At 48.2% G+C, this 141,512-nt stretch overlaps 5 protein-coding genes across 16 annotated transcripts in view; 2 read left to right on the forward strand and 3 right to left on the reverse strand.

Moving 5' to 3' along the window:
- The first annotated feature begins 2,990 nt into the window (after nt 1-2,990).
- Nucleotides 2,991-7,243, forward strand: RFPL1 (ret finger protein like 1). The gene is made up of 2 exons (XM_063722837.1): nt 2,991-4,169; nt 6,589-7,243. Exons 1-2 carry the CDS (start codon nt 3,797-3,799, stop codon nt 7,200-7,202), a joined length of 987 nt encoding a protein of 328 aa, XP_063578907.1. The 5' UTR covers nt 2,991-3,796; the 3' UTR covers nt 7,203-7,243.
- On the reverse strand, nt 3,170-37,453 carry LOC129052612 (uncharacterized). Its single transcript, XM_063722836.1, has 4 exons — nt 32,722-37,453; nt 19,763-19,849; nt 14,530-14,902; nt 3,170-7,176 (listed from the first exon to the last, which is right to left on the reverse strand). Exon 1 carries the CDS (start codon nt 36,176-36,178, stop codon nt 34,850-34,852), a length of 1,329 nt encoding a protein of 442 aa, XP_063578906.1. The 5' UTR covers nt 36,179-37,453; the 3' UTR covers nt 3,170-7,176; nt 14,530-14,902; nt 19,763-19,849; nt 32,722-34,849.
- A 7,700-nt stretch (nt 37,454-45,153) lies between these two features.
- On the forward strand, nt 45,154-56,281 carry NEFH (neurofilament heavy chain). Its single transcript, XM_002830990.6, has 4 exons — nt 45,154-46,122; nt 48,368-48,567; nt 50,708-50,832; nt 53,906-56,281. Exons 1-4 carry the CDS (start codon nt 45,243-45,245, stop codon nt 55,698-55,700), a joined length of 3,000 nt encoding a protein of 999 aa, XP_002831036.3. The 5' UTR covers nt 45,154-45,242; the 3' UTR covers nt 55,701-56,281.
- Nucleotides 56,282-72,517: 16,236 nt separating this feature from the next.
- On the reverse strand, nt 72,518-121,504 carry THOC5 (THO complex subunit 5). 12 transcript variants are annotated; one of them, XM_063722725.1, is made up of 24 exons: nt 120,999-121,504; nt 119,336-119,626; nt 117,810-117,941; nt 113,226-113,369; nt 112,153-112,266; nt 111,582-111,679; nt 108,070-108,216; nt 104,928-105,042; nt 101,105-101,222; nt 100,430-100,527; nt 100,084-100,216; nt 99,328-99,360; nt 97,407-97,484; nt 96,671-96,711; nt 96,321-96,420; nt 94,086-94,194; nt 89,207-89,308; nt 88,226-88,322; nt 87,244-87,358; nt 85,483-85,586; nt 85,249-85,336; nt 75,962-76,077; nt 75,085-75,275; nt 72,518-72,709 (listed from the first exon to the last, which is right to left on the reverse strand). In XM_063722725.1, the coding sequence occupies exons 3-24, from the start codon at nt 117,903-117,905 to the stop codon at nt 72,646-72,648; spliced, it is 2,301 nt and encodes a 766-aa protein (XP_063578795.1). In that variant the 5' UTR covers nt 117,906-117,941; nt 119,336-119,626; nt 120,999-121,504; the 3' UTR covers nt 72,518-72,645.
- A 657-nt stretch (nt 121,505-122,161) lies between these two features.
- Nucleotides 122,162-141,512, reverse strand: part of NIPSNAP1 (nipsnap homolog 1) — a 28,111-nt gene continuing 8,760 nt past the window's right edge. The window contains exons 2-10 of the mRNA XM_024239690.2: nt 138,094-138,221; nt 137,851-137,896; nt 136,894-136,988; nt 129,159-129,229; nt 128,873-129,013; nt 128,538-128,569; nt 128,102-128,196; nt 126,219-126,302; nt 122,162-123,339 (exon numbers count right to left, since the gene is read on the reverse strand). Of these exons, the coding sequence (XP_024095458.1) occupies nt 123,275-123,339; nt 126,219-126,302; nt 128,102-128,196; nt 128,538-128,569; nt 128,873-129,013; nt 129,159-129,229; nt 136,894-136,988; nt 137,851-137,896; nt 138,094-138,221 (757 nt within the window). The 3' untranslated portion in view covers nt 122,162-123,274. The remainder of the gene's footprint in view (nt 123,340-126,218; nt 126,303-128,101; nt 128,197-128,537; nt 128,570-128,872; nt 129,014-129,158; nt 129,230-136,893; nt 136,989-137,850; nt 137,897-138,093; nt 138,222-141,512) is intronic.

The raw sequence follows: 141,512 nt of genomic DNA on the forward strand, positions 1-141,512 counted from the left end.
AATAAACTTTTAGCCACAAAACCATTTAGACAATCACTTTATGCTCAATGCTAGAAACTTTTCTGCTTGCTACAACATAATGGAACAAAGTTACAGCAGAAAAATATGGAACATCTCAAACCATGAATGTCAATTAAGTAGATTAATAAGAAATTGCCTTTTAAATACTAAAAAGTATTGTTACAGTTGTCCTTTGGGTTTTATGGGCCGTGGCTCCGTGTCCCTCCCACACCTGAGTGGCTTTTGCTGCCTCTCTGTGCCCTGGCTGCCTCACCCTGCACCGTGCTACTGTCTCATTGACATCACATCTCTTCTGCAAATCTATCTCGCTGTCTGTCTGTTCCTTCTTCCCTGGAGCAGCTGAAAGGATCATCTTGTGAATTTGACTAATTTCCTAAGTCATTCTTACACTCTTTATGTTGTATCCAGCCTGGTTTTGGCAGAAAGTTTTTCTGACATACAGGATACACCAGGGCTGGACTCTGTCTTTACATGTGGATGTGGAGTGACCCAGAATCCAGCAAAGAGCAAACCCCAAATGATTGCTTTATGACCAGATCCAATTCATTCTAATCATGTAGAGTTAACCTGGCTCCCTACACACTGTCTCCCAAGCCTTGTTTTCTTGCTCAGACACTGAATCCCGAGGAGTGATCTCATCCCATTGTACATCATTTTTTAATAGAACTAAATGTAGGTCTTTTAAAAATATATATACAAAGAAAAAAATCTTTATTTAATATGTGATACATTTTAGGAGGGGGAAATAGATTATATTCAAGTTATTTGAAATTTGAAAACAAAGCTGTTATTTTATGAATTAAGTACAAGTTAATCACTAACCTGGCCATTTCCATGACACCTGCAGATTCATCAGTTCTCTGGGTCAAGACCTGAGTCTCAGCCTGGAGGACATTATGTTAAGCAAATAAATCAGGTCTGGAAAGATAAATACCGCATGTTCTCACTCCTATATGGGAGCTAAATGAAAAATGCTGAGCTCACAGAAGCAGAGCATAGAATTGTGGGTATAGAGGCTGGGAGGGTAAGGGGCAGGGGAGCTTGGGGAGAGGTTGGTTATTGGATACAGAATTACAGCTAGATGGGAGAAATGGGCTTCAGTGGAGGCTGGGAAGGGTAAGGGGGAGGGGAGCTTGGGGAGAGGTCAGTAATTGGATATAAAATTACAGCTAGATGGGAGAAATGGGCTCTAGCACAACTGTGGGGTAAATATGGTCACTTACACATGATTGCATATTTTCAAAAAGCTAAGAGGATTAGGAAGGCTCCCATCACAAAGAAATAATAAATGTTGGCTGGGCATGGTGGCTCACGCCTGTAATCCCAGCACTTTGGGAGGCCGAGGCGGGCGGGTTACCTGAGGTCAGGAGTTAGAGACTAGCCTGGCCAAAATGGTGAAACCCTGTCTCTACTAAAAATACAAAAAAAAAAAAAAAAAAAAAAAATTAGCCAGGCATGGTGGCACATGCCTGTAATCCCAGCTACTCAGGAGGCTGAGTCAGGAGAATTGCTTGAGCCCAGGAGGTGGATGTTGCAGTGATCCAAGTTTGTGCCACTGCACTCCAGCCTGGCTGACAGAGCAAGACTCTGTCTCAATAAAAAAAAAAAAAAAGAAAGAAAGAAATGTTTAGAGTGTGCTAATTATCCTGACTTGATTATTACACACTTTATGCATGTATCAAAATATTACTGTGTGCCATAAATATGTACAATTATTACGTCAACTGAAAGTAAAGAGGAAAAAAAAGTAAACCAAAACAAGACCTGAGTGTCTCAGAGTCCTCTAATCCCATGAGGAATCATACTTAAAGCTGACCAAAATTAGGTCTTTATTTTTAATTATGCAAAAAGAGAAAATTCCTTTAATATGTGCCAAAGGGGATAGGGAAAATGATAAGATTATATTCAAATTATTTGAAATTTGAAAACAAAGCAGTAAAGATCCCACTACACAGAAAGGCATGAAAATGAAAAGATTCGGGGTTGATTCAAATGGAAGAAAGCACAACTCACTTCACGGGTAACAATTTTTATTTGAGAACACAGGTTTCACAAGAAAATCATCTTTTTTTTTTTTTAATTGTGACTTTTATCTTAATACTCTGTGAAGTACTCGAGGTCCAAGAAGTTTAATGGTCACTTGTCAAAATAGTAATTATTCAATTTTTTTCCTATGAATTATGAAATTTTTTCAAAACCAGAAATAAACCAATGAAAATAAGTAAAAATTACCTAGAATTTCCTCAATGGGATGCCTGCCCCTATTACCTTTGAGTCCGATGTATATGAATTTAAACCATTTTGTAAAATTGCAAATCCAATCATACTTAATACTTTAGGTTTCCAAGCAAAGCTTGAAGCCTACAACATATTACAGGAATTATCTTTACTGACAACTGATGGAAACATCTCTAAAATAAGCTTTTGAAGTTAGTACATTAAGCCTAATTTAATCTAAAGGCAATTTAATCTTACCTTCATATGAAAGAAAAATACACTGTCAGGATGAAGGATTTACTGAAGTTACCATTAACTGGAGAAATATCACCAGTAAAAACCTAATTCCCTGCTATAATTAAATCAAAGCCTCATTAGGTTAGAGGGTGTGGAAGGGCGTGACCCAGTGGGAGGTGGGAATCTCACCAATAAAAGGCCGTCGTGTGCCCCTTCCCCACAAGACCTGAGCTCCCAGTGGAAGCAGGCTGCAGGACAGAGGAGCTTCCAGCAGAAGAGGTGAGCCCATGCCTGTGTGTGTGTTTTTCCTCCTTAGATTCCTAGAAATGGGGATTATGACTTGGGGGGATGAATGAGAGAAATTCGTAATTAATGAATTCAACAAAGGCCGTCTGAGTGTTGCCTCAGAGTTGAAAACCAGTCACCCTGGACCCCCAGTCTAGGAGTGGTGGCAGTCAATTTGGTATTCATTTCCAAGGCTGGAGAAGGATGTGATTTTTTTTTTTTTTGGTGAGACAGGGTCTTAACTCTGTTGTCCAGGTTGGAGTGACCTGGTATGATCTCTGCTCACTGCTAATTTTTCTATTATTTGTAGAGATGGGGTCTTCCCGTGTTGCCCAGGCTGGTCTCAAACTCCTCGGCTCAAGGGATCTTCCAGCCTTGGCCTCGCAAAGTGCTGGGATTATAGATGTGAGCTACTGCATCCAGTCCCTCTCTTTTTTTTTTTTTTTGAGATGGTGTCTCACTCTGTTGCCCAGGCTGGAGTGCAATGGCAGGATCTTGGCTCACTGCAACCTCTGCCTCCCAGGTTCAAGCAATTCTCCTGCCTCAGCCTCCCAAGTATCTGGGATTACAGGCGTGTGCCACCACGCCTGGCTAATTCTTTTGTATTTTCAGTAGAGATGGGGTTTCACCCATCGGGCTGGTCTCGAACTTTTGATGACCTCAGATGATCCACTCACCTCAGCCTCCTAAAGTGCTGGGATTACAGGCATGAGCCACCGAGCCCGACCTCCCAACCCCTAATTCTTATGTTCATCAATCAATCTCTTGCTTGGGCTCCCCAGGAGGAGGTGAAATGACCCCAGCTTGCTGTTCCTCACATGGGTGCTGCCGTGTCACTGGCTCAGGCTCAGCTGCTGGGTCACCAGGAGAATGGACCCTTCCTCCACCTCAGCTCAGAGCACAGTGATGATTCGTGACTTTCTTTCCCAATAGAACTTCAAATCTCTGAAGACAGGGGGTAGGGGGATGTGCTTGAGTGTTTGTACTCATGGTCTTGTTCTTGGAGTGACAAAGCTGGAACACAATACCTCTATGAATGAAAAGGTTGTCACTTGTCACAACTAACAGGCTTTCACCTCACGGAAATTTTCTTCCCTTGTGTACTTTTCCCCTGGCAGTGGACATGGCTGCACTCTTCCAAGAAGCAAGCAGCTGTCCTGTCTGCTCAGACTATCTAGAGAAACCAATGTCCCTGGAGTGTGGATGCGCCATCTGCCTCAAGTGCATCAATTCACTGCAGAAGGAGCCCCATGGGGAGGATCTACTTTGCTGTTGCTGTTCCACGGTCTCTCAGAGGAACAACCTCAGGCCCAATCGAAAGCTAGAGAGGCTGGTTTCCCACCTCAAGGAACTGGAGCCCAAGCTGAAGAAGATTCTGCAGATGAACCCAAGGATGCGGAAGTTCCAAGGTAAGGAATCTGTATAACCTGCCCCCTTCCCAAGAACAGACCAAGAAAAATCATTTGTGCAACTGGCCCCTCATTCCATATGGGGATTAGCTGCTGTCTGGCACCTAAAATTGAGATGCTTCTTCATCAGATTCTCAGCCCTGACAACATACAGAATCACCTGGTGATCTCCAAAAATAAAAATAAAAAGGCTGGGCACGGTGGCTCATGCCTGTAATGCCAGCACTTTGGGAGGCCGAGGCGGGTGGATCACGAGGTCAGGAGATTGAGACCATCCTGGCTAACACGGTGAAACTCTGACTCTACTAAAAATACAAAAAATTAGCCAGGCGTGGTGGCGGGTGCCTGTAGTCCCAGCTACTCGGGGGCTGAGGCAGGAGAATGGTGTTAACCTGTGGGGGCGCAGCTTGCAGTAAGCCAAGATTGCGCCACTGCACTCCAGCCTGGGTGACAGAGTGAGACTCTGTCTCAAAAAAAAAAAAACCTGATGTCTATGTCATGGGTCAGACAAGAGATTCTCTAAACTTAGTGTGCTCAGATTACCTGGGGATCTTGTTAAAATGCAGATGCTGAACTGGGAAGTCTCAGGATTGATCCCGCTAGCTTGGGGACTTTGCTGAGTAGAAAAAACATAGAGAAACTGAAATTGAATTTCTCTCTAGCAAAGGTTCCCAGGACTCTGACATTAAAATGGGCCTGGTAATTCTAATGCACAGTGAATACTGGCACCCATTGTACCAAACAACCTCACCCCAGGGTTGGGAAGAGTTTGGAATGGAGCATCTATGGTGTTTGTTTCTGTGAGTGTGGGGCGAGTTGCAGACGCTGGTCTCCTCATCCGTGTGCCATGGGCTTCAACAGTGGTCCTGGCTACAGAAAATAGTATCACTCTCCATAACTCTGGAGAAAAGGAATATTTAAATGAAGAGGTTATGGTCAGCCTGGGCAAAGAATTACACCTATAAATGGTAGTGGGCCCCTATTATGTCCCTGACACTGGTAGCTTCTGCCCTTACACCCATGATCTCTACTCATCCACCTACCCATACCTGTGTCTCTGCTGAAATATGGAGGACAGATTCACCCTGCCCAAGTCATGTTTGGAACCCTCTTCCTCCTTCCTTGTCCATGTCCACTCATCTCATTTCATTCCCTAATTCACCATCAAACAGCAATCAATCTCCTCAAGTCTTACTGTAATCTATAAAATCTATATTGGTGATCATATCAGTTTTTTGACTTGAAGGATCATATGTTCTGTAGATTTTTTTTCAGAATGCTCTGGACAATTAATTTTCTCTAGGCCAGATCACACTGCCTCCTCCATGAGAACTGGCGGCTTCACCTGTCAACCACATACCCAATGCCTTAAATTATTGACCTTTGTATTTGCTGCCCTTATTCTCTACAATCAGTCAGTTATGAGGAACAACTTTCTCTTTTTTTTGTGTGTGTGATGGAGTCTCGCTCTGCCGCCTAGGCTGGAGGTGCAGTGGCGCGATCTCTGCTCACTGCAAGCTCCGACTCCTGGGTTCATGCCATTCTCCTGCCTCAGTCTACCAAGTAGCTAGGACTACAGGCACCCGCCACCATGCCCAGCTAATTTTTTTGTATGTTTTTTAGTAGAGACAGGGTTTCGTGTGTTGGCCAGGATGGTCTCGATCTCCTGACCTCGTGATCCGTCCACCTCGGCCTCCCAAAGTGCTGGGATTACAGGTGTGAGCCACCGCGCCCGGCCAACGAACAACTTTCAAATACCTTTCTCTTCGCTCCAAAATTTACCATTGTTTTGCTTAAGGTCTCACCTCTCATGTAGGATGGAAAACATTCTTTCATCTAAGGCCCCCCTCCTCCTCCTGGCCTTGGAGCCTCCTAATGTCCAGGACTGGCACCTCTGTCATCACATTGTCATCACATTGTCAGCTGCAGAGATACCCTATCTGCTGTCAGAACCGTGCACAGTTAATTTGTTTACAGACATGGAAAACAAAGGCCTGGAATCATGCTCTATATACTGAATTGAGCAATACAAGGTGGAAGCAGAAACATATTTCACATCGACCACTTGCATTGTCTTAATTATCATTCATTTGTTCACCCATCAAGGTGGTAGAAAGGGGGTCATGGTGTCTGCCTTCAGAGACCCTCCACTCTAAATGAAGAAAAGTCCAATGAAGCAAACACGTGACATAAAGTAAAATAATTGCTACTGTGAATAAGAGTCGGGTATTGCCACAAAGCATACCTACCTATGAGAATTTGAACTAGTCAGGGAAGTTGCCTCTTGAAACGTTTTGATTTTGGGGGAAGAAGAGAATTAAAGAAACCAAAGTCAAGAGATATTTGGGCCTTGGAAGTAGGGGAGAGGCATGGGGTTGGCTTCTGTCCATTTGCTGAGCAACTTTTTTCCTTTTCACAGTGGATATGACCTTGGATGCCGACACAGCCAACGACTTCCTCCTCATTTCTGACGATCTCAGGAGCGTCCGAAGTGGGCGCATCAGACAGAATCGGCAAGACCTTGCTGAGAGATTTGACGTGTCCATTTGTGTCCTGGGCTCCCCTCGCTTTACCTGTGGCCGCCACTACTGGGAGGTGGACGTGGGAACAAGCACAGAATGGGACCTGGGAGTCTGCAGAGAATCTGTTCGCCGCAAAGGGAGGATCCAGCTGACCACAGAGCATGGATTCTGGACTGTGAGTTTGAGGGATGGAAGCCGCCTCTCTGCCAGCACGGAGCCGCTGACTTTCCTCTTCGTAGACCGCAAGTTACAGCGAGTGGGGATTTTTCTGGATATGGGCATGCAGAACGTTTCCTTTTTTGATGCTGAAGGTGGTTCCCATGTCTATACATTCAGGAGCGTCTCTGCTGAGGAGCCACTGCGCCCGCTTTTGGCTCCTCCAAGTCCACATAATGGTGATAAGAGTGTCTTGAGCATCTGTCCTGTGATGAACTCAGGCACTACTGATGCTCCAGTCCATCCTGGGGAGGCCAAACAAACCCCCACTGCAAAAAAACAAAAAACAGGGTAAGAAAATTACTTGGATGGGTAGACTTAGGAACTCTCTACTCAGTAAAAGCATTATACAAAGTCACAGGAGAAAAATATGGGACATTTCATGATTATACTTAATCCAATTTGATTAGTTTATAAATTGAGTCTTAAGTAGTAATTATTGCCACCATCCAACTCATTGAGTCTTATGGTTCACATCTGGTTTCCTATAGAAATATTCTGTATTCTGGGATCAATTTTCAAATGCTTTTTTATTTCTGTAAGTTCAAATTAATGTATCATAGAAGTTATGAGTTAAATAAACATTGGAATATCACCTAATGGATTATGTGACTTTCTTTCCTCAGCCTCCTGAGTAGCTGGGATTACAGGCACCCCCCACCACGCCTAGCTAATTTTTTGTATTTTTAATAGAGACAGGATTTCACCATGTTGTCCAGGCTGGTCTCAAACTCTTGACCTCATGATTCACCCGCCTCAGCCTCCCAAAGTGCCGGGATTACAGGCGTGAGGCACTGCACCCAGCTGGATTATGTGACTTTCTAAATGATAGGAGTACAATAGATTTTATTTATAGTAAATGCGTGAGCGTGTGTATGTGTGTGCGTGTGTGGGTGTGTTTGTATTTGAACAGAGAGCTGGATAAATGCCTATGTCCCATCCAGAACTGAAAAGTTGTCACCATCATTGCTCAGTGTGGGTAACATTTTCCTGGATGTGTGTTCATCTGCATTAATGATAATTCCCCCCAATTAGTTATTGCAATTATTAATTGTAATTGTTATAATTAATAAATCTCTATGCAGGCTAACAAAGCAAAAAAAGATAACACACATTACTAATATTAGAAATGAAAGAGAGGCCATGTCTACCAAACTGTTGGGCATTAAAAGGATAATCAGGGACTGTTATGCGTGACTCTATTCCCACAGTTTGATAACCAGGTGAAATGCATCAATTCCTTGAGAGACATAATCTTCCCAAGGTCACACTAGGAACAATCTGAACAGCCTCTGCCTATTAAGTGAATTAACATTAAGAACATTCCAAAAAAGACAACACCAGAACCAAATGATTTCTCTTACGAAATGCACCAAATTCTTATGAATCCCAACATATTTTCACAATATAATCCAAGAATTGTGCTCCTAGGTATGTACTCGGCTGAGATGAAAAGTTATGTCCACACAAAGCCTGCACAGGAATGTTTACAGCAGCTTTATCTATAACCACCCAAACTAGAAGCAAGATGTTCAAGAGGTGAATGAAAAAAAATCATCATCCATAAAACACAATATTATTCTGTGATTTAAAGGAGTTCTCCATCAAGGCATAGAAAAGACAATGGCATGTATCAGAAAGACTGTGAGGGCATGCCTTCATTGGATGAGACCACACAGAAAGGCAGCAGAGCAGGGTGACTTTATGTTAATTAGTGAAGTAAGTTCATCTGAAAAAGCTACATAATACTAGCTTGGTGCAAAACTAGTTGCGGTTTTTGGCATTTAAAGAATGGGAAAACCGCAATTACTTTTGCACCAACCTAATACATGACTCCAACTATATGACATTCTGGAAAAGGCAAAACCAAGGGGACAGTAAAAATATCAATAGTTGGTAAGGTTTCTGGAGAAAGAGGACAGAGATTCATAAGTAAAGAAGAGGGAAGTTTTGGAGCAGGGAGAGTATTCCTCATGAGATCAAAATGATAAAAATAACATCATAAATATTTCGCAATTCATAGAAATGTGTAACAGGAAGAAAGAACACTATGTGAATGACAGACTTTAGTTACTAATGTATCCCTTTGGCCTTTCTCTTCAAGGATTCCCTGAGGAGACAGAGCCCCAGTGCCCTTGCCCTCAGGCATCCATGCTTAGAATGAAGCCACACCCCACCCCTGGTATCTAGAATGGTCCGGTTCCAAACCTCCCTGGGAGAACTGTGAGCAGAAGGTCCTGTGCGGCAGAACCCCAGGCCGGAGGGCGGCAGGGCTGACCCTGCACATCCAGCAGTTCTGTTTTCCCTCCCTCCCACCCCAGGCTCTTCTCCTGTCATTTCCGGGCATCTCCCTGTTTCTTCCTGTCTGGATCTTTCTCCTTCCCTCCCTCTCTCTCGCGTTGCATGTGCGTGGTCTCTGTCACTGCTGCCTTGGCCACCTGCAGACGTCTCTCTCTGATTCCACCCCTGGGTTCACTGACTTCCGACATGGGATGCTCTTGGTGCTTCCTGGCACACCAGCCCAGTCCTGAGAGGGAACTGGCAGCCACAGGCACACCGACCCATGGGGCACAGGAGCCTATGAATACATGGCCCCCTCTTCCGAGCTGCAAGTGGACTATTCTATTTATTTTTATTTTTTGAGACAGAGTCTTGCTCTGTCGCCCAGGCTGGAGTGCAGTGGCCCAGCTACTCGGGATTACAGGAGAATTGCTCGAACCTGGGAGACGGGAGTTGCAGTGAGCTGAGATCACACCACAGCACTCCACCCTGGGTGACAGCAAGACGTCATCTCAGAAAAAAAAAAAAAAAAAAAAAAAAATTAGCTGGGCGTGGTGGCCACGCCTATAGTCCCAGCTACTTAGGAGGCTGAGGTTCACTTGAACCTGGAAGGCAGAGGTTGCAATGAGCCAAGATCATGCCATTGCACTCTAGCCTGGGTGACAGAGTCAGACTCATCTCAAAAAAAAAAAAAAAAAAATCTCCTTTAATTCCCACAACCACCCTACAAAGTAGGTATCATTACTTCCCCCATCTTACAGAGGGAAACTGAGACTCAGGGAGGGAGGAGACTCACCCAAGATCACACAGCTGGCAAGAGGCAGAACCTGGCTGCCTGGTTCCAAAGCCCATACCCTTAGCTGTCATGCAATACAGCCTCTGCCTATTCTGAGCTCCTCAGGAACACAGACGACATCTCTCCTGACTGTGGGTGCCACTCTCCAGCATGAGAAGTATTTGCCAAATGAATCCGTGAATGGTCGTGCAAAAGAAGGTGCACTCCAAGAGGGCACAGGCTATACTGTTTTATTCCTGTGTCTCAGCAATATCCAAAAAGAGCCAGGCACAGTGAGTGCCCATTAGACATTTACTGAATGGATCAAAAAATGGTTTGGGCCAGGTGCGGTGGCTCACAGATGTAATCCCAGCACTTTGGGAGGCTGACATAGGAGGATTATTTGAGCCTAGGGGTTCAAAAACAGCCTGGGAAAGATGGAAAGACTCCATTTCTACAGAAAAATTTTTAAAAAATTAGCCAGGTACAGTGGAGTGTGCCTGTAGTCCCAGCTACTCTGGAGGCTGAGGCAGGAGGATCACTTGAGCCTGGAAGTTCAAGGTAACAGTGAGCAATGATTGCGCCACTGCACTCCAACCCGGGAGACACAGTGAAACTTTGTCTCAGCAGAAAATAAATAAATAAACAAATATTTTTAAAAATTAAGAAAATGAATGGTTTGGGGGCTCAGTGAGGTGGTGGGACTTGTGGGACATCCAGATGGAAGAGCAAACCTGAAAGGTGGCCCAGAGGCCAGGACTAAGGATCAGGGAAGCCACAGGTGGATCCAGGACAGTGGATGAGACACATGAGGTGGATGGGAGTGGGGGTGGTAGGGTTGAGTGGGGGACAGGAGACCAAAAGACAACCGCAGTCCCCCCATTGTCCTTGGGGGATACATTCCAAGATTCCCAGAGGAGGCCTGAAACAATGGACAGTACTGAGCCCATATATACTATGTTTTCTCCTATACACCCATACCTGTGAAACAATTTCATTTATAAATAAGGCACAATAAGAGATGAACAAGAGTAACCAAAAAGAACAATGATAACAACATCACGTTCATAATTTCACAGATAGATTTGTTCTTACCATAGGTCTTAGCAACCTCAGCATACAATTTTTTTCTTTTTTTTACAAATTCAACTTTTATTTAGTTTCAGGGGTACATGTGCAGGTCAGTTCTACAGATAAATTGCATGCTTGGTATATAGAGTGTTTTGTCACCCAGGTAATAAGTACCATACCTAATAGGTAGTTTGTTTTGGTTTTTGAGAAAGAGTCTCGCTCTGTCGCCCAGGCTGGAGTGCAGTGGCACGATCTCAGCTCACTGCAACCTCTGCCTCCCGGGTTCAAGCAATTCTCCTGCCTCAGCCTCCCGAGTAGCTGGAACTACAGGCACTCACCACCACACCTGGCTAATTTTTGTATTTTTAGTAGAGATGGGGCTTCACCATGTTGGCCAGGCTAGTCTCGAACTCCTGACCTCAGGTGATCCACCCGCCTTGGCCTCCCAACGTGCTGGGATTACAGGCGTGAGCCACCCAGCCAGGCCCCAATAGGTAGTTTTACGGCTCTCACTCTCCACCTTCAAGTAGGCCCATTTCTATTGTTCTTTGCATCCTTCTTTGCATCCGTGTGCACTCAATGTTTAGCTCCCACTTCTGAGTGAGAACATGTGGTGTTTGGTTTTTTTGTTCCTGTGTTAGTTTGCTTAGGATGATGGCCTCCGGCTCCATTCATGTTGCTGCAAAGGACATGATCTCATTCTTTTTTACTTTTTTCCCCAGAGCGCTCAGCAGATTTTCTTCATTTCTTTTTTTTTTTTGAGACAGTGTTGCCCAGGCTGGAGTGCAGTGGCGTGATCTCAGCTCACTACAACCTCCGCCTCCTGGGTTCAAGCAATTCTGCCTCAGCCTCCCGAGTAGCTGGGATTACAGGTGCGCACCACCATGCCTGGCTAATTTTTTTTTTTTTTTTTTTTTGAGACGGAGTCTCGCTCTGTCGCCCAGGCTGGAGTGCAGTGGTACAATTTCGACTCACTGCAACCTCTGCCTCCTGGGTTCAAGCAATTCTCTGCCTCAGCCTCCCGAGTAACTGGGATTACAGTCACCCACCACCATGGCTGGCTAATTTTTTATATTTTTAGTAGAGATGGGGTGGCCAGGCTGGTCTTCAACTCCTGACCTCGTGATCCACCCGCCTCGGCCCCACAAAGTGCTGGGATTACAGGAGTGAGCCACCGTGCCCAGCCTAATTTTTGCATTTTTCAGTAGAGATGGGGTTTCACCATGTTGGCAAGGCTGGTCTTGAACTCCTGACCTCAGGTGATCCACCCGCCTCAGCCTCCCAAAGTGCTGGGATTATAGGCGTGAGCCACTGTGCCCGGCGATTTTCTTCTTTTCTTATTGAGAACTTTTACCTTTTCATTTAAAGGAAGCACGTCATAACTTCTCTTTGGCATATCTGAATTGCTAGCATCACGAATCTTGCTCTTTGGGGCTATAGTTAACTCAGATAAGGATTTCTTGAACATAAGCACTGCAAAACTGTGATGGTTGATTTGATAACTGGGAGGGCTACTACGTGATTACGGGGTAGTGAAAAATAGCGTGGGTACATTGGACAAAGGGAGGATTCACACCCCGGTCAGCTGGAGATTTCATCACACTGCTCACAACGGGGCGCAATTTAATAATAGGTGCTTGGTAAACATTTTAATGATGGGGTTAGTAAGGGGTGGAGTAGGGACTCGAACCTGCATCTATAAAGCTCTTTTCTGGCTTTTAACAGCCACCCCTGAGCTATGTGTACCTGGCCCTCCCATGTCACTGTGTGCTCTTCTTTTTTAGAGACAAGGTCTTACTCTATCACCCACCCAGGCTGGAGAACAGTGGCATGGTCATAGCTCACTGCAGCCTTGAACTCCTGGGCTCGACTGATCCTCCTGCTAATTTTATTATTTTTTGTAAAGACAGGGTCTTGCTATGTTGCCCAGGCTGGTTCCTCATCTCGTGATCTGCCTGCCTCAGCCCCCCAGAGTACTGGGAACACAGGAGTGAGCTATGCTCCTGTCTTAGTGGTTGGAAGCTCAGGATCTGGTTTTGAGAAGGGATAAATAATGACAGCTGAACAAAGAAATGGTGAAAAAACAGCAGCTCAGGGTGGTCAGGACTCAGAAATGCCTGTGGTGGACCCACCGTGGGAGCTACAGGTGGACAAATGTACACACTTTGGGATGCGCTCAGACACCCCCTGGAATGCCTGCTGAGATGAATTCTGAGTATACGTTTGGCTTCTGCTAGAGGGTTGAGCTGGACTTCCTGACTGCTCACCAGTCCCATGCCAGGCTCTATCCGATGCATTTCTTTTTTTTTTTTCCATTTTATTTGATTATAAACTGCCTTTTGAAAATATCTAATGCATTTCAACCCCCAAAAATGTGCTGAGCTACCCAGGGCTACCCAGCGCTGCCACTGCTCCTTCAGCTCTCTCTACCCTGGCGCCCTCTCTCCTTCACTCCTGTCACTGGCTCACCTGGGCCCTGCCTCCCTGGCCTGGGTGGCATTAACAGCCTCCAACGGGCTTCTCTGCCACCAGCCTCCCCATCTTCCTGGCCAAAGGAGTGAGCCTTCCAGTAGAGCCCCAACCAGATGCCCCTCCTGCTTACAACCCTCTCATGGCTGCTGAAATCCCTGGATAAAGTGCAAAGCCCTCTCTGAGGCCTCAAGGCCCCTCAGAACACAGCCCTGTGCCCCATCTAGCTTCATATCTCCACCATCCCTCCTGGAGCCAGTCCCATCATGATGAAGACAGTTGGCCCCACCACACTGAACTGCTTGCAGTGTCCCCACACACATCACCAAGTAGAGGCAGACCCTGCCACTCTGGAGTCCTGTGATATAGGCCCACAATACTTCTCCTTCTCTGTGCCTCAGTTTCCCCATCTGTAAATTGGAGGTAATAACAGAACCTACCTGGCAAAGTTGCAGGGAAGGCTTCTTGGGCCAATGCATGTGAAGAGCCCAATAGGGTGTGAGCTCTCAGTACGCCTGAGCTGCTGTTATTAGTAACTCTATCATCACTGGGCTGGTGACTACTTCTCAAGGTTTTGAGGTAGAACAGTAAGAATTAGTACCAGGAGCTAGGCGCGGTGACTCGCGCCTGTAATCCCAGCACTTTGGGAGGCCAAGGCAGGTGGATCACCTGAGGTCAGGAGTTCGAGACCAACCTGGACAACATGGTGAAACCCCATCTCTACTAAAAATACAAAAACTAGGCAGGTGTGGTGGTGGGTACCTGTAGTCCCAGCTACTCGGGAGGCTGAGGCAGGAGAATGGCATGAACCTGGGAGACAGAGCTTGCAGTGAGCCGAGATCCCGCCACTGCACTCCAGCCTGGGCAACAGAGCAAGACTCCGTCTCAAAAAAAAAAAAAAAAAAAAATTAGTACCAGGATCTCTGGGTCTCCCCACATGCAGGGCATGAAGAGGTTAGCCTCAGGCAGGAAGCTAGCACAGGCTGCCTCCAGGGCATAGGTGGGCAAACGGCCAGGTAGCTCTTACCTGAAGCCCAGGTGCTTGCGCATGTGTTTAATGCAGTGTCCACAGGATGAAGGAGTCTAGGTGGGCTTCAGACATGTTGCAGGATGGGCAGAGGGTGTGCTACCCTCTCGTGGCTAGCTGAGCAGCCATCACTCTGGCACAGATAAGTGAGATGCTGTGCAGGGTAGCCTGGCTGGGCACCACCGAGTGGGTCTGCGGGGGGAAGCGCTGGCACCGGAGCTCTGATGTCTATGGGAGAGGTGGTGCCATGAAGGCCAGCAGGGCCCATGGAGGCAGGCTCCACTGCGCATGGGATGGAGCATCCCCTTTAGCTCACGCAGGCCTCCGGAGAGTTTACCCACATGGTCAAGCCATGCAGCAGATGGGTATATGCCTGAAATGCAAGGATATAAACATGGTTTACTAGCATGAAGAAATGTTTGCCATGCATCGTTGTTAAGAAAATAAAAAAGGGCCGGGCACGGTGGCTCATGCCTGTAATCCCAGCACTTTGGGAGGCCGAGGCGGGCAGATAATGAGGTCAGGAGTTTGAGACCAGCCTGGCCAAAATGGTGAAACCCTGTCTCTACTAAAAATACAAAAAATTAGCCGGGTGTCACGGTGGGCACCTGTAATCCCAGCTACTCAGGAGGCTGAGGCAGGAGAATCGCTTGAAACCAGGAGGTGGAGGTTTCAGTGAGCTGAGGTCGCGCCACTGCACTCCAGCCTGGGAGACAGTGAGAGACTCTGTCTCAAAAAAAGAAAAGAAAAGAAACGAACAGAAAAGAAAAAAGTAGGTTCCAAAACTTAACATACAACATCCAAAATGTGGAAACAACTCAAACACCCGTCAACTAATAAACGGACACAATGTGGTCTATCCAGACAAACGGAGGATTATTCAGCCTTGCAAAGGAATAAAGCACTGACACATGCGACAACATGGATGAGCCTGGAGGGCATTATGTGAAGCGAAAGAAGCCAGACACAAAGGACAAATATTGTGTGATCCCATTCATATGAAATGCCCGGAGTAGGTAAATCCATAGAGACAGGAAGCCCATTGCCAGGGAGTGGGGAACAGACGGTGGGAAGTGGTTGCTAACAGGAACAGGGTTCCTTTGGGGTGATGAAAATGTTTCACAACTAGGGAGGTGATGGTTCCAAAATGTTATAAATGTCCTTAATGCCATAGAGTTGTACACTTTACAATGAATACTTTCATGATATATGAATTTTACTTCAATTTTTAAAAATTAATAAATAGGCCGGGTCTGGTGGCTCATGCCTGTAAATCCCAGCACTTTAGGAGGCTGAGGTGGGCGGACTGCTTGAGCCCAGGAGTTCAAGACCAGCCTGGGCAACACTGGGAGACCTCAACTTTACAAAAACTTAGCTGGGCATAGTGGCGTGTGCCTGTAGTCCCAGCTACTTGGGAGGCTATGGTGGGAGCATACCTTCAGCCTGGGAGGCAGAGGCTGCAGTGAGCTGAGATCACACCACTGCACTCCAGCCTGAGCAACACAGTAAGATCCTGTCTCAAAAAAAAATTAATACATAAAAGCCGAGACCATGCAGTGTAATTCCAGTTTTGTAAGTACACACAGACAAACACAGACCCACATGTTAGCAGGAGTGGGATCATGGATAACATTTATATTCTTTTTTTTGCTTATATACATTTCCTAAATCATCCACAATAAACATGAAGAAGGAAAAAAAAAAGTTTTTAAAATATTTGGCAGGGTGCGGTGGCTCACGCCTGTAATCCCAGCACTTTGGGAGGCCGAGGCGGGTGGATCACTTGAGATCAGGAGTTCCAGACCAGCCTGGCCAACATGGTGAAACCCTGTCTCTACTAAAAATACAAAAATTAGCTGGGCGTGGTGGCGTGCACCTGTAGTTCCAGCTACTCAGGAAATCAAGGCAGGAGAATCTCTTGAACCTGGGAGGTGGAGGTTGCAGTAAGCTGAGACCGTGCCATTGTACTCCAGCCTAGGCTACAGAGCGAGACTCTGTCTCAAAAAAAAACCACAAAAAAACAAATTATAGAGTACCTACTGTATGCCCAGCTTCATGTGAATCCAAGCAATAATATCTGATACTGGCACAGCCCTTGACAGTCACAGAATACCTTCAACCCCTCAGGAAGCCATTTCTGCATCCTCAGTTTCTAGGTGAGACAATTAAGGCTCCATCAGGTAAAGTCACTCTGGGTCCTAGGCCTGGACACCATGAATGCATGGACAGGTAAGAATAAAGAGACACCCCCAAGAACTACAGATGCAAAGCAAGATTGCTTTCTTTTTCTTCCTGTTTTTTTAGAGAAAAAGTCTCACTGTGTCACCCAGGCAAGATCACAGGTCACTTTAATTTTTAAAAATTAATTAAAAATTAATTAACTCGAACTCCTGGGCTCAAGTGACCCTCCCATCCAGACTCCTGAGTAGCTGGGACTATAGTGCATGCCATCTCTGCCACCTCACCCAGGTGCCCAGCAGTATTTCTCTTTTTCTTTCTTTTCTCTTTTTCTTTTTCTCTTTCTTTTTCTTCTCTCTCTTCCTTTTTTCTCTTTTTCTTTTTCTGTCTGTCTGTCTGTCTTTCTTTTTTTTTTTTTTTTTTTTTTTTTTTTTTGACAGAGTCTTGCTCTGTTGCCCAGGCTGGAGTGCAGTGGCATGATCTCAGCTCACTGAAATCTCCACCTCCTGGGTTCAAGTGATTCTCATGCCTCAGCCCACTGTGTAGCTGGGACTACAGGTGCATGCCACCACGCCTGCCTAATTTTTGTATTTTTAGTAGAGACAGGGTTTCACCATGTTGGCCAGGCTGGTCTCGAACTCCTGACCTCAGGTTATCCACCCCCACCTTGGCCTCCCAAATTGCTGGGATTATTGGTATGAGCCACCATGCCCGGCCTATTTCTTTTTCTTGTTGTTGTTGTTTTTGAGGAGTCTCACTCTGTCACCCAGGCTGGAGTGCAGCAGTGTAATCTCAGCTCACTGAAACCTCTGCCTCCCGAGTTCAAGTGATTCTCATATCTCAGCCTCCTAAAAAGCTGACATTACAGGTACCCACCACCACGCCTGACTAATTTTTGTATTTTTAGTAGAGACAGGATTTCACCATGTTGGCCAGGCTGGTCTCCAACTCCTGACCTCAGGTGATCTGCCCACCTTGGCCTCCCAAAGTGCTGGGATTACAGGTGCGTGCCACCACGCCTGACCCCCAGCAGTATTACTTATAAGCCTCTAGTGCATACTGGGCCTCCTGAGACAATCTTCTTATTCCCAACAACAGCTCACACTCATGCACACTTCTGAGCCTTTTTCTAGGCTGGACACCTAGCCTGGAAGGTCTCTCTGCCACTCCCCACCCCATCTCACCCCCACCAGCCTCTGAGCTTCCCCATCTGGGAAGCCTGCCCTGCTTTGAAGCCAAGAACACTGTGGAAGGAGTTTCTCCCAGCCCTAAGGATGGGTCTAAGAAAGGAGGTGCCTAGGAGAGGTCCCCACGGGCAGGAGGCCTGCAGCACCCCAGACTCAGCTGGGCTCCTGCTAACCATTTCAGAAATACAGATTTTTAGAAAAAGTTTGTTTTTCCTCTTAACTATAAAAGTGACACATGCTTGTGGTTTAAAAAAAAAAAAAAAAAAGCCAAGTGCGATGGCTCACGCCTGTAATCCCAGCACTTTGGGAGGCTGAGGAGGGTGGATCACGAGGTCAGGAGATCGAGACCATCCTGGCCAACATGGTGAAACCCCGTCTCTACTAAAAATACAAAAAATTAGCCGGGCGTGGTGGCAGGCACCTGTAGTCCCAGCTACTCAGGAGGCTGAGGCAGGAGAATCACTTGAACCCAGGAGGCGGAGGCTGCAGTGAGCCAAGATTGTGCTACTGCACTCCAGCCTGGTGACAGAGTGAGACTCCATTTCAAAAAATAATAATTAAAAAAAAAAGGTTGAGGCCGGGCTCAGTGGCTCACACTTGTAATCCCAGCACTTTGGGAGGTCGAGGTGGGTGGATCACCTGAGGTCAGGAGTTTGAGACCAGCCTGGCCAACATGGTGAAACCCCATCTCTACTAAAAACACAAAAAATTAGCTGGGTATGGTGAGATGCACCTGTAATCCCAGCTACACGGGAGGCTGAGGCAGGAGAATTGCTTAAACCCAGGAGGTGGAGGTTGCAGTGAGCTGAGATTGCGCCACTGCACTCCAGCCTGGGCAACAGAGCAAAAACTCCGTCTCAAAAACAAACAACAAAAAAGGTTGAAACAGAACAAAACCCCTCTGCTCTCATCTCGCAGAGGTCATCCCTGAGTCAGGGTGGCAGTCCCTCCCCGGGGGGCAGAGGAGGGTGCCTATGGTTGAGGCTGGGGACTCTGCAACTGGGGGTACCAGTATTAAATCAACACCTGCTGATCCCATGAGCCTTGGACAGGTTTCTTGGCTTTTTGGGGGCCACTGTCAAGTGGCGAGTACAAAAGGACCTCCCCACAGCAAATTAAAATCTGGCATGTGCACATACAGTGCTTGGCGCAGAGCTCACATGAGAAACCTGCTTTCCGGGTGGTGGCCGTTGTTCTTGGTAAATCTTACATCCTCCCATAGCAGCTAGAAAAGTCCTGGGCAGTCTGAGATCCATAAAGCCTGCCCGACTGCACAGGTAATACTCAAAGTGACAGTAACAAAATGTAGCCAAGTCCTATGTTTGGCGCCCTCCCCATGGTCTGTGTGCTAGGTGTGCCGGGGTCCTGGCCCAGAGAGTGCCCTCTCTCTCCTGCCCCTCACCCGTCTCTGTGCCCCAAGCCTGTCCCTCAGAGGCTTCCCTGACCCTGGAGCAGGCCCACGGCAGGTGCTGCAGGCAGTGTCCTCCCAAGTGCTGTGAGAGGCTTTTTCTCTGTAACCTTCCTAAGCTCCTGGTGGCTGTAAGTCTCCTCCAGGCAGGGACTGCAGAGGCTCAGCCTGGTGCTTGGGCAGGCTGCCTCTCTTGTCCTCCTTCTGGCTCTGCAGGATGCAGCTCCTCTCCAAGGCCAGGGCAGGATGCCCAGGGCCAGGCAACTGCAGCATTCTTGTCCTCATCCTTCAAGGCCAGCCCGAGGACTGAGCTCCCCATTCACCTCGCCTGAGTCCCTTCCCCATCTGAAATCAAGGGTCTTGTGTCTGAATCTTTCCTAAGATTCTGATGAGAATCGTAGTCACTATTTCTAAAGAATGCTCACATACACACAACACACAATTTTGCATAAAACTTTACCAGCTACTTCTCCCACCAGGTTTGTCATGAATCGGCCAGGTAAAGAATTTCCACATTTCAGGAGCTACTGCTATTTGCAAAAGCAAACTGCAAAACAGAATGTATAGTGTTAATCTTTTAAAAATATAAATTTTAACATATAAAAGCACAGAAAAATCTGAAAAAATCTGTGTAAGTGGCTCTAATGCTTACCTCTAGACAGTGGCTTTCAAGAGCTTTCATTGTATACCTCAGCCATTTTTGTATATGAATTTTTTTATTTTTGAGACAAGGTATTGTTCTGTCACCCAGGCTGGAGCACAGTGGTGTGATCACAGCTCACTGCAGCCTCACCCTTCTGTGCTCAACGAATCCTCCCACCTCAGCCTCCCAAGTAGCTGAGACTACAAGTGCACAATGACACGCCAGCTCATTTTGTTCTTTTTTTAGAGATGGGGTCTCACTGTGTTGCCCAGGCTAATCTGGAACTCCTAGGCTCAAGTGATCCTCCCACCTCGGCTTCCCAGAGTGCTTGGATTACAGGCAAGAGCCACCGTACCCGGCCTTAATATAGTTTTTTTTTAACATGTGTGTAACTTAGGAATTTCTTTCCCATTTAAAATAGAATCCTATAATGTTATCACCAACCCTCTCAAATTCTCCAGGCCACTGATCCTTCTGTTGAGCAAATAGAGTCGACCATGATCCCAGAATAGTAATGAGGACTCCAGCTTCTAAAGTTCAATCTACAATTGATCAATCTGACATTTACATTTACCACTGGGTTCCTCTGGGAAAGGTATTAACCTATCTAGGCCTCCGATTAGCCTTCAATGTGGATTAGTTGCAGTTCCTAAACTTCAAAGGGTTTTTTACTTCAGTAAAAAGAGGAAAAAAAAAAAGATCAATGTGTTTTGTTAATTTTTTTTTTTTTTTTTTGGAGATGGCGTCTTGCGGTGTTGCCCAGGCTGGAGTGCAGTGGTACAATCTCGGCTCATTGCAACCTCCGCCTCCTGGGTTCACGCCATTCTCCTGCCTCAGCCTCCTGAGTAGCTGGGACTACAGGCACCCGCCACCATGCCCGGCTAATTTATTATATTTATAGTAGAGACGGGGTTTCACCATGTTAGCCACGATGGGCTCAATCTCCTGACCTCGTGATCCACTCGCCTTGGCCTCCCAAAGTGCTGGGATTACAGGTGTGAGCCACCGCGCCCGGCCTTGTTTTTTTAATTTTTAAAGAAAAGACTCGAGTGAGTCAGGCTCTCAAGGACCCTGCCTGAGTCCCCAGTGGAAATGGTTCGTCTTAGGGCTGCATCATTTGCCCCAGCCAACTTCTTACCAACTGGAGGGTCTCAAGGTGGGCCCCCAGAAGGTACTGCAGGGCTGGGAGCCCAGAGGACAAATATGGCTAATGGAATCCAGCCTGGACTCTTACATCTGGCACCAGTTCAGCAAATGAGGATATAAAAAACCAGACATCACCTCATCGCTGTCTCATCAAAAAAGGAGACTTTCTCGCTGCACATTCCTGCAGAGGACAAATTCCTGCTCATGTATTGCTTGGGAGGGAGCAAGAGCAGAGTAGGGAATCTGAGGAGTTCTCCCCTTCTTGGGAATGGGAGTGCAGCCCAGGTCATCACAGCAGCCCTGAGACTGGCCTCTTGGTAACCATGACAACCTCAGCTCCCAGGCACTGTGTGGACATCTGACATGCGGAGACCCTCCTCCACTCCTTCCTACAACTCTGAAGAAGAACCTGGTTCTGTGAGGTGAGGGGGCTTGTCTGAGGTCACTGAGCTGCAGTTGGGACTTGCTCCTGTCTGACAAACTCCAGCGCCGATGCTCTCAGCTTCCCAGGAGCCAAGAGGCCTGTGGTCTAAGCACAGCTCTTCTCAAACTGCATGTGTGAGCTTGGGCAGGTCTAAGACCCCTCCTGAATGCTTCAGTATCCCTCTCAGGATGTCCAGAGGAAAACTCCAGGCTGCCCCACCTCTTCCTCCAGGATAGTCTGTCATCAGTTTACACGTTGGGCTTTCCTGGAAAATTTAGAACACAGGGCCTGACAGTGTCAGAAAGATAACTAAAATGAACAAAAACAACCCTCACAGTTGCGTTAAAACCAGACAGTCTCTAAAAGCTACAATAGGCGCGGTGGCTCACGCCTATAATCTCAGCACTCTGGGAGGCCGAGGCAGGTGGATCACGAGGTCAGGAGTTCAAGACCAGCCTGGCCAAGACAGTGAAACCCTGTCTCTACTAGAAATACAAAAATTAGCTGGGAGTGGTGGCAGGCGCCTGTAGTCCCAGCTACTCAGGAAGCTGAGGCAAAGAACTGCTTGAACCCGGGAAGCAGAGGTTGCAGTGAGCTGAGATCGTACCACTGCACTCCAGCCTGGGTGACAGAGCTAGACTCTGTCCTCACACACACACACAAAAGCGACAATAGGAAGGTCCCCAAAGTTCCAGATCCCCAATGTGCTCTCTCTAGAAACTGATGGCCCCATTGGACCCCCTGGCCCTGCCTGCTCAGCCCACCTGCCTCAGGGTCCTCACGGCTTCTCCTCCTCTGATCCCACCCTGAAGGATATGGGGTCCCCTCATGCCCCTCACCCTGTAGGCTTCTCAGGACTCCTCAGCAGGGGTCCCCAAAGACAATGTAAACAGCAAAACTAGGCTAAGATGGTGGACTCAAGGGAGTGGAGCCTTTGGTGTTTCAGGAGAATCTATAAATCCAGATTTTTATGCTAAATCGCCCAGTCATTTCATGTTGACAACTATAACCCTCATTTGCCATATGATGTTTTTTCTTTTTTTTAAGAGACAGGGTCTTGCTCTGTCACCCAGGCTGGAATGCAGTGGTGTGATCATAGCTCACTGAAGCTTCAAATTCTGGGCTTAAGCCATTCTCCACCTCAGCCTCCTAGTAGCTGGGATTACAGGTGTGTGCCACCATGCCTGGCTAATTTTTAAAAATTTTTTGCAGAGATGAGGGTCTTGTTATATTGCCCAGGCTGGTCTCAAACTCCTGGCCTCAAGTCATCTTCCTGCCTTGGCCTCCCGAAGTGCTGGGATTTCAGGCATGAGCCACCATGCCCTGCCTGCTATATGATTTTACATCCATTTGCTGTCCCTCCTCTGCTCACCATCTGGAAAGGTGGGGGAACTAATCCCTGCAAACTACATTTCCCAAGCTCCTTTGCAAACCAACGTTGATTAGGTGCAGCCAATGGGAGGCACTGAAGGGAGACTGGCAGATAGAAGAGGCCCTGGTTTTTCCAGCCTTTGGGCAGTGGCTGGGTCTTCTCCAAACTTACAGTTCCCTCCAGACAGACCTCTGTGGTCCCAGGCCATGGGTTTGGGTAACCCACCTCTGTCCAGCCTCCTGTTTGGCTTTTCAAAATTTCCCCACTGGACCCCCTAAAGTGGGTTCTGTTTTTCTGACTGATAGGGCAACTAATTCAAATCCTCTTTTTTTTTTTTTCATATTTAAAATGGCTGTGTAAGGCCAGGCATGGTGGCTCACACCTGTAATCCCAGCACTTTGGGAGGCCGACGCCTGTGGATCACTTGAGGTCAGGAGTTCGAGACCAGCCTGGCCAACATGGCGAAACCTCATCTCCACTAAAAATACAAAAATTAGCCGGGTGTGGTGGTGCATGCCTGTGATCCCAGCTACTTGGGAGGCTAAGGCAGGAGAATTACTTGAACCCGCGAGGCAGAGGTTGCCATGAGCCGAGATCACGCCACTGCATGCCAGCCTGAGCTTACAGAGTGAGACCCTGTCTCAAAAAAAAAAAAAAAAAAAGATGGGCAAGAAAAAGAAAAAGAAAAAAATCTATAACACAAAACTGACCATTTTTACCATTTTAAGTGTACAGACCAGTGGTATTAATTATATTCAAAATATTGCAAAATCATTACTACTATTTCCAAATCAAATCCCTTTAATGTCCTCTGTGGTTCTGCAGGCCTGTGGATGTCTGCTTGCCACCTCTGATTTGCCGATGGCAAAGACCCCCAGCCAGGTGCAGCAGCTCACGCCTGTAATCCCAGTAATCCCCACAGTTTGAGAGGCTGAAGCAGGAGGATCACTTGAGGCCAGGAGTTCAAGGCAAAGACCCTCTCATGCATTCTCTCCCCTGAGCATCCCAAATCCCATGAGGTTAATGGGGAGAGGGATGATCACCCTAATTTCATAGAGGAGGGAACTGGGCTCAGGCAGACCCAGGGCTCCTATGTAAGAGGGGAACCCCAAAGGCCTGGTTCCCAGTCCTGTGCTCTGTCTGTACCTCCACCCAGCCTCCTGGTGGCCTCCTCCCCACCCTCCAAACCTGTGCACATATTCACTGCTGCCCTGCCCTCCACCAAAGCTACCCTGGGCAACAGGGTGGAGGTGGGAATCCTGGTTTCCTATTGGACATCGTAAGACTGGACACCAGTAAGAGTAACAACAACAGGGCCGGGCGTGGTGGCTCACGCCTGTAATCCCAGCACTTTGGGAGGCCAAGGTGGGCGGATCACCTGAGGTTGGGAGATCAAGACCATCCTGGCTAACATGGTGAAACACTGTCTCTATGCAAAATACAAAAAAATAGCTGGGCGTGGAGGCGCATGCCTGTAATCCCAGCTACTCAGGAGGCTGAGGCAGGAGAATCACTTAAACCTGGGAGGCGGAAGTTGCAGTGAGACGAGATCATGCCACCGCACCTTAACCTGGGCAACAAGAGCGAAACTCTGTCTCAAGAAAAAAAAAAAAAAGAGTAACAACAACAATCCCCCAAATATTTATGCACACAGAGGAAGGGACTGGGTCAGAGTCCTGAGCACAGGCTCCAAGGGTCTTGTGTCTCTGCTTTTCAGGGGTCACAGGGAAGTCTAGGGTGGTGGAAAAGCCCGGAGCCTCCCTAACTATAACACTCCAGTCACCACTTTTGGAGCGCTTACTGCATTCTCCAAGCAATTCCAGGTAGTGTCTCTTAATCTTCAGAGAAAAGAGGCTGCTCAGGGAGCTATTATGCCCACTCGGTTCCCAGCAGAAAGGGGTGGAGCCAGCATCCCTGCCCTGCCCTGCCGTGATGTGCCCTGTGCGCCCCCCCTGCCCAGTGCCTCCTCACTCTGGCCCCTGCCTTTGCTGGGCTTGTTTCCCCACACTGGGCCCCTTCTGTGAGGAATAATAAAGCAAGTGTCAGATTGCCTGAAGGGAGGCCCCCTCAGCCCAAAGCAGCCCTTCACCATTGTAGCCCTGCCGGGCTGTGGGCCTGAGCCCAGCCTCCGCTGCAGCCTGGGGAGCAGAGCCAGGCAGGCAGCTCCGTTGAGGAGGCACAGCAACAGCGGGACGGGACCCAGGACAGGGAGGGGACCTAGGATGGGGGGATGCAGGCCTCTGGTGGCCTGATATCTTTGCCAGGACATGGTGGGCCCTGTCCCAAGCCCTGAGCAGCCCCGGGTGAGATGGGAATCCCACAGGCCTGGGTTTAAACCTGGTTCCAAATAACATGTGCTGGCTTTGTCTGGGAACACAGACACTGCTGAGAAGGACACCTGAATATCAGATCACCCCAGCTGCTTCCCTAGGAGGATTTGGGTGGCTGGGGACAGAAGAGAAGGGAGATTTTTCACTGTCTACCCTTTGCGCCTTCAGACTTTTGAACCATTAATAAATAATTCAAAAAATTTAAGCCCTAGTTTGGTAAACCCTCCTAGGAGCTTGTTCTGAAATGGAGGCCATTCCAACAAATGCCAGCTCTGTCACCACTAGCTCTGTGAGTTGCGAAAATCATGTCACCTCTCTGTGCCTCAGTTTCCTCCTCTGTGAAACAGATACTAGAACTTGTCCACTATTCACAAGGTTATGAACGATCAAGATTTGGTCATCTGACCAGGCATGGTGGCTCATGCCTGTAATCCTAGCACTTTGGGAGGCTGAGGCAGACAGATCACTTGAGGCCAGGAGTTCGAGACCAGCCTGGCCAACATGGCGAAACCCTGTCTCTACTATCAAAATATAAAAAACTAGCTGGGCATGCTGGCACACATCTATGATCCCAGCTACTCAGGAGGCTGAGGTGGGGGGATTGCTTGAACCCAGGAGGCAGAGGTTGCAGTGAGCCAAGATCATGCCACTCCAGCCTGGGCAACAGAGCAAGACTCCATTTAAAAAAAAAAAAAAAAAAAAAGCCAGGCACGGTGGCTCACGCCTGTAATCCCACCACTTTGGGAGGCTGAGGCGGGTGGATCACCTGAGGTCAGGAGTTTGAGACCAGCCTGACCAACATGGAGAAACCTTGTCTCTACTAAAAATAAAAAATTAGCCGGTTGCGCTGGTGCATGCGTGTAATCCCAGCTACTCAGGAGGCTGAGGTGGGAGAATCACTTGAACCCCGGGAGGCGGAGGTTGTGGTGAGCTGAGATCGTGCCACTGCACTCCAGCCTGGGCAACAAGAGCAAAACTCTGTCTCAAAAAAAAAAAAAAAGATTTGGCCCTTCAAAATTCCCCAGTGATCTCCTCTGTACCACAAATGGTGCCAGGCACAGTGGGTGTCAAGGTGAGGATGAGGGGCTCACAGTCTGGTAGAGCAGGTAAACACACGAACACATGCTTGCAACAAGACGGATGAGTGCCGGACAGGGGAAACTGAGAGAGGCCAGTGGAGGAGCCTAACCCAGCCTGGGACAGGAAGGGCATCAAGGAAGGCTTCCTGGAGGAGGTGATGCCACAGCTGAGTCTTTTTTATTTTTCAAGACAGGGTTTCACTGTCACTGCCCAGGCTGGAGTACACTGGTGCAATCTCGGCTCACTACGGCCTGACCTCCCAGACTCAAGTGATCCTCCTGCCTCACCCTCCTGAGTAGCTGGGACTATAGATGCTGACCACCACACCCGGCTAATTTTTGTATTTTTTGTAGAGACAGGGTTTCAATCATGTTGCCCGGGCTGGTCTTGAACTCCTGACCTCAAGTGATCCTCCCACCTCGGGCTCCTAAAATGCTGGGATTACAGGTATGAGCCAATGAGCCATTGTACCCGGCCATACAGCTGAGTCTTGAAGGCTGACTATCAGTTTGTTGTTCAGTCAGAGGAGAAAGGGAGTCAGGAAAGGGGGGTGCGGTGAGCAGCAAGAGCGAAGGCCAGAGCGGGGATGCAATGGTGCTTCCAGATGGAGCAGGAAGCAGGCTGGTGCTGAGGGCAGTGCGAAGCTGAGAAAAGGTGTTTGCCGTGGACTTGACAGGATGGCCCAGCTTCAGACCCTGATTCTACCATTTATCAGCCGTGTGACCTTGAGCAAAAATGATGTGACCAGTGCTTAACCTGTAGTGTTGTCGTGAGGATAAAAGCAAGTTAATACATGTAAGGTGCTTAGAACTGTTCTCTGCAGACCCAGGTGCAGAGTGGTCATCAGGAAGATGCTGGCTAGGCCGGGTGCGGTGGCTCATGCCTGTAATCCTAGCACTTTGGGAGGCCAAGGTAGGTGGTTCACCTAAGGTCAGGAGTTCAAGACCAGCCTGGCCAACATGGTGAAACCCCATCTCTACTAAAAATACAAAATTAGCCAGGCATGGTGGCGTGCACCTGTAGCCCCAGCTACTTGGGAGGCTGAGGCAGGAGAATCGCTTGAACCCAGGAGGCAGAGGTTACAGTGAGCTGAGACCCAGCCTGAGTGACAAGAGTGAAACTCCGTCTCAAAAGGAAAAAAAAAAAAAGAAGAAGATGATGATGCTAACTAAGTATGTCTGAGTGGATGAACACATGAGCAAACAGGCCACCAAGCTCTCGACAGTTCCACACCCTCCTTGCAGACACCCAGTGTTGGGGACCACTGTGGCCTCTCCACTTCCTGCTCATGGATCAGACAGATGATCTGGAGGCACAGTGATGACCGCCACCCCCACCCCCACGTTGGCCACAAAATGCCCACCCACAGCCCATGCTCCCACTGTTTGCAGTGGCCTGGACTTGGTAGCCCCTGGGAACCAGGCTTGAGAATGCTGAGCCAAGCCTTGAAGAGAAAAGAAACCCATATTTATTGTCACCTGCTCAAGCTGTGTCTAGCACAGGGATCCGCCTGCAATAGCTCAGGTCCGACTCTCCCTATTTTATGGATGGGGCTCAGGGAGGCAAGACAGTGGCCTGGAAAAAGCCAGAGGTCCTGCCCAAGGCTGTGGGGCTCCAAAGATGGGTGTCTCCAGCACCCATCACCCACACAGGCCTAGTTTTTTCTTGCTCACCTGGCCTTGTTGCTGGGGTCTCCATTTAGACACATGGAAGGCGCAGTTCCAGGCCAGACATGGTGGTTCACGCCTGTAATCCCAGCACTTTGGGAGGCTGAGGTGGGCGGACTACTTGAGGTGAGGAGTTCAAGACCAGCCTGGCCAAGATGGCGAAACCCTCCTCTACTAAAAATACAAAAATCAGCCAGGCATGGTAGTACACGCCTGTAATCCCAGCTACTTGGGAGGCTGAAGCAGGAGAATCTCTTGAATCCGGGAGGCAGAGGTTGTAGTGAGCAAAGATTGCGCCACTGCACTCCAGCCTACGCAACAAAGCGAGATGCCATCTCAAAAAAAAAAAAAGTTCCAAGGCAAAAGACTTGGGAGGTGGTGGGGCAACGTGAAGGAAACTCAGAAGCATGGATATCAGTGAAGATACCTTCAAGATCATTCAATGTGCAAATAGCAAACCTGAGGCCCAGAGAGGTTCCATAAGCCACTTTAGGCCACCCAGCCCACCCATGGCAGGGCTGGGATGGAACTTTGTCCTTCTTCTCAAGGCACAACCTGCCCTGATGTCCCAGGTGCCTGGTGGTTGGGGACTGGGGGTGTGGTGGGGTGGGGTTGCAGGCTGTGGCCTGAGACAAACTGTCTGTCTGCAAACCAGGACCTAGAAAAGAACAGGCCAGGAGTGGTTTACAAGCAGTTTTGCTGGAGAGAGCCCAGAGGGAGCCATAAATCAGGCACTGTGGCTACTGGTCAGGAGCAGGGACTAGCATCCAGCAGGAATGCCTGCCCCCCATCTGGGCCCTTCACCCACCACAGTGACAGGGATGCTGCAAAGGCTGTGGAGGCCCAGGCCAGGTCCCCAGCCCTGCTGCAGCTCTGCAGGGGGAGGAATGCAGGAGGAGATGCTGAGTTGGGCTCAACTGGCTCTAGCAGCAGAGAGAGCAGAATGCCCAGAAAGGCTGGCTGGGGGGAGCCTGTTGACCTTGCCCTGCAGCCAGGTGGAAGGAGAGAACAAGAGTGAGGATTCAGTCTCAGGCTGGCCAGAGGGTCATGCCTTCTGCAGCTGGGCCTGAAGAAACGGGGGCAGGAAAGGGGCCCGAGCCTCACTGAGGAGCCTACAGCTTCTTTGGGTGCGTGGGCTGGGTCTGAAAAGGGAGCATCCAGGCTCCACCCTGGGAGTTGGTTGATGCTCTGGGACAGGGACAGAGACAGGAGAGCTAGCCCTGACATAATTCACCATGTGACAGGTTAGCCGAGGGGAGCGGACAAAAGGCACCTGATAGCTGATGATCACATTAATGACAGCCATAGTGATGACAATGGTTCCTGTGTATTTACTATAGATGCTATGCCAGCCCCTGTGAGCCTCAGCCCGACCCTAGCAGGGAGGTACCATTTATTCCCCTTTTTACAGATGAGGTAACCGAAGGCCAGAGTGATGAAATGATGGCCTGCATAGCCAGGGGTGCTCCAATCAGCCCTGGCAAACCCTTGCGTGTCCCTTCTCCAGGGCTCTGAGCTCCAGGCAGGCTGGGGCACAGGCTCTTGCGGTCCCTCCTCCATCTCCTGCATGGTGCCTTGCACACAAACCACACTTGGTACGCAACCATGAGCGGATGTGTGAAGTCAGCCCCTCTGGGTGCAGACGGAGAGAACATCCAATCCCCCCACCACCCTTCTCTACATCTGGCCATGTAACTATATCTAGCAAAGCCCATGGTCTGATCTGAGCAGCACAATGTCCAAAGAGGTGGCCAAGGCCTGGAAAATCCCCCCCACCCATTTCACAGATGAGAAAACTGAGGCTCAGGGAGGTTATATAGCTTGCTTGGGGCCCCCAGCCAGCTAGTAGGGGCCCAGGCCCCTTCCCTTTCTCCCGGAACCCATCAGCCCTCTCTGGAGGAGGGCTGGAAGAGCTGCCAGGAGTAAATAACACCAGTGACAGCCAACATTTAGGGAGCATGGAACATCTTGTCTGAACCTCTTGGTTTTTTAATAACAGCTTTATTGAGAGAGAATTCACATCCCATACAACTCAACCATTTAAAGCAAAAATGCCATGTTTATGGAGTTGTGCAACCATCACAATCAATTCTAGAACATTTTTATCACCCCAGGCCAGGCATGGTGGCTCACACCTGTAATCCTGGCACTTTGGGAGGCTGAAGCAGGTGGATTACTTGAGGTCAGGAGTTCAAGACCAGCCTGGCCAACATGGTGAAACTCTGTCTCTACTAAAAATACAAAATTAGATGGGCATGGTGGCATGCGCCTGTAGTCCCAGCTACTTGGGAGGCTGAGGCAGGAGAATTGCTGCAACCTGGGAGGCGGAGGCTGCAGTGAGCCAAGATTGCAACACTGCACTCCAGCCTGTGTGACAGAGTGAGCTCTGTCTCCAGCCTGTGTGACAGAGTGAGCTCTGTCTCAAAAAAAAAAAAAAAAAACAGAAAGAAAAAAAGAATATTTTCATCACCCAAAAAGAAACCTCATACTCTTTGGCTATCATTCCCCAAGTCCCTTATCCTCTCAGGTTTAGGTAGCCACTAATCTATTTTCTGTCTCTACAGATTTGCCTATTCTGGATATTTCATATAAATAAAGTCATATAATAGCCAACAACCTTTTGAATGGGGTGTGATTATCACCCCATTTCCCAGATGGAAGTAATGAAGCTTAGATAGATGAAACCCTTACCTAGGGTTCCTTAATGAAGCAATGCCAAAAAGGATTCAAACCGAGGCCTTCCTGACCCAAGGGCCTGCTCTTTGTCACCAGTTAAGAGAGCCTCGGAGCAAACGGGCAGCTCTCCCTGACCCTCCTTCTCTCCTCCCCAAGCTCAGGGCCCCATCCCCACATTCCTCCATCACCCACAGAGGTTCTACCAGAAATACTCCAGGACCAGGGAACCCATCCAGTTCTTTCCCAACTCCTGCTCTCAATCCTTCAGGCTGCAGCTATGCCACTTCCTTTGGGAGGCTCTCCCTGGTTGCTCACCTTTCTTGGTACCCCTGCTGCTCATATGCATTTGTCCATAGAAGATCGGGCAGCCTGGCCTCCTGTGTGTGTGTGTGTGTGGGAACCTAAGGCCCTCGGTAAGGTGTCTGGAGTTGGCCAGTGAGGCCAGGCAGAGCCCTGGGGCCCAGGGCCAGATCGCTGACTTCCTCACCAGTGTTCTTCCTCCGGCCTGTTTCAAATGGGAAATGCTCCAGCTCTAACGAAGCATAGGGAGCACTGTGCTGTGAGTCTGGGTACCCAGGTGGTGTCCTGGCTCCATGGGAGCCGACACACAGCCACATCCCCTTTGAGGAAGCTCCACCAGGCCCCCATCTCCTCCATCCTCACCCCATCCTGTGAAGTGGTCCCATCAAGGAGAGGGGGGTAAACTGAGGCTCAGCAAGGCTAGTGGCCTACCCAAGGCCACAGGCAATGAGCCAGGACTCCCCTGCTGACTCCCAACTTGCCCTCCACCACATGCTGGGTCAGGAGCCCCAGTGTGAAGCTCTCACAACCCCTGGACTTGCCTCCTCTATCAGTTCGTACAAAATTGGCCCCAAACTTGCTGGGGAGCTGGGAGCCTGTCTTCTTCATGGCTGTATCCCCAGTGCAGGGTGGGGCCTGAAACACATCTTAGGAAATGTCTGTTGAATGGATGAGACAGAAGGAGGGAAGGGCCAGGTGCAGTGGCTCACACCTGTAATCTCAGCACTTTGAGAGGCCAAGGTGGGAGAACTGTTTGAGCCCAGGAGTTCGAGACCAGCCAGGCAACATGGTGAGATGGGGTGTCTCTACCAAAAAATAAAAAATAAAATAACAAAATTTGCCAGGCATAGTGGTGTGCACCTGTTGTCCCAGCTACTCGGGAGGCTGAGAATGAAGTGGGTGGATCGCTTGAGCCCAGGGAGGTCAAGGTTGCAGTGAGCTGAGATTGCACCACTGCACACCAGCCTGGGCGACACAGCAAGTCTCTGTCTCTAAAATGAACGAACAAATGAACAAATGAAAGAAAGAAAGGAAGGAAGGAAGGAAGGAAGGAAGGAGAAGGATGGAAGAAAGGGAGAAATGGGGATGGGATCTAGTGAGCAGGTCTTCTGACTCCTAAATCAAGAACTCTTTTCACATTTTTGGGTCTTATGCCTCTGGAGAATCACCCACACAATCCTGCACAGTTTTGGGGGTTCCTGATCCCTTGTACAGGTCCGCAGTAGTCGAATCCCTACACTGCTCGTTGAGAACCCTGTACCCTATGCCACTCAACCCTGTCCTGAGGACACAACTGATGCAAATGCACTTCATAAAAGCCCAAAGCACAGCACACACTTAAGTTAACTCATCTGGAACCACAAGGATGCGCTGAGCCATAGTCCCCGGCACACACTGCAGGAGTCCTAACACCATTCTTCCGCCTCCCTATTCTCAGCGGCCGCTGCCCCTCCCCAGGAGCTGCTGCCAGCTAGGGACGTGCTAGCATGCCTATTAATGCCACTTTAGGCCAGAAGCTGGTGTTGGCAACCTCAGAGGTGGGGGCTGCCTGAGTCCTAACTCTGGATCCTCCATTGACTCAGCAGGATCCTGCCTCTCCTCCCTAAAATCATCTTAGGGCATAGAGGATGGGTGGGGTCCAAGGCTTAGGAACTCCCCCAGTGCCCAGACTGGTGCTGCCCAGACTGGTGCTGCAGACACAACTAGTAACAGTTGTGTTTACTGAGAATTTTCTAGGCCAAAAAAATGGTGTTAGGTTTTTTCCCCCCATGTTTACTCACCAAATCCGAGATGAAGCTGGTACCATTAGCATCCTTAGCATCCTTTTGTTTTGTTTGTTTTTGTTTTGAGAGGGAGTCTTGCTCTGTTGCCCAGGTTGGAGTGCAGTGGAGCAATCTTGGCTCATTGAAACCTCTGCCTCCCAGGTTCAAGCGATTCTCCTGCCTCAGCCTCCTGAGTAGTTGGGACTACAGGCACCTGCCAACACACCTGGCTAATTTTTGTATTTTTAGTAGACATGGGGTTTTACCATGTTGGCCAGGCTGGTCTTTAACTCCTTACCTCAGGTGATCTGCCTGCCTCGGCCTCCCGAAGTGCTGGGATTATGGGTGTGAGCCACCATGCCCAGCCAGCATCCCATCTTATACGGGGGAAACTGAGATACAGAAAGGAAAGGTCACTTGCCTGAGATGCCTTACCGAGAAGTGGAAGTGTTGGCGTTCAGCTGTGGGTCCATCTCAACCTTGGAGGTGACTTCTGAACTAAACCTCCCCAAGCAGTTACTGCTGATTGCTCGAAGGCAGCTGCTCCCCTTCACACAGGGGGTCTATCCTTGGAAACTTGTGCCAGGGACATTCTGAGTAAGGTAGCAGATTTATGTTCATTAGACTTTCTCAGAGGATGCAGTTTGCTGAACCTCAGGTTGTCTCTTCATCTGCAGTCATAAAATATTCAAGCCAGAAGGCACTCTGGTGATTGGAAATGCTAATCTCTGTAATTTTTTTTTTTTTTTTTTTTTTGAGACAGGGTCTCATTCTGTTGCCAAGGCTGTGGCGTGATCACGGATCACTGCAGTCTCAACCTCCTGGGCTCAGGTGATCCTTCTGCCTCCACCTCCCAGATAGCTAGATAGCTGGTACCACAGGTACATGTCACCATGCCTAGCCAGTTTTTTGTATTTTTCGTAGAGACAGGGTTTTGCCATGTTGCCCAGGCTGGTCTCAAACTCCTGGGATCAAGGGATCCTCCTACCTCAGCCACCCAAAGTATTAGGATTACAGGTGTGAGTCACTGTGCCCAGCCCATTTTCTTTTTAGAGACGGGGCCTCGCTCTGTTGCCCAGGATGGAGCACAGTGGCATGATTATAGCTCACTGCAGCCTCAAACTCCTGGGCTCAAGTGAGTCTCCCACCTCAGCATCCCAAGTAGCTGGGACTTCAAATGTGAGCCACTGCACCTGGCTAATTTGAACTTTTTAAATTTTTTATTGTAGAGACAGGGTCTTGCTTTGTTGCCCAGGCTGGACTCAAACTTCTGGCTTCAAGCAATCCTCCTCCTTCCTCAGCCTCCCAAAGTTCTGGGATTACAGGCATGAGCCAACATGCCTGGTCTAGTCTTACCTTTTACTAATGCAGAAACTGAAGACCAGAGATGCAGGGAACTTGGCCAAGGTGTGCCTAAATTACAGTTAATTAGGAACAAATGTAATCCTCAAATCCAGATCTCCGACATTCATGTCAAAACTCCCTAAAATCAAACAACATCAGCTCGGGAAAGAACATTCAAAGTCTCCCAGTCAAAGCCTCTCATTTCACAGTAGGAGAAAGCTTGACTCAGAGAAGAGTGGAATATGCCTAAGAGTGACATACAGGCAGGCAAAATGCACCATCAATGAATCCAAAAGTTTTTTACTATATGTGCCCTAAGGCATATAAAGTGACTTCTCCAAGCTTCACCTTTGAAATGGAAATAAAATCTACAGTATAGGGTTCACTGTCAGGAGGATAAATGATACACGAAATGCCCTTGGGCCAGCACCCAGCACTTAGTGGGTGCTCAATGCATGGTATCTATTATTAATACTGCTAGAGCCTTGTCATTTCCCCCTCTGCCATTCTGCCTTCCAGGTCAAACCTTTCTCAGTACAGTATAGTGGGTAAGACTGGGGACTACTGCTTCAGCCACTTGTCAGCAGGGTGACTTTGGACTGGTTACTACCCAGCAACTCTGGGCCTCAAATGCCTCATCAGTAAACTGGGGACGGAATAACAGTACCCACCAGACAGGGCTGTGGGAGGGGGAAATAATGCATGTGACTGGCCTTCACACAAAGCCAAGCACATAGTCAGTGCTCAATAAATGTGGGCTACTACTGTTACCAGTTACTTCCACAGCCATGTCTCATGTCCGTCACCAACCCAGACTGCAGGGAGTCTGGTCCACCAGCAAGTGGCCGGTCCCCAACCTCCAGGGCTCTCCAGTCTCAAGGGTGCTGACGCAGCAAGGGAAGGAGCTCCCAGTACATCCACACCGGCTCGCCTGACTCAGCTCTGATTTCTCAGGTGCCTGTGTAGGGTCGAGAATTCTGAGCATGCTGGACGAAACCCCGATTTTTGCATTCATGTAAGTGTCTTGGAAGAGCCTCCATTTCACACGTGCAGAAACTGAGGTCTGGGGAGGAGGAAGAGGCTGCTGCCCACGGACACACAGGTGCCAGGACCAACGTCTGGGGAGGAGAAGGGCGCTGCCCACGGACACAAAGGCGCCAGAGCTTGATGCACCGGTGTCCTCGCTTATGGCTGGGTCCTTCTGGGACGATCCCCTTTCCCAGGATCCCGCCCCTAGGAAGAGCACCGGCCATGCCCCCACCTGAGCCCCACCCCCTGAGTTCTTTGAGCACCGCTGCCCCCAGGCCGTTACGATGAGGGAAGCCACGACAGCCAAGGCCACGGCTACCTTCCCGCAGCCCCTGGGGATGCCACTGATGCGACGCCGCGGCGACCAAGGCGGGGCTGAAGGCGGTGCGCCCCCGCTTCCCTGAGCCAGGGCCTTTGGAGGAGCGCTCTTCAATCTTCCGAGGCCGGATGAAGCATTCGGGCGTTCCCACTGCGGAAGGGCGGGGCTGGCTGTGACGCAGGCGTGCCCGCCGTCGCCTGCAGGGGGCGCTGTTGCTGGCGCGATTCTATAAAGCGCAGAGCCAGCCGAAGCAGTATGCCGAGGCAGAGAAACGGGTTCTGCAGTCCCAGAGCCTCGGTTTCCCCCTCTGGAAAGTGTTTGTGACAGGGTATCGCTCTGTTGCCGAGGCTGTAGTGCAGTGGCGTGATCTCGGCTCACTGCAACCTCCGCCTCTCCGGGTTTAAGCGATCCTCTCACCTCAGCCTCCCGAGTAGCTGGGACCACAGGCGCGCCACCACACCCAGCTATTTTTATTTTATTTTTTGTAGAAATGAGGGTTTTCTGTGTTGCCTGGGCTGGTCTCGAGCTCTTGGGCTCAAGCGATCCTCTCGCTTGGCCTCCCAAAGTGCTGGGATTAGAGGTGTGAGCCCCTGCACCGCCAAAAGTGGGTTTGATGACAAATGTTGTGAGGCTACAGTGGAACCCAGATAAATTTGTGAAAGGAACCAGAAGACACTGATAAATAACCAAATTACTTAACGTCCCTACACCTGTTTGTTGATCTGTAAATGGGGATAATTGCACCTCCCTTCCCTGTGGATATGCAAACGTGGAAAAACACATAAAGGGCCTGGCACCTTATAAACACCTAGTAAAAGGCAATGACTGTGATCACGGGCAAAGCGCCCTGCCAAGCCAGAAAACAACGTCCAAGTCCTGGTTCCTGTCCTCACGGAGCTCCAGTGGCAGAACCAGAGGCGAGGCAGTGAGAGCCAGGCCTGCCCTCGGTTTCCTCATCTGTACCACTGATGGCTTCTAATGCTCTCTGAGCCCAGCTTTCTTCAATGCTGGCTTGTGAAATGCAGCCCAAGATGGATTACAATGACATGAATAACATGGAGTAGCATCTATGGGAAGTCACTGCTGAATCGCATTTATTCATTCAACAAGCTTTACTAATACTCTGGTACCAGGCCCTAGGAATACAACATTAAATAAGAGATGGCTCTTGCCCTTATAAAGCTCCTAACAGTCCAGTTAGGGGAGAAATAAGTAGCCCTTCAAATACCGTGTTGGGATTAGAATGAGCAACTGTGGGAACCTAAAGGAAGCAGTTATCACAAACTTGGGGTTAGCAAAGCTCCTGAGGGAGCAGGTAACCCGGAATGTCTCAAGGATTAAGAGGAGTGAGCTGAAGAGTCGGAGAGTGAATACTGGGGTGGAGAAAGGATTTCAGACAGAAAGCCAGAGTGCAAGAGAACGTGGCAGAATGAATAATTTCATGGAGGTGGACCCAGAGAGTAGAAGAGGTTCAGGTAGGGAAGGACACAACTGCCCCCTCTGCCCAGCCCTGCCCCCTCCTATGCTGCCACCAGGGAACATTCTGTGTCCTTCTGTCTGCGCCTCAAATGTCCCCCCATTTGTTCACCCACTGTACACACCCTGAGCCCCCCAGGTGCAAGAGCCACTCTCTGTCCCCTCAGCTCATGGTCTAGGAGGGGTCAGAAGGCATGGGCACCAGGGACTCCAGTACATGTCATCCCCTGGATCCCAGGACATGCACTTAGATATGGGAAGGGCACACAGCTCCACAGAGAAAAGGACATGGAGGATGAGGGAGAAAGGAATTCCCAGGAGAGGGCCAGTGGGACAGGGTGGCATTCTAGAGCCAGCCTGCAAAGTTTTGAATCCTGGTTCTGTGCTTGGCAAATGACTTCACCTCTTCAGGCCTGTTTACTCGCCAAAGCTTCTTAGAGTTGTGGAGCCTAGGGCCGGGCATGGTAGCTCACGCCTGTAATCCCAGCACTTTGGGAGGCTGAGGCGGGTGGATCACGAGGCCAGGAGATCGAGACATTCCTGGTTAACACGGTGAAACCCCATCTCTACTAAAAATACAAAAAAAAAAAAAAAAAATTAGCTGGGCATGGTGGCACGTGCCTGTAGTTCTAGCTACTCGGAAGGCTGAGGCAGGAGAATCTCTTGAACCCGGGAGGCAGAGGTTGCAGTGAGCCGAGATCGTGCCACTGCACTCCAGCAAGACTCCATCTCAAAATACTAGATAGATAGATATAGATAGATAGATAGATAGATAGATAGATAGACAGACAGACAGACAGATAGACAGATAAAGGGTTGTGGAGCTTAAATGAGATCATGTTTGTAAAAGTCTATGTGAAAGACTCTGCGGGAGCTCGAACAACGAGCCTGGAAGGTTGGCTGAGGCCAGATCCAGAGTCAGTTCTGCTCTAGGGACACTGGCTCAGAATGCACATCCCCAGGCTCCTCTGTCAGAGATTCTGACTTGGATGATCTGGATGAACCCAGGAATTTGCAATGAAATTCTGTGGTGCCCACCACAGAAGCAAAACGTTTAATAAAAAGTACATTTTCTCCACTAACTCCCCCTAACAGACAGCAAAGACCTCAAGCTCTGCTTCCTCTTTCCTCCACCACTAACCTCCCCAAATGCCAGAAGATAGTTCAGGCGCCCAGCAGAGCTGTCCCTGCTGTGTGTGGCCAGGTCCCTGGTTCCGGTCCACTCTGGGCTCCTGCAGTTTTCCATGCACACGGAGTGCTTGGCTCGGGGCTGAGGCAGAGGTTTCAGAAACTTTCGTGGCATGTCTCTCTTATGCTGGCATCTGCTGTCTTTGGCAGTGCCAGGCTGCCCCCGAGTCCTCCATGTCCCCATGACTGCAGAGAGACAAGCCAGGGTGCAGCTGCCCCTGGGCAGGGGAAGCTTCATGTCCACCAAGCCTGGGGCCATGCCCACTTGCAGGGGCTTTTCTTCTTCTTTTCTTTTTTTTTTAAGAGACAGTCTCACTCTGTCACCTAGACTGGAGTGCAGTGGCACAATTATAGCTCACAAAAGCCTTGAACTCCTGGGCTCAATGATCCTCCCAGCTCAGCCTCCCAGGTAGCTGGATCTACAGATGCACACAACCACACCCAGCTAATTTTTAAATTGTTTTGTAGAAACAGGGTCTCACTTTGTTGCCCATGCTGGTCTCAAACTCCTAGGCTCAAGCGATCCTCCCACCTTGGCCTCCCAATGTGCTGGGATTATAGGTGTGAGCCACCGTGCCCAGCCTGGGGGGCTTCTTTTAGGGCTCAGTAATGCCAACATTGGCCATCAGGAATGAACTTTTATCCAACTGTTAATTCCCCCTCAAGTCCCAACACCCCGTTTTTTTTGTTTTGTCTTTCGAGACAGAGTCTTGCTCTGTCACCCAGGCTGGAGTGCAATGGCGTGATCTCGGCTCACTGCAACCTCTGCCTCCTGGGTTCAAGTGGTTCTCCTGCCTCAGCCTCCTGAGTAGCTGGGATTACAGGCATGCACCACCACACCCAGCTACTTTTTGTATTTTTAGTAGAGACGGGGTTTCACCGTGTTGGCCAGGCATCTTGAACTCCTGACCTCAGGTGATCCGCCTGCCTTGGCCTCCCAAAGTGCTGGAATTACAGGTGTGAGCCACTGCACTCGGCCCCCAACATCCCAATTTAAACTCTGGCATGAATCTTTCTCTAAAATGTACTATGGGCCCTCTCCTTCTCCCCCAGAATAAAGAGATGAAACAGCACTGAAACCTTTTCTTATTTTTTTCCTAAGAGTCAGTAGGGATACTGGGAGGTGCAAGGGTCCTGGACAAAGCCTAGATGTGAGCCACAGCCCCTCCACCACCTCACTCTGTGGCCTTGGCAGGTCACTTTCTTTCTCAGTGTTGATGTTCTACTCTGTAGAGGACAGTGACCTTGCACAGCTGACAAGAGTTGTTGCAGACACCACGTATGTACGTGGAGCACAGCAGGCAGATGACCACCACGTAAAGGATGACAAAGCTGTTTTCTCCATTATTCAAGATTTAAACTGTGAGCCCAGGTGCAGTGGCTCACGTTAGTAATCCCAGCACTTTCGGAGGCTGAGGCGAGTGGATCACTTGAGGCCAGGAGTTCAAGATCAGACCAGGCTGGCCAACATGGCGAAACCCCACCTCTACTAAAAATGCAAAAATTAGCCAGGCATGTGGTGCATGCCTGTAATTCCAGCTACTCAGGAGGCTGAGGCATGAGAATCACTTGAACCTGGGAGGCAGAGGTTGCAGTGAGCTGAGATTGTGCCACTGCACTCCAGCCTGGGCGACAGAGCAAGACTTTGAAAAAAAAAAAAAAAAAAAAGATTTACACTGTGAACTTCAATCACTGTCCCATGACTTCTTTCTACTTATCTTTCAGTCAGGATCATCCAGAAAGCTGAGCTGGTCATCATTTTAACTTCCTGACTATACTGCTTGGGAAGCCTCCTTCCCTCAAGACAACCAGAGAACCAGAGAGAATATAAAAACCTGGGGGAAAAGAATTTTGATTGAGCCAATTTTCAATCCCCCTTGCTTCCACCAAGGCACCAGAAGGAACCCCTAGAGCAAAGACCCTGGCCAGCTGTGATGGAATCAGGGAAGTGCTGGGTCCAGTTGGGCCTGCCTTGAATGCGAGATGTACAGTCTTGTAGTTCAGTATTCCTCCTGCAGAGCTGATCAGACCTGAGTTCAAATCCCAGCTCCACCACTTATCAGATGTATAACCTGGGGCACATTATTCAACCTGAGCCATCATTTTTAAAAAAATTTATTTATTTATTATTAATTGAGATGGAGTCTTGCTATGTTGCCCAGGCTGGTCTCAAGCTCCTGGGCTCAAATGATCCTCCCACCTTGGCCTTCCAAAGTGCTGGGATTACAGGCATAAGCTACCATGAGCAGCCTCTCTGAGCCTTCATTTCTCAAACCATGACGTGGGGATAGTAATGGTATCTATTTCACAGGATTGCAAGAATAAGAGAGGCCAGGCATCTCCTCCTTTCCTTAGATGACAGCCTTCATTCCCATTGCTACTTAGCCTCTTGCTCTAGGTAAGAAGAGTAATGACAGCCCTGGGGCACTAGTAACTTGGCAAGCCCCAGTTACTAGATGAAAGTCCAATAAACCATCTCACTCTCCGTCTTGGGAACCACAGCCCAAGAATCATTCATCCATAATCTCCCACAGCAGGAACTAGAGCAGGGGAGATAGGGCGGACCTGTGACCCCATCCACCAGTTCCTGGCCCTTGGGGTAGAATCCAGCCTCCCACCTGGTGCAGTCCCAGGGCGGCAGATGGGTGGGCAGGCAGACCTGCTGCAGGCCTGCGTCAGCGGTGGCTGGTCCCTGGGGGTTAAGACTGTGGGTGGAAGCTAGGAGGGGGAGGCTTAGCAAAACTGCACACAGTTTAGTTTTTTGCTGTCTGTGTCCTAAAGGGAGTAGGCGTGGGGAGACTGCTGCCCTTTTATTATAAATCAGATTCAAACGCGGCAAAAAGAGGGCATCTCTAAGGAGGGAGAGGAGAAAAAAGGAGGGAGAGGAAGGAAAAGGGGAGGAATAAAGAGGACAGAGAAATTGGGGGGAAAGAGGGAGGGATATAATAGAGGGAGAGGGAAGGGAATGCAGTGGAGAAAGGAGGGGCAAGAGGAGAGACAGAGAATGTGGGGCATGATGGACATTCACGGGGAAAGGAAACAAGAAGAAAGGCTCAGCACTTCCTAAAAGGAATTGCTGAACATAAAAAGGAACAGGCTGTGCAGGAGCGGGGTGAGTCTGCAGACAACAGAGCCAGCAAGGTTGAGCCTCAGCAAAAGGGACCACACAGCTCGGGCTGGGGGGCTTCAGGCTCCAGGATGGGGGCCACACTTTCAAGACCTCCTTCTCCAGTCAACCTGCGGGCAGCCTCCCTAGGGCCTGGAACTGTCCAGATGCCCAGTGCTAAAATGTCTGGGTGATCACGGGCCTCTCAGGCAGAGCCTCGCAGTCATCCTGAAACTACTTGCTACGCGCCCATTGTATGCCAGACAATATTCCAAGCACTGGAGATGTCAGCAGTGAATAAAACAAACAAAAATCCCTGTCCTGATGAAGTTCTATTTAGTGGAGAAGATGCATAGTAGCGTGTCAGAAAAGGTCAAGTCCTATGGAGAAAAAACAAGCAGGAAAAGAGAACGAGGAATTTAGCATCTGCATCTCAAACAGTGGTCACATGTGGCTCCCACAGAGGTGACACAGTGTCAGAGGGTACCCAGGCGGGGAAGTAGGCTCTCACATACAGGCTATGCTGATGTTGGGTCATGGGCCACAGAGACTCACAGATGGGTGATCTGTCAGAGGCCAGACCGCAACCCCAGCCCCAGAAAGCTGCCCATCCCCTCTCTGAAGGCCTCTCAATCCTCTACCCTCAGACCATCTAGGCCTCTACTATGCAAGAGAAACAAGTTTCCACCCTGTGTCCTGTGCCAGCTCAGGTCTGGATGAGTTGAGACACTGGGCTCTGCGGTGTCACTGAGTCAACTCAGGCAACCCACTTCCTCACTCGGGTCTCAGTCTACTTGCCTATAAAATGGGGACAATGATCCCTGCCCAGTGAACAGTGAGTAACAGCGAGGCTGGTGGCTGTTTAAGCGCCTACTGCCTTATCCTTCACCCTGCAAGTATGTTCCTGAAGAGCACCAGCCTTGGGGTCCACAAAAGCCCAGGGACAGCAGGGGCTGAGACCCAAATCTCAGTGTGTCTTTCAGTGTGAGCCACTGGACCCTTGTCCTGGAGACACTTGGGGACAAGAAGGGCCCAAGAGCAGTTAAATTTGGGAAACTCAGCACACTCTACTTGCCTCTGGGAGATTCACAATGCTCACTGCCAAGTCCAGGCTTTGGGAAGATATACTCCAAGAACTGTGGATGGATGGATGGATGGATGGATAGATAGATGAATATATCGTTCTACTCATTTCCAAATGGTAAGAATCACAGGGAGGAAGGTGAAAGGGATTCGAGCCCCAAGGACTCAGGGGAGAACCATTCACAGCCCCTCTAGACCACAAGTTTGGCTGGAGAACAGACGGAACTTATTCATTCATTGATTCATTCACACAACACACGGTGGTAAGAGCAGCATTAGAGATTAGCACTGGGAACCATGGGAACAACCAGGAGGGAACAATTAACTAAATGTGGGGGTGAAGGCGGCCAGGGATGGCTTTCTGGAGGTGAGCCTGAAGGGTCCTTTCGGGGAACGGACCTCAGGGCTCCAGACCTCATGCCATTTTCTCCAGCCACAAGAGTCATGCTTGGGGCTTCTTGGACTACATAGGCAGCTTCAATCTGATGGTTGTGGCCCCTTGGCCTCAACAGAATACATCTTGGAGCCCCCTTTTTACCCCAAACCCCCATTCCTCCTTGCCGTCAGCTGCTTGTGAGCCTTTTCACATCCAGAGAATGTATCAGCATTGTGCAGACCAAAAAGACCCAGAGGAACAAGGCTCCAATGGCAAAATTCCAAGTAGAATGACAAATAAATGGGGAGCCATCTGAGAGCAAGGGAGTCCTGCCCAACACCCCCCCCATGCCTTTCTCAGGGACCTCAGACCAGCCACTCACCTCCATCCTCCCAGCACCACCTGCAACCAGCCCCTTGCCCTCTGCAAACTGGAGCACGACTGGATCTTTAGATTGGGAAAAAATGCTTCATCATGTTCTGCTTCTTCATGCAAAACCAGAAACACCCTCCCCCTCTTCCCTCCTCCCAGCGCACTCTCCTTCCAGTAAAACGTGGTTAAAGGGACAGCGCCATCACTTTCCCAGCTCTGAGGGTCTGCTTAGAACTAGGGGGCTGGAAGGAGACAGAGGGCAAAGAGAAAGGAGCTGGCAGAGGTCTTTCCTGGGGGATATGTCTGTTCTGTCCTGGGGATCCTGGAGCAGGAAAACCCGGGTAAAGTAGGGGTGTAGTGGGTGTTGAGATAACTGCCTGGGGGAGGTTCAGAGGGGAAGTAGGAGTCTACAAACTCTCAAGGGGGTCTCAGGGCTCCCAGCATCCCCAGGGGTCCTTTCGCAGGGGTCCCTAAGCAGGAGGGGAACAGCCCAGAAAACACGGAACTGGACCCCCGACAGGAAGTCCAGGGAGGGGTCCCTGGCTCACTGTGTGACCCTGCTGGATCACTTGCCTCCCCTCTCGGGTCCCCTCAGCACAGTGTCCCTCCCTTCCCTCCCCTAAGGTAAAAGCAGAGGTTAATCTCTTTCCCCGCCCCAAGCCCAACAAAGAGCAGGCCCTGTCCCCGGTGCTGAAGCGCCAGCCGCAGCACCACCCCCACTCCCACGGCATAAAACATGAGCCAAAACCAATAAAGAGCCAAATGTCACAGCCGTTGCAGGGCCCCCTAAATCCTGGAGACCCCTTTTTCTACCTGACATCCTATTGGGGTGAGGGATTTTGGTACCCAGAAAGCATCCCACCACTTCCCTGTAAGACAGAAGGGATGCCAACTCAGGCGCCTGCTTGTCTGTTATAGGGGTGGGGGAAGACAAGACAAGTTGAGGCTGAGAAGATGGGGAGGGGGAGGGAGGAAAGAGGACTTCCTAGTGTTGACAGAACGGCAAGATGTGGGTTCCCCATCCCCAGTTCAGCCAGAGACCCCTCAAAGTGGAACTTCCTGGGGCAGTCGGGAGTCAGGAGTTGGAGCTTGTCTCTGGGGCAAGACCCCTTCGTTGTACAGATGGAAAAACAAGGGTGGGAGGACACAGCTTGTACAAGGTCATTCGACCAGCAAACTGCCTAGCTGACCCCAGTGTGCAGAAGCTGGCTCGGGTGGCACCCATCATTTCCCCCCACCCACCCCACACAGGGGCCAGCTCTCTTAACTTCATGCCCAAGCCCTCCTACGGTATCCCCACTGTAGGTTCTCTGCCCCTCAATCTCAGCCCAACTTCCTCCTGCCTGTTCAGGGGACCCTCTACCCGCTTTACTGGGGCTGGCAGCAGGGTCTCCCGTCTCCTCTCTCGGGGGCCACTGCAGACTTTTTAGAGAACGCTTTGCCTCCCCCCAACCCCACCCATCCGGGGTTCCCTCTCTCCATCCTCTGCAGTGTCTCCCATACCCCTATTCAGGGTAGCCTTGCTATTCTCCCCAACTCCAGGTCCCCCTTCATCTATTCCGAGGCTGGCCGCGGAGTTTCCTGAGCGCTCTCCAAGTGGGTCCTCTAGATGTTAGGAGAACACTGTACCTCCCCCTGTCAGGGGTCTCCTGTCTCCGTTCTATGCAGCGTCCATGCTCCCATTCAGGACTGCCTTGCTCCCTCCTCTGTTCCGGGGCTGGCTGCACAGTCTCTGCACCCCCTATCCTGAGAGCCTCTCTTAACTATGTGGAAAGCCTCGTGTCCTCTCTCATACAGGGATCCCCTCATCCTAATGACTGCAATCTTCCATTGCTCCATCCCGAGGGCATCCTGCCCCTATTCCCATCAGGTTTCTCCTTGTCCTCTCTCGGTTTCAAGTCCCCTTTCTTATTCCGAACACACTCGCAGGCTCTTCCGACGCGCACCCGGGGGTCCTCACTGGCCCACTCCGGGAGTCCTCTGCCCGCTTCCCCGACCTCGAGGGTCTCCTCTGACGCAGCGTCGATTCCCCTTCCCTCCTCGGTCCCCTGCCCCGCCCCTCACTGCGGCGGAGACAGTCGGCCGGGGGCCGCAGGGGAGGCGGCGGAGAGGGCGGGGCCCTCCTCCCCACCCCCTCACTGCCAAGGGGTTGGACCCGGCCACGGCGGCTATAAAAGGGCCGGCGCCCTGGTGCTGCCGCAGTGCCTCCCGCCCCGTCCCGGCCTTGCGTACCTGCTCCGGCCACGATGAGCTTCGGCGGCGCGGACGCGCTGCTGGGCGCCCCGTTCGCGCCGCTGCATGGCGGCGGCAGCCTCCACTACGCGCTGGCCCGAAAAGGTGGCGCAGGCGGGACGCGCTCCGCCGCCGGCTCCTCCAGCGGCTTCCACTCATGGACACGGACGTCTGTGAGCTCCGTGTCCGCCTCGCCCAGCCGCTTCCGTGGCGCAGGCGCCGCCTCAAGCACCGACTCGCTGGACACGCTGAGCAACGGACCAGAGGGCTGCATGGTGGCGGTGGCCACCTCGCGCAGTGAGAAGGAGCAGCTGCAGGCGCTGAACGACCGCTTTGCCGGGTACATCGACAAGGTGCGGCAGCTGGAGGCGCACAACCGCAGCCTGGAGGGCGAGGCGGCGGCGCTGCGGCAGCAGCAGGCGGGCCGCTCCGCTATGGGCGAGCTGTACGAGCGCGAGGTCCGCGAGATGCGCGGCGCGGTGCTGCGCCTGGGCGCGGCGCGCGGTCAGCTACGCCTGGAGCAGGAGCACCTGCTCGAGGACATCGCGCACGTGCGCCAGCGCCTCGACGACGAGGCCCGGCAGCGAGAGGAGGCCGAGGCGGCGGCCCGCGCGCTGGCGCGCTTCGCGCAGGAGGCCGAGGCGGCGCGCGTGGAACTGCAGAAGAAGGCGCAGGCGCTGCAGGAGGAGTGCGGCTACCTGCGGCGCCACCACCAGGAGGAGGTGGGCGAGCTGCTCGGTCAGATCCAGGGCTCCGGCCCCGCGCAGGCGCAGATGCAGGCCGAAACGCGCGATGCCCTGAAGTGCGACGTGACGTCGGCGCTGCGCGAGATTCGCGCGCAGCTTGAAGGCCACGCGGTGCAGAGTACGCTGCAGTCCGAGGAGTGGTTCCGAGGTACGCAGGCGCGCGGGTGGGGGGAGGGGAGGGGAGGGGAGGGGCGGGGCGCCCCCACTAACCCCATAGCGAGCTTCTGGGCTGCGTCACCCGAGGGGGCGCTGCCAGACTGCGCGTGGAGTGGCGCGCTGCTCACCTTCCCCCTGCAAAGTGCATTCCCCTAGTTAAGTCGCAGTTTTACTCTGGGTCTCTTGTGGGACGCCCGAACTCTGGGTTGTCCTTCGGTTCCCCCTTTCCAGGTTCTTTACGGCTGTACTTCAACTCTGGGCTCCCCGCTGCGCTCTGCCCCAAGCTTAGGCGACCCCACTCTGAGATCCCTCCCCCGTCAAAAACAAAACAAGTTTCCTCTATAGGAAAAAAGTGGTGCAGGATTCTGGTCTGCAAGCGCTGGAGACTTAGCCCTTCTAAGTAGCAAGGCTTCCCCGCCAATGCTGCCATCCCCTCTCCTGCACCCTGCAAGGAACCCTATTCCTCTCACCCCTACCAGGCTCCTTCCCACTACCTGCTCAGTGCTTAACGTCCCTACCTTAATCTTCCACGTGGGGTGGGTCAGGGCCTTTTCACATCCTTTCTTCCTAGAGGGAACCATTACTACAATCAGTTGTTGCCTGTGGCGGAGGTGGCTGGTGGGCCCTTTCATGTTTTAATGTCCCCTTTCTCCTTTAGGGAAGCTGGGAGCCGCCCAAGTCTGCCCCTCCCCCAACTCCTTGCAGCCCTGAGTCAGCTAGATTGCGCTGCCCTGAGGCTGTGCCCAGCAGCTGCAGGGTGACCTTGACAAACACTTTCTCTCTCTGGTTTTCATTTCTTTTTGAGTTGAAAGAGGAGGTAGATCAACTGGGCTGCTTAATCCGGGGAGTTCCATGATCTCTCACGAAACTGTCTATAAAATTTTGCGTTGTTTTTGGGAGAGAGGGCAGAGGCTTCAATGATTTTCCAAAAGCATCCGTGATCAACAATAGTTGAGAATCCCCAACCACCTGGATGTTTTCTAAGTCTTTGCCAGCACTAGCAGGGAAAGCTGGGATTTTGATGCATAGCTTTTTCTGTTCCTTTTCCACTCCTCTGCAGAGCAGAACCATCCCCTCCTCCATCTCCGCAGCAAGGCCCCTCCCTGCGCAAACCTCTTTTGGGTTTACCAGTCATAGGGGCAGACGTCCCAGGATTGTACTGGCCCACTCAGCTGACTTCCTTCCTTCCTCCCCACCAAGACTCGTGCCCTGAGTGCCACTATCTGGGGATTCACGATGTTCACTTTTATGAGCTAAAGACCAGTCTAGTCTCCAGACCTCCACTGCCCCTGGAAGGTTTCCTGGGAACCACGAGCTGGTTGCTGGCAGGGGCCAGGGTGTGGCTACCGATGCTCAGGGGCAATGCGCAGCTAGGTGGAGAGAGGGACGGGGGTTTGCACCCAAGCCGCGGGCTCTGCACTGACCTTGGACCGTGTGCAGAAACCTGTAAGGAAGGGACCATGGCTACAAGGTGACCTGATTGCTCACGGTACCCTCATGTCTCCTAAAGGTCACAAGCTCCTTAACTTGTTCAGCCACAAGCCTCCAGCCTCCAGCTCAGTGTTAAGCCCCATGGGCTAGGTATCACATCTGAACCCCCAGCACTGCCAGGCCCTTGCTAGGGAGCTGGACCAGGCATTAGGACCAGGGTTTCCTCTGCCCTGCAGGGTTTTTGGATCCCACGTTGGGGGAGACAGAGCCTGATCTTTGGGGATTTGAGTCCCAGCTCTGCCACTCACTAGCTGGGTGGCCTTGGGGAGTAGTCACTTGCCTTTATCTCACAGGACAGAGTGAGTCAAGCATCCAGGATGGTGCCTGTCACACGCAGTAGGTCAATCCACATGTGTCACCTTCAAAATCTGGGCATTAGGCCGGGCGTGGTGGCTCACGCCTGTAATCCCAGCTCTTTGGGAGGCCGAGGAGGGCGAATCACGAGGTCAGGAGTTCAAGACCAGCCTGGCCAATGTGGCAAAACCCCATCTCTACTAAAAATACAAAAAATTAGCTGGGCGTAGTGGCAGGTGCCTGTAATCCCGCTACTCGGGAGGCTGAGGCAGGATAATCGCTTGAACCCAGGAGGCGGAGCTTGCAGTGAGCTGAGAGTGCGCCACTGCACTCCAGCCTGGGCGACAGAGCTAGACTCCGTCTCAAAAAAAAAAAAAAAAGAAAAAAAAATCTGGGCATTAGAACCCAATCCAGATGTGTCTAACCCTGTGCCCTGCTACCTTCTCCCTCAGTGAGGCTGGACCGACTGTCGGAGGCAGCCAAGGTAAACACAGATGCCATGCGCTCAGCTCAGGAGGAGATAACTGAGTACCGGCGTCAGCTGCAGGCCAGGACCACAGAGCTGGAGGCACTGAAAAGCACCAAGGACTCACTGGAGAGGCAGCGCTCTGAGCTGGAGGACCGTCATCAGGCCGACATTGCCTCCTACCAGGTGGGCAGGGGCAAGGCAGACAGCCAGACTGCCTTACCTGATTGGGTAGCCGTGGACAAGTTACTGTCCCTCGCTGAGTAGGGTTGTAGTGGTTAAGATTGTGGCCCTTGGAGTCAGACATACCAGTACTTTCCAGCTGTGTGACCCTAGGAAAGTTATCTGCTTCTCTGAATCTGAGTTCCTTTCCAGCCATGAAAAAAAAAAAAAAAAAGCCTGGTTTGCAGAGCTGGAAAGATTAAAGAGATAGACTTTTATGTATGTATGTATGTATGTATGTATTTATTTATTTTGAGATGGAGTCTCACTCTGTTGCCCAGGCTGGAGTGCAGTGGCATGATCTCAGCTCACTGCAACCTCTGCCTCCTGGGCTCAAGAGATTCTCGTGCCTCAGCCTCCCGAGTAGCGGGGACTGCAAGCGCATGCCACCACACCTGGCTAACTTTTGTATTTTTAGTATTGACGGGGTTTCACCATGTTGGCCAGGCTGGTCTCAAACTCCTGGGCTCAGGCAATCCTCCCACTTCAGCCTCCCAAAGTGCTGGGATTACAGGTGTAAGGCACTGTGCCTGGCCTAAAGAGATAGACTTTAAATGAGATTAGTGTGAACTTGTGAATGAACTCGGCAAGGTCTTCAACATTGGAATCTTTCTAGATTTGAATCCCAGCTCTGCCACTCACTAGGTTGGTCTTGGTCGCAGTGGACATTCGGTAAACAGCAACCAGTGTCTTTGGGTGGCCGGGGGAAGGCCTTAGCAGATTCCTTCTTTTAAAGATAACTGGCGGCTGGGCATAGTGGCTCATGCCTGTAATCCCAGCACTTTAGGAGGCCAGGGCGGGTGGATCACTTGAGGTCAGGAGTTTGAGACCAGCCTGACCAACATGGTGAAACCCTGTCTCTACTAAAAAGATACAAAAATTAACTGGGCGTGGTGGTGTGTGCCTGTAATCCCAGCTACTTGGGAGGCTGAGACAGGAGAATCGCTTCAACTGAACCTGGGAGATGGGCGTTACAGTGAGCCGAGATCATGCCACTGCACCCAGCCTGGGCGACAGAGCGACAGAGCGAGACTCTGTCTCAAGAAAATTTTTAAAAATTAAGAAAATTAGCTGGGTATGGTGGTATGTGCCTACAGTCCTAGCTACTCAGAAGGCTGAGGCAGTCATCAATGCCTACCAAACCCTGACTATGTGGTGGACACTGTGGCACACTGGAGAAAGGAGCAAAAGCAGGCAAGGCCCTGCTCCCACTGGGCTTTTTTTTTTCTTTTTTGAGACACAGTCTCAAGCTGTTGCCCAAGCCGGAATATGACAGCGAGATCATAGCTCCCTAAAGCCTTGTACTCCCGGGCTCAAGTAATCCTCCTCCCTCAGCCTCCTGAGTAGCTGGGACTACAGGTGCACATCACCATGCCCAGCTGATTATTTAATTGTTTTGTAGAAATGAGGTCTCACTGTGTTGCCCAGGCTGGTCTCAAACTCCTGGGCTGAAGCGATCCTCCTGCCTCAGCCTTCCAAAATGCTGGGATTACAGGCGTGAACCACCAGAGTCTCACTTTGTCTCCCAGGCTGGAGTACAGTGGTGTGATCTCGGCTCACTGTAACCTCCGCCTCCTGGGTTCAAGCGATTCTCCTGTCTCAGCCTCCCGAGTAGCTGGGATTACAGGTGTGAGCCACCACATCTGGCTAATTTTTGTATTTTTAGTAGAGACAGGGTTTCACCATGTTGGCCAGTCTAGTCTCAAACTCCTGACCTTAAGTGATCCACCCTCCTCGGCTTCCCAAAGTGTTGGGAATACAGGCGTGAGCCACCACTCCCGGCTTCACTGAGCACTTTCTAAGCTCAAGATCTCTAAAAGTTATCCCATTATCCTACCAGCCAAACCAGCAGGAACAACTGTTGATGTCTGATGAATTTCATTTCAGACCTTCTCCAGTCTGAGGTCATTATACAGCAGGATTTTTGCTCCAGATTGTTCCATGTCCACTAATGAGGACCCTACAGCTCTGGCAGGGTTGGGGTTGGCCCCAGTGAGCCTGGCTGGATGGGCCTGCTCTGGGGTCACACAGCCCACCGCAGCTTCTCTGGTACTGAGGGCCAGACACTGGCTGGCATGTGATGTGTGTCACCTCTCCTTCCCAGGAAGCCATTCAGCAGCTGGATGCCGAGCTGAGGAACACCAAGTGGGAGATGGCCGCCCAGCTGCGAGAATACCAGGACCTGCTCAATGTCAAGATGGCTCTGGATATAGAGATAGCTGCTTACAGGTGAGATGCACAGGGGCTGTCACATGGTGGAGAAAGCTTGTGTTCCTACGAGACGCTAAGCCTTGGGTTTCAAGACCCCATTTAGGCAGCCTACCTGTCTTAGGGACAAAATTCTTTTTAAATTGCGACAAAATAGACAAAACATACAATTTACCATTGAAACAATTTATTTTATTTTATTTTTTATTTATTTTTTTGAGACAGACTTACTGTGTTGCCCAGGCTGAAGTACAGTGGTGCGATCTCTGCCCACTGCAACCTCTCCCTCCTGGGTTCAAGCGATTCCCGTGCCTCAGCCTCCTGAGTAGCTGGGATTACAGGTGCCTGCCACCACGCCTGGCTAATTTTTATATTTTTTTTTAGTAGAAACGGGGTTTCACCATGTTGGCCAGGCTGGTCTCAAACTCCTGAACTGAAGCCCTCTGCCCACCTCAGCCTCCCAAAGTCCTGGGATTACAGGCGAGAGCCCCATTCAACAATGTTAAGTAGACAGTTCAGTGATATTAAGTACTTTCACATTACTGTGCAGCCATAACCACTGTCTGTCTCCAGAACTGTTTTCATCATCCCAAACGGAAACTCCATACCCACGAAACCGTCATTATAATTCTCTCCTTCCTTTAGCCCCTGGCAGCCACTCTTTTACTTTGTGAGAGACATGAGTCCTTTGGTTTGTTTTGTTTTTGAGATGGAATCTCACTCTGTTGCCCAGGCTGGAGTGCAACAGCGTTATCTCGGCTCACTGCAACCTCTGTGTCCTGGGTTCAAGTGATTCTCCTGCCTCAGCCTCCCGAGTAGCTGGGATTACAGGCACATGCCACCACACCCGGCTATTTTTTGTATTTTTAGTAGAGACCGGGTCTCACTATGTTGGCCAGGCTGGTCTCGAACTCCTGACCTAAGGTGATCTGCCTACCTCAGCCTCCCAAAGTGCTGGGATTACAGGCGTGAGCCACTGCACCCAGCCAGTGAGTCTTGAGAGTGACTTACTTTCATTATGAAATAATTTAGAGGGTAGAAGTTCCTTATCCCCTTCCCAAATCCAGCCAGCCAGAGGCCTGCTTTGGAGGGAAAAGAGGTGCTTGAGTTGTCAGGGACCTTTAAAACTCTGTGCTTTGGAGTTTCTTAGCTCTGCAAGCATTCATTTCTTGGGGGAAATAAAGTGGAGATGATAATAAGGGCACCCATGTCATAGGGTTGTCAGGAAGATGAGCTAATCCCATTCCCAAGATAATCCAGGAAGCACAGGTACCACTGGGCTGTCACAGAGGGAACCCTTAGTCAATGGCAGCCTTGAGAAAGCCAGTCTCAGGAATAAGACCTGGGGGAGCAGGGCTAGGGAGCAGGACTGATTCCCCGAGGACTTGTCCCAGTTCTGACTGGTGACCCATGGCTTCCTACCTCTTGGCTCTCGTCTGTAATCTTGCTACTCAAAGCATGGCACATGAACCAGCGGAATTGGCATCATTCAAGAGCTTATCAGAAAGATAGTCTCTCGGTTGGGTGTAGTGGCTCATGCCTATAAATCCCAGCACTTTGGGAGACCAAGGCAGACAGATTGTTTCAGTTCAGAGACCAAGCTGGGCAGCATGGTAAAACCCCATCTCTACAAAAAATACAAAAAAAAAAAAAAATAGCTGGGCATGGTGGCACATGCCTTTAGTCTCAGCTACTCGGGAGGCTGACGTGGGAGGATCACCTGAGCCCGGGAGTTGGAGGCTTCAGTGAGCTATGATCGTGCCACTGCACTCCAGCTTGTCATCACAGAGTGAGACACTGTCTCAGAAACAACAACAAAACAACAACAAAAGACAGACTCTCAGCCCCTCTCCAGACCTGCTGAATGAGAATCTGCATTTTGATAAGATCTCCGGTCATCTGTGTGCTGCTAAATTTGGGAAGTACTAGTCTGAGGGGTAACCCCCACACTTACTCTGAGACAAGCACTCTGCCAAGTCTTTTCCATTCATTGTCTCACTGAAACAACCCTCTGACGTAGGGACTCTAATGACCCTCTTTTTCCAGTGAGGAAATTGAGGCTCAAAGAGTTTGTGTGTCTTGGCCAAGGTCACCCATCTAGTGAGGAGCAAAGTCAAGAGGGGAAACTGCGGCCTCTACCGTATTCCTCTCGAACTCCTGACCTCAGGTGATCCACCCACCTCGGCCTCCCAAAGTGCTGGGATTACAGCTACCCTATTCCTGAAACTCAAAAGATGGTAATATAGGGTGATGAGAGACACTTGTGATTCAACTGGGAGCATTCTAAGACCTCTTAAACCCAAATTTATAAAAGTAGAATTGTGGTCGGGCACGGTGGCTCATACCTGTAATCCCAGCACTTTGGGAGGCCGAGGCGGGTGGATCGCCTGAGGTCCGGAGTTTGAGACCAGCCTGACCAATATGGTGAAACCCCCGTCTCTACTAAAAATACAAAAATTAACTGGGCGTGGTGGCGTACGCCTGTACTCCCAGCTACTCAGGAGACTGAGACAGAAGAATTGCTTGAAGCCGGGGGAATTGCTTGAATCTGGGAGGCAGAGGTTGCAGTGAACTGAGATTGGACCACTGGACTCCAGCCTAGGTGACAGAGCAAGACTCTGTCTCAAGAAAAGGAAAAAAAAAAGTGGAATTGTTTGCTCAGGCTCCCAGGGTTCTCCTGAATAATATTTTAGTTTGAGGGACAATAAATTTAACTTTCGTTAAATTTATTTAGGAGCTTTCTCTTGAGGGCCGTTTTTTATGGGGCAAAAGTTGTTTTATTTCAAAAGTTTCAGGCTTAGTTGTGTTGAAGAAGACCAGTTGCTCCAGCCTGGGCAACAGAGTGAGACCCTCTCAAAAACAACAACAACAACAACAAAAAAAGACCAGTCCCACCAGGGTACACATTCTGGGTGGTCACTGGAATGATTTGCCAAGTGACTTTCTCCAGTCTCATAATGCCCACCATTCACATTCCTGTTCCACCAAAACCCATATCATTCGATGTCAGTGACCTTCAGGATAGTCTAGGAAGAACCCAAATAGTGAATTTGCTCTGAGTTTATACTAATGTGTTCCATGATCCATCCTGCAGAAAACTCCTGGAAGGTGAAGAGTGTCGGATTGGCTTTGGCCCAATTCCTTTCTCGCTTCCAGAAGGACTCCCCAAAATTCCCTCTGTGTCCACTCACATAAAGGTGAAAAGCGAAGAGAAGATCAAAGTGGTGGAGAAGTCTGAGAAAGAAACTGTGATTGTGGAGGAACAGACAGAGGAGACCCAAGTGACTGAAGAAGTGACTGAAGAAGAGGAGAAAGAGGCCAAAGAGGAGGAGGGCAAGGAGGAAGAAGGGGGTGAAGAGGAGGAGGCAGAAGGGGGAGAAGAAGAAGCAAAGTCTCCCCCAGCAGAAGAGGCTGCATCCCCAGAGAAGGAAGCCAAGTCACCAGTAAAGGAAGAGGCAAAGTCACCGGCTGAGGCCAAGTCCCCAGAGAAGGAGGAAGCAAAATCCCCAGCCGAGGTCAAATCCCCTGAGAAGGCCAAGTCTCCAGCAAAGGAAGAGGCAAAGTCACCAGCCGAGGCCAAGTCCCCAGAGAAGGAGGAAGCAAAATCTCCAGCTGAGGTCAAGTCCCCCGAGAAGGCCAAGTCCCCAGCAAAGGAAGAGGCAAAGTCACCGGCTGAGGCCAAGTCTCCAGAGAAGGCCAAGTCCCCAGTGAAGGAAGAAGCAAAGTCACCGGCTGAGGCCAAGTCCCCAGTGAAGGAAGAAGCAAAATCTCCAGCTGAGGTCAAGTCCCCTGAAAAGGCCAAGTCTCCAACGAAGGAGGAAGCAAAGTCCCCAGAGAAGGCCAAGTCCCCAGAGAAGGAAGAAGCCAAGTCCCCTGAGAAGGCCAAGTCCCCAGTGAAGGAAGAAGCAAAGTCCCCTGAGAAGGCCAAGTCCCCAGTGAAGGAAGAAGCAAAGTCCCCTGAGAAGGCCAAGTCCCCAGTGAAGGAAGAAGCAAAGACCCCCGAGAAGGCCAAGTCCCCAGTGAAGGAAGAAGCCAAGTCCCCAGAGAAGGCCAAGTCCCCAGTGAAGGAAGAAGCAAAGTCCCCAGAGAAGGCCAAGACTCTTGATGTGAAGTCTCCAGAAGCCAAGACTCCAGCGAAGGAGGAAGCAAGGTCCCCTGCAGACAAATCACCTGAAAAAGCCAAAAGCCCTGTCAAAGAGGAGGTCAAGTCCCCAGAGAAGGCAAAATCTCCCCTGAAGGAGGATGCCAAGGCCCCTGAGAAGGAGATCCCAAAGAAGGAAGAAGTGAAGTCCCCAGTGAAGGAGGAGGAGAAGCCCCAGGAGGTGAAAGTCAAAGAGCCCCCAAAGAAGGCGGAGGAAGAGAAAGCCCCTGCCACGCCAAAAATGGAGGAGAAGAAGGACAGCAAGAAAGAGGAGGCACCCAAGAAGGAGGCTCCAAAGCCCAAGGTGGAGGAGAAGAAGGAACCTGCTGTCGAAAAGCCCAAAGAATCCAAAGTTGAAGCCAAGAAGGAAGAGGCTGAAGATAAGAAAAAAGTCCCCACCCCAGAGAAGGAGGCTCCTGCCAAGGTGGAGGTGAAGGAAGACGCTAAAGCCAAAGAGAAGACAGAGGTGGCCAAGAAGGAACCAGATGATGCCAAGGCCAAGGAACCCAGCAAACCAGCAGAGAAGAAGGAGGCAGCACCGGAGAAAAAAGACACCAAGGAGGAGAAGGCCAAGAAGCCTGAGGAGAAACCCAAGACAGAGGCCAAAGCCAAGGAGGATGACAAGACCCTCTCAAAAGAGCCTAGCAAGCCTAAGGCAGAAAAGGCTGAAAAATCCTCCAGCACAGACCAAAAAGACAGCAGGCCTCCAGAGAAGGCCACAGAAGACAAGGCCGCCAAGGGGAAGTAAGGCAGGGAGAAAGGAACATCCGGAACAGCCAAAGAAACTCAGAAGAGTCCCGGAGCTCAAGGATGGGAGTAACACAATTTTCACTTTTTCTCTCTTTATGTAAGAAGAAACTGCTTAGATGACGGGGCCTCCTTCTTCAAACAGGAATTTCTGTTAGCAATATGTTAGCAAGAGAGGGCACTCCCAGGCCCCTGCCCCCATGCCCTCCCCAGGCGATGGACAATTATGATAGCTTATGTAGCTGAATGTGATACATGCCGAATGCCACACGTAAACACTTGACTATAAAAACTACCCCCCTCCTTTCCAAATAAGTGCATTTATTGCCTCTATGTGCAACTGACAGATGACCGCAATAATGAATGAGCAGTTAGAAACACATTATGCTTGAGATGTCTTAACCTATTCCCAAATGCCTTCTGTTTTCCAAAGGAGTGGTCAAGCCCTTGCCCAGAGCTCTCTATTCTGGAAGAGCGGTCCAGGTGGGGCCGGGCACTGGCCACTGAATTATGCCAGGGCGCACTTTCCACTGGAGTTCACTTTCAATTGCTTCTGTGCAATAAAACCAAGTGCTTATAAAATGAAAATGTTGCTGCTGTTATTTATTCTCTTTCCCTGGGAAGGCTGGGGGCAGGGCAAGGGAGGTCTGGATGTGACACCCAAGACTGAATGGGACTGAGCAAGCATCAGTTCCCTCGTGGGTCTAGAGCGACTTGCATGGTCTCTCTAGTGCTGTTTCCTGGGCACAAACCATGTGCCAGGCAGTGTGCTAGGGGCTTTATTTTTATGATCTGTACAGGTGGCCTGGTATGTGGTTTCTCAGTGTGGACTGTAGACTGCCTTCAGCAGCATCACCTGGGAGTATTATAAAAATGCACACTTGGCTGGGCGCGGTGGCTCACGCCTGTAATCCCAGCACTTTGGGAGGCCGAGGCAGGCGGATCACGAGGTCAGGAGATCGAGACCAGCCTGGCCAACATGGTGAAAGCCCATCTTTACTGAAAATACAAAAATTGGCTGGGTGTGGTGGCTCACGCCTGTAATCCCAGCACTTTGGGAGGCCGAGGCAGGCAGATCACTTGAGGTCAGGAGTTCGAGACCAGCCTGCGCAACATGGTGAAACCCCATCTCTACTAAAAAAAAACAAAAATTAGCCGGGTGTGGTGGTGCACATCTGTAATCCCAGCTACTTGGGAGGCTGAGGCAGGAGAATCGCTTGAACCCAGAAGGGCAGAGATTGCAGTGCGCCAAGATTGTGTCACTGCACTCCAGCCTGGGTGGTGGTAGAGAAAGACTCCATCTCAAAAAACAAAACAAAAAACAAGCTAACTGGGCATGGTGGTGTGCGCCTGTAATCCCAGCCACTCAGGAGGCTGAGGCACGAGAATTGCTTGAGCCTGGGAGGCAGAGGTTGCGCTGAGCTGAGATTGCGCCACTGCACTCCAGCCTGGGTGATAGAGAAAAAAAAGAAAAAGAAAATAAAATTAGCTGGGTATGGGGCACACACCTGTGGTCCCAGCTACTCAGGGGCTGAGGTGGGAGGATTGTTTTAACCCAGGAATTCAAGGCCGTAGTGAGCTATGATCACACACTGCACTCCAGTCTGGGTGAAAGGGTAAGACCTTTTCTCCAAAAAACAGAGAAAGAGAAAAGGGCTTTGATTGATTGGCTCTTGATTATCAAACATGCCCAAGGACTCTGAAAACCTAAGCATTAATTTTCTGTGCAGCTCTGCCCTAGGGAAATCAGACAGACCTCCACAGGCCCAGGAACGTAGTATAGCATCTGAATATCAAACTGGGATCTAAGACCCAGGAAATTCCCATGTGTCTTGTCTGAAAAAAGTTACAGTTGGTTGAGAACCTCAAAATACTTATAATGATGACAGTACCATTTGTTGAGATAACCAAAGTCTTGCTCTGTCACCCATGCTGGAGTGCAGTGGCACCATCTCGGCTCACTGCAGCCTCCGCCTCCTGGGTTCCAGCAATTCTTCTACCTCAGCCTCCCAAGTAGCTGGGACTACAGGCGCATGCCACCACGCCTGGCTAATTTTTGTATTTTTAGTAGAGACAGGGTTTCGCCATGTTGGCCAGGCTGGTCTCAAACTCCTGACCTCAGGTGATCCACCTGCCTCAGCCTCCCAAAGTGCTGGGATTACAGGTGTGAGCCACCATGTCTGGCAGAGATAATCATGTTTTTACATAAATTCTAGCCAGTCCACATGGGCATTTTTCAACGTAGAGATTCTGATGCCTATTTTAATGGTGAGAAAACAGGCGAGGTGAGTTGCCCAGAGCCACACAGCTAGTAAATGATAGTGCCAGAATTTGAACCCAAAACTTAACTCCAGAGTCCGTGTTTTCTGTAGTACCATGCCATAGAATCCTGAGCAAGCTGCATTGGTTTAATTTTGGTCATCAAATGACTGCTATGTCAGGTGTCAACTGTCCCAATTCACCTGGGATATAGGAGTTTCCCATGATATAGGACTTTTAGTGTTAAAACGAGGAAAGTCCTGGGCAAATGGGGATGAATTGTTCCCCCTAATGTTTGGGCAGCCATTCTAGCACATTTCAGAATATTGCATATGACAAAACCTAATGGCAACATTCAAGGGCTGAAGTGAAGTCACTGGACTCAGTCACTTCTTGGCTCTCAGGTCTGTTTCCCTTAATATTGGCTTTTGTGATAGGCTTCCCCTAAAATGGCTCCAATGGCCAAGTGCCTGTAATCCGAGCACTTTGGGAAGCTGAGGCAGGAGGATTGTGTGAGGCCAGGAGTTTGAATCCAGCCTGGGCAACAAAGCCCCTGTCTACCAAAAATTAAACAAACTACTGGGCATGGTGGTGCATGCCTGTAGTTGTAGCTACTTGGGAGGCTGAGGCAGGAGGATTGCTTGAGCCCAGGAGTTCAAGGTTACAGTGAGCTATGATTGCTACCACTGTACTCCAGCCTGGGTGACAGTAAAACCCTGTCTCTAAGAGAGAAATTAAAAATTAATAAAATAAAATGGTTCCCAACAATTCCTACCTCCTGTTATTCATGCTGTTTTGTAATCCCCTCCCCTTCAATGTAGGCCTGGCCTAGTAATTCGTTCTAATGACTAGCATATGGCAAAGTGGTGGAATGTCATTTCCATTAGTAGTTTACAAGAAGATTCTGGCTTCTGTTTTGCTTGCTCTCACTCTGATGGAAGCCAGCTACCATGTTGTGAGTTGCCCTAAGGAGAGGCCTACATGGTAAGGAACTGAAGGAACCCTTTGGCCAATAGCCAGTAAGGAACTGAGGTCCTAAATTCAATGAGAAACTGAATTCTACTAATAACCACATGAGTGAGAACGGAAGCAGATCCTCCCCAGTTGAGCCATCAAATGAGACTGCAGCCCCATCCAACACCCTGATTGCAGCGTTATGAGAGGCTTTAAGGAAGAGCCACCCAGCTAAGCTGTGCTTGGATAATAAATGTTTGTTGTTTGAAGTCACCAAGTTTTTGGGTAATTTGTTACACAGAAATAGATGTAACGAAGCTTCTCTTTCAGAAAGGCCTTCTCTTCATGGAGATCCTCAGCTATGATAGGCTTATATTATTCCAGGTTCAAATCACGGGAAAGAGATTCTGTTCCTACCAGTTCAAATCAAAGTGTGAGAAGTGAGTCTCAGTGGAAGATTGGGTCATGCACCCATCCTGAAATTAATTACTGTGGCCAGGGAGGATGGATCACACTGATTGGACCTGCTGGGTCACATGCCCAACTCTAGATCCAGGGATGGAGTCAGCCCATCTGAACCTATCTGAACCACATAAACAAGACCTGACATTTCAGAACCCAAGGATAGAGAGAATCCTAAGAGCTTCCAGAGAGAGAGAAGAAAAAGCAGGGTCAAGAATCAAATGGCACGGCCGGGCGCGGTGGCTCACGCCTGTAATCCCAGCACTTTGGGAGGCCAAGGAGGGCAGATCACGAGGTCAGGAAATTGAGACCATCCTGGCTAACACGGTGAAACCCTGTCTCTACTAAAAATACAAAAAATTAGCTGGGTGTGGTGGTGGGCGCCTGTGGTCCCAGCTACTCGAGAGGCTGAGGCAGGAGAATGGTGTGAACCTGGGAGGTGGAGCTTGCAGTGAGCCGAGATCACGCCACTGCACTCCAGCCTGGGCGACAAAACGAGACTCCGTCTCAAAAACAAACAAAAAAGAGAATCAAAATGGCCCCAAACTTCTCAGCAGCAATGATGGACACTGCTTAGAAGTCTATACTGATAAATCAAGCATGAGGTAGAAAAAGGACAATTTCAGGCTTATGAAGTCTCAAAAAATTACTTTCCATAAATTACTGGAGGACATGCTTCAACAAAAAGTGAGCATAAACCAGGAAATAGAAACTCTGGGAATACAGAAAACGGGCTACACAAAGAAGAGAGAAGGGACTCTTTAGGTTGATGACAAAGAGAAATTGATGGACAATAGCTGTGTAGCCTCCATCCAGATTGGAGTGAGTCTGGGGGAAGAGGGGCAGTTCTGAGGCATAAAAAAAACAAAAAACAAAATCTGACAAATTATTTGACATGATTGACCATGGGTAAAACTGAATTGAAAGTCTTACTGGGCCAGGCGCGGTGGCTCAAGCCTGTAATCCCAACACTTTGGGAGGCTGAGGCGGGTGGATCACCTGAGGTCAGGAGTTCGAGACCAGCCTGGCCAACATGGTGAAACCCTGTCTCTACTAAAAATACAAAAATTAGACAGGCATGGTGGTGCACACCTGTAGTCCCAGCTGCTTGGGAGGCTGAGGCAGGGAGAATCGCTTGAACCCGGGACGGGGAGGTTTCAGTGAGCCAAGATTGCACCACTGCACTCCAGCCTGGGCAACAGAGGAAGACTCCACCTGAGAAAAAAAAAAAAAAAAAGAAAGTCTTGTATTGAACTAGTGGAGACTGCAGGAATATTTAGTCAATTTCAAAGACAAAACAAGTCATAAAAGGGAGGAAAACATTAACTCCAGGAGAAGTAAAAAATTGTGTGTAAGAAGAAGTTATAATTATTATATACTAGCCAATTCAATAGGTAACAATATTTACCTAATAGTAACGAAAGCAATGAATATGGATTATACCAAAAAGTACGCTAAATAAATGGCAAAGATGGTGAAAGGGGCAAAGGGATGTGTGACTGATCAAAAATAGTCATCTCAGCTGGATGTGGTGGCTCGTGCCTATAATCCCAGCACTTTGGGAGACTGAGGTGGGCGGAATGCTTGAGCCCAGGAGTTTGGGACCAGCCTGGGCAACATAGCGAGACCTCATCTCTACTTAAAAAAAAAAAAAAAATTAACTGGCCATGGTGGCCCGTGCCTGTAGTCCCAGAGGCTAAGATGGGAGGATAGCTTGAGTCTGAGAGTTTGAAGCTGCAGCAAACTATGATGAAGCCACTGCACTCCACCCTGGGCAACAGAGGGAGATCCTGTGTCAAATAAAATAAAGCTTCCCTGGGTGACCCTTACTTAGAAAAACCTACATTCATTCATTCATTGATCGAGATAGAGTCTTCTCTGTCGCCCAGGCTGGAGTGCAGTGGCACCATCTTGGCTCACTGCAACCTACACCTCTCAGGTTCAAGTGATTCTCCTGCCTCAGCCTCCCAAGTAGTTGGGACCACAGATGCGTGCCATCACGCCCGGCTAATTTTTGTATTTTTGGTAGAGACGTGGTTTTGCCATGTTGTCCAGGCAGGTCTCAATCTCCTGAGCTCAAGCAATCCACTAACCTCAGCCTCCCAAAGTGCTGGGATTACAGGTGTGAACCACAGCACCCAGCATCATCAGCATTATTTCTGTTGCAAGTGACCAAAACAGAATTAAACTAGTTTGAGCAAAATACTTACTAATGCGCTGCTGCTGATAAATATATTAGCTTACATAACCCCAAGGAGTTCAAGAAGGTTGAATCATAGCTGGGCGTGGTGGCTCATGCCTGTAATCCTAGCACTTTGGGAGTCCGAGGTGGACGGATCGCCTGAGGTCAGGAGTTCAAGACCACCCTGGCCAGCATCGTGAAACCCCGTCTCTACTTAAAGTGCAAAAATTAGCTGAGTGTGATGGTGCATGACTGTAATCCCAGCTACTTAGGAGGCTGAGGCAGGATAATCACTTGAACCTGGGAGGTGGAGGTTGCAGCAAGCTGAGATTGTGCCACTGTACTCCAGCCTGGGGGACAGAGTAAGACACTGTCTCAAAAAAAAAAAAAAAAAAAGAAGAAGGTTGAATTGCTTCAGGAATGGCTGGATCCAGGGGAACTCTCAAATGATGTTCCCCAGGAAGTTGTCACTCATTTCTCCATCTCTCAGCTGCTTCCTTTTCTGTCGGTTTTACTATCAGGCAGAACATCTCCATGTGGTCTCCAGAAGCTTTGGGCTTATATCCTACCAGGTTAGCAAACTCAGGGGAGAAAAAAGAACTCTTGTTCAATATTCCAGGAAAAGTCCAGGGTTTGATTCTCACTGGGCTGGTAGGGCCATATGATCCTCCTTGAGCCAATGCATGAGACACTGATGAGCTAGACAGAGTTCACCTGCTTATCCCTGGAGCTAGGGAATATGTCAGACCCCTCAGCCTGAAATTGAGAGTTTGAGAGGGGAGTTTCCCAAAGGAAAATAGAAGTACTCTTAGCAGGAGAAAAAGGAGTGGATGCTGGACTTTGCTAATAATAAATGTCCACAGTGGATGGAGTGCAGGTAGCAGAAGATCCAAAAGAATGATAATACCCAGTGTTAGCAGCTATGTAGAGAAACCTGAATTTTCTGGAGCTAATGCTTGGAATGAAAATCTTCCAGGAAGGCAATCTAACGAAATATGTCAAAAGCCTTAAAAGCTTAGTCTTTTTTTTTGAGACGGAATCTCACTCTATTGCCCAGGCTGGAGCGCAGTAGTGCGATCTTGGCTCACTGCAACCTCCACTGCCTGGGCTCAAGCAATTCTCCTGCCTCAGCCTCCCAAGTAGCTAGGATTACAGGCACCTGCCACCGCGCCCAGCTAATTTTTGTATTTTTAGTAGAGACGGGGTTTCACCATCTTGGCCAGGCTGGTCTTGAACTCCTGACCTCGTGATCCACCCACCTCAGCCTCCCAAAGTGCTGGGATTACAGGCGTGAGCCACCATGCCTGGCCTCAAGCTTAGATAGTCTTTAACCAAGGTATGCCACTTTGAATAATGTATCCTAAATAAATACTTAGGTATATACAGAAATATTCAAATATGAAATCTATGTACCTCAGTTTGGGTTATAATTTGGAACAACAGAAAATATACTGAATATACACTAATAGGAGACTGGCTAAATAAATTACATTTATATTAGTAAACATGTTAAAGCAAAAAATAAAACTAGTTTGTTTTTAATTTTTATTACTTTATTTTATTTTTCCATAAGTTATTGGGGAACAGGTGGTGTTTGGTTACATGAGTACATTTTTTAGTGGTGATTTGTGAGACTTTGGTGCACCCATCACCCAAGCAGTGTACACTGCACCATATTTGGAGTCTTTTATCCCTCGCCCCCTCCCACTCTTCCTTCCAAGTGCCCAAAGTCCATTGTATCATTCTTACGCCTTTGCGTCCTCATAGCTTAGCTCCCACATATCAGTAAGAACATACAATGTTTAGTTTTCCATTCCTGAGTTACTTCCCTTAGAATAATAGTCTCCAATCTCATCCAGGTCACTGCAAATGCTGTTAATACATTCCTTTTTATGGTTGAGTAGTATTCCATCATATATATATATATATATATATATATATATATATATATATATATATATTCACGCCTGTAATCCCAGCACTTTTGGGAGGCTGAGGCAGGCGGATCACCTGAGGTCAGGAGTTCAAGACCAGCCTGGCAAACACGGAGAAACCCTGTCTCTACCAAAAATACAAAATTTAGCCAGGCATGGTGACACATCTGTAATCCCAGTTACTTGGAAGGCTGAGGCAGGAGAATCACTTGAACCTGGGCGGCAGAAGTTGCAATGAGTGGAGATCACGCCACTGCACTCCAGCCTCAGCAACAGAGTGAGACTCTGTCTCAAAAAGTAATAATAATAAATGAATTAAAAATAAATAAAAATAAAAAAATAAAAAAGCCTCAATTAGGGCTGGGCACAGTGGGTCATGCCTATAATCCCAGCACTTGGGAGGCCGAGGCAGGTGGATCATCTGAGGTCAGGAGCTCAAGACCAGCCTGGCAAACATGGTGAAACCCTGTCTCTACCAGAAAATTTATACATTAGCCAGATGTGGTAATGTGCACCGGTACCAGGTCCCAGCTACTCAGGAGGTTGAGGCAGGAGAATCACTTGAAATCGGGCGGTGGAGGTTGCAGCGAGCTGAGATGGCGCCACTGCACTCCAGCCTGAGCAACAGAGCAAGACTCCATCTTTAAAAAAAGAGCCTCAATTAAAAAAAAATAGCTTCCATAAATTTGAAAGAATTGAAATCGTACAAAGTACATTCTCTGATCACACTAGAGTAAAACTAAAAGTTAATAACTAATCTGGGAAAGTCACAAATATGTGAAAACCAAACACTCCCAAATAACCAATGGGTCAAAGATAAAATCAGAGGGGAAATCAGAATATTTTCAGATGAATGAAAATGAAGATATAACATATGAAAACTTATGGTATGCAACTAAAACAATGCTTAGAGGGAAATTTAAAGTTGTAAATGTCTACATTTAAAAAGAAGAATGAGGCCAGGCACAGTGGCTCACGCCTGTAATCCCAGCACTTTGGGAGGCCGAGGCTGGAGGATCACTTGAGCCCAGGAGTTCTAGACCAGCTTGGGGAACATAGTGAGACCCCGTCACTACAAAATAAAAATTAAAAAATTAACTAGGCACAGTGGCGTGTGCCTGTAGTCCCAGCTACTTGGGAGGCTGAGGCAGGAGGGCTGCCAGAGTCCAGGAGTTCAAGACTGCAGTGAGCTACAATCGCACCACTGCACTCCAGCCTGGGTGAGAGAGCAAGACCCTGTCTCTAAATAAAGGAAAAGAAGAATGATCTCAAATCAATAACCTAAATTTCTACCTTAAGACATTGAAAAAAGAGCAAAGTAAACCCAAAGAAGGGTTAGAGTGGAAATTAATGAAATAGAGAATATAAAAATGACACAGAAAAATCAATGAAATTAAAAGTTAGGTATTGGCTGGACGCAGTGGCTCACACCTATAATCCCAGCACTTTGGGAGGCTGAGGAGGGTGGATCACCTGAGGTCAGGAGTTCAAGACCGGCCTGGCCAACATGGTGAAACTCCATCTCTACTAAAAATACAAAAATTAGCTGGGCGTGGTGGCGAGTGCCTGTAATCCCAGCTACTTGGGAGGCTGAGGCAGGAGAATTGTTTGAACCCAGGAGGCGGAGGTTGCAGTGAGCCAAGATTACACTCCAGCCTGGACGACAAGAGTGAAACTCTGTCTCAAAAAAAAAAAAAAAAAGGTCTTAAAAAGACCAACAAAATTGACAAACCTTTAGCTAGACTGACTAAGATAAAAGAAGAAAAGACTCAAATTACTAAAATCAAGAATAAAAGAGAAGGCATTAATGCCAACCTTACAGAAATAAAAGGAATTATAAGGCAATACTGTGAACAACTGCATGTCCACTGATTCAATAATTTAGATTAAATGCATAAATTCCTAGAAATATAAAAACTACTGAAACTGACTCAAGAAAAATGAGAAAATCTGGCCAAGTGGGGTGGCTCACACCTGTAATCCCAGCACTTTGGGAGGCCAAGGCAGGTGGATCACAAGGTCAGGAGATCAAGACCAGCCTGGCCAACATGGTGAAACCCTGTCTCTACTAAAAATACAAAAATTAGCCAGACGTGGTGGCACGTGCCTGTAATCCCAACTACTTGGGAGGCTGAGGCAGAAGAATCGCTTGAACTCAGGAGGCGGAGGTTACAGTGAGCCGAGGTCACGCCATTACACTCCAGCCTGGACAACAAGAGCGAAACTCTGTCTCAAAAAAAAAAAAAAAAAAAAAAAAAAATACAGTCTGGGCACAGTGGCTCATACCTGTAATCTCAGCACTTTGGGAGGCCAAGGCGGGCGGATCACGAGGTCAAGACCATCCTGGCCAACATGGGGAAACCTCATCTCTACTAAAAATACAAAAATTAGCTGGGTGGGTGTGGTGGCACGTGCCTGTAATCCCAGCTACTCAGGGGGCTGAGGCAGGAGAATCGCTTGAACCCAGGAGATGGAGGTTGCAGTGAGCCGAGATTGTGCCACTGCACAATCCAGCCTGGCGACAGTGGGAGACCCCATCTAAAAAAAATAAATAAATAAATAGCAAGCAAAAATTAGACAGGCATGGTGGGGTGAGTACTTCTAGTCCCAGTTACTCTGGAGGCTGAAGCAGTAGAATTGCTTGAACCTGGGAGGCAGAGGTGGCAGTGAGCCAAGACTGCACCACTGCACTCCAGCTTGGGCGACAGAGTGAGACTCTATCTCAAAAAAAAAAAAAAGAAAATCGGCTGGGCATGGTGGCTTACGCCTGTAATCCCAGCACTTTGGGAGGCTGAGGCAGGCGGATCACGAGGTCAGGAGATCGAGACCATCCTGGCTAACACGGTGAAACCCCGTCTCTATTGAAAATACAAAAAATTAGCCGGGCGGGGTGGCGGGCACCTGTAGTCCCAGCTACTGGAGAGCCTGAGGCAGGAGAATGGAGTGAACCCGGGAGGCGGAGCATGCAGTGAGCCGAGATAGCGCCACTGCAGTACAGCCTGGGTGAAAGAGCGAGACTCCATCTCAAAAAAACAAAAAAAAACAAAAAAAAAGGAAAGAAAATCAATTAATGTAATACACTACCTTATAGAATGAAGGGGAGCTGGGCATGATGACTCACACCTGTATTTCCAGGTACATGGGAGGCTGAGGTGGGAGAACTTCTTGAGCCCTGGAGTTCAAGGCTGCAGTGAGCTCTGATTGCACCACTGCACTCCAGCCTGGGTGACAGAGCAAAACCCTGTATCTAAAACAAAAAACACAAAACCAATGGTGAAAGGCTGAAAGCTATTTCCCTAAGATCAGGAACAAGACGGAGATGCCCACTTTCACAGTTGTATTCAACACAGTACTGGCAGTCCTAGCCAGAGAAATTAGGCAAGAAAAAGAAAAGGCATCCAAATTGGAAAGGAAGAAATAGAACTATCTCTATTTGCAGATGACATTATCACATATATAGAAAATCCCAAACAATCCACAGTAAACCCTTTTATTTATTTATTTATTTAGAGACCAAGGTCTCACTTTGTCCCCAAGACTGGAGTGCACCTGTGTGATCATAGCTCACTGTAGCCTCCAACTTCTGGGCTCATGTGATCCTCCTGCCTTTGCCTCCTGAGTAGCTGGGGCTACAATTATGCGCCACCACATCTGGCTAATTTTTAAATCTTATTTTTGTATAGACAGGGCTTCACTATATTGCCCAGACTGGCAGAAAAGTTTTTTTTAATTACTAGAGTTAATAAATGAATTCAGTAAAGCAGCAGGGGACAAAGTCAACACACAAAGAACAATTGTATGTCTACTCACCAACGATGAACAATCAGAAAAAGAAATTAAGAAAACAATTCTATTTATAATAGTATCAAAAATAATAAAATACCTAGGGATAAATTTAACCAAGGAGGCAAAAGGCTTATACACTAAGTTTCATTTAAATAGGACAGTGAATGTAAAAGTGTGATTAGCACAGGGCCTGACCCAAAATAGATGCTTAATGCCTATTCTCATCAGAGACACTGCTGAACGCCATAGAAAGGACAGAGTTGGCTACACCGAGAGGGACGAAGTTCCTTTGGAAGTCTGGCAGCCCTGCTCCTTCCTAGGGATAGGGTTTTGCTTAGCTTTGCGGAGTGATCAGCAAGAACACCCTTAAGTTTATGAAAAGGGTCTGTGGAGTTATTTGCAGAGAAAATAGTAAGGGGTAAGCTGGGAAGAAAATAAGGGAGAAACTAGAAGATACCAATAAATCAGGAATGTGGATGGCAGCTTTAAAAAGGCAAGGAACAGGCCTGACATGGTGGGTTCATGCCTATAATCCTAGCACTTTGGGAGGCCGAGGTAGGAAGATTGCTTGAGGCCAGGAGTTCAAGACTAGCCTGGGCAACATAGCAAGACCTTGTCTCTACAAAAGAAAAAAAAAATCTTTTAAAAAAATTGTAAAGGAAAAAAAAAAAGGCAAGGAACACAGGCTGAGTCCCAGGTACAAGAGAGCGACAGATGGGCTGCGGTCTGTGATATGCCCCAGAGTAAAATCTGCCAAAAGTCCGTGGACAATTCCAGCTGAGGAGGAAGCTTCTAGGTCCTCCCAAGCCAGTCCCTTTCCCCCTAATCTGCCCACCCTTGGCATGAATGGCTAAGTAGCTCATAGGGGAGGGATTGACCTGGGCTTTTTGCTTTTTTAAAATCCTCCTTAAAGCCAAGGGATTCTTTTGTTCAGTCTGCTTCTCTGGAAAGGGAAAATCTCTTCTGGAGGGTGACAGGCTCTGATATCCCCTGTCTAAGAAGAAAAGCCTCTTCCCAGCCCTCACAAGCCCTCTTTGAAATCTTGTCCTGGCTTCTGGAGATGAGCTTTTGTGCTGAGTCAGTTTGGCTGCCTTCCAGCCAAGAACAGAGAAGTGTAGGCTGCAATGCAGGGGCCATTGAACTATTTTTAAAAGGCTCTATTTCAATCTTATTCAGCACAGGCGGTGAGACACAAGGCCTGAAGGTGGACAGACCAGGGGGACAAAGTCCCAGGCAAGTAGGTCAGGGAAGAGACAAGATCTCGCTATGTGGAGAGAAAGAAGCACTTCGCTGGGCGCGGTGGCTCACGCCTGTAATCCCAGCACTTTGGGAGGCCGAAGCGGGCAGATCACAAGGTCAGGAGATCGAGACCATCCTGGCTAACATGGTGAAACCCCGTCTCTACTAAAAATATAAAAAATTAGCCGGGCATGGTGGTGGGCGCCTGTAATCCCAGCTACTCAGAAGGCTGAGGCAGGAGAACTGCGTGAACCGGGGGAGGTGGAGGCTGCAGTGAGCCGAGATCATGCCGCAGCACTCCAGCCTGGGCAACAGAGCGAGACTCCGTCTCAAAAAAAAAAAAGCACCCAGATGCTCATGCTGCTACCCAAGTGCAGAAGACAGGAGAAGACAGAGCGCTGCCCAGAGAATTTGGCCCTGTAGAGTCACCAAGAAAAATGAAGAAAGGGAAGGGAAGGGCAGAAAGTACAGTGCCTTCCATAAAGAGACCAGGGCAGCCTATACCCGGCGATCCTTGTTAAAAATACACTTCCTGGCTGGGCGTGGTGGCACACACCTGTAATCCCAGCACTTTGGGAGGCCAAGGTGGGTGGATCACCTGAGGTCAGGAGTTTGAGACCAGCCTGGCCAACACAGTGAAACCCCGTCTCTACTAAAAATACAAAATTAGCCGCACGCTTGTAATCCCAGCTCTTGGGAGGCTGAGGCAGGAGAATCACTTGAACCCAGGAGGTGGAGGTTGCAGTGAGCTGAGATCGTGCCATTGCACTCTAGCCTGGGCGACAGAGCAAGGCTCAAAAAATAAAAATAAAAAAATACACTTCCTTGGTGCATCTCAGGTCAATTGAGTCAGAATATTTGGAACGGGACTTGGGTGTGTTTCTAATCAGGTGCCAGGATGGGTGACTCCCACACAGGCTGAAGTTCGAGGACCTCTGAGCTACAGAGTACCTGCCTTTGCAATTCAAAGGACTGATGGGGACTGAGGGTAGCGGTGGTGATTTAACAGCCACCAAAGTTACCATTCTCTTCTCCTTGCTAGGCTCAGGTTTCTTTTCTTTTTCCGAATGGGGACTCACTATATTACCCAGGCTGGTCTTGAACTCCTGGGCTCAAGCAATCCTCCTGCCTCAGCCTTCTGAATGGCTTGGATTATAGGCATGAGCCACCACGCCCAGCAAGGATCAGGTTTTCATCCGTAAAATGAATGGCCCTGCTACGGGTAGGAATTTATTACTTAGCTCTTCCTCTGAAAATCCTTATCCCTGGGATACTCAGTGATTGGCAGAGAGACCTGGAGGAATAGCTTTTATACTGGAGGTCTGCATTATCCAAGGAAAATCAGTAAAAGTCCACTTAGGGGGAATATGCTTATGATGGGAACCAAGCTTAACAGCATGTTGTGGGGGGATAAAGTTTCATCAGGACAATCACAAAAAATAAAATGTGTTTCCTCTTGGAGTTAGCAAACTATATCTGCAACTACGTAATAATTCTCAAATATTTTTACATTTCTACATCTTTTTTTTTTTTCCAAGACGGAGTCTTGCTCTGTTGTCCAGGCTGGAGCGCAGTGGCATGATCTTGGCTCAGTGCAACCTCCGCCTCGGGGATTCAAGCAATTCTCCTGCCTCAGCCTCCCGAGTAGCTAGGATTACAGGCACGCACCACCATGCTCAGCTAATTTTTGTATTTTTAGTAGAGATGGGGTTTCACCATGTTGGCCAGGCTGGTCTTGAACTCCTGATCTCAGGTGATCCGCCCACCAGCCTCCCAAAGTGCTGATATTAAAGGCGTAAGCCACTGCGCCCAGCCCATCTTATTTTTTAAAATGAAGAATGGAGTACTGATGGTGGGGTCAAGATACACTTTTTGACAAAACTGTCCAAGAATAGTCTATGCCATACTTTACTTTGACTTGCAGGAGTATTACAAAGGAGGTAATTTTATGAACATTTTAAAGGTTGTTACCTATCTTCCCAAGACTTCTCTTAATCAAATCATTATATTTTGAGGCACTTTAGTCATTACCTTAAAGACTCTACTCAGGTTGGGCGTGGTGACTCATGCCTATAATCCTAGCACTTTGGGAGGCCGAGGTGAGAGGATCATTTGAGCCCAGGAGTTTGAGACCAGCCTGGGAAAAATAGTGGGATCCCGCCTCTACAAAAAATTTAAAAATTAGCCAGAAATGGTGGCACACACCTGTGGTCCCAGCTACTTGGAAGGCTGAGGCAGGAGGATCACTTGAACCCAGGAGAGGTTGAGGCTGCAGTGAGCTATGTTCGTGCCACTGTACTCCAGCCTGGACAACAGAGCAAGACCCTGTCTCAATAAAAAAAAAAAAATATTCTCCTCAAATGTTACCTGGTCTCACTCTACCATTGTCTCACTGTCCTGTATCTCTGTATGTGATTGATTCTCCAACACCACTCTCGCCATCTCCATGAAATCCTGTAAGACTTAGAATTACTCTCTGTGAAGTACAGTTGATCTCTGAACAACAGTTTGGACTCTGTGGGTCTATTATATGCAGATTTCTTTTTTTTACATTTTTTAGAGATAGGGTCTCGCATTGTTTCCCAGGCTGGAGTACAGTACAGGCACAATGAATAGCTCACTGCTACCTTGAACTCCTGGACTCGAGTCATCTGCCCACCTCAGCCTTCTGAGTAACTGGGACTATTGGTGCATACCACCACACCTGGCTAATTTTTAAATTTTTTTGTAGATACAGGGTCTCTCACTACATTGCCCAGGCTGGACCTGAACTCCTGGCCTCAACGGATCTTCCCGCCTTAGCTTCCCGAAGTACTAGGATTACAGTCATGAGTCCCTGCACAGATTTGTTCAATAAAAATAACAGTGGTGCCTGCCTCCCCCTCCACCTCCCCCACTTTTTCTGCCTCTGCCATCCTTGAGACACCAAGACCAACCCCTCCTCTTCCTTAGACTATTCAACCCTGAGACAGTATGTGAAGACCTTTATGGTGATCCACTTCTACTTAATAGTAGATATATATTTTCTTCCTTATGGCTTTCTTATTTATTTTTGAGACGGAGTCTCACTCTCGCCCAAGCTGGAGCGCAGGAGCATGATCTTGGCTTACTGCAACCTCTGCCTCACAGGTTCAAGTAATTCTGCCTCAGCCTCCTGAGTAGCTGGGACTACAGGCATGCACCACCACGCTTGGCTAATTTCCATGTTTTTAGTAGAGACAGGGTTTCACCATGTTGGCCAGGCTGGTCTGAAACTCCTGACCTCAAGTGATCCACCCGCCTTGGCCTCCCGAAGTGCTGGGATTACAGACGTGAGCCACTGCACCCAGGCCCCCTTGTGACTTTCCTTATAACATTTTCTTTTCTCTAGTTTACTGTATTGTAAGAATACAGTGTATAAGATACAAAATATATACTGAAAATATGTACTGACTGTTAGCAGTAAGTAACTACTAATAGCATACTACTGGTCAACAGCAGGCTATTAGTTAAGTTTTTAGGGAGTCAAAAGTTATACACGGATTTTTCAACTGTGCAGGGGCAGGGGGTGTTGGTGCCCCTAACCCCTGAGTTGTTCAAGGATCAACTGAGTTTGTCTTCTGTTTACACTGCACTGTCAGACATTTATAACATCCAACGATCAGAGACAATTTGTCCATCGGCAACCCTGACAGGACTAATGGGAAGAGCGGGTGGGGAGGGAAGAGCTTTTGCTTTTTGTGCTCTGCTGCCTTTGGCTTCTCCTACCACCTCTTAACAGCAGGAACTTGGGATAATAAATACAAGATCATGAGGACCTCACCCCCCCAAAGCAGAAATAGGGTGTGCATAGACAACAGGTAAGCATCTCTCTGCAGACTGGAATCTTTTTCCACTCTGCTTTTCTTGGCTGCTGAGAAAAAGTCTCTCTACAAATGCTTTTTCACACTGTGTCAACAGCTCCCATCTGCCCTTCCAGACTGCAAAGCCACCCCGCCAGGAACCACAGACAAAGGCCGCTGGTCAGGTGACGCTTTTTAATCGGCTGGTGTCTTTGGAGAATATCAAGAGTCACATGTGGGCCAGAGCAGAAAGAAGAAGCCCAGTGCTCAGGGTGAGGCCTTGGGGGAAACAACGGGCTGGGCGGGAGGTCAGCGATGGCTGAAGAATCCCTGAGGATGGTTGTATTTAAACGGCTTCATCCTGCTGGGACCCCTAGAGAAATAGGAGAATGGAGTAGTTAATAACACACCTTCTAGGCTGATAAAATAAATTATGGTTCATTCACACAAGGGAAAAAAAAAGAGGCAGAGTTACATGACAAAGAATGTTGTTGAGAAAAGCATACGGCAGAACAACATATAAGGTGCGATACTATTTTTGTAAAAATGTCTTTTTGTGCTTGCAAATGAGTGAACACAAACTTGGAAAGGCCCTCAGTGACAGTGGCACTTCGGGGACATAGCTTTGGGCACCTTCACTTTTTAGGATTGTTCCTTTTCTTATTTTTTGAGACAGAGTCTCTGTGTCGCCCAGGCTGGAGTGCAGTGGCGCGATCTCGGCTCACTGCAACCCCTGCTTCCCGGGTTCAAAGGATTTTTGTACCTCAGCCTCCCAAGTAGCTGGGATTACAGGCATGCACCACCACGCCTGGGTTTAGGTTGAGGTTTAGTTTAGGTTTTGCCATGTTGGCCAGGCTGGTGGAACTCCTGGCCTCAGGTCTCTTGCTGCCCATGCCAGCACTCTGCATCCTGGCCGGAGAGCCTTGCCTCTCACATCTACCGGCCATAGAGTTAACTGGATCTGAGTCACGAAGGAGCACCTTCCCAGAATGCTGACAGAGGAGCTCAGCCTGGAGACACAACAAAGCCCTTCAAGAATGGGGTCCTTTGGCCGGGAGGTGGAAGTTGCAGTGAGCCGAGATTGTGCTACTACACTCCAGCCTGGGAGACAGAATGAGACTCCGTCTCAAAAAAAAAAAAAGAAAAAAGAAAAAGAAATGGGTCCTTTGGGAACCACTGGAGAAGAGGAAATCAATGCTGGCCATGTGAGAGTTCCCACCCTGGCAATGTGCTAGAGTGGGCTGGGCAGGTGGGAAGAGCTGAGGTCTTACACAAGCCCTCTCGGGAGAGCAAGTCCTAGAAGGTGCCAGCATCTGGCCACCAGCTCCACCTCCCAGCAGCCACTCAGAGCTGGAACTGGTTATTATGAGACAACACAATGAACCAGGCCAGTGGAGGTGTCAGATGAGGTGAAAGGATGCTGGGACTGCTTCTAGGGGCTGGAACTGGCTGTCTGAGAACAAGGTGAGGGAGAGGTAAATCACTGTTTAGACTGACAGGGAACAGAGAACAAGGTGAGGGAGAGGTAAGGCACTGCTTAGACTGACAGGGAACAGAGAACAAGGTGAGGGAGAGGTAAGGCACTGTTTGACAGGGAACAAGGAGGGACGTTCTGATTAGAAACAGATGATCACTCCTCTTCCTTCCCAAACACTGCTCCTCCCCAACCTCACTCAGAAGGGAAGGGACGCCTGAGCAGTGAAATCTACAGTTTTGAAACTGACTCTTAAAAGAACATGAGTTAGGGGCTGAAAGGGAAATAAAGGATCCAAAACGGAAGAGAAAGGAAAAGTAGCTGGAAGTGCCATGAGCCCAGACACTCTTGAGTACCAAGCTGTCAGGAACTGCTGGCATTTTCCGAGTCCCAGTCCAGTGCCAGGACTTTATATGAATTACTTCTGCTTCATCATGAGCTAGAAGGTATTACTTTCACCACTTCTGTCTTTAGAAAATGGGGGTCGGGCACAATGGCTCACGCCTGTAATCCCAGAACTTTGGGAGGCTGAGGCAAGCTGATCACTTGAGCCTAGGAGTTTGAGACCAGCCTGGCTAATATGGTGAAACCCCATCTCTACAAAAAAATTTAAAAATTAGTTGCGTGTGGCGGTGCATGCCTGTGGTCCCAGCTACTAGGGAGGCTGAGGTAGATGGACTGTTTGAGCCCCAGAGGTCAAGACTGCAAGGCTACAGTGGGCTATGATCATGCTGCTGCACTCCAGTCTGGGCGAGAGAATAAGACCGTGTCTCAAAGAAAAGGAAAGAAAAAAAAAAAAAAGCTGGGGAAGGGCTCAGAGCTAAGCAGAAGTGACTCTTCTAAGGTCAGCGGCAAAACAGAGATCTGCACTCCTATCTGTCTTACTTTGAAGCTGGTTCCTTCTGTGCCACCTGACTGCCTAAGCTGTGATTCTCACTGACAGGACAGTACCCTAGAAAGACCACAGCAGACTCCCTGGGGACAGGCGAGGATGCACACAGTTTAAAAAGCTTATTTGGACAGTAAAAAGCAAACAAACTCTATTGTTTTCCACAGAAAGTATAGAAAATAAAGTTCAGCCAAATCCTCTTGGCTCAGACCTGGCACTAACACCTTCAGGAGGTGTTAGTGAAAAACAGGTGGACCAGAGTGATAGGCACGGGCTGCAGGGGAAGTTTCAGGAAGGAAGAAGCAAGCTCTCCCCAGAAAATCTGGCTCTGATCTCCGCCCCACATCACCGTGAGAAGTCACCAGAGCCCCAGCCCTCCCCTCACCTGAAGAGCCGCAGACACATCTTCTCCTGGGGAAATTCCTTGGGCCCCTCCACACTGTCGTCGTGGCTCTCGGTCTCCAGGTAAACATCCAGCAGCACACACAGCCGCTGCAGCTGGTTGGTCAACAGCTGGTGGCTGGGCCAAGGGCCACACAGCTCCTTGTAGCACACATTGACTTCGCCCTCCATGGCCTGTGTGATGGGAAAGCCAGGATCTCAGCACTACCTTCCTGCGTGTGGGGGACCATGCTGGCTGGGCTTCCATCCCTGGATGGGCTCGAGCACTGATGCCTCTGCAGGGGCTGGGCCAGAGGCTAGGCCATCAGATCAAGCTAGACTGGCTTGTCCTCAGGCCCCCTCATCAAGACAATGAGGTCCTCCTGATTCTGACCCATAGCTTTCCCTGCCTCATATGCCCACAGCCAGGAAAACGGAGGTGTGCAGGGAAGGAGTCTCAAAATAAGACCTAAGTCAGAAGATGTTGGTTAAAAATGTGTTCCGTGGCACATTTGATTTAGTAGCAGCAATGCTGATTAACAGCTGCAGTGATGTCATTCCTCATGTCATTCCAGTGCTTCTATAATGCTTCAGAGCTTATTCACATTTTTTATAGGAGCCCAAGCCAATAACCTTTCAAGGTAGGTATTTCTCCTTACTCTCTAAGTGGGGAAACCTGTGGACCCCAAGGAAGGCAAGTAGGTCTGGGCTCTTTCCCCTATTACACCACACAAGCTCCAGCAAATTCTACAAATCCTGGCACAACCTTCTGTTCTGGGAATTAAGGCAGTGCCCAAGCCCTCAGCTGCAGTGGGTTCTGCCACGGCCACCTCCCCCGGGAGCTCTGCCTGCTCCTCCTGTCATCCCCAGCTGGGTCTTACCCGAATGTTGTCATCGTTGCTGTTGGTTTTCTCCCCTTTCCAGTTCAAACAAAGCTGGAAAATAGGTGGGATGGAGGAGTAGCCAGGGTTCAACACCACAGCGGCCTGCAGTTTGGCTGGGAAGAGAGGAGAGAGGGGAAATGCTCAGTTCTAAGACCCAGCTTGCCAGCCATGGCAGCCTCCCCACTGCACCCCTGAGGCTAGCTCAGATGTCTCCTATTAATCTGAATGCTGCAGAGTATGTTCTGGTACCAACTGTTCCAGAATGTCCTAAGTGGAATTGCCAGCTTGCAGAATGTGAGGTCCTATAATTGGTCTCTCCAAGGACTTTGACATATTTACTGTGCCACAAAGCTGCGGACTCCCCAGAGTCTGGTCCACCTTGGCTCTCTCCATGAGTTCTATTTGCTACTTTGATAGAAGTGTAATAGTCATTTCTTTATTTGCCAGCAAGCTAAGGTTTTCTCCATGTGAAAGCTTACTAATTTTTCAACAATATTGTGTATCAACTGTCACATCAAATATATTTTCTCTATTTTCTTCATTTGATTTTTACATACTTTGTTACATAAAATTCTTTACACTAGCCAACATGTAGAGAGTCCTTACTGTATCCCAGGCACTGTGCTAAACCCTCTAGACACATTTTATTTCATCCTAACAATAATTCTATGAGTTAGGTACTATTATCCTCATCCTCATTTTACACAAAAAGAAACAGGCTCTGACAGAAACTTCCCTACCATCAAATAGTTGGAAAGTAGCAGTGCTGAGTTTAGCCAGAACTGGCTGATATCAAAGCTGTGTTCATAATCATTAAACAAAATATTTGTGTTTTTGAACATACTCATTTGTTCTCTGGTGAAAGCCTTTGCCTTTTTCAACAGGAAGACATTTATCTTCTCAAGTGGGATAGGTATGCCATTCCTTTTTAGTTATTTTTGGGGGGGAGACTTTAATTCTCTGACCACTAGTTATTCAAATAACAGAGGAGAGGAGAGGAGAGGTTAACATAATTCTTCCCTATCAGTCAGAACATTAATTAAAAGTTGTGGCTGGCGCGGTGGCTCACGCCTGTAATCCCAGCACTTTGGGAGGCCGAGGCTGGCGGATCACGAGATCAGGAGATCGAGACCACCCTAGCTAACACGGTGAAACCCCGTCTCTACTAAAAATACAAAAAAGTAGCTGGGCATGGTGGCGGGCGACTGTAGTCCCAGCTATTCAGGAGGCTGAGGCAGGAGAATCGCTTGAATCCAGGAGGTGGAGCTTGCAGTGAGCAGAGATCGTGCCACTGCACTCCAGCCTGGGTGACAGAGCAAGACTCTGTCTCAAAAAAAAAAATAAGGTTGCTTTACCTCCCCCTGTCCCCCAAAAAGTGCGTTCTGGACTGGGCATGGTGGGTCACGCCTATAATCCCAGCACTTTGGGAGGCAGAAGTGGGTGGATCACTTGAGGTCAGGACCAGCCCAGCCAACATAGTGAAATCCCATCTCTAGTAAAAATACAAAAATTAGCCAGGCCTAGTGGGACATGCTTGTAATCCCAGCTGCTTAGGAGGCCAAGGCGGGAGGGTCACTTGGACCTGGTAAGGTGGAGGTTGCAGTGAGCTGAGATCATGCCACTGTACTCCAGCCTACGCAACAAAGCATGACTCCGTCTCAAAATAAATAAATAAAAAGTGCTTTCTGGCCAGGCATTGTGGTTCACGCCTGTAATCCCAGCACAATGGCAGGCTGAGGCAGAAGGATGGTTTGAAGCCAGAAGTTTAAGACCAGCCTGGTCAACATAGCAAGACCTCATCCCTATAAACAATTAAATAAATAAAAAATAAAAATAAAATAAAAAGTATTTTCTTTCTCTGCTGCTGTATTGCTTCTGTCCTAACAATCAGCATAAATTTCTGGATTTATCTCTGTTCACCAGTTGTTTTTTTTTTTTTTTTTTTTTTTTTTTTTTTTGAGACAGTCTCACTCTTGTTACCAAGGCTGGAGTGCAATGGCCTGATCTCAGCTCACTGCAACCTCCGCCTCTCAAGTTCAAGCGATTCTCCTGCCTCAGCCTCCCAAGTAGCTGGAATTACAGGCATGCGCCACCGCTCCCAGCTAATTTTTGTATTTTTAGTAGAGATGGGGTTTTACCATCTTGGCCAGGCTGGTCTTGAACTCCTGACCTCATGATCCACCCCCCTCCACCTAAAAGTGCTGGGATTACAGGCGTGTGCCACCACGCCCAGGCTGTTCACCAATTTTTAAATTCACACTACAGAAAGTTTCCAAATGGATCTGCTGTAAAATGACTGAAGAATTTTTTTTTTTTTTTTTTTTTTGAGACGGAGACTCGCACTGTCGCCCAGGCTGGAGTGCAGTGGCGCCATCTCAGCTCACTGCAAGCTCCGCCTCCCAGGTTCACGCCATTCTCCTGCCTCAGCCTCTCGAGTAGCTGGGACTACAGGCGCCCGCCACCAAGCCCAGCTAATTTTTTGTATTTTTAGTAGAGACGGGCTTTCACCATGTTAGCCAGGATGGTCTCCATCTCCTGACCTCGTGATCTGCCCGCCTCAGCTTCCCAAAGTGCTGGGATTACAGCCCTGAGCCACCGCGCCCGACCATGACTGAAGAATTATATTTGCAATTGTTGCCCACTTATTCGTCTAAATTTTGCTTTGCAATTTCACAATGCACTCAAATGAAAAAATATATATATATATTTTTTGAGACGGAGTCTTGCTCTGTCGCCCAGGCTGGAGTGCAGTGGCTCGATCTTGGCTCACTGCAAGCTCCGCCTTCCGGATTCACGCCATTCTCCTGCCTCAGCCTCCCAAGTAGCTGGAACTACAGGCGCCCGCCACCATGCCCGGCTAACTTTTTGTATTTTTTGGTAGAGACGGGGTTTCACCATATTAGCCAGGTTGATCTCGATCTCCTGACCTCGTGATCTGCCCGCCTCGGCCTCCCAAAGTGCTGGGATTACAGGCGTGTACCACCACACCTGGCCTCAAATGAAAATTTTAATGATCACATTCATTCCATGTATGAATCTAGAATACTTATGGTCTTTCCAAGCTTTCATCAGCTCAGCCAGAAAGCAGAAGTGATCTCTTCTAATGAGGTCCCCTCTTTTGGGCTTGTAAATTTCTTGGACTGAATATTTTGTGACCTTTCAAAACAGTACCAGCACACCTCATTTTATTGTGCTTCACTTTATCATGCTTTTTACAAACTGAAGGTTAAGTGGCAACTCTGCCTTGAACGAGTCTAATGGCACCATTTTCTCAACAGTATGTGCTCCCTTCATGTCTCTGTCACATTTTGGTAATTCTTGCAATATTTCAAATTTTTTCATTATCATTGTAGCTGTTTGGGTGATTCCATGATCAGTGATCTTCGATGTTACCATTGTAATTGTTTAGGGGCGCCATGAACTGCAATATAGAAGATGGCAAACTTCGGCCGGGTGCGGTGGCTCAAGCCTGTAATCCCAGCACTTTGGGAGGCCGAGGCGGGTAGATCACTTGAGGTCAGGAGTTCAACATCAGCCTGTCCAACATGGTGAAACCCTGCCTCTACTAAAAATACGAAAAATTAGCTGGACGTGGTGGTATGCACCTGTAGTTCCTGCTACTAGGGAGGCTGAGGCAGGAGAATTGCTTGAACCCAGGAGACAGAAGTTGCAGTGAGCCAAGATTGCGGTGCTGCACTCCAGCCTGGGTGACAGAGACTCCGTCTTAAAAAAATTTTTAAAAAGATGGCAAACTTCACTGATAAATGCTGTGTGTGTTCTTACTGACCAAGAAGAAGATCTGTCTCTTTCTCCTTAGGCTTCCCTATTCCCTGAGACACAATATTGAAATTAGGACAATTAATAACCCTACAACAGCCTGGAAGTGTTCAAATGAAAGGAAGAGTTGTACATCTTTCACTTTAAATCAGAAGCTAGAAATGATTACACTCAGGGAGGAAGACATGTTGAAAACCGAGATGGGCCAAATGCTAAGTCCCTTGAAGCCAAAGGGCCAAGCAGAAAGAAATTAAAAGTGCTTGAAGGAAATTAAAAGTGGCACTCTAGTAAATACATGAATGATAAGAAAGCAAAACAGCCACTGATATGGAGAAAGTTTTAGTGGTCTGAATAGAAGATCAAACCAGCCACAACATTCCCTTAAGCCCAAAGCCTAAACCAGAGCAAGGCCCTAACTCTCTTCAATTCTATGAAGGCTGAGAGATGTGAGGGAAGCTGTGGAACAAAAGTCTGAAGCTAGCAGAGGTTGGTTCATGAGGTGTAAGGAAAGAAGTCATCTCCATGACATAAAATTGCAAGGCAAAGCCGCAACTGCTGATATAGAAGCTACAGCAAGTTAATAAGACGATCTAGCTAAGATCACTGAAGAAGATAGCTACACTAAATTATAGATATATATATGTATATGTGTGTATATATATGTGTGTGTATATATGTGTGTGTGTGTATACATATATATATATTTTTTTTTTTTTTTCTTTTTTTTTGAGACACAGTTTCACTCTGTCGCCCAGGCTGGAGTGCAGTGGCACGATATTGCCTCCTGCAACCTCCACCTCCTGGGTTCAAGTGATTCTCGTGCCCCAGCCTCCCCAGTAGCTGGGATTCCAGGCACCCACCACCATGCCCAGCTAATTTTTGTATTATTAGTAGAGACGCAGTTTTGCCATGTTGGCCAGGTTGGCTCGAACTCTTGACCTCAAGTGATCCGCCCGCCCTCAGCCTCCCAAAGTGCTGGGATTACAGGTATGAGCCACCACGCCCAGCCTAAGCAATACATTTTCTTTTTTTTTTTTTTTACATGGAGTCTCACTCTGTCACCCAGGCTGGAGTGCAGTGGCATAACCTCAGCTCACTGCAATCTCCGCCCCCTGGGCTCAAGCAGTTCTCCTGCCTCAGCCTCCCGAGTAGCTAGAACTACAGGCATGTGCCACCACGCCCCAGCTAATTTTTGTATTTTTAGTAGAGATTGGTTTCACTATGTTGGCCAGGCTAGTCTCAAACTCCTGACCTCAAGTGATCCACCCGCCTCAGCCTTCCAAAGTGCTGGAATTAACAGGTGTGAGCCACTTTTCTGGCCAACAATAGATTTTCCATGTAGATGAAATGGTCTTCTATCGGAATAAGACACTATCTAGGACTTCAGAGCTAGAGAGAAGTCAATGCCTGGCTTCAAAGCTTCAAAGGGTAAGCTGAGTTTCTTGTTAGACTGATACAGCTGGTGACTTTAAGTTGAAACCAATGCTCATTTACCATTCCAAAAATCCTAGGGCCATTAAGAATTATGCTAAGTCTACTCTGCCTGTGCTCTATAAATGGAACAAAGCCTGGATGACAGCACATCTGTTTACAGCATGGTTTACTGAATTATTTTAAGCCCACTGCTGAGACCTGCTCATTGACAATGTACCTAGTCACTCAAAAGCACTGATGGGGGTGTACAAGGAGATAAATATTTTCATGCCTAATAAAACATCCATTCTGCAGCTCATGGATCAAGGAGTCATTCTGACTTTCAAGTCGTATTATTTAAGACATACATTTTGTAAGGTTATAACTGCCATAAACAGTGATTCCTCTGATGGATCTAGGCAAAGTAAATCGAAAACCTGGAAAGGATTCACCATTCTAGATGCCATTAAGAACATTTGTGATTCATGGGAGGAGGTCAAAATATCAACACTAACAGAAGTTTGGAAGAAACTGATTCCAACCATCATGACTTTGAGGACTTCAAGACTTCTGTGGAGGAAGTAACTGCAGATGTGGTGGGAATAGCAACATAACTATTATAAAGTAGAAGTGGAGCCTAAAGACGTGACTGAATTGCTGCAATCTCATGATACAATTTTAACAAATGAGGAGCTGCTCCTGATGAATGAACAAAGAAAACGGTTTCCTGAGATAGAATCTACTCCTGGGAAGATGCTATGAACATTGCTGAAATTATAACAAAGGATTTAGAATATTACGTAAACTTAGTTGATAAAGCAGCGGGAGGGTTGTAGAGGACTGACTTCAATTCTGAAAGAAGTTCCACCATGGGTAAACTGCTATCAAGCAGCATCACATGCTATAGAGAAATCTTTCATGAAAGGAAGAGTCAACCGATGCAACAAACTTTGTTGTTGTCTTATTTTAAGAAATTCTCACAGACACACCAACCTTCAGCAACCATGACTTGGATCAGTCAGCAGCCATCCACACTAAGGCAAGACCTCCACCAGCAAAAAGATCACGATTCATTGAAGACTCAGATGATCACTAGTATTTTTCAGCAATAGAGGTGGTTTTTGTTTTGTTTTGTTTTTTGAGACAGGGTCTCTCTCTTTCACCCAGGCTGGAGTGCAGTGGCACAATCTCGGCTCACTATAACCTCTGCCTCCCAGATTCAAGATTCTTTTGCCTCAAGGACAATTGTTCTGACTAGCTGGGACTGCAGGTGTGTGCCACCATACCTTGTTAATTTTTGTATTTTAGTAGAGACGGGGTTTCACCATGTTGCCCAGGCTGGTCTCAATCTCTTGGACTCAAGTGATCTGCCTGCCTCGGCCTCCCAAAGCGCTGGGATTACAGGGATGAGCCACTGCACCTGGCCTAATAAAGTATTTTTATTTATTTTTTGAGACAGTGTCTCGCTCTATCACCCAGGCTGGAGTGCAGTGGTGCGATCTTGGCTGACTTCAACCTCCACCTCCCGGGTTCGAGCAATTCTCCTGCCTCAGACTCCCAAGTAGCTGAGATTACAGGTGCCCATCATCAACCCTGGCTAACTTTTGTATTTTCAGTAGAGAGAGGGTTTCGCTATGTTGGCCAGGCTGGTCTTGAACTCCTGACCTCAAATGATCCTCCCACCTCAGCCTCCCAAAGTGCTGGGATTACAGGCGTGGGCCACTGTGCCCAGCCCATAAAGTACTTTTATTTATTTATTTATTTATTTCTTTTTGAGACAGAGTCTCTGTCACCCAGGCTGGAGTGCAGTGGCGCGATCTCGGCTCACTGCAAGCTCCGCCTCCCGGGTTCACGCCATTCTTCTGCCTCAGCCTCTCCAAGTAACTGGGACTACAGGCGCCCGCCACCACGCCCAGCTAATTTTTTGTATTTTTAGTAGAGACAGGGTTTCACCATGGTTTCGATCTCCTGACCTCGTGATCCGCCCGCCTCGGCCTCTCAAAGTGCTGGGATTACAGACGTGAGCCACCGTGCCCAGCCAGTACTTTTAAATTAAGGTATATATATTGTTTTTTTTGTTTTTTTTTTTTTTGAGATAGAGTCTTGCTCTGTCTCTCCCAGGCTGGAGTGCAGTGGCACAATCTTGGCTCATTGTAACCTCCACCTCCTGGGTTCAAGCAATTCTCCTGCCTCAGCCTCCTGAGTAGCTGGGACTACAGGTGCATGCCACCATGCCCAGCTAATTTTTGTATTTTTAGTAGAGACAGGGTTTCACTATGTTGGCCAGGCTGGTCTCGAACTCCTGACCTCAGGTGATCCGCCCGCCTCAGCCTCCCAGAGTGCTGGGATTACAGGCATGAGCCACTATGCCTGGCTGTATATTGTTTTTTAAAAACTTGATGCTATTGTACACTTAGACTATAGTGCAAACATAACTTTTATATGTACTGGGAAACCAAAAAATTTGTGTCACCTACTTTATTGCGAAGTCTGCTTTATTGTGGTAGTCTGCAACTGAACCTGCAATATCTCTGAGGTATGCCTGTACTTTATGTTGTTTAGGGATGAGGTAAAAGGAAGACCGGGTGTAGTGGTTCATGCCTGCAATCCCAGCACTTTGGGAGGCCGAGTTGGGAGGATCACTTAAACCTAGGAGTTCGAGACTAGCCTGGGCAACAAAGCAAGACCTTATCTCTACTACAAAAAAATAAATAAATAAAAATAAAAAAAAATTAGCCAGGCATGGTGGTGCACATTTGCAGCCCCAGCTACTCAAGAGGCTAAGGTAAGGGAATGACTGGAGCCCGGGCAGTTGAGGCTGCAGTGAGCCATGACTGAGCCACTGTACTCCAGTCTAGGCAACAGAGCAAGACCCTGTCTCAAAAAATAAATTAAGTTAAATTAAATTTTACAAGGGGAGAGCCCAGGCATGATGGCTCATGCCTACAATCCCAGCACTTTGGGATAAAGGCCAGGAGTTTGAGACCAGGCTTGGCAACATAGTAAGAACTTGCCTCTACAAAAAAACAAAAACAAAATCAAAAATCAAAATCTTAGCCGAGCATGGTAGCATACCTGTAGTCGCAGCTACTCAGGGAGCTAAGGTGGAAGGATTGCTTGAGTCCAGGAGTTCAAGATTGCAGTGAGCTATGATTGTGCCACTGCACTCCAGCCTGGGCGACAAAGCAAGACCTTATCTCTAATTAAAAAAAAAAAAAAAAAGTGTGTGGTGGGGAAAGGATGGAAAGCAAATGCATAAAATCCAAATAGTGGTCACTTATTAGGAGAAAGGGAATAAAGTGGGATAGGGAGGCCTCAACTGTATCTGTAATATTCAGTTTCTTCAGAATTTTTTTTTAAAAGACATGAAGAATAGAAAGAGAACAAAGTTGGGTAGTGAGGACAGAAATTCTGATACCAAAGAGTTCAGCCCTTCCTTACAGTTCTGGAACTGTCTTAGAACTACAGACAACTTTCCTCAGCTCAGCACCAAGTCTTGGGAGTGTCAGATCCCACGGGCAGTGCCAGGCTTGCTGCGGCTTGGGTGGGACAACAGCACAACAGCCCAAACACAACATCCCAGGACTTCAGCAGGGAGCCCTGGCAGAGTCAGATGCCAGAAGAGGTGTGAAGAATCAGAGCTTTCGATGCCTCTAAAGTGAGTGCATGGACTGCAGAAGAGGGAGGGAAGCCCTGTGACCCTGCCCTTTACAACCTGAGGGTGACACCTCAGCCCTGTTATGAAGAGGGAGAAGGAGGAGATGTCCGGTACTAGAAAGTGGTGAAGGAAAGAGCAAAGAGCTCAGGCTCAGCACTCAGACTGGGCTTGCAACTAAGCCCGAATTTCCTCCTGTGTAAAATGGAAATGACAGCACCACCCCTAAGACTGCAGTGAGGGTTCAGTAAGACACAGCGTGTGTGTGACTGTGTTGCAGAATGAGTCCCTGCTGAACAGGCTCTCAAGATCATTATTATCTGTTAAGTCCTTGCAGCAGGACTCCAGGATCTTCTGCTTTCTTTGGGCAACCCCCGAGAATGTTTGATTCTTGGCAGCGCCCTTTGTCCAGAACCCCTGTAATCAGCAGAGCAATTACCTGTGCCCCTTTCGATGAGCGCCATGTAGTAGAGATTGGTGTCCCCAGCCAGTCCTGCATCCACAATGTCTTTGGTGAAATGCAGCTCCTAGAAGAGGTACCACAGACAAGAAGTGAACTGCTGGCTCCTCTGGTTAAATCCCTTGCCCTTCCAGTGAGGTGGCAGGAGCTGAAAGGTGACATGGTCCTGCAATCCTCAGGACAGTAAGGGTAACTTGTCACTCCTTCACCTACCATGTAATCCTCATGGGCAATTGTCACCCATTTCACCAGGTGAGAGACAACCTTGGCAGGGAAGAGGTACTGGCAATCACTGGTAACTGGCACAATGCCATGTTCTAAAAGAAAACAAGACAGGTGACGTCACAGGTAGAAATCAGGTGCCACAGATGAGTAACTAGCATCCTCCTGGGGCTCTGTGAAGGGCTTAGATGGCCCGGCCAGCTATCCTGGTATACCTGGTACTCAGGAAGTACCCAGGTCAACACGTGCGAGGAATGCAAGCATGTCAACCTGACCTTCACCCAGTGCTATGTGCTTGTGGCCAGATCCAGTGCCAGCACTTATGGTGCTTTCTCTTTAATGCAAATGATAGCCTGCCAAAGAAAAACCCCTACAGTCAGAACTAGGGAGGGTGCCCCTGCAGCAGTGACCGTTAATTAGATCAAATAGCCTAGAGGCCTGTGTTTTCATAGCTGACCTTGATGGAGGAAACAACTGAAGTGTTGTGTGTCAGGGAGAAGAGCCAGAGAACTGCTCCAGGGTAAATTCCTGCTGGCATTTCAATAAGCAAATATGCCAACACAGTAAGTACTGTCCAGAACGACAAGCTCCCTACCTTCGGACAAAACAAACTCAGCAATGCTGATGGGGAGCATGGCCCGATGGACAAACATCAGTGCTCTGGAGAGATCGGCAGCCATGTGGAGTCTAAGAACTGGTGGGGAGTGGTCTCCAGATGTGTCCTGGAAACCCAATGCCTTTCCTGACAGAGACTCTTTTTTTAATTTATTTTTTACTTTTTATTTTGAGATGTAGTCTCACTTTGTTGCCCAGGCTGGAATACAGTGATGCGATCTCAGCTCACTGCAACTTCCGCCTCTCAGGTTCAAGCAATTCTCCTGCTTCAGCCTCCTGAGTAGCTGGGAATACAGGTGCACACCACCATGCCCAGCTAATTTTTGTATTTTTAGTAGAGACGGAGTTTCACCATGTTGGCAGGCTGGTCTTTAACTCTTGACCTCAAGTGATCTGTCTGCCTTGGCCTCCTAAAGTGCTATGATTACAGGCAAGGGCCACTGCGCCTGGCCCAGAGACTCTTTTAGATCAGAAAAATCTTGACCCCATCCCCCTGCCACCCTAAGTACCTTGAACATGGTAAGCATTTGACAGCCATTTACTGAGTGAATAAACTAAAAGAAGCCCCCAAATGCCACCACCGAAGTCAGTGGCTCATCATTATCACTTGGGAGCTTAGAAGAAAACACAGGCTCAGCCTCACCCTGGGGAACACGAGGTCAGTAGGCCTTGGGGAAGGGATATGCGAGTTCCTCCCTGGATATTCAAATAAGCTGACTGTGAGCCACAGAGCCAGGGGCAGGGGTTCATTGTGCTCAGTTCTTCCCCCAGCACTATGCTCAGTGCCTGGCATGAATCAGGATCTCATTAAATATGTGTCCAGTGCACGTCAAAATCTGCAATGCATGACCTAGGATAAGCTGCCCCTGACCAGTCGACAAACTTGTGCCACCCAATGGCTCTGGGCCTCCTCTGTGAGGCAGGACAGCACTGATGGCTCTAAGGGGGAGCTCAGTCCTCTGCCTGGACAGGCCTGGAGCTCTCCCCAGTGGCTCTGCCAAGATGCCCACTCCGTAAAGCCAGGAATCCAGGTCTTGTATTTGTCATCAGGATTCAAGTTTTGAGTGAAAGGCTAAGTTGTTGTTGTCCGTATGTTGTCTGAGTGACTCTTAAACCACCGCCCCATCATCAGCTTACCTAGGGATGCAAACTGTTTGTGGAGGGCCAGGCGGGACTGCACCCTGGTCTTCAGAAGTTTCATAGTGGTTTCCATGTGGCTGGCGCTCAGCGAGTGGTCAGCAATCACTGTTTGCTGTGAGTGACAATGAGACACACACACGTGGCTCCCCTATCCCTTCTTCCAAGCACCTCACCTGCCTGCGGCAGCCTGGATTATCCATGCCCCAAGATGGGTACCCTTTAGACATGGCAGGGTTTGTCTGCTATGACAGGCCAGACGTTGAGTCCTGGCAGAAACAACACAATATGCTGGGTTCTTGAGAAGCTGTGTCCAACTCCTGAGGAAAGGCAGGCTTCTGCTAAGGGGCCAGGCCCCCTGGATTTCTGCTCATGCCTCATATTTGGCACTTGCACACAAGAACAAGGGCAGCAGAGCCTGCAGCCATGAGTCCCAGAGCAAGGACTGAAGTTACCTGGGTCAAGAAGGCTACTAGGCTCAGAGAAAAGGCAAAACGTACCTGAACTCTTGTAAGTCTAAGCCATTTTAGTGTCCTGAGTGGATAAAAGACAGGTCACAGCCCTGAGGGGACACATTCTGCGAGTTCAAAACTCCAAAGGCCATGACAGGCCTTTCTTTTTTTTTGAGACGGAGTTTTGCTCTTGTTGCCCAGGCTGGAGTGCAGTGGCATGTTCTCAGCTCACCAAAACCTCTGCCTCCCTGGTTCAAGTGATTCTCCTGCCTCAGCCTCCTGAATAGCTGGGATTATAGGAACGTGACACCACACCCGCTAATTTTTTGTATTTTTAGTAGAGACAGGGTTTCATCATGTTGGCCAGGCTGGTCTCGAACTCCTGACCTCAGGTGATCCACCTGCCTCAGCCTCCCAAAGTACAAGGATTATAGGCGTGAGCCACCACGCCTGGCCTGGCCTTTCTAGAGTCTATACAGGAAGAGAGGAGGTAAGCTCCTCAGCCAACTAGATGAGATCAGCGTACAGACCTGGGGCTGCTCTTTGGGGAAGTGGAGGCCACCCAGCTTCTGTACCCACAAATAGGGGTGACCTAGCTCAAGTACATAGTCGCTCAAAGTCAGGATGCTGCAGAAAAGAAGATAAATAAAATTGTGCTGTAAGTCATTTCTGCTGTGGTCCCAGGATACAGCCTCCTCCCATCCTCTCACACCCCACAAACCAGCCAGTCCTGCAGGTTTGGCCATGTTCACAGCCAGGCGGCTGGCAAAGCCCTTCAACTTTTGTCAGTTCCCTATTGTGAATTTCATCTCTCTCAAATTCACTTTCCTCTTATTCCTTTTCTTCTTGCAGCCTTCAACTTATAAGCAAATATCAAATACAAAGGCAGTGTACTAATGTCTTTATTGGTCTAACAATTAAGAAAATATTTTAAAAATTAATCCTCGGATAATTAAAATGTCAAACATTTTTATTGTATCACGTATTATTATGCTTCCAGAGGGTTTTTTTTTTGTTTTTGTTTTGAGACAGGGTCTGGCTCTGTTACCCCCAGGATGGAGTACAGCAGCATGACCATGGCTCACTGCAGCCTTAACCTCCTAGGCTCATGCAATTCTCCCACCTCAGCCTCCCCAATAGCTGGAACTACAAATGCCCACCACCATGCCTGGCTAATTTTTGTATTTCTTGCAAAAACAGGGTTTTGCCATGTTGCCCAGGCTGGTATCGAACTCCTGAGCTCAAGGAATCCACCCACTTTGGCCTTCCAAAGTGCTGGGATTACAGGCGTGAGCCACTACACCCAGCATGTTTCCGAGTTTTGATCCTTCCACCCTTTTTGTGATCTCCCTTTGCCTTGTAAGCAAGAAAGAACAAGCATTTCCTTCTACCCTGTGGTCTTTCCTATCCTCTGGGTCACCTCTGGCCCTAACAGGTCTCCAGCATTTAGCTTGAGCCACCAGAGAAACTCAGAAGTAGAGAGCTGGGAGAGGAGGAAACTGCTGACTCACCCAACTTTATCAAACTGATACTGATTGGCTGGATTCGGAGTTTTCTTTCCATGATCCCCAGGATACAAGCAACTCAGGACTGAGTCAGGAGACAGCAAGTCACTAGAAAAGGAAAAATAGTAAGCAGCGAGAATGCAGCCAACATCTTTTTTCAACATAGGCTTGGGCATTTGGGGATGGTAATGCCACGTCTCACTGATGACCAATGCCACCATTTACTGAAGGTTTTCTGTGGGCCAGACCCTTTATATGCTTGAGGTCATTGCATCCTTACAACCCTATGAGGGAGGATTATCATTTCCATTTTATAGAGGAAAAACTCAAGGCTTTAAAATATATGGCTTGTTCAAGATCACACTGCTAGTAAGTGCTAGAGGTGGCTTTATATTGTCTGATCAAACAGACTAGTACTCTTAATCATTAATTTTTAAAAAACTCATCCCTTCAAGATTTATACGGTGCCTAAGGCCTTACCTCAGGGGAGCAAAGTCCCATGACACCAGCAGTAGAAATAATTTCAATTTTCATAAAAGCAGAACAGACTCCTTTCTGCTACAGAGAGAACAAGTGTATAGCTTTGGTGCTATGTCTATCTCATTTTGACCAAATCTTATGCTAATCACAGAAAAAGGCCCCCTGTATGTTCCCAGAAAAAGATACAATCACATACACTAGAGACAAGGTGACCCAGTGCTACGAGCGGAGAGAAATAGTGACGCCACTGCCGCCCACCTGGGATGGTTTGGGCACAGTTTGTCATTAAATGTGACAAGCAAAGAAGAGATAACGTGGGAGGGTAATGTAGTAATTTTATCACAAAGGATGACAAGGCCCATTCTTTCCCTGAACCAAAGGGGGTTCTCATTCATCTTTCCACGGATAACATCAGGAGCAACTTGGGCAGCACATGCCGATCCTGTGTTTTGGCCCCAGCATGCCTTCAGGAACTCCATGCCAGGACAGTGGAGGCTTCCAGCTCTTCCCTACTCTGTCTCACTGAGTATCCCTGTTCCCCAAGGTCTTTGCCCCCCTTCACCGCCTCAAATGGAGAACTGACTACAAAACAAATAAAACATTTCAGGCCGGGCACGGTGGCTCACGCCTGTAATCCCAGCACTTTGAGAGGCCGAGATGGGCGGATCACGAGGTCAGGAGATCGAGACCATCCTGGCTAACACGGTTGAAACCCTGTCTCTGCTAAAAATACAAAAAAAAAAAAAAAAAAAAAAAAAAAAAAAATTAGCCAGGCATGGTGGCGGGCGCCTGTAGTCCCAGCTACTCGGGAGGCTGAGGCAGGAGAATGGTGTGAACCTGGGAGGTGGAGCTGGCAATAAGCCAAGATTGCACCACTGCACTCCAGCCTGGGTGACAGAGCGAGACTCTGTCTCAAAAAAATTAATAAAATAAAATAAAATAAAACATTTCAGTCTTTTAGCAAGTGTTTAGGGACTATTACTAATAGATTGATTCAATCTATTAGTAAATAAATAAAACAGAACTAAAACTGCCCACGATGAAGGTTATTAATTGACAAAACCTGATGAAGGAATCAAACCTTCTTGGCAAAATTTATATCTGCAACACGTGGCTAAGACAACTGAACTTGGTAAAAATGATGAACATAAAAGGAAAGGCTATTTATAGTCATAAAAATATAACACCAAAACAAAAAAACTTTTTAACCAGTCAAATTTTTGTTATAAAATTTTGATAAAAAATAAGGGATTAAAAAAACCTCAGTGGCCGGGTGCAGTGGCTCACGCCTGTAATCCCAGCACTTTGGGAGGCCGAGGCGGGCAGATCATGAGGTCAAGAGATAGAGACCATCCTGGCCAAAATGGTGAAACCCCGTCTCTAATGAAAATACAAAAATTAGCCCAGCATGGTGGCACGCGCCTGTAGTCCCAGCTACTCAGGAGGCTGAGGCAGGAGAACTGCATGAACCCAGGAGGCGGAGGTTGCAGTGAGCTGAGATCGTACCACTGCACTCCAGCCTGGGCGACAGAGCGAGACTCCGTCTCAAGAAAAAAAGAAAACAAAAAACAAAACCATTAACTCTTAAGACTAGCCTGGCCAACATGGCAAAACCCCATCTCCACTAAAAATACAAAAATCAGCCAGGCGTGGTGACGCATGCCTGTAATCCCAGCTACTTGAGAGGCTGAGGCAGGAGAATCACTTGAACCAGGGAGGTGAAGGTGGCAGTGAGCCGAGATCTCACTGCTGCACTCCAGCCTGGGTGACACAGAGAGACTCCTTCTCAAAATAAATAAATAAATAAATAAATAAATAAATAAATAAAAATAAAATAAAATAAAAACATTGACTCTGTCAGGGAGAATTTTAAAAAATTCTCTAATGAATTAATGGATCTAGGCAACAGTCGTCAAGACAGTAACATCACAAAAATAGAGCCTGTGCCTGTTGATGGACGTATTCAACAACAGCCATGATACAGTCCTGCCCTCTACCTACCCTACCACCACAAAAAAATTTCAAAAACGTAATCTGATCAAGTCTCTAAGCCAACTCCCTGTTCACAATAACATACAGGTAGAAAGACAAACACATTTAACGATACCATAGGGATGCTGTCCTCAAAATCCAGACTAGGTAGAACCTACAGAGCAAACGACCCATTTTCTCCAACAAATAAAAAGACGGTGGAAAGCCCAAGACAATGAATCTTAGGAGAAAAGAAAAAAGATGGCAGGACCTTCTGATAAGAAGACACTTGAGAGAAGCTTTGCTCATTGGCAACATATGGGCCTTATAGTGATCCAGACTCAAAACACAAAACTATTAAAAAAAAATTGTTTATCTGAAACCTCCCTCCCCCCAAAAAATATATGAAAAGAATCAGGGAAATTAGAATGATAGTACGAGATTCAAGAATTAGTGTGAGAATATACCCTTATGTTTTAATAGATAAATCAATAAAACTGTATGCCAGGTTGGTGTCTTCATGTGGCCAAAGGCAGCCTGTATTTGAGCAAAGGCTTCTGGGCTGGGAGTCCAGAGTCTCGGGCTTTAGGTCCAGTGCCGCGATAATTGGTTGTATGCTCCCTGGACCTCAGTTTCTCTATTTGTAAAAGGAGGATGAGCTAGACAACACCTGAAGGCCTAAAAGACCTAATCCCGGTTTCACAGTGGCATCTCCTTTTATGTCTCCTCCCTGTTTGGGGGTCAGGGCCCACCTGGCAATGACAGCAGTGGTATACAGGTCTCGCTGACTTCGAATCATAATTCTCCGCTCTCTACCTGTGACCTTCAGGCTACCCCTTAACTGTCCAGAGCTTCAGTTAACTCACCTTGTAGAGCTATTGTGAAAGTTACAAGAGTCAATGATTATAAATCAGCTGTCCTTTACCAAGTGCTTCCTCTATGCTAAGCACTTGACCTGACTCTTCACAAGCACCCTGGGAGGGGATATTACAATTAACAACCACACAGCAAGGAAACAGATTCTGAGGCCAGGTATACAGCTTAGTGAAGAGGTGGAGTTGTGCATGCAATAAAGCCAGGCTGCAGCCCTGTTATTAGCATGTAGGGCACCTGAGAAATGAACAAGCAGAATGTTCATGATGAGCCCTACCACGATCCGGGGACCCTGGAACTCCTGATTGAACTGAGAGCCCTGGACAGTGTAACTGGGTGCTCAGAAGCAAGCCCTTGGCTCCCTCTGCTGGGGTCAGATGGGAACAGGGTCAATTTCATCCAGAGCACCTCTGGGGGGTCCAACAACACTCTCAGGCACAGCAGCCAAAGCTGCTGTGGCCTGAAGGGGATGTGGACTCTAAGTGCAGAGTCTAAAACCCAAGAGACACCATCATCATGGAGAACTGGAAGGGGTGGAAAGAGCCCTGCTCCACCAGGCACCAGAGCTGTACCTCCCTAAGCCTCAGTGGTCTTTCTACGGCTGACAGTGGGACGAAGTCAGGGCAGTGATCTTGTGAATGGAAGCTACTTCACCCTCAGCCCCCCTTGACTGTTCTTCCCACCCATGTTTGCAGAAGAAGAATGCCATGATTGGGCCGGATAAGGTGACTCATGCCTGGAATTCCAGCACTGTGAGAGGCAGAGATGGGAGGAGTGCTTGAGGCCAGGAGTTCAAGACCACCCTGGGCAACACAGCAAGACCCCGTTTCTATAAAATAAAAATAGAAAGTCAGCCAGGCACGGTGGCGTGCACCTGTAGTCCTAGTTACTCAGGAGGCTGAGGTAGGAGGATCACTACAGCCCAGAAGTTTGAGGCCACAGTGAGCTATGATCATGCCATGGTCCTCCAGTCTGGGCAACATAGTGAGACTGTGTATCAACAAAAATAGAAATTAAAAAAAGAACACTGTAGTCAGGGCCTTCCTGGGGATGCGATGATGGCTGTCATTACTGTGACTCTGCTCACTCTTCTCAAAACTTTCACAGGGACCCAACACCGTCCTCCCACCACCCAGATAAGGACATGGGCTTGGGCTGAGCTGGGGAGCAAAAATCCCAGCACCTTGGGATAGAAAGAGAAAAGGGAAAGAGTGGCCTAAATTTGGCAACCTAATAATGTCTGCCAAATCTCATTTTATATTCACACACTTTCCACTGGTAGCAAAAAGCTGGTGCTCTGCCCCACCTACTCAATTTGCAAATATGCTGTTGTCACTTTTATCATCTGCTGTGTAGTAAGAGGACTTCACAAATTAAAGTCAGAGAGTGCTTTCTAAATACCAGCGATGTGCCAGGACTTCTGGTCCATCTGGATACAAGACAAGTCAACACAGCCGTGGCCCTCTCCAGAGCCAGAGGGAGGAACCGAGAGCAGCCCCACAATGAGGCTCTTATCACCTCCCCATCCCGCACGTCACTGCCCAGAGCGCCTGCTCAATACCCTGCACTGATGGGGGTGATCAGCTCCGTGGCAGTCGTCACTTTGGCTTTTACTGTCATGATGTTGAGGTTCATGAGGTAGTAGAAAGTCAGGTGAAGCACACTGTCATCTAGAGGGGAGGACGATGAGAGAATTTATGAGTCAAAACACTCAGAGCAGAGTCAACAGAGTCATAGGGGGTAGTAAGGGAGGGGGTCAAGCGTTGAAAAACTAACTACTAGGTATTATGCCCACTACCTGGGTGATGGGATCATTCATACCCCAAACCTCAGGACCAGGCAAAATAGTGTAACAAATCGGCACATGTATCCCCAGAATCGAAAATAAAAGTTGAAATTATAACAAAAAAAGAAAAACAGAATCACAGAAAAATTCAAAGAGACTTTTACAATCATTTACTATAAAAACAAAATTGGCCAGGCGCGGTGGCTCACACCTGTAATCCTAGCACTCTGGGAGGCCGAGGCGGGCAGATCATGAGGTCAGGAGATCCAGACCACCCTGGCTAACATAGTGAAACCCCGTCTCTACTAAAAATACAAAAAATTAGCCGGGCATGGTGGCAGGCACCTGTAGTCCCAGCTACTTGGGAGGCTGAGGCAGGAGAATGGTGTGAACCCAGGAGGCGGAGCTTGCAGTAAGCAGAGATCGCGCCACTGCACTCCAGCCTGGGAGACAGAGCGAGACTCCGTCTCAAGAAAAAAAAAATCACAACAGTAATATAATGAACAAAAAGAAGCAAAGACAGCATCTACAAATTCTTTGCTACTCTTCCCACCAAGAGGTAGGGCTTAATTTCTCTGCCCTTGAGCATGGGCTGGACTTAGTGACTCTGCTTCTAACAAATACAAGATGGAAAGGGAACCAAGCGATCAAGGTCAATATCAGCAGAAATAACACAGTGATACCAGGTACTCCTGATACAACATGATAGCGACGACCTCATCTATGCTATTCTCCCCCCCCCCAAATCCATAATCTCAGTCTAATCAAGGTCATGAAACACAAGGAAAGACTGAGAAACTCACTGCCTAGAGCAGACTAAGGAGCATGGCAACTAAATGCACTTTGAGACCCTGGCTTGGATCTTGGGACAGAAAAAGGACATTAATTGAAAAAGGAAGAAACTAAAAAAATTCTGTCGTTTTGTTAACAGTATTGGGCCAATGAAATTAAGAGTAGTGTGGATCACTGTTAATCATACCATCTTTAATTAAGATGTAACTTTAAGGGAAGCTGAATGAAGAATATATAGGAACTCACGTTATTTTGGCAAGTCTTCCATGAGCCTAAAATTATCTCAAAGCCAGCCACGGTGGTGCACGCTTCCAGTCCCAGCTACTTAGGAGGCTAAGGCAGGAGGATCGTTTGAGCCCAGGGGTTCAAGACCAGCCTGGGCAACATGACAAAACCCCATCTCTACAAAAAATACAAAAATTAACTGGCATGATGGCACGTGCCTGTAGCCCCCGCTACTTGGGAGGCTGAGGTGGGAAGATCAACTGAGCCCAGGAGGTTGAAGTTGCAGTGAGCCGTGATCATGCCACTGTACTCCAGCCTGGATGACAAGAGTGAGACCCTATCTCTAAAAACAAACAAACAGCAAAAAGAAAACCAGTGTGTAGAGCCTATTTCCATCTGTGTAAAAAATAAAGTGGGAAGCAGATAAATATACATTTGTATAAAAGCTTCTAGGTGCAAAGAATCTTTCTAGAAAATACAGAAGAGGTCTGTAATAATGGTTGCCCTTGGAGGTGAGACCTAGGACTGGTATATAGGAACCTGTGGTGAGAGGGAAACTTAAATTTTACTGTTAGCTCTTATACTGCTAGAACATTTTATTATATGGTACTTTTTCATACAAACCAACTTCAAAACACATACTCTGCAGAATACAAAGTTCTACTTATATTTATTACACACGTTGGTCTTACTTAAAACCTGTATACTTTTGCAACTTGTTCTAGATATTTGACTTGCCAGATTCAGAAAGAGGTGTAGTTTTCTCAAGCTTCTGCCTTATGTGATTGGAGTTTTGTTGCTATGTTGTTATGGTTATGATTTAACAACAAAAAGAAACAAAGTCCATGCAAAACAATAAGGAAAGACAAAGCAATATGAAATGGGAATCCTTTGTTGGGCAAATAGGCGTCTGGCTCCCGGACCCTCTGCACCTGCAGCTGGGTGAACTCTTAGGTGCTACAGATCCCCTAAACAAGGTGAGTGCAGCCAGACCTTTGCACTTCAGGTCGAGCATGACAGACAGTGGGTGCCTCTTCAGCATCTCTTTGCGTTTGTCGTCCAACTGAACCCCCAGCGTGGGTCTCCGGCGTTTCTGGACAAAGGAAAGTGCCAAGCTGATGAGCATCGGTCATACCAACCTCCCCTTCCTTCTCCCAACCAGCTAGGCCTCAGCCCTACTGCCTGGCACCTGCTGCTTCAGGTAGCTGGGTTGTCAGACTCCCCTCCCAGCAGCCCTTTCTTTCAAACCTTTCTTCTGCTTCTAGGGAGGACGGCACCTGCAAACAAGCATGCCCCAGTGCATGCAGCTGCTTGATGCCCCCACAAGAGGAAATAGTTCTCACCGTGGTCTGCTCCTCCTCAGCATCCGAGTCACTCTCGTCATCTGCAGACACAGAGAGAAGGCAGCTAGAGGTGAGGGGGCTCCAAATGCTCCCTAAAGCACTCCAACCCACATGGCATAAAGGGGCCCTGACTCTGTCTTTTGTAAATAAGTTTCTCTATAATAAATAATAAATTAACTTGCTGCTTCTTATTCAGTATAGAAAACATGGTGATGAAAAAAGAAAAAAGAAGAATGACGTATAACTCGTTTTTTTCAACGGGCTTTTTGATGTCATTTAGATGGAACACAAGCCCCTCCTTGTGATGGTGGTGGCGGCTGTGGTAATAATAGTAACATAAATAATAATAATAGTAGTAGAAGCATGCATAACTTGAGGGGGTACTATGTGCTGAGAATTATGCTAAAGGCCGTATGTGCATTACCTTATTTAATCCACATAACAATCCTACATGAGGTGTTACTATCTGTTTTCACAAATGAATAAACTGAGGCTCTGAAATATTAAATACCTTCCTCAGGGTCAGTCAGCTAGTGAGTGGCAGGGCTGAAATCCACGGGCCGCACCTTGTGACTCCGGGAAGTGAGCTCTCTTTCCTGTCTACTCCAGGGTGCTAAGACATTCAAGTCAAGCTTCCTGCTACACAGAACTAGTCCAGCTAGTTCTCCAAAGACCAGGACTGACCTTGGATGGTGACTTGGTGTCCCTGGGGGAGGAATCCCAACCACTACATTACCTTGGGAGTCCTCTGGAGGCTTGAACAGAGCCTTGGCTTCATCCACACTGCCTTCGATTGCCACAGATAACGTCTTATCTGGGAGGCAAGAAGAAGTCTGGTAGGAAAGCTGCTGAGGAAAGGTGCTAAGCAGCACAAGTAGGCCAGCTCTGGGGCTGCATTTTTCCCACTTCTGCCCAGCTCCTTGCTGACGAAGGGTGGAAGGGCAAAACTCCTTGCTCCAGATGAAGGGAAACAAGGTGGGACACTTAAGTCTTCTTTTTTCCGTCATTTACTGAGAACAGAGAACTTAAGTACAAATTCCTAAACCAGCATTACCTGAAACTAGCAGTGAATGCCTCCTTTTTTGGTGCACACCAAAGCGCAGAAATTCAAACTGAGGGCCTAAAGCCACATGGAACTCCTCTGCCAATTGTCTTAGAGGTTCTCACCCAGAAATCCACGCCTGCCCACATCCCAGAAACAATGACTCTCACCTAAGTGCTTATTCTCTATTCTACACTATACCAAGCACGTGGCTGCCACTGTCTCACTTAACTGGGAGGCAGTAGGACAGTGAATAGGAACTTGGATCTTACAGTCCAGTTCCAGACCTGAGTCCCTGCCTAACCAATTCTCAAACACACGACCTGGAAAGTTATGTCACTGTCTGAGCCTCAGTTTCTGTATCTATGAAATGGGGACTTGAAAAATAGTAGCTGCTGGGTGCAGTGGCTCACACCTGTAATCTCAGCACTTTGGGAGGCTGAGGCAGGTGGATCACCTGAGGTCAGGAGTTCGAGACCAGCCTGGCCAACATGGCAAAATCCCGTCTATACTAAAAATACAAAAATTAGCTGTGTGTGGCGGCATGTGCCAGTAATCCCAGCTACTTGGGAGGCTGAGACAGGAGAATTGCTTGAATCCAGGAGGTGGAGGTTACTGCGAACCAAGATCATGCTACTGCACTGCAGCCTGGGCAACAGAGTGAGACTCCGTCTCAAAAAAAAAAAAAAAAAAAGAAAAATAGTAGCTGCCCCATTAGTGGTGGGGACTGAATGAGCTGATGCTTGTAAATTTTAATTATAAAATTATTAAAAATTAATTTTTAGGCTGGGTGTGGTGGCTCATGTCTGCTTGGGAGGCCAAGGCAAGTGGATCACCTGAGGTCAGGAGTTCGAGATCAGCCTGGCCAACATGATGAAACTCCGTCTCTACTAAATATATAAAAATTAGCCAGGCACGGTGGTGGGTGCCTGTAATCCCAGCTACTTGGGAGGCTGAGGCAGGGAGAATTGCTTGAACCTGGGAGACAGAGGTTGCAGTGAGCCAAGATCACGCCATTGCACTCCAGCCTGGGCAACAGAGCCAGACTCCAACTCAGAAAAAAAAAAAATTTTTAATCCTCACAACAATCCTACAGGAGTAATAACATTATTATAGCCATTTATAGATGAGAAACTTAAGGCTCAGAGAAGCTAGACATCACAGCCATAAGGCTGATAAACCAGGATTCAAGACCAGGTCTGTTCAACTTAAGCTTGGCCTCTCCAGCACATGAGCTAACAGCCTGTTGCATACACCAGGTATGATACCTCATTGAGTGATGTCTTGGGACCTCCTCTGAGGGTCTAGCGTTGTGAGGTCAGACAGGCCACTGCCGTCCAACTCCATTCTTAAGGGTACAGATAGTCCTAAGAACCTGAAACGGTTTGCCTAGCCACACTAAGGAGGGATGGCAAACTTCCCCCAAGTGGCTGACCACTGCCTTATCTATGGCAACCCTATGTGAATTACCACCCTTCACCCCAAACAACTAGTTGCTCCCATCAAGCACTGGCAAACACCAGACTATTTTCTTCAGCCATTAATATTAGCATTCTACAAGAACATCAAATGGAACAGGCCGATTTTAAACATAAAAGAAAAGAAAATTACTCACCCTGTCTAGGGGGCTGGGAGGATTTCATATGAGCTGATGATGGAAACAGGAGGGAGAACAAAGGGGAGGGGAGGACCAGAAGGACGAGGAAGACACAAGAAGAGAGACAGTAATGTGTTGGTGCCCAAGGTGGGAGGAGAAGCAAGCACTGGTGCAGTATATGTCTGTCTGATGCAGTGGGGTGGGGTGGGGGAGAAAATTTAGGTGCTGGGTGAAAGCTGCATTAGGGCAAAAGGCAGGGTCTCTAAAATTTTCTCAAAACCCTAGCAGAGTCGCAGGCTGCCCTCAAGCTTAATGAGGACATATCATCTAACCTGGAAATTCACAACAAAGACATGCAGCCTGATTCAAGGCATGGTGAAAGCCTGGGAGAGCTGGCTGAGACCTGTATTCACCAGGCACCCCCACCCTGAAGCAGAGCAAGAGGCACTGATCTAACGGCCAAGCGTGCCTTGATGGGGTGAGCACCTGGGAGCCCAGACAGGCTGCCTGGGCTCTGCACCCAACAGCTGTCCACCCAGGCTCACGAATGACTCAAAGCCACCCATTGTGAAATACCCATCAGGTTAATCCAGCCTTAGGCCAGCTGGTCAGAGCAGCCATGCCGGGCAATGCAGAGGGAAGAAAGCTTCTGTCACCTGAGGGCTTCGGGGCAGGACTGAGAAATTTCCTGAGCAGGTACTGCTTCCAACTGATTCACTCGGCCACAGCTGCTGCTCCCATAGCCCCTCATCCTCACCCAGGCCCCATACTCACCACAGGCCTGCCCATACGCAGTGGCCTGAACAAAGAGGACATAGAGGGGAGGCGGCAGGTGTCTGGCTGTCTCATACTGCTTGTGAGCCTGGTCAAATGGCATAAACAAGTACTCCTGCACCGGAAGGGAAGCCTGCACACAAGAGACAGATTTTTGTTCTTCCTTTTTTAGCCAGTCCACACAGGAACAAGTGGCTACTTAGTGACCGTAAATCATTATTTATAAAAGTGATACATGATAAACTAATAGAACTAATAGGCAGATAAAAGCTCAATGTAAACAAAATTATATTTCTTTATACTAGCAACAAACAGTAAGAAAATAAAATTGTTTTATTTTACTTACTGCCAGGGTGCCCTGGCTCATGCCCGTAGTCCCAGCACTTTGGGAGGCTGAGGCAGGAGGATCACTTGAGGCCAGGAGTTCAAGAGCAGCCTGGGTAACTTAGCGAGATGCCATTTCCACAAAAAAAAAAATCAATTAAAAAAAGAAATTATAAAAAGATGCCATTTCAATACCATCAATAAAACATCAATTAAGAATAAACAGGCCGGGCATAGTGGCTCACGCCTGTAATCCCAGCACTTTGGGAGGCTGAGGCAGGCGGATCACCTGAAGTCGGGAGATCGAGACGAGCCTGACCGACATAGAGAACCCCGTCTCTACTAAAAAAAAATACAAAATTAGCTGGGCGTGGTGGCATATGCCTGTAATCCCAGCTACTTGGGAGGCTGAGGCAGGAGCATCACTTGAACCCGGGAAGTGGAGGTTGCGGTGAACCGAGATCATGCCATTGCACTCCAGCCTGGGCAACAAGAGCAAAACTCTGTCTCAAAAAACAAACAAAAAATAATAAACAAGCAGGCTGGGCGCAGTGGCTCATGCCTGTAATCCCAGCACTTTGGGAGGCTGAGGCAGGTGGATCACCCGAGGTCAGGAGTTTGAGACCAGCCTGGCAAACATGGTGAAACCCGATCTCTTCTATAAATACAAAAATTGGCCAAGTGTGGCGGCACGCACCTATAATCCCAGCTACTCTGGAGGCTGAGGCAGAAGAATTGCTTGAACCTGGGAGACGGAGGTTGCAGTGAGCCCAGATTGTACCACTGCACTCCAGCCTGGGCAACACAGCAAGACCCTGCCATAAAATTAAAATAAAATAAAATAAAATAAAATAAATAAATAAAAAAATAAAATAAAATAAAATAAACAAATGAAAGGCATATAAGCCTCTACACAAAAACCTGAGAAATGAAAAGTCTAAAATAAGTGGATACATATGAATGTCAATGGCCTGGAAGACTCAAATATTGTCCAGGTAACAATTTATTCTAAAGTGGTCTGCAGATTCAATGCAATCCCAGTCAAAATCCCAGCAGGTAAAAACAGACAAGCTGATTCTGAAACTTGTATGTAAATGCAAAGGGCCAAGAATAACCAAGACAATCCTGAAGAATTAGGTTGGAACTGTGCATCGAGACTTCTGATAAAGCCACAGTAAATAAGACGGTGTGATACTGTGCAAGGATGGACACAGAGATTATACACATATCCACATGTACAAAGACATTTGATTTGTGACAAAAGTGGCACTACAGAGCAGTGGAAAGAGAATGTCTTCAATAAATGGTCAGCTAAATACCTATGTGGAAAGAAAAAATGAATTTTTACCCTTAACTTACACTATATACAAAATCACTTCCAGGATGACTACAGATTTAAGTAGAAAGATTTCTTAAACAAGACACAAAAAAAGTACTAACCATAAAGGAAAAGAATAATTAGTAAAATTAGGAATATGCACTCATTAAAAGATACCATTAGCAAAGTGAAAAGGCAGGAGGTTACAGAATGAGAAAGACCTGGGAAAAAACTCATCTCCAGGCAACCCAACAGAAAACAGGCAAAAGACTTGCCTAGGCCCATCACAAGAGGTTATCCAAAAGGCAAAACGTGCTGTGTTCAACATCACTAGTCCTCAGGGAAATAAAAATTAAAACTATAATGAGATACCCTCCAGAGTGGCCAAAATTAAGGAGACTGACAGTATAAAGTGTTGACAAGGATGTAAAACAATTAGAACTTTCATATGGTGCTGGTGGGAATTTCTGTAAATCGGTACAACCAGTTTAGAAAACTGTTTCAGTGTCTACAAAAGCTAAATATATGTATAATATATTGTATGACCTAGTAATTTCATTCCTGGGTATATATTCAACAGACAGATGTACATATGTATGCCAAAACACATGTATAAGAATGCTCATAGCAACACTATTGAAATGGCCCTAAACTGGAAACAACCAATTACTAAACATCAATGAAAACAAACTCTTGTACTCACAATAGCACAGATGAATCTTAGAAATATACTGCTGAACAAAAGAAGCCAGACATAGGAGTATATACTATGATTCTCTTTGTTTAGAGTTCAAAAACAGGCAAAACTAACCTATGATGTTAAGATGTCAAGATTATGGTTACTGGGGTGTGAGGGAAGATAGGGACTGGGAGGGGGAATAAAGGAGCTTCCAGGAAATTGTTAATGTTCTTTCTCTGGGATTTTGGGTGCTGGTTATACAGATGTGTTTGCTTCGTGAATATGCATTGAGCCATACACTTGCGAGTTATATGCTTTTCTGTATATAAAACTCTGTTTTAAAGTAACATATTGTATATTGTTTTTAAAAGTTGTATTCAAGACCTTAGGCAATGAATTCAGGTTTTGTTTCAGAGATTTTATTTGTGCGCTTTTCTTCTATTTTTTTTTTCTTTTTTTTCTTGACTCGGGAATGACTGAACTAGATCGCCTTCAGTTTCAAGTTTGCAGACTCTGCACAGTGCATGAGGATCAACTGTGCAATATATAAAGTAAAATAAAAAGCATTTTAGGCCGGGCATGGTGGCTCACGCCTGTAATCCCAGCACTTTGGGAGGCCGAGGTGGGCAGATCATAAAGTCAGGAGATCGAGACCATCCTGGCTAACATGGTGAAACCCCGTCTCTACTAAAAATATAAAACAAAAAATTAGCTGCACATGGTGGCGGGCACTTGTAGTCCCAGCTACACGGGAGGCTGAGGCAGGAGAATGGCGTGAACCCGGGAGGCAGAGCTTGCAGTGAGCCGAGATCATGCCACTGTACTCCAGCCTAGGCGACAGAGCGAGACTCTGTCTCAAAAAAAAAAAAAAAAAAGCATTTTAGGCCGGATGCGGGGGCTCATGCCTGTAATCCCAGTACTTTGGGAGGCCGAGGCAGGCGGATCACCTGAGGTCAGGAGTTCAAGACTAGCCTGGCCAACATGGTGAAACCCCATCTCTACTAAAGATACAAAAATTAGCCAGGTGTGGTGGCGGGCGCCTGTAAACCCAGCTACTTGGGAGGCAGAGCAGGAGAATCACTCGAACCTGGGAGGCAGAGGTTGCAGTGAGCCGAGATGGCGCCACTCCACTCCAGCCTGGGCGACAGAGCAACTCTGTCTCAAAAAAAAAAAAAAAAAAAAAAAGCATTTTAAAGTCATGGGGGGTGGTGGCAAAGGTGGGTAAGGAAAAAAAAAAAAAAGTGGTATTCAAGTTTGTAAAACAAAAGATCCCAGTTCCCAGTCCTCAAGGTAGCTGCTAATGGTTTGGTATGAATATAGACTTTTCGAAGCATATATTCAACTCCTACATGTATATATCCCTACAGGTACTTTGTAAACCAAGGTATAGAAATGAATCCATACTATATGTTCTACAACTTGCATTTCTTATTTAATAATATGACAGATCTTCTTTCATATTTCAGTTATTCTGTCAGTGGTTCGATATCAGTGGTTTGATTCCATACTTTCATCACAGCTCTAAGGCTGTACCATACAAGAATTTATTTAACCTGTACCCTACTTAAGGACATTTAGAAAGTTTCCAGGTAACAAGAGAAAATTTCACCGTGCAGAGGCTTTGGTTAAGTACAACCAAAACTTTTAATTTCTGCTCTATCACCAAGGCTGGAGCGATCCTCCTGCCTCAGCCTTCCAAGTAGCTGGGATGACAGGCACATGCCACCACGCCCAGTTAATTTTTTTTTTGTAGAGGCAGGGTCTCCCTCTCCCGATATTGCCCAGGCTGGTCTCAAACTCCTGGGTTCAAGTGATCGTCCCCCGTCAGCCACCCGAAGTGCTAGGATTACAGGCATGAGGCACCACAAGCAGTCAACAACTCTCCTTCTACGGTTAGAGTTGAAGAAAGGAAATATAGATCTTGCCAAATCCTAAGAAAAAATGCAAATTTATCTCTAGGATCCTTTTACAAAGTTCTTTCATATTAGCCATCTACCTTGCTTCATAAAATTATAAGGATTTAGACCAAATCTGGCTTCGCAAAGCAAATAAAAAGTGGGTCACCTATATAGAAAGACATTATATTTTACAGGTAAAGTGTGGACTCTTCCTCATGAGTAAAGTTTTTTTCAGAGTGAGAAGATCTGCTGAGCAGTCTGACCCTGAAGCATGGTCAGGGGGATCAAACAGACATCCACAGGAAGCAAGTTTGGATGCCTGGAGATTGTGAGGCCGGTGGGGGCCATTGCAGGGGGTAAACTAAATTTACACAGTCTGAGAAAGTACGTTACCCAGAGAAGGCCCTGGATGAAAACACCCAGGTCAATGTGTGTATATATTCCTGAGGCCAGCACTTCTTCCTCCCAGACACAGGCTTATCACACCAACTGGGTAGGGATGCAGACAAGGCCATCCTTATACTATAATTTAGGGTAATAGACCTGGCAAAGCCCAAAGGGTGACATGGCTTCTGGCAGCACCTGGTCAGTGGTGGAGGCAAAGCAAAAGGCCAGCGGGCCCCACCTGCATGATGCTGTTGAGGCGGGGCTGGAGGCTGCTCAGGTACTCCTTCTTCACCTCAATCTCCTTGAGAATCTTCTCCTTGTTGGATAGGCACTCTCGGTACTTCTCCGCCAGCCTGTTGGGGGAGGAAAGAGCATTGTCACCTGATATCCCCCAGTGATACCTCAACATGCCTGTTCACTGTCAGACTCCACTTAATGGTAGCAGCCATGATTAACTGCTAATGTTTATCCAGCACTCAATGTGTGCCAGGTACTTTGGTGAGCTCTTTAAAAGCATAATTACATTTAATCCTTATAAAGACCCTGGAAGACAGGGACTTTTCTTATCCCCAAAGGAGGAAACCAAGGCTCAGGCAAGTAGATAACTTGCCCAAGGGCATCCAGCTAAGAATAAACACTGCGCTGGGCTTTGGATCCATGTCTCTTGCTCTCCAGAGGCTCTGTCTGCTCTGTAACCACTAGGGAATACACATGCCATCTTCTGCTCCATTTCTTGCTTGAGAGGTAAGACCTAAAACTTTCACAAACATGGACTTAGCAGCTATATAACCCAAAAGAGGCCCATGGACTGGCCTGGTTAGCACAGAGTGGGAATAGATTCTGGACCAATGCCACAAGAATGCAGCACTGATGGCTGAGTCAGTGCCCAGCACAATCAGTGGACTAGACAGCAGAGTGACAGGTCAGCCCCATCTGCTAAGACACTGACACAAATTTCCTAAGAACCAGACTCGGCCAGGGATGGTGGCTCATGCCTGTAATTCTAACACTTTGGGAGGCCCAGGCAGGAGGATCACCTGAGGTTGAGAGTTCAAGACCAGCCTGGCCAATATGGTGAAACCCGTCTCTACTAAAATACAAAAATTAGCTGGGCACAGTGACATGCGCCTGTAATCCCAGCTACTCAGGAGGCTGAGACAGGAGAATCACTTAAATTGGGGAGGCAGAGGTTGCAGTGAGCCGAGATAGCACCACTGCACTCCAGCCTGGGTGACAGAGCGAGACTTCATCTCAAAAAAAAAAAAAAAACAAAAAACCATATCCAGTGCTTATTAAATTCATAATATGAACCAAAAACAGAGAATACATTCCATAACAGAAAAAGGCAAGTATACAGCTACTTCACCAACAAAAAACAGAAAAGATGTGCCAATCAAAAGCCCTAGTATTCTTGTACAAATATGAAAGGGGAAAAAGTTACCATGAAAAGTTCATTATGGAAAAATAAAACAAACAAACAAACAAAACCACTGTATTTTTAGAATGACTTAGATTAAAACAGACAGTACTGGGCAGGCACAGTGGCTCACGCCTATAATCCCAGCACTTTGGGAGCCCAAGGCGGGTGGATCATCTGGGGTCAGGAGTTTGAGACCAGCCTGGCCAACATGGTGAAACCCCCGTCTCTATTAAAAATACAAAAATTGGCCGGGCACAGTGGCTCACACCTGCAATCCTAACACTTTGGGAGGCCGAGGTAGGCCAATCACGAGGTCAAGAGATAGAGACCATCCTGGCCAACATGGTGAAACTCCGCTTCTACTAAAAATACAAAAATTAGCTGGGCGTGGTGACACACGCCTGTAGTCCCAGCTACTCAGGAGGCTGAGGCAGGAGAATTGGTTGAACCAGGGAGGTGGAGGTTGCAGTGAGCCGAGATCACGCCATTGCATTCCAGCCTAGGCGACAAGAGTGAAACTCCGTGTCAAAAAAATAAATAAATAAATAGATAAATAAATAAACCTCTTTATTCGTATAGAAAAGTTTATACCTAAAGTGTGACTTGAAGCATTATTATTATTTTTTTTTGAGATGGAGTCTCGTTCTGTTGCCCAGGCTAGAGTGCAGTGGCGCAATCTCGGCTCACTGCAACCTCTGCCTCCCGGCTTCACGCCATTCTCCTGCCTCAGCCTCTTGAGTAGCTAGGACTACACGCACCCGCCACCATGCGCGGCTAATGTTTTATATTTTTAGTAGAGATGGGGTTTCACCATGTTAGCCAGGATGGTCTCGATCTCCTGACCTTGTGATCCACCTGCCTCGGCCTCCCAAAGTGCTGGGATTACAGGCGTGAGCCACCGCACCCGGCTGAAGCATTATTTACGACAGCAAAAAATGGAAACAACCTAAAATCCAACAGGGGAATAATTTTGTGAATTTTTCTATACATTAGAATATACACTAGAATGTTGCACAACCTCCTGAAATAGTGTTTACAAAGCTTTATGCCACAGGCATACACTTATAGATAAGGGAAAAGGCAAATACAAAATTAGATTTATGGTACAAAAGATAAGAAGGTCTTTGGCATTAAAATTTCAAAGAGAGACCAGGCGTGGTAACTCACACCTGTAATCCCAGCACTTTGGGAGGCCAAAGTGGGAGGATCACTTGAAGCCAGGAGTTCAAGACCAGCCTGGGTAACAGGGTGAGACCCCTGCTCTACAAAAATAAAAATATTCGCCAGGCATGGTGGCAGGCACCCATAGTCCTGGCTACTTGGGAGGCTGAGGCAGAAGGATCGCTTGAGCCCAGGAGGTCAAGGCTGAAGTGAGTCATGACAGTGCCACAGCACTCCATCCTGAGCAATAGAGTGAAACGCCATCTCTTTGGGGAAAAAAAAAAAAAAAAAAGGGCCAGGCACAGTGGCTCACGTCTGTAATCCCAGCACTTTGGGAGGCCAAGGCAGGCAGATCACTTGAGGTCAGGAGTTCGAGATCAGCCTAGCCAGCATGGTGAAACCCCATCTCTACAAAAAATACAAATAATAGATGGGCGTGGTGGTGCACACCTACCACCCAGCTACTCGGGAGGCTGAGGACTCAGAATCACTTGAATCTGGGAGGCAGAGGTTGCAGTGAACTGAGATCACACCACTGCACTCCAGCCTGGGAGACAGAGTGAGACTCCATCTCAAAAAAAAAAAAAAAACAAAAAAAAACCCTTAAGCAATTATAACCCCACCCCATCCATGATGAGGTTGGTGAAGTTTAAACTATCCAGTGTGATTTAATCATATAAAATGGGATTTGGTCTTAGAAACTCCTCTGAGAGTTCCACAGTGTTTTGCTGCCTTATCCTGGGTCATGACAAAGCACTGACACTTTGTGGTTAAAAGGTCAGGAAGGAGGAAATGCTACCTTTTCCGCTGCTCCAGCTCCCAGTCCAGACGTGCTAGTGTTTGCTGGTGAGGGTCTCCCATGGTGACTTCGGCCTTGCTGATATCTGGTGGAGCCTCCTTATAAAACTCCTCTAAACTGACCAGATCAATTTCTTCATGCTTTGACCTAAGACAAAAACATGACATCAAGCTGCTGTTCTCAGGAAACCAAACTATAGTTTAAGCAGGCCCAAAGTTACCCCCAACATATGTCTGCTTAGCCCTGGTCTACAACTTAGGATCCTGGAATCCAGTCTTCTCCACAAATGCTCATTAGCAGATGTTTCAGTGTGAAGAAAGGTAGTTGGTGACATGCCATAGGATCCTTATCCATGCTGTCCAACCTTTTCACCCATGAATTAAAGACTCGGAAGGGATTCTTATCAAATTTACAAATGTCTCCAAGCTGAGCAGGAGAACTAATAGCTAAAAAGTCAAATAAAAACACTACAGCCTGGCCTAGGCTGTCAGGTTGAAAGCAAGACATCACTTAACAGGAATAAATATAAGGGTCTGCACTTAAGTTCAAGACATTAGCTGCATAAGAATAGAATGAGGAAGATCCAGCATGGGAGAACTAGATGGAAAAAGATCTAGAGGCTTAAACTGTTGCATGCATAGTGATTTATATGTATAAAAGAAAAGAAATTCTGCCAGGCATGGTGGCTCACCCCTGTAATCCCAGCACTTTGGGAGGTCGAGGTAGGTGGATTACCTGAGGTCAGGAGTTCGAGACCAGCCTGATCAACAAGGTGAAACCCCATCTCTACTAAAAATTAGCCGGGCGTGGTGACGCATGCCTGTAATCCCAGCTACTTGGGAGGCTGAGGCAGGAGAATCGCTTGAACCCGGGAGGCAGAGGTTGCAGTGAGCCAAGATTGAACCATTGCACTCCAACCTGGGAGACAGAGCGAGACTCTGTCTCAAAAAAATCCAACTCTCTTTGCTGTATTAACATAGTTGACTGCTCAGGTTATGGTCAGATGACAGTAATAATAAGAGCAGCTATCATATATTAATAAGCACCCACTATATGTCATCCTCACCTCATTTAAGCCTTACAACAACTCTAAAGAGGTGGGGAGTTTTAATCTCCATTTTTTGACTGAGATGGAGGCTTCTATCAGTAAGCAGCTTGCCCAAGGTCCACAGCTAGGGAGTGGCCAAGCTGGGATTTGAACCCAGGCTGTGTAACTTCAAGGCCTATGCTCCTTCCATGTGGCCACCTGCCTCCCAACAGGCGCAAGTTCCGCTGTATTCTGGGTTTGTCAGTTTCCATTTGGGTGATGATTACAGACCAGTGCATCACATTATTTTGTTTTTGATACCTTTTTAATTTGGAAATAGTTTAAGACTCCAAGAAGTTTCAAAAATAATACTTGGAATGTATTTCCTCCATGTACCTTTCACCCAATGATACTATGTTATCTAACCACATTATACATTGCCAAAACCAGGAACTGACACTGGTACAATATTATTAACTCAAGTACAGACCTGATGCAGATTTCGCCTCTATTCATATTTAACTGTTATTATGTGACGATTTTGTGGAACAGATAAAGATGCCTCTCAAAAATCAGCATCAGGGCTGGGCACAGTGGCTCATGCCTGTAATTCTAGCACTTTGGGAGGTCGAAATGGGTGGATCATCTGAGGTCAGGAGTTTGAGACCAGCCTGGCCAACATGGTGAAACCCTGTCTTTACTAAAAATACAAAAATTAGCTGGGCGTGGTGGCTCATGCATGCAATCGCTTGAACCCAGGAGGCAGAGGTTGCAATGAGCCAAGATCACGCCACCACACTCCAGCCTGGGCAACAGAGTGAGGCTTTGTCTTAAAAAAAAAAAAAAAAAAAAAAACAAAGAAAAAAAAAATCAGCATCAGGCCAGGCGTGGTGGCTTAAACCTTTAATCTTAGCCTTTTGGGAGGCCAAGGCGGGTAGATCATTTGCAACCAGGAGTTTGAGACTAGCCCAACATGGCAAAACCCTATCACTACTAAAAATACAAAAAATTAGCCAGGCGTGGTGGCGCACGCCAATAGTCCCAGCTACTCAGGAGGCTGAAATGGGCGGATCATCTGAGCCAAGTCAAGTCAAGGCTGCAGCGAGCCGGGATTGTGCCACTGCACCAGCCTGGGTGACAGGAGTGAGACCCTGTCTCAAAAAGAAAAAAAAAAGACAAAAAACAAAACAACCAATCAGCATCATGATTATTAAAAATATTCTGGACCCGCCGGGTGCGGTGGCTCACGCCTGTAATCCCAGCACTTTGGGAGGCTGAGGCGGGCTGATCATAAGATCAGGAGATCGAGACCATCCTGACTAACACGGTGAAACCCTGTCTCTACTAAAAACACAAAATATTAGCCAGGCGTGGTGGCAAACGCCTGTAGTCCCAGCTACTTGGGAGGCTGAGGCAGGAGAATGGCGTGAACCCGGGAGGCGGAGCTTGCAGTGAGCCGAGATCACGCCACTGCACTGCAGCCTGGGCGACAGAGCAAGACTCCGTCTCAAAAAAAAAAAAAAAAAAAAAAAAAAGTATATATATATCCTGGACCCAATGTCTAATAGGCCCCCTGCACATGTCAAGTTTGTTACAGATAAAAGCTGCTTTCAGTTTGCATAAACAGGTCTGATGAAGTGAGAACATTTTCCCTTCTCTTCCCATTTACTCCTTCCTCCTTCTTATCTCTCAGCTTGGTTTTGAGGAAGGACACAAACAAATTGTAGTTTCTTCACCTGAAGGCAGCTAAGCAGCAAGAAATTCAGGTTCCAAAGAATAAAATCCATTTTCAGAAATGAATTGCTGGGACTACAGAAAGGAAAACTGGGCCAAAAGGTTAAAAGAATGTGACTGGAAGTGAGTTGCTCCCATACAACACGACCAGGAATCCAACTGGTAATGTAAAGACCCCTGATAGGGAGAGAGACCTGCTTTTTACCAAGTGCAGAGCTCAAAACTCAAAAAGGTCAGAGAGACTTCTGAGGTTCTTTATGCAGCCTGAAACCACAGCTTGCAATTCTCCCACATTCACCCTTGCAATTTACCCTTCTCCCAGATCCTACAGTTTTCTAAGCTCATCAGATTTCTTTTTAAGGAGAGACTTAGGCTGGGAGCAGTGGCTCACGCCTGTAATCCCAGCACTTTGGGAGGCCGAGGTGGGAGGACCACCTGAGGTCAGGAGTTCGAGACCAGCCTGGCCAACATGGCAAAACCCCGTCTCTACTAAAAATACAAAAATTAGCCGGGTGTGGAGGTGGGCGCCTGCAATCCTAGCTACTCAGGAGGCTGAGGCAGGAGAATCGCTTGAACCCAGGAGGTGGAGGTTGCAGTGAGCTTAGAATGTGCCACTGCACTCCAGCCTGGGTGACAGGGCAAGACTCCATCTCAAAAAAAAAAAAAAAGAAACAGACTTACAGTGAGCTACATGGGAAAAAGCAGTTACCGAGAGACCACATGTGCCAAAGCCCTGTCCTCCCAAACTCACTTAAACTCCAAACATTTGGTGATCTCCTTCTGTAGGTGCATCACCTCATACAACAGGTTCTGGAGCTGCAGGTGATAGGCATCTACTTTCTGCTTAGCCTGAAGGGAGAATATAATCAGAGGTGAGCAGAGCAAGTCAGGATGGGGCAGAGGGAGGGTCAGCAAACTAAGAGAAGGTGTAAAGGGAATAAAGAAGGGGATGGGGCTGGGTGCAGTGGCTCACGCCTGTAATCCCAGCAATTTGGGAGGCCGAGGCGAGTGGATCACCTGAGCTCGGGAGTTCAAGACAAGCCTGGCCAACAAGGTGAAACCCCATCTCTACTAAAAAACACAAAAATTAGCTGGGCATGGTGGTGGGAGGTGCCTGTAATCCCAGCTACTTAGGAGGCTGAGGCAGGAGAATCGCTTGAAGCTGGGAGGCGGAGGATGTGGTGAGCTGAGATCGCGCCACTGCACTCTAGCCTGGGGGATAGAACGAGTCTCTATCTCAAAAAACAAAAAACAAAAAAAAAAAAGGGGGGGGATGGGGAGGAGAAAGGAGGAAAGTTAAAATTAAACCTTTTAACTACTACCTCGTGGGTCTGATCTCTTCCTTTCTTCAACCTGATGTGGGCTAATCGGTTAAGCTTCTTTAGAGTCATGAAATGCACACAGCTCTGGATCCTCCGTTCTTCTATTTCGATTGCCTGTGGGTAAAGAAAACAGTAAAGCCCGCTGACAACAGGGGCTAGCTCAGCTTCCTTCAGTCCCTTACCACTGACCCATCCTCATCTGGGGCCAAAAAAGGCACTGGAGGGAGCTCAGAACCATGAGAAGAGTCATGAAGAAAATAAGAGGACGATTGTATAAGGAAAATGCTTAAGAATCTCGAGCAAAAAAAAGTAATTTCTGCTTGGACTAGAGTAACAGGAATTGAAGATGGAATAAGGGCAGCAAAGGCACAATCTGTCTCTACAGATCCTACACAGAGATCCCAGGAATAGTAACATCTTGCCATAAAAGTTGACCTCTATAAATAACATTACAGGATAACTTAAATGGAAAATAACAGAATTATAGCCATAAAGCTTGGCTACAATAGATTGAATGCAATAATTGTAACAAAACTTGTCAGCATAAGCACAAATACCTGAGATTCCTGGGGAAAAAAATGGATTTAAAAAAACTTATCTATCGAGTTTTTAGTCACATTGTTTAATTTCTCTGCCCCTAAAACCTCATTTATTCATTTACTATTAATGATAATTTCATTTTTGGTATCTACAATTTACTTGTACACATCTATCTTTGTATCAAGCAAATGTATCAATGCTTGTATCAAGCATTGATACAAGCATGAGAAATGCTTTGTATCAAGCATTTCTCAACACCTAGCAAAATGCCTGGCACTTAATAAATATTAATTGGATGAATGATCAAATTAGTAGGGAAAAAATTAATTATCCTGTACTTTCATTCCTGTAATTGGTGACTGAGTGGTGATAAGAAGTTCCAATAAATTAATAGGTTTTGGGAGCCCTGAGCTCCAATCACCTGATCATGGCTGGGACAGAAGATCAAGATCAGGAAGGGCCCTGGTAGGTGTAAAAACAGCCTCATCTATGCAAACCCACCAGGTTCATGGCCACCTGGTCCCACTCCTTACCACATCCTTGCCACCCCTACTCTTCAGGTCTTGGATCTCAGCCATCAGCCTCTGTAGCTCCTGGCAGGTATACTTGTATAACTCATAGTCTCTGCCAGGGTCCCGCAGATCCACCTCGGCCTCCTCACTGTAGTATTTACCTTCCTGTAGAGGTAAGGATAAAGGCTCTGTGTGCATGGGGTAAAAGTCTCCCTGTTGGGATCAGGGACACTTGGCTGACATCTCCTTTTAGATAAAAACAGTAACAATGAAGCCTCAGTCGGGTCTCTAAAAGATCTGGTCCTTAAATCAAATGCTTTTCTTCTCTTCAAAATAGAAACCTCTTTTGCTTTCTGACTGCAGAGTAACGCATGCCTGGTGTCAAAGATTCAGAATATACAGAGGAGTATCAAAAAGAAAATGGAAAAATTGCCTATAATTTCGCCTCTCAGTCCGAAACTGAGTGAAGATTGTGGATAAATAAACATTTTATTTGTAAACAAAACAGGATCATATTGTCCGTGCTGTTAAGTGCAACTTCCCATCTGTATCAGTCCGTTTTCACGCTGCCAATAAAGACACACCTGAAACGGGGAACAAAAAGAGGTTTAATTAGACTTACAGTCCCACATAGCTGGGGAGGCCTCAGAATCATGGCGAGAGGTGAAAGGCACTACTTACGTGGCGGCAGCAAGAGAAAAATGAGGAGGAAGCAAAAGCAGAAACCCCTTATAAACCCATCAGATGTCGTGAGACTTACTCACTATCATGAGAACAGCACGGGAAAGACTGGCCCCCATGATTCAATTACCTCCCACTGGGTCCCTCCCACAACATGTGGCAATTCTGGGAAATACAATTCAAGTTGAGATTTAAATCCCAAACCATATCATTCTGCCCCTGGCCCCTCCGAATCTCATGTCCTCACATTTCAAAACCAATCATGCCTTCCCAACAGTCGCCCAAAGTCTTAACTCATTTCAGCATTAACCCAAAAGTCCATAGTCCAAAATCTCATCTGAGACAAGGCAAGCCCCTTCCGCCTATGAGCCTGTAAAATCAAAAGCAAGCTAGTTACTTCCTAGATACAATGGGGGTACAACGGGGGTAAATATAGCCATTCCAAATGGGAGAAACTGGCCAAAACAAAGGGGTTACAGGGCCCATGCAAGACTGAAATCCAGTGGGGCAGTCAAATTTTAAAGCTCCATAATGATCTCCTTTGACTCCAGGTCTCACATCCAGGTCAAGCTGATGCAAAAGGTGAGTTCTCATGGTCTTGGGCAGCTCCACCCCTGTGGCTTTGCGGGGTACAGTCTCCCTCCCTCCTGGCTGCTTTCATGGGCTGGCACTAAGTATCTGCGGCTTTTTCAGGTGCACGGTGCAAGCCATTGGTGGATCTACCATTCTAGGGCCTGAAGGGATGGTGGTCCTCTTCTCACAGCTCTACTAGGCAGTGCCTCAGTAGGGACTCTGTGTGGGGGCTCTGACCCCACATTTCCCTTCCACACTGCCCTAGCAGAGCTTCTCCATGAGCACGCTGGCAGCAAACTTTTGCCTGGGCATCCAGGTGTTTCCATGTATCTTCTGAAATCCAGGCGAAGTTCCCAAACCTCAATTCTTGACTTCTGTGCACCCACAGGCTCAACACCACATGGAAGCTGCTAAAGCTTGGGGCTTCCACCCTCTGAAGCCACAGCCCAAGCTCTACATTGGCCCCTTTCAGCCACGCCTGGACTGGCTGGGACACAGGGCACCAAGCCCCTAGGCTGCATACAGCACAGGGACCCTGGGTCTGGCCCAAAAAACAACTTTTTCCTCCTGGGCCTCCGGGCCTGTGAGGGGAGGGGCTGCCATGAGGTCTCTGACATAGCCTGGAGACACTTTCCCCATGGTGTTGGGGATTAACATTAGGCTCCCTGCTACTTATGCAAATTTCTGCAACCAATTTGAATTTCTCCTCAAAAAATGGGTTTTTCTTTTCTTTCCTTTTTTTATTTTTATTTTTATTTTTTGAGACAGAGTCTCGGTCTTGTCACCCAGGCTGGAGTGCAGTGACATGATCTCAGTTCACTGCACCCTCCGCCTCCCAGGTTCAGGCAATTCTCCCGCCTCAGGCTCGTGGGTAGCTGGGATTACAGGCACCTGCCACCAGGCCCAGCTAATTTCTGTATTTTTAGTAGAGATGGGGTTTCACCATGTTGCCCAGGCTGGTCTCGAACTCCTGACCCCAAGTGATCCACCCACCTCGGCCTCCCAAAGTGCTGGGATTACAGGCATGAGCCACTGTGCCCAGCCGGGTTTTTCTTTTCTACTGTGTCATCAGGCTACAAATTTTCCAAACTTTTATGCTCTGTTTTCCTTTCAAAATGGAATGCTTTTAACAGTACCCAAGTCACTTCTTTTTTTTTTTTGAGACAAGATCTTGCTCTTGTTGCTCAGGCTGGAGTGCAATGGCGCAATCTCAGCTCACTGCAACTTCTGCCTCCCGGGTTCAAGCGATTCTCCCGCCTCAGCCTCCCAAGTAGCTGGGATTACAGGGGCCCACCACCATGCCTGGCTAATTTTTATTGTATTTTTAGTAGAGACGGGGTTTCACCATGTTGGCCAGGCTGGTCTCAAACTCCTGACCTCAAGTGGTTCGCCCACCTCGGCCTCCCAAAGTGCTGGGATTATAGGCGTGAGCCACTGTGCATGGCCCCGCCACCTTTTGAATGGTTTGCTACTTAGAAATTTCTTCTGCCAGATACCCTAAATCCTCCCTCTCAAGTTCAAAGTTCCACAAATCTCTAAGGCAGGGGCAAATGTCTTCAGTCCCTTTGCTAAAACACAAGTCACCTTTGCTGCGGTTTCCAATAAGTTCCTCATCTCCATCTGAGACCACCTCAGGCTGGACCTTATTGTTTATATCATTATCAACCTTTTTTTTTTTTTGAGATGGAGTCTCACTCTGTCACCCAGGCTGGAGTGCAGTGGCATGATCTCGGCTCACTGCAACCTCTGCCTCCTGGGTTCAAGCAATTCTCTGCCTCAGCCTCCCGAGTAGCTGGGATTACAGGCGTCTGCCACCACGCCTGGCTAATTTCTTCATATGTTTAGTAGAGACAGGGTTTCACCATCTTAGCCAGGCTGGTCTTGAACTCCTGACCTCGTGATCCACCTGCCTCAGACTCCCAAAGTGCTGGGATTACAGGCGTGAGCCGCCATGTCCGGCCCATTATCAGCATTTTTGTCAAAGCCATTCAACAAGTCTCTAGGAGGTTCCAAACTTTCCCACATTTTCCTGTCTTCTTCTGAGCCCTCCAAACTGTTCCAACCTCTGCCTGTTACCCAGTGCCAAAGTTGCTTCCACATTTTCAGGTATCTTTTCAGCAACCCCCCACTCTACTGGTATGAATTTACTATATTAGTTCGTTTTCATGCTGCTGATAAAGACATACCTGAAATTGGGAACAAAAAGAGGTTTAACTGGACTTAACAGTTCCACATGGCTGGTGAGGCCTCAGAAACATGGCAGGAGGTGAAAGGCACTTTTTACATGGCAGCAGCAAAAGAAAAATGAGGAGGAAGCAAAAGCAGAAACCCCTGATGAGTACATCAGATCTCATGAGGCTTATTCACTATAATAAGAACAGCATGGGAAAGACCGGCCCCCGTGATTCAATTACCTCCTCGTAGGTCCCTCCCACAACACATGGCAATTCTGGGAGATACAATTCAAGTTGAGATTTGGGTGGGGACACGGCCAAACCATATGACCATCCCAGTAAATACAGATCTCAATCAAAATGGCTGCATGATAGTCTACTATAGAGAGGAATTCCAGCTGGGTGCAGGGTGGCTCACACCTATAATCCCAATACCTTGGGAGGCCAAGGCAGGTAGATCACTTAAGCTCAGAAGTTTGAGACCAACCCGGGTAATGTGGCAAAACCCCATATCTACAAAAAATACAAAATTAGCTGGGCATGGTGGCATGCAGCTGTGGTCCCAGCTACTTGGGAGACTGAGGTGGGAGGATCGCTTGAGCCCAGGAGATGGAGTCTGCAGTGAGCCGAAATCATGCCACTGTACTCCGGCATGAGTGACAGAGTGAGACCCTGTCTCAAAAAAAAATTTTTTTAAATAGCTAAGTCACAAATGAAGTTGACAGATTCAAGGACAGAGAAACAGACAAAAAGAAGAAAAGAACCTGACGACCACATGAGCTCTCAGGCCACAAAAGAGGTTCTGTGGGCACACGGTTCTGGTATTGTCTCAGCAGCACACCGAGGGATTCCTGAAGCTCCAGTGCCATGCTGCAGATGGACTGCCTTCTTCTGACCATCAGGAAAACTGGAGACACATATCATACTGGAATACATTCTCTGGGCAGGTACTAATCATGTCTAATACAGGCTTGTTGGTTTTGGAGATGCTGCAGCTAAACCAGATGTGGACACTCAGCTTTAGTGAAGAAACAGGAATCCCAGTCACCTGGTCAAGTGGAAGCCACCAAAAAGTTGTACCTGGTAGATGCGACCCCGAGCTGCTGCAAACACACAGCCAGGTGCCTGGCCATGAGATGTAATTTCTCAGCAGCATGGCAACCCTGACTGATCTCACCTGCTCGGTGTCAGATCGATTCCGCTTTCCTTCAGCTGGGGCTCCATCGCTTCGGATCACTTTGGGCTTCCGTTTTTTGCCCGATTCTGATGACATAGTTGTTCCTTGATGTCAGGAGGAAACGGCAGAGACCTGTTAAGAAGAGAAAGCTTTTGAGATTCTTCTGGAGTCATAACACTGAAGTCGAACTAGCAGTTGTGGCTACTTACAGACTTGGTAACTCAAGGAAAGTCATTTAACCCCTCAAAGCCTCAATTTAACCCTCTGTAATACAACAGGGAAGCATCCCTCAGCCTGTCCAAAACAAACTCCACCTCCTCTTTTAAAAAGGCATCACCACCCACCCCCACTGACCTCGGAATCATCTGCTTCAACCTCTCCCTTCCCTGCCTCCACCCACATCCTGCTCCACACTCTCCATAGAGGAGACCTGCATTCAAGTGTTCACCCAGCTACCCAGGTACCATGTGTGTCTCCATCTCAACACCCTAGGCCAGGCCCTCCACATTCCTGTCCAGGACTACTCTAACAGTCTTGCCCAACAATACTGTCTAAATTCTCTTTCTTAAAAAAGACCAACCTAATTAATGCCTCTCCTGTTACAAAACCTTTGCTGGCTCTTCATAATGCACTGAATATCCATATTCCCTGACCTGTCATAAAGACCCTTGATGGTTTGTCCCCAACCCACCTTCCCAACTTCATTTCTTGCATTCCTATTCCTACTGACCTTCCCACTGTCCCCAACCTCTACTCCTAGCTGCAACTGCACCCTGCAATCCCAGTTCCCCAAACAGTCCACGTCCTTTCCCCTGCTTGCAAAGATCTTCCTTTTCCTCCCTGTATCCTTCAAGACTAAGCAATGCTCATCTGCTCTAGGAAGCCTGTCAAGTCTCCCCAAAGCCCTCTTTTGGCTACTTTGGGTACACTATTAGGGAATTTATCTCTATGAATCGTTTACCTGTCTTCCCACCTAGATTGTGAGCTCTACCTTCTTCCCCCTGAGCCTGGCAGAGTACTCCATAAATTAGTATCCAAACTCCTCGGTCTGGCATTTAAACACACTCCCAATACTACTGTGATCACTGTGTGCTGGGCCTTGATCTAACTACTTTATGGTTATGTTCTCATTTGCTCCTTATAACAAACTTTTCAGCTAAGAACTACCACCATTTTACAGATGACATAACTGAGGCTCGCAAGGGGAATTACTTGCGAGTAATTGCGCGTCACGTGACTAGCATGCTAAAATCTGCATCTATCCAATCAATGCCATACTGGTGCTCTTAACTACACTTTTATGCCTCCTAGTCCTGCCAGCCTCTCATCTAGTGATGCCATTGACTCCCAGGTTGATCCTAGAATTTAAAGTATAGAACCTACATTTCATGGGGCTCTACGGTCACAAAGCATCCTCCGTTGTTGCCTCACCACAGCCTCCTGAGGTGGGCAGCACTGTCCCCTTTACCCTAATCCCTCTTGCTCTGTCACCCAAGCTGGAATGCAGTGGCACAATCATCACTCACTGAAGCTTCCACCTCCCCGACTTGAGGGAGCCAATAGTCTGTCATGGTAAAAGTCAGAGAGCCCTGAACTGGAATCTCCGTTCTACTCTTTCATGGCTGTGAGTCCCCGGACGAGTCACTTCACTTTTCTCTGGGTCTGATTCCTCACAAATCAAATGAGAATAACCGTCCCTACCACAGGGGTTGTTGTGGGCTTTAACACAGGAGGCATTCCACTGGGGAAGGTGATGAAGACGACCTGGGATTGTGGCTTCAGATGATGCACAGGTGATCTTAAATAATGCTGAACACCTAAGGAAAAAGTTAATCCCTTTTCAATTCTTTTTTTTTTTTTGAAACTTCTGATTGCTTCAAGGAGAACATCTCAGTTCCCTAGTTTGTTTTTAACATCTATGAATGCCAATGTTCCTTTGTAACAAAAGAACTCTATCCCATAGCCTTAAACAACAAAATCTAGCCAGAATTTGTTAACAATGATCTATTTTCATTATATTAACTATATGAATTTTTACCTTCTACATAAAACAAGTGAAAGCAGCTTTCCATTTCTGGTGGAGAGATTTCAAGTTTTCTCTCAAAGTAAATCTGAGTTTAAAAAGTGACTTGGCTGGGCGCGGTGACTCACGCCTGTAATCCCAGCATTTTGGGAGGCTGAGGCGGGTGGATCACCTGAGGTCAGGAGTTTGAGACCAGCCTGGCCAACATGGTGAAACCCCGTCTCTACCAAAAATACAAAAATTAGCCGGGCGTGGAGGCGGGTGCCTATAATCTCAGCTACTCAGGAGGCTGAGGTAGGAGAATCACTTGAATCCGGGAGACAGAGGTTGCAATGAGCCGAGATCGTGGCCACTTCACTCCAGCCTGGGCGACAGAGCGAGATTCAGTCTCAACAACCACAACAACAAAACAACAACAACAACAAAAGTGACTGGGCCCAGCACCATGGCTCACACCTGTAATCCCAACACTTTGGGAAACCAAGGCAAGCAGAGGCGAGAGAATCGCTTGAGCCCAGGCGTTCAAGGCCAGAGTGGGCAACAGAGCGAGACCCCATCTTTAGAAAAAATTCTAAAATTAGCCTAGTATGGTGGCGCACACCTGTGGTCCCAAGCTACTCTGAAGGCTGGGGTGGGAGGATGGCTTGAGCCCAGAAGTTCCAGGCTGCAGTGAGCTATGATCGCGCCACTATACTCAGTCTTGACAACAGAGACCCCGTTGCAAAAAAAAAAATTTGGACTGGATTAAAAATTTTTAGTAAACGGTAGTACAGGTGGTAAGTTGATCTGGCAAAGCCTACAAAGACCGGACCTGAAAGGCTTAAGTGTGGGAAATCCTGACTTTGGCAACACAGTAGAGTGCCTGGCACACAGAAGAGCACAATGTATGTGAGCTGTTACCATCACCCCCACTCCCACCCCCACCCCCATGAGGCTACATTATCACGATCAAGAGGCTCCAACGTGAAGCCTGAGGATGCTGCAGCGAACACTTTTCGGATGAGGTAACAGCGCAGCGCCGAGAGGCCGGGGACCGCGGGTAGTGACGGAGGAGAAGCCGGGTCAGACCCCAGCCCAGGGGCGCCCTTTGGGCGATCAGCACCTCAGTCCCGGGGCGCCCAGCCCCTCCCCATCTCCCAGCCCCACTGCCCTTGTCCCCTCCTCACCTCGCAGCTCCTCGAGCCTGGAACCGGGAGCAAGCCACTTCCGGAGGCGGAGCAAAGGTGGCCCGCGCACCATAGAGAAGCGGAAGTAAGGAAGGGGCGGCAGACCGGAAGCGAGGCGTGGAGGCCGGAAGCTGAGCGCGGAGGCCCCCGAGGGAGGTGGGGGCGTGGTGAGACTGTAAAGACAAAGACACACGTTTTTCGTTCGCTGTGCCCAGGGCCTAAGCTAGTGTCCAGCAGCTAGTGGGCGCTCCACCGAGTAGTTGGATTAATGTTGTGTTATGTCCAAGATAACACGAAAGAACCTGGTAGCGCGGTCGGGAAGATTTGGGCGCTAGAGGATTTGCCTGCATAATCTTACTTCTTAATTATTATTTTCACCATAATATGCCACACCAGTGAAGGCAACAAGTCAGGGAGGGCATTAACCTCATTTTACACTTGGCTTTTTGAGGAGTGCATCACCAGTTTCTCCATTTTAGGCCTGACTTGCCCAGGACAGAGAGTCACAACTCTAACGCAGTATTTGAAAGCTTCTAATGCAGTATTTGAAAGCTTCAGGTATTTCCTACCCCTGGCATGAATTGTACAAACAGGGCCCAGGATTTTTTCGTGTAAATCGTACTTATCTGGAGCTAGTAACACGTGTCCTGAATCCCTGGTTGTACGGGGCCGTTCCTTCTCATTCCCAGGAGCAAGGAGGAAAATACTGGCTCTTTTTTATTTTTATTTTTATTTTGAGACAGAGTTTTGCTCTGTCACCCAGGCTGAAGTGCAGTGGCGCAATCCCCGCTCACTGCAAACTCCGACTCCAGGGTTTAAACGATTCTCCTGCCTCAGCCCAAGTAGCTGGGATTACAGGCATGCACCATCATGCCCAGCTAATTTTTGTATTTTTAGTGGAGACAGGGTTTCACCATGTTGCCCAGGCTGGTCTTGAACTCCTGACCTCACTCAAGTGATCTGCCCACCTCGGACTTCCAAAGTACTGGGATTACAGGCGTGAGCCACCACGCCCAGCCAGTGCTGACTGTTGAGAATAGCTCAAGAACACAGTACCCTCCAGGAGGGTAGATCTGCCATGTGAGACTAAGCCCACCAGCTCTACTGTGCCCTGCCTCAGGCACCTGCTAAAGTTCCTTGCAGATGAAGAAAAGACACTGTGATTTATAGTAAATATTTAATTGGTTCCATCAGCAACTCCAGCACAAGTTTTCCTGGATGGGAGGCAGAATCAAGCTACCCAAGGGTTCATTTATGAGGTATGGGGGTCACTTAGGAGAACCCCAGAGTCACTGACCCCCACCTCCACACACCAGGTGGCCCTGCAGAATGGGCTGATAGAATGTCAATTAGGGGAGACAGAATACAGGGTGAGGGAACAGGCCCTAGCTTGCATATGTGCCTGCAGGAAGGAGGGAGGGCAGGAGAGACTCTGCATAGAAGGACTGGAACTACACATTTAAGTTTTCAACCCCAATATGTAGGGGGAAACAGCCAAGCCACTCTCCATCTGTCTAGTATTAGGAACTTCTCTTCAAGTGGTCTTTTGTCATCTCTGTTCTGTTTCCCAATTCTGTATTCCAGATTCCAGATTCTACAGTTGAAACCCAAGTTCTGAATTCTAAGTTCTACCTTGTGAGTTCCTGTTACGTGTCTGTCTCCTGCCCCTAAATGCTTCCTGGCTCCCATCCCTTTCCCCAGCCCCTCTGGGTGGAATGTCTGGACCTCCTCCTGACCTTGGTGACAAGGTTTGTTTGTTTGTGTTTTTGTTTTGGCAGTTCCAGGCTTTTCTCCAGCAGGAGGGACTTGGCTCAGACTGTCCAGAAAGTGGGTGGCCCAGTGGAGACCAGGGAATTCCTGAGGGCCTGGCCTGGCCTCCTCTCTTCCCACCCCACCTCTAGCCACTGGACATACTACCTTTTGTGCAACTAAGCTAAACAGAGGATTTCCAAGGGTGATAACTGGGGACTGGTGGCCTTGAGATGAGGAATTTTAGAAGATATAAGAAGGCCTAAAAGATCACTATCGTTCATTCAGGGAAATCAGAAACTACTTCTAGCAGGGGGAAGGAGGCAGGCAGGGAAAGTGGAAAGGGCCTGGACAGAGCTGTAATCCTCAGAACTTGTCAGCCTTCAGTTCCCCCTTGTCTGAACTGAGCACTGCCCCTCAGAGTCCTCCCAGAGCCAAGACAAAACCAAGACAGCAGGACCAGGAGTGCCACTGTCTGTCTGGGTTGCCTGAGGGAGAAGGGGAAGGAGGTGGAGGTGTAGGCAGCATCACTGCAGAGGCGAGATCTTCAAGGGGATCATGATCCTAGACTCCATGTGTCGCACCAGGGGGACTGTGGAGAGAGAAGGCAGAGGTCACACGGGGGCTCAAGCAAGCCAACAACCTCCCCTGGCCCCACCCACACATGCTGGCCTTTGAGTGGGCAGGAGGAAGCCCCAGATGCTGTGACAGGCCCTCCTGGAAGGGCCCATGAAGAGCACCAGATCCCTCAAATTATGGGATAAGACAGGACTTTGGTGGTGATGAGAATAACATTTTCTTAAATTTTAATAGTTATCTGTTAGCCAGGCATGGTGGCTCACGCCTATAATCCCAGCACTTAGGGAGGCCGAGACAGGCAGATCACCTGAGGTCAGGAGTTTGAGACCAGCCGGACCAACATGGAGAAACCCTGTCTCTACTAAAAATACAAAATTAGCTGGGCGTAGTGGCGCATGCCTGTAAACCCAGCTACTCGGGAGGCTGGGGCAGGAGAATCGCTTGAACCCGGGAGTCAGAGGTTGCCGTGAGCCGAGAACGGGCCATTGCACTCCAGCCTGGGCAACAAGGGCGAAACCCCATCTCAAAAAAAAAAAAAAAAAAAAAAGAAAGAAAGAAAAACACTGATTTAGACCAACTGCCTCGTTTTACAGATGGAGAGGGTGCAGCCTAGAGGTCAGCTCAAGGTCATCCAGGAGGTTATAGACTCTTTCCTCCAGTTCAGAGCTTTTCAAACTTTAATGTGCATACAAATCACTTGGCAGTTCTTGTTAATGTGCAGATTCTGATTTGGTAGGTTGCAGGAAGCCTGCAATTTGTTATTCTTGTTTGTTTCTTTGTTTGTTTGAGATGGAATTTCACTCTTGTTGCCCAGGCTGGAGTGCAAAGGCACTATCTCGGCTCACTGCAACCTCCGCCTTCCGGGTTCAAGCGATTCTCCTGCCTCAGCCTCCTGAGTAGCTGGGATTACAGGCATGTGCCACCATGCCTGGCTAATTTTGTATTTTTAGTAGAGATGGGGTTTCTCCATGTTGGTCAGGCTGGTCTTGAACTCCTAACCTCAGGTGATCTGCCCGCCTCAGCCTCCCAAAGTGCTGGGATGACAGGCGTGAGCCACTGCGCCCAGCCGAGATTTGTCATTCTTAACAAGCTCCCAGGGGATGCCAATACTGTCAGCTGGGACCACCCTTGATTTTGTTTTTTTTGTTTTTTGTTTTTTTGAGACAGGGTCTCACTCCGTCTTCCAGGCTGGAGTGCAGTGGCAGGTTCTCGGCTCAATGCAACCTCCGCCTCCTGGGTTCAAGTGATTCTTGTGCCTCAGCCTCCTAAGTAGCTGGGATTACAGTCTTGAGTTACCACGCCTGGCTAAATTTTGTATTTTTAGCAGAGACGAGGTTTCACCATGTTGCCCAGACTGGTCTCCAACTCCTGGCCTCAATTGATCCACACACCTCGACCTCATGTAGTGCTGGGATTACAGGTGTAAGCCACTGTGCTTGTCCTGTTTTTTATTATTTTTATTTTTTATTTTTGAGATAAGGTCTCACTGTTGCCCAGGCTGGAGTGCAATGGCACAATCATGGCTCCCTGCAGCCTCAAACTCCTCGGATCAAGTGATCCTCCCACCTCAGCCTTCCAAGTAGCTGGGACTACAAGTGGGAACCACCACATCCTGCTAATTTTTAAAAAATGTTTTGTAGAGATGGGGTCTCCCTATGTTGCCCAGGCTGGTCTTAAACTACTGACCTCAAGTGATCCTCTTGCCTTGGCCTCCCAAAGTACTAGGATTTCAGTTGTGAGCCACCATACCCAGCTGGGACCACACTGAATAGCAAGGCTCCTGCTAACTCCTTCAGCAGACACATTCTCCCTCATACCACTTGGTAAGTGATCACTGTAAGCTTCTCGATGGCAAGGACAGGCTCTTGTTCATTTACGTGCCCCTCAACCACCTACCTACCACAGTTCCCAGCACACAGTGAGGGCTTAATTAACACCCACTGACTCTAGGTGGTTTCAGGGTTTCTAGCAAAGTGGCAAACACCTTGAGCAGAAAACTTGTTCAAGGCTGGGCACAGTAGCTCATGCCTATGATCCCAGCACTTTGGAAGGCTGAGGTGGGAGGACTGCTTGAGCCCAGGAGTTTGAGACCAGCCTGGGTGACATAGTAAGACTGCATCTCTACAAAAACAAAAACCTTATTCAAAAACATTTCCTGCATGCTTCCTTTATGACAGACACTGGAGAAAGCACTTTTCATAAATGAGTTTGTGGGCCGGGTGTGGTGGCTCATGCCTGTAATCACAGCATTTTGGGAGGCCGAGGCAGGCGGATCAACTGAGGTCAGGAGTTCGAGACCAGCTTGGCCAACATGATAAAACCCCGTCTCTACTAAAAATACAAAATTAGCTGGACATGGTGGCACACACCTGTAATCCCAGCTACTCGGGAGGCTGAGGCAGGAGAATGGCTTGAACCTGGGAGGCGGAGGCTGCAGTGAGCCCAGATCATGCCACTGCACTCCAGCCTGGGTGACAGAGTGAGACTCTGTCTCAAAAATAAATAAAATAAAATAAAATATAAAATAATAAAATAGTTTGTAGAATCTTCCGTTACAGCCCTCTGACAAAAGCACTATCACCATCACTATCTTACAGATGAGGGAACACCCTCAGCGAGGTAAAGAACGGTGCCCAAGGTCACAATGGGCGTTCGCTAATCCACATCTCCTAGGCAGAGGCGTGGCCCTGGCTATGTTATCATCCCCTAGAGTCCTCACCTAGGCCTGCTGGTATCCTATGGAGTGTGCCACTGGGATAGAAACCCACTAACTCATTGTCTTAAAAGTGAGTTCCCCATCACTGGAGGTAATCAAGAAAGACTAGATCTCCTTGCAGAGAGGATTCCATCCTCAGACAGGGTTCTCAGCAGACCTCCAAAGGCTTCACTCACCTGTATAGTAGACATTTTCATCCCAGCCTCTCTTCCTCCAGGCAGCATTTCGAGTCTCCTCCCGAGACTGCAGGTCTTTATAGGCTGTGAGAAAGGCACAGGCTCATTCCTCAGGCACAGAGGATCAGATCCCTTACCCAGCACAGGGCCCTCTTCCCACTGTCCCCCAAACCCTGCACTGCTGTCTCCTCCTCCCTAGATGCCTCCCTCGGACTGTTAGCAAACACCGTCTGCTTTAATAATACATCCAATCAGTACATATGTTAATATTGCCTACATTTATATTTCTAGTTGCAAACACTCCCAAGGGCTCCAGACTCCTATATCCATCTACTGCCTACTTGACATCTCTACTTTGGTGTGTCAACATTTTTAATGTAACACTTCCGACTGGGTGCGGTGGCTCATGCCTATAATCCCAGCACTTTGGGAGGCCGAGGCTGGTGGACTGCTTGAGGCCAGGAGTTCGAAGCCAGTCTGGCCAACATAGGGAAACTCTGTCTGTACTAAAAATACAAAAATTAGTCGGGCATGGTACTGAACGCCTGTAATCCCAGCTACTCAGGAGCATGAGGCACGAGAATCACTTGAACTCGGGAGGCGGAGGTTGCAGTGAACTGAGATCACACCACTGCACTCCAGCCTAGGTGACAAAGCGAGACTCTGTCTCAAAAAAAAAAAAAAAAAGTAACAATTCCAAGGGCCAAGATTACGCTCCTGACCCCACTGACTTGCTCCTTCCCTAGACCTCCCAGACTCAATAAACGACACACAGCAGCTTAAGCACGAGCCTGGGAGCTCTTCTGGAATGCCCTTCTCCTTCTCTTGCCCCACACAGACAATTCATCCACAAGTCCTGTTGGTTCCACCTCTAGACTAACAAATCTGTGGACTTCTCAGCATCCCACTGCCCCATCCCCTCCTGCCTGAACTAGAGTAATGGCCTCCTGAAGCCCTGCTTTCTCTCTTGCTCCCCTATCAAGCACTCTTAACAAAGCAGACAGCAGCCAGAGAAATCATACTAGAACAAAAATCAGGTCATGTCACTGCTGTTTGAAACAAATAGTCTCTCATTGCATTTACAATAAATCCCAACTCATTCCCCCTCTCCTGTTCCATCTCCCCACATTCTTCCCTACTCACTCCACACTGGCCTCCTTGCCACACCTCAAAACCCCTAAGGCCTTTCTCCACCACAGGGCCTTTGCACGTGCTGCTCTGTCTACTTGGAATGCTTTTGCCTAGCCATTCACAGCTGGCTCCTTCTCATCCTTTAGCTCTCAGGTTACATTTTACCCCTCAGCTTACATTTTACTCCCTCAGAGAGGCATTATTTGTCTACCTAGACCAATGTAGATCCCCTATGTTTTTCACCATCATCTCTCCCTGCCTTTTTTTTTTTTTTTTCTGTTTTTTTGAGACGGAGTCTCGTTCTGTTGCCAGGCTGGAGTGCAATGGCGTGATCTCAGCTCACTGCAACCTCCACCTCCCGGGTTCAAGTGATTCTCCTGCCTCAGCCTCCCGAGTGTCTGGGACTACAGGCATGCGCCACCACGCCCAGCTAATTTTTGTATTTTTAGTAGCGATGGGGTTTCACTATATTGGCCAGGACGGTCTCGATCTCTTGACCTTGCGATCCGCCCGCCTCGGCCTCCCAAAGTGTTGTGATTACACGCTTGAGCCACCGTGCCCAGACTCCTTGCCTATTTTCTATAAATATTATTTGTAATAATCTGAAATTGATCTTTTTGTGACTTTACATCTAAGATAGTGTCTCCTGCTAGAACATTAAGTTCTATGAGGACACTAATACAACCCCATTGGCTACAGAGAGTGATGACAGAGAAAGAGAACAAAAGGCTCCTGGAAGGTCCTCAACCTACCCCAGAGATGGTGCACCACGTAGAGCTCTCCTATCTGTGAGAAGAAGCCGCCCACTGCCTCCTGGTTCTCCTGCCGGTACTTGATGGCCCGAGCCCTGGAGAAGGCAGAATAATATGGGGCAGAAGCCAGGGCTGGTGCAGAGGGTACTGAGGCTGATTCCTTGGCCACACCTCACAGGAGGGGCCTAGGTGGAACCCACGATTCTCCGGGATGCTGAGAGAAAGGACTGATGGCGGGGTGTTCTACCAACAGAGGGGTCACAACCTTCTAGGAGATCCTCACCTCCTGGTTGGATCCTTCTCCCAGATCCGTGAGGGGCAGAGGGTACTGACTTCCCTGTGATATGGCCCTGGAAAAGGTGGCCCACCAGGGGCCTTGGTGGGGCAGGTGAGCAGGGTATGCCCCCCCAACCCCAGTCCTGATGCTGCCACTTACCAGTTGTTCCCCCACTCGATCATGGTTCCTGGCTGAAAGAGAACCAAAGGGATGATGGGAATGAGCCCCCACCTCAGATTCATAACATCACAGCCGGGCAAGGAAGGGAAACTGCCCTGTCTCCCCACCTCCCAAGCTCCAGCGGCCATTTGGCCTCATTTGCAGGCCCTGACACACAGCTGGCATGCATGTTTGCACACACGTGTACACAACTCTGCTCTGAGCCCATAGGGAGGGAGAAGCCAGAAGCCCCAGTCTAGGTGTTGGGGCAGCTGCAAAGCAGCATTGCAGCAGGGAAATTGGGGGGCAGGAGGGGGTCCGTCGGAGGGAGGAACCTTGAGCTTGTATGTCCTCAGCTCGTAGATGTTGGGACCCATTCTGGGCTGTGGCTCATTCCAGAAGCTGAACTCAAGGAGCAACTGGTTTCTCCTGGACAGCAGCATCTGGCTCCGCTCCCTTCGGAACTCCAGGTACTCCTGTGGGCATGGCAGTAAAGGCATGGCTACCAGGAAGTGCGCTCCATCCTGACAGTGTGCCTCAAGGGGTAGCAGAGGAGTCCCCAGCGCAGGGCTGGGCTGCCTCCCACATCCAGAGAGGTGTGCTGAGTGGACACTAACATACCTTATTGTTTTTGAGCTTGTTCATGCAGTCCATGAGGGCTGGGTAGCCACCTGAGAATCGCCACAGGTGCACTGTTGGGGGTGAGAAGTATAAGTCAGTGGGCTGCTGGGACCCCCAGCAGATGACCTCCCCAAGGTTGGCTAAGTGTATATGTGGTGGGGACGGGGGAGGCGGGTGGCCTGGTTCCCTGTAGCAGCAAGACTGAGTTCCCTCTGCCTTGGTGGAAGACAATGCTGGGGAGGGGATGACCCCAGACACAAGTCTAGGAGACCTGGATTTGAGTTCCAGCTCTGCCTAGCAGCCTTGGACTGCTCTAGGCCTCAATGTTGTCATCTTGAAAATGGGAATAATGCTCCCACCCCACCTTCCTTAAATAGCAGCAAGAAGATCAGATGTGTCCTGTACCCTGGAAGCAGGGGCATGCATAAGGAAGACCACCAGGCCTTGGAGGGGCAGCTGAACAAAAGGACAGGGGAGAACTGATGGGCTGATATGGAACATTCCAAGACAGTGAATTGAAAAAAGGAACCAAGGAACAGAAGAGCATGTGTGGTAGGCTACCTCATGTGTTGAGGTGGCAAGGACATCCAGAGATGCTGATTTATGCATCACCTCTTAATGGCGACTTAAGAGATTGACAGTAGACCAGGCGAGGTGGCTCATGCTTGTAATCCCAGCATTTTGGGAGGCTGAGGCGGGTGGATCACCTAAGGTCGGGAGTTCGAGACCAGCCTAACCAACACAGAAAAACCCCGTCTCTACTAAAAATACAAAATTAGCCAGGTGTGGTAGCACATGCCTGTAATCCCAGCTACTTGGGAGGCTGAGGCAGAAGAATCACTTGAACCTGGGAGGCGGAGGTGGCGGTGAGCCAAGATCATGCCATTGCACTCCAGCCTGGGCAACAAGAACAAAACTCCATCTCAAAAAAAAAAGAGATTGATAGTAGATGCCCCTGGGACACAGAATGGAGGCCTATGCGGCCTCGGGCAGGAGGGAAACTTACTTTGCATGGAAAACTCTTTGTACTGTTAGAATTTATAAAAATCCTGGGCCGGGCACGGTGGCTCACGCCTGTAATGCCAGCACTTTGGGAGGCTGAGGAAGGCGGATCACGAGGTCAGGAGATCGAGACCATCCTGGCTAACACAGTGAAACCCCGTCTCTACTAAAAATTCAAAAAATTAGCCAGGCGTGGTGGTGGGCACCTATAGTCCCAGCTACTTGAGAGGCTGAGACAGGAGAATGGCATGAACCCGGGAGGCAGAGCTTGCAGTGAGCTGAGATCGTGCCACTGCACTCCAGCTTGGACGACAGAGCAAGACTCCGTCTCAAAAAAAAAAAAATTAGCTGGGTGTGGTGGCACATGCCTCTAATCCCAGCTACTCCAGAGGCTGAGGCAGGAGAATCGCTTAAACCCAGGAGGTAGAGGTTACAGTGAGTCAAGATTGCACCAGTGTACTCCAGCCTGGGTGGCAGAGTGAGATTCCATCTCAAATAAATAAATAAATAATCAACTTTGGGAGGCCGAGGCGGGTGGATCACCTGAGGTCAGAAATTCGAGACCAGCCTCACCAACATGGCGAAACCCGTCTCTACTAAAACAAAAATTAGCTGGGCATGGTGACGCACATCTGTAATCCTAGCTACTCAGGAGGCTGAGGCAAGAGAATCGCTTGAACCTGGGATGCACAGGTTGTGGTGAGCCGAGATCACACCACTGCACTCCAGCCTGGGCAAAAGAGCAAGACTCTGTCTCAAATAAATAAATAAATAAAAATAAAAATAAATAAAAATCATATTATCTGCACTGAGTTGAACAATCTCCCCTCAAAATTTATGCCCACCCAGAACCTCAGAATGTGACCTTATTTGGAAATAGGTCTCTGTAGGTATAATCGACCTAAGATGAGATTATACTGGGTGAGCCCTGAGTCCAGTGACTGGTGTCCTTATCAGAAGTGGGAGATCTGGACACAGGAGAACACTATGTGAAGACAGAGACACACAGAGAGAACAGCATGTGACGAGGGAGGCAGAGATTAGAATGACAAGTCTACAAGCCAAGGAACACTAAGAGTTTCCAGCAATCCTTGGAAACTGGAAGAGGCAAGGAAGGGTTCTCCCCTAAGGCCTTAGGAGGAAGAACAGCCCTGTCAACACCTTGATTTGTGACTTCCGGCCTCCAGAACTGTGACAGGATAAACCTCTGTTATTTTAAGCCACCCAGTTTGTGGTATGCTGGCCGCCCCAGGAAACTAATCTAATTCCCAGTAACAAAGAAACCTAATTAATTGTGGAGTAGAAGAAAGGAAACAGTTTTGTCATCCTGGGAGCATGGCTGGGCCCATCAGCGGAGGAAGGTCCCCAGGGGACCACACAGGCAAGCTAGAGCTAAGGGTGGCTGGCTGCCAGCAGTCTAGAACTTCAGACTCTGTAACTTCCCATCCCCATCCCCAGCCTGACCTTCACCTGTTTTTTGACTCCATCTGTGCCTTGATTTTCCCATCTGCAAAATGGCCTGACCCTATGGTTTAAAGGCCTCTTTCCCAAAGGAAATGGCAAAAGTACTGTATGGATGGATATCTACCAAAACCAGGAATGACCTGTGGAAAACGAATTAATGGAGAAAAGTTACAAGGACAGCATCATTGGCAAGAGGAAGGAATTTTCTTTATTTTTCTCTGTCACCCAGGCTGGAGTGCGGTGGCGCGATCTCAGCTCACTGCAACCTCCACCTCCTGGGTTTAAGAGACTGTCCTGCCTGTGCCTCCCAAGTAGATGGGATTACAGGCGCGTGCCACCACGCCCAGCTAATTTTTGTATTTTTAGTAGAGATGGGGTTTCACCATGTTAGCCAGGCTGGTCTTGAACTCCTGACCTCAGGTGATGCACCTGCCTCAGCCTCCCAAAGTGCTGCGATACAGGCATGAGCCACCGCGCCCAGCCAAGAAGAAGGAATTGTCTAACAATTATGGTGCTCCCTACAGGAGATGGATCAATGGTTCTTACAAGTTTATTAAAATGTAGATTCCTGAACCCTACTCCCAGGGTACAGCTCAACATGATTCAGCTGACTCTATGTGAGGGACTGAACTTCAAGATACAAAAAATGTAGGGTATGCTTTAAAAAGTCAGGATCAGCCAGGCGCAGTGACTCAGGCCTGTAATCCCAACACTCTGGGAGGTTGAGGCAGGAGAGGAGCACTTGAACTCAGGAGTTTGAGATCAGCCTGGGCAACACAGCAAGACCTCCTCTCTACAAAACAAACAAAAAAACAAAACAACTAGCCCAGGCATGATGGTGCATGTCTGTGGTCCCAACTACTTGAGAAGTTGAGGTGAGAGGATTGCCTGAGCCTAGGAGTTCAAGGTTGCAGTGAGCTATGATCATGCCACTGCACTCCAAACTGGGTGACAGAGCGAGACCCTGTCCCAAACAGAAAAATAAACAATAATAATAAAAAAAAGGCCGGGGCAGTGGCTCATGCCTGTAATCCCAGCACTTTGGGAGGCCAAGGCAGGTGGATCAACTGTGGTCAGGAGTTCGAGACTAGCCTGGCCAAAATGGTGAAACCCCATCTCTACTAAAAATACAAAAATTAGCCAGCATGGTGGTTCATGCCTGTAGTCCCAGCTACTCGAGAGGCTGAGGCACGAGAACTTGCTTGAATCCGGGAGGCGGAGGTTGCAGTGAGCTGAGATCACGCCACTGCACTCCAGCCTGGGCAACAGAGTGAGACTCGGTCTCAAAAAAGAAAAAAAAGAAAAAGTCAGGATCCCATCCCTCAAAGTTCATTTCACAACTAGCAAATGCTTAAGAGAATTCAAGGAATACTGCTGAAGCTGATCAAGTCAAGCTTAAAATGGGAAAGCTGTAGTGGCTGAAACTGAAGGCAATTTGCTTTTCTCTTATTCCCTTAGCCACATATCAGTGTCTAGCCAGGCACGATGGCACACGCCTGTAGTCTCAGCTACTCAGGAGGATTGCCCGAGCCCAGAAGTTCAAGTCCGGCCTGGGCAATATAGCGAGATCCTGTTTCTAAATGGAAATAATAAAAATAAAACATAAATAATATGTTAATGTCTGTTACGGAAACCAAATAATTGATTAAGGAGATACACCTATCTATCTGCAGGTCACAGATTATTTTCAAAGATACACGATTATCAGGGCTGTCAAAGGATGAAATAGGTTGGCTTACAAGTGAGCTCTTCATGGCTGGGAGTGTTCAAGGGAAGTTTAGAGGACCATCTGTTATGGCTGTGCTATGCAGACAGTCTAAACCAGTACTGTCCAAAAGTACTTTCCGCATGAGCTCTATGTGTGTATGAGTGAGCATTTGAAATGTAGCTAGTATGACTAAGAAACTGAATTTTTTCTTTTTTTAAATCTTTTTTTTTAATGTGTATTTTTTTTATAGAAGCAAAGTCTCGCTATGTTGCCCAGGCTGGTTTCAAACTCCTGGCCTCAAGTGTTCCTCCCACCTCAGCCTCCTAATCTGCTGGGATTATAAGCATAAACCACCATACTCAGTCCTGAATTTTTTTTTAGAGGCAGGGTCTCACTGTGTTTCCCAGGCTGGAGTGCAGTGGCTATTCATAGGTGTGATGGTATTGAATCACGGCCTCGAACTCCTGGGCTCAAGCAATCCTCCCAACTCAGCCTCCCAAGTAGCTAGGACTACAGGTGAGCACCTTGGCACACAGCTTGAACTTTAAATTTTATGTAATTTTAACTAATATAAATTTCAATAGCTACATGTGAGGACAGGGTGCAGTGGCTCACACCTGTAATCTCAGTAGTCCAGGAGGCTAAGGCTGATGGATTGCTTGAGTCCAGGAGTTCAAGACCAGCCTGGGCAACATAGCAAAACCCTGTCTCTACTAAAAATACAAAAAATTAGCTGACTGTGGTGGCGCACACCTGTAGTTCCAGCTACTCGGGAGGCTGAGGTGAGAGAATCATCTGAACCCGGGAGGTCAAGGGTGCAGTGAGCTGTGATCGCGGTGCAGTGAGCTGTGATCGCACCACTGCAGTCCAGCCTGGGCAACCAGAGTGAGACGCTGTCTCAAAAAAATAAATAAATATGCCAGGCGCAGTGGCTGATGCCTATAATCCCAACACTTTGAGAGGCTGAGGCGGGAGGATCATGAGGTCAGGAGTTCGAGACCAGCCTGACCAACATGGTGAAACCTCCGTCTCTACTAAAAATACAAAAATTAGCTGAGTGCAGTGGCACACGCCTGTAACCTCAGCTACTCAGGAAGCTGAGGCAGGAGAATCACTTGAACCCAGGAGGCAGAGGCTGCAGTGAGCCAAGATTGCACCACTGTACCCCAGCCTGGGCGACAGTACAGAGCGAGGCTCCATCTCAAATAAATAAATAAATAAATAAATAAATAAACTACATGTGGTTAGTGGCTATCATTTTGGACAGTGTGGGTCTGAATTTGAGGTCCCTTTGAGTGAGATGCTGTGAGTCAGCCAAATTCATGTGTGGGTTCTTATCGCTGGTGCCAACTTTGATGTGTCTATTAGGCTGGGATGGGGCATGCTACGGGTGCCCCTGGGACTGTAAGACAGCAGCTCAGACAAGAAGAACTCCTATTTATTCCACAAATATGTGCTGCATATTGGGTATTCACCCATATATGGAGACAGACAACTAAACAGGCAGCTATAGGGGTACATGATCAGGGCATGAGGAGGTAATTACTGAGGCCTAGAGAGCTAGGGAAGGTGCCTGACCCAGCCCAGGTGGAGGAAATCTCGGCAGCCTTCCAGGAGGAGGTGACATCTATGCCAAAATAAAAAAGTGAATAGTCCAGGCACTGTGGCTCATGCCTGTACTCCCAGCACTTTGGGAGGCCAAGGTGGAAAGATCGCTTGAGCCCGGGAGTTTGAGACCAGCCTGGGTAACATAGGGAGATCCCTTCTCTACAAAAAATTTAAAATAAATTAGTTGGGCATTGTGGCATGCACCTGTGGTCCCAGCCACTCAGGAGGCTGAGGTAGGAGGATTGCTTGAGCTCAGGAGGTTAAGGCTGTGTGAGCTGTGATCACACCACTGCACTCCCCACTGGGCAACAAGACCTGGTTTCAAAAATAAATAAATAAATGAAAATTTTAAAATGAATAAAAATGAAAGGCCAGGCATGGTGGCTCATGTTTGCAATCCTAGCACTTTGGGAGGCCGAGGAGGCAGGATCATTTGAGTTCAGGAATTCGACACCAGCCTGGGCAACATGGAGAAACCCCGTCTCTACCAAAAAACACAAAAATTAGCCAAGCATGGTGGAGCGCACCTATAGTCCCAGCTGCTGAGGAAGCTGAGGTGGGAGTATTGCTTGAGCCTGGAAAATTGAGACTTGAGTGAGCCAAGATTATGCCACTGCACTCCAGCCTGTGTGACAGAGCAAGACCCTGTCTCAAAAAAAAAAAGGCCAGGAGTGGTGGCTCACGCCTGTAATCCCAGCACTTTGGGAGGCCGAGGCGGGTGGATCACCTGAGGTCAGAAGTTCGAGACCAGCCTGACCAACATGTGAAACCCCATCTCTACTAAAAATACAAAATTAGCCAGGTGTGGTGGCACAGGCCAGTAATCCTAGCTACTCGGGAAGTTGAGGCAGGAGAATCTCTTCAACCCAGGAGGTGGAGGTTGCAGTCAGCCAAGACTGTGCCACTACCTGCCAGCCTGGGTGACAGAGCGAGACCCTGTCTTAAAAAAAAAAAAGAAAAAAAAAAAAAAGCCTGGGTGCGATGGCTCACGCCTGTAATCCCAGCACTTTTGGGAGGCTGAGGTGGGTGGATCACCTGAGGTCAGAAGTTCGAGACCAGCCTGACCAACATGTGAAACCCCATCCCTACTAAAAATACAAAATTAGCCAGGCATGGTGGCGCAGGCCAGTAATCCCAGCTACTCGGGAAGCTAAGGCAGGAGAATCTCTTCAACCCAGGAGGTGGAGGTTGCAGTCAGCCAAGACTGTGCCACTACCTGCCAGCCTGGGTGACAGAGCGAGACCCTGTCTCAAAAAAAAAAGAAAAAAAAAGGCCGGGTGCGGTGGCTCACGCCTGTAATCCCAGCACTTTGGGAGGCTGAGGCAGGTGGATCACCTGAGGTCAGGAGTTCAAGACCGGCCTGACCAACATGGTGAAACGCCATCTCTACTAAAAATACAAAATTAGCTAGGTGTGGTGGCACATGCCTGTAATCCCAGCTACTCAGGAGGCTGAAACAAGAGAATTGCTTAAAGTGGGGAGGCGGAGGTTGCAGTGAGCCGAGATTGCACCACTGCACTCCAGCCTGGGGCAACAAGAGGGAAACTCAGTCTCAGAAAAAAAAAGAATAAAAGACAGTGATCCAGGTAAAGCAGGCAAACAAGAAATAATGCTTAAGGCAGAAGAAAGAGAATGAGCAGTAGTCTGGAACTAAAGAGTGAAACTGTCAATCTGAGGAACTGAGTCCTGGGTGGGACAGCACAGTGAGGCATGGAGGATTTGGTGCCATGAGGCTGGGGGCGTGGCCGGGAAGGACTCACAGGCTTCACGGGTCACCTTGAGGGCACAGGGGAGCCAGGACAGGTATTTGAGCAGGGGAGTGAGGTGATGAGGTTTTAGTAAGAGCCCCACCAGGTGCTGTTGTGGAGAGGGAGTGGAGAACGGCCAGGTGTGAAAGGTGCTGGAGGCCAGGGCTGCGCGGTGGCAATGGCACTAGGGAGGTGAGCGCCTTACCTGCCTGGTCCTGCTCCCCATACCACGTGTTCCAGTTGCCCACGAGTGAGCATGGGTAGTCCTCATCCAGGTGAAGCTTGGGCAGCACAGCCTCCCTGTGGGGGGTGCGCAGAGAGGGACAGGGTTCACATAGCCACCAGGGCCTCTGAGATAAGGGTTCAAACTCAGTTCAAACAGACCCTGGGGCTGGGCCTCAGACTCTCCATCTCTAAAATGCAGAAGCTAGGCAAGAGGCCCTCAGGACTTCTGACACTGAAATTTACATCCTGGCTGGGGACAGTGGCTCACACCTGTACTGGGAGGCTGAGGCAGGAGGATTGCTTGAGCCCAGTAGTTTGAGACCAGCCTGGGCAGCAAAGTGAGATCCCATCTCTCTTTTTTGTGTGTGAGACAGAGTTTTGCTCTTGTTGCCCAGGCTGGAGTGCAATGGCGCAATCTCGGCTCACTGGAACCTCCGCCTCCTGGAGACCATCTCTTTAAAAAAAAAAAAAAAAAGAAAGAAAGAAAAATGGGGCCAAACGCGGTGGCACATGCCTGTAATCCCAGCACTCGGAGGCCGAGGCAGGTGGATCACCTGAGGTCAGGAGTTCGCGACCAGCAGGACTAACATGGTGAAACTCTGTCTCTACTAAATACAAAAAAATTAGCCACGCTTAGCGGCGCATGCCTGTAATCCGAGTTACTTGGGAGGCTGAGACAGGAGAATCGCTTGTACCTGGGAGGCAGAGGTTGCAGTGAGCTGAGATCGTGCCATTGCACTCCAGCCTGGGCAACGAGAGCGAAACTCCATCTCAAAAAAAAAAAAAAAAAGAAAGGAAGAAAAAGGCAGAAATAAAAGAAATCTACATCTCCTGGATTTCTACAAAAAAGAACAGGGTAGAGGATGTTCTGCAAATTTGCTGAAAGTATGTTCCCCACCCAAGGAGGGGCTGGGATGTATGGATGCAGGATGCTCACGTGAGGCTGTTGTAGGCGTCCAGGTATTCAGGCTTTACATTGTGAACTGCAACAGAGGACAGAGAACAAGAAGTGAGGTAGGGTGTGTACACAGGGAAGAACTTGGGGTTAGAGGAGCCCATCAAGGCCAGGGGTCCCAGGACAACTGAGGACATTCCAGACCCTCCCATCTCCTTCCTGGAGCCTCACAGGCCCCCAGAGCCCCTGAAAGGACAGCAATTGGTCAGCTCAGCAGCCACTCACACTGGATCTTATAGAGGTTGCTGGTTTCCTTCTTGGACAGCAGGGTGGAGTGGGCATCCTTCCGGGGATCCACCTTGTGAACAAAGAGGGAGCGGAACCAGCTGCCTTCATTGTCCTTGGAATAGAAACTGCAGGACAGAGGAGTTGAGGGGGACGTGCAGAGGTGGGGGGAGCCCCAGCAATTCTATCTGCTTGGATGTCCTGCTCCCCTAGACCAGTGACCCACATTTCTGGGAACAGGGCCACGGAGTCCTGTGGCAGCTCCAGACTTGAAATGCTATTGGAGCCAGCTCCTTTCTACAGATATTCCAGCTGCCCAGTTGGCTTCTTGAAGCTTTGCAGAGCCTCAGGAGGCCAGGAGAGGCAGCCCCACCTCCCACTTCTCTCTCTAGCCTCCCTGCCTCCACTTCATCCCCCTTCCAAGAGGTCCTCTACTTGGGTCATATAACTCCAGCCTCTCACCAAGAGGATCAACCCCAAATCCACCTTGCATCATGCCCAAAGCCCTTGACAATCCAACCTAACTTGTCAGCCTCTCCTCCTGCCCCCTCACCTGTATACCTCACTCTCCAGGTGTGCTCTTCCCTGAACACACCAGGCTCTGCTACTCTGTGCTTTCTGTACAAGTTCTGTCCCCTCTAACAAGAAGACTGCTCTCACCATCCTCCCCAGCACTCTCACAGTGCACTTGGCCCATGTCCCCACTCTGACCCCACACACGGAAAGCCAAATACAAATAAGCTTTGTCCTTGAGGAGCTCATAGTCCACTAGAAGAAATGGGCCTTGGGACACAATTATAGGAGGGGTCTCTGAAAGAGCCCAGGTGAACTAGCCTTAACTCTGCTTCTGGCAACCTGGGCAGACTCTCTACAGAGGAGGAGATGAGCTGGTCAGTCCCCAGGACTGGTTTGGCAGATAGTGGCAGATAGAAGGAGTAAAAGGCATTGCAAAGCAAGATGCATTCACTCATCCAGCCAACACCTGCCCTGCCCATCTCCATAGGATACTGTGAGAATGAATGAATGAATGAATGATCAATGAATATGATTATGTGCTTTGCCCATGAGCACTGTGGTTAAGGGCAGTGGAGGGTCTGCTGCCAGCTCCTACTGGACCAGAACTGCACTCCCATCCTAAACACATACCCAAGTTCCCAGCAGGAGGCAGGGGTGCTTATTTTGAGACTACCAATCTTCTTGCTCCACAGCCTTGGTGCAGCTTGCAGCCAGGCCTGAAAAGGAAGTCTCCCGATGGAGACAATTCCTAGCCAGGGAGCCTGGCAAGAGGGATCCCTGAGTGGCAGCAAGCCTTATCCCTTTTTTCTTTTTTCTCTTTTGTTTTTTCCAAGTGAGGTCACAGGAAGCCCTATCCTTTCTTTCTTTTCTTTTTTTTTTTTTTTTTTTTTTTGAGACAGAGTCTCGCTCTTGTTGCCCAGGCTGGAGTGCAGTGGTGCAATCTCGGCTCACTGCAACCTCGGCCTCCCGGGTTAAAGCAATTTCAAGCAATTTTCCTGCCTCAGCCTCCTGAGTAGCTGAGATTACAGGTGCGCACCACCACATCCAGGTAATTTTTGTATTTTTACAATACAAATACCCAGCTGCCCTATCCCTTTTTAAGACTTTTATGTGGTCAGACAAATGTCTTAGGCTGGGTGCGATGGCTCACGCCTGCAATCCCAGCACTTTGGGAGGCCAAGGCAGGCAGATCACCTGAGGTCAGGAGTTCGAGACCAGCCTGCCCAACATGGCGAAACCCCATCTCTACTAAAAATACAAAAATTAGCCAGGCGTGGTGGTGTGCACCTGTAATCCCAGCTACTCAGGAGCATGAGGCAGGAGAACCGCTTGAACTCAGGAGGCAGAGGTTGCAGTGAGCCGAGGTCGTACCATCACACTCCCACCTGGGCAACAGAGCAAGAATCCATCTCCAGAAAAAAAAAAAAAAAAAAAAAAAAAGGACAAATGTCTTGCAAATAAAAAATCACTCACTTTTTTCCAAAATATGGAGCAGCCATTGGGATGGATAAAATCAGCTCGGCAAGATGGCTAAATGCCTGTAATCCCAGTACTTTGGGAGGCTGAAGTCAGAGGATCACTTGAGCCCAGGAGTTCCAGATCAGCCTGGGCAACAAAATGAGACTCCATCTCTACAAAAAAAATAATAAATATGACTGGTTTATGCTTGTAATCTCAGCACTTTGGGAGGCTGAGGCAGGAGGATTGCTTGAGGCCATGAGACAAGCCTGGGGAAACTTGTGAGACCATGCCTCTACAAAAAATAAAATTAGCTGGGCATGACGGTATGTGCCTGTAGTCCCACTACTTGAAAGGCTGAGGTGGTAGGATCACTTGAGCCTGGGAGGTTGAGGCTGCAGTGAGCCAAGATCTTGCCACTGTATTCCAGCTTAGGCAACAGAGCGAGACTCTATCTCAAAAAAATAAAATAAAATAAAATAATACAATAATTAGCCGGGTGTGATGACACATGCCTGTAGTCTCAGCCACTTGAGAGACTTAGGAGGATCGCATGAAGCCCAGGAAATCAAGGCTACAATGAGCTATGATCAGGCCACTGCACTCCAGCCTGGGTGACAGAGACCATGTCTCAAAAAAAAAAAAAAAAAAAAAAAAATTTTTTTTAAAATAATCTTAAAGTGGTGATATGTTTGTTTTGTTTTGTTCATTTGTTTGTATTTGAGATGGAGTCTCGCTCTGTCGCCAGGCTGGAGTAAAGTGGTACGATCTCCACTCACTGCAACCTCCACCTCCCGGGTTCAAGTGATTCTCTTGCCTCAGCCTCCCAAGTAGCTGGGACTACAGACGTATGCCATCACGCCAAGCTAATTTTTGTATTTTTAGTAGAGACGGGGTTTCACTATGTTGGCCAGGTTGGTCTCGATCTCTCGACCTCATGATCCACCTGCCTCGGCCTCCCAAAGTGCTAGGATTACAAACATGAGCCACCGTGCCTGGCCAAAGTGGTGATATGTTTGTATAAGCATAAACATGAGAAATGGGCCAGGCATGGCGGCTCACGCCTATAATTCCAGCACTTTGGGAGGCCGAGGCAGGTGGATCGCTTGAGCTCAGGAGTCTGAAGCCCTGTCTCTGCAATAAATAAAAAAATTGCTGGGTACAATAAATAAAAAAATTGCTGGGTACGAATGGGGAAAGGATTCCCTATTTAATAAATGGTGCTGGGAAAACTGGCTAGCCGTATGTAGAAAGCTGAAACTGGATCCCTTCCTTACACCTTAATTCAAGATGGATTAAAGACTTAAACATTAGACCTAAAACCATAAAAACCCTAGAAGAAAACCTAGGCATTACCATTCAGGACATAGGCATGGGCAAGGACTTCATGTCTAAAACACCAAAAGCAATGGCAACAAAAGCCAAAATTGACAAATGGGATCTAA

This window comes from Pongo abelii, chromosome 23 (genome assembly GCF_028885655.2).
Source record: "Pongo abelii isolate AG06213 chromosome 23, NHGRI_mPonAbe1-v2.0_pri, whole genome shotgun sequence".
Lineage (NCBI taxonomy): Eukaryota > Metazoa > Chordata > Mammalia > Primates > Hominidae > Pongo > Pongo abelii.

Coding starts and splice junctions, on each gene's coding strand:
- NEFH (XM_002830990.6), top strand. CDS start 45,243: ATGAGCTTCGGCGGCGCGGACGCGCTGCTGGGCGCCCCGTTCGCGCCG. Junction 48,568..50,707: donor CCGACATTGCCTCCTACCAG/GTGGGCAGGGGC, acceptor TCTCCTTCCCAG/GAAGCCATTCAGCAGCTGGA. Junction 50,833..53,905: donor ATAGAGATAGCTGCTTACAG/GTGAGATGCACA, acceptor TCCATCCTGCAG/AAAACTCCTGGAAGGTGAAG.
- LOC129052612 (XM_063722836.1), bottom strand. CDS start 36,178: ATGTGTTTTTCCACGTTTGCATATCCACAGGGAAGGGAGGTGCAATTA.
- RFPL1 (XM_063722837.1), top strand. CDS start 3,797: ATGAAAAGGTTGTCACTTGTCACAACTAACAGGCTTTCACCTCACGGA. Junction 4,170..6,588: donor AAGGATGCGGAAGTTCCAAG/GTAAGGAATCTG, acceptor TCCTTTTCACAG/TGGATATGACCTTGGATGCC.
- THOC5 (XM_054542970.2), bottom strand. CDS start 117,905: ATGTCATCAGAATCGGGCAAAAAACGGAAGCCCAAAGTGATCCGAAGC. Junction 101,223..104,927: donor GCCTCAACAGCATCATGCAG/GTGGGGCCCGCT, acceptor ATTTTATGGCAG/GGTCTTGCTGTGTTGCCCAG. Junction 76,078..85,248: donor GCTCATCGAAAGGGGCACAG/GTAATTGCTCTG, acceptor CTCTCTTCCCAG/CCAAACTGCAGGCCGCTGTG.